The 121,896-nt window shown below is 34.0% G+C and overlaps 1 protein-coding gene across 2 annotated transcripts; it reads right to left on the bottom strand.

The window, feature by feature from the left end:
* Window positions 1-8,016: 8,016 nt before the first annotated feature.
* LOC111003013 (zinc finger homeobox protein 3) lies at window positions 8,017-113,424 on the bottom strand. 2 transcript variants are annotated; one of them, XM_045628056.1, is made up of 6 exons: window positions 113,210-113,424; window positions 81,339-84,099; window positions 75,526-78,221; window positions 71,554-74,377; window positions 57,530-57,535; window positions 10,847-10,922 (listed from the first exon to the last, which is right to left on the bottom strand). In XM_045628056.1, exons 2-5 carry the CDS (start codon window positions 84,061-84,063, stop codon window positions 57,531-57,533), a joined length of 8,250 nt encoding a protein of 2,749 aa, XP_045484012.1. In that variant the 5' UTR covers window positions 84,064-84,099; window positions 113,210-113,424; the 3' UTR covers window positions 10,847-10,922; window position 57,530. The 2 variants fall into 2 exon arrangements, with proteins under 2 accessions (XP_022129032.2, XP_045484012.1); XM_022273340.2 differs by lacking the exon at window positions 57,530-57,535 and having other exon boundaries at window positions 8,017-10,922.
* Window positions 113,425-121,896: the final 8,472 nt, after the last annotated feature.

Raw genomic sequence — 121,896 nt, 5'->3', positions numbered from 1 at the left:
AGAATCAAAAAATTAAGGGTTGCATGTATTTTTGTATGCTGTAACAAAAAAAAATGTCTATAAACTAAAAAAAAAAATTGGGGGTGGACTGGACTACCATTAACATTTAGGGGGATGTAAAAACGGACAACATCGTTCAATTCGTCGACCTTACCGATATATACACAAAATCTCACGAAAATGGAGTTGAATTACAAACACCGTAAAACGAGAATTTTCTATATCATATTTTGTTGTATGCAGAATGGTATACGCTACCTAGTAATAGTGTGTTTGAAGTTAAAAAATCCTAGCTAATCTGTGCAATTTGTCAGTTGTCACCTGCCCCTTCTTGGCCATCGCTTGTTACGATGCAGTGTGTGATTAATAAAAGCAATAATATAAATAAATACATTATAAGTATAATAATTAATTTGAGAGTAGTCTTGGTCTAGTGACTTCAGTGTGCCCTTCAACGGTCTACGGTTCGATCCTTCGACGGTCTAATGCAGTTGAACTAGGAATAGTAACAACCACGTTTTGAAAAAGTACTCCAGGACTCATGTCAACTTTGCGTGCTCTAGCCGGACTCCAAGGGTAGATAAAAGGGGTCGGAGGTCGGAGATAAACACAGGGTGCTCAATTTGTACAACTACACAAATGCACAACTTACCCTTCGTCCGAACGGGGTGCTTTCCCGCGACCGAATTGCCTTTACGACTGATTGGATTTAATTCTTTATCTATTGAATCAATAAGCATTCAATGTTTGTTAAGTTCAATGGCACTGAGGCTCCAAAATTGTATTAAGGACAAAGTTGTAGAAATATACGTGATGAATTTTCTTTTACGAATTTAAACTTTATAAATGAATTTTATCAACAAATATTTAAATATTGGCTTGCAATTTATTTGTATTTTTGAATACATAGTACATTTCACTTGAAGTTAAGTATAGACGAATGCACTAATCAAAGGTATGAATGCTTGGCGGAGCCATACGCCTTCTTCGAGTCGCCTAGGGATTTGTATGCCGCTGTATCGCGAGCTACATGATTGCGAGAAAGTTGCAAGGATTCGTAAGTCCTCATTTTTACATATGTATATCTAAATTCAATTTTCTAAACTCTTAGTTCTTAATATAATTTAATGTCGGTGTAATCTGTGTTTGATTTGGATCTCTTGCTTTCCACCGGTCTCAAATATAATGTTTTGTATGATAGACTCCACCGAAAATATTGTATAATGATCGTGAAATTTGTAACAAATTTAAAGTTTCTGACACAATTTAGCAAGATGGTGATCGCCATCTCTCATAGATGGAAATAGCGGTGTTGTAAGTGACCACAACGGGATCATCAGAATGTTTAGCAGTGAGCAAGTGAAATATTTAGTCAAATGCCATTTTATTTTAAGTGACATTTAAATACATGTCACAAATCTAGTTTATCTAATATTTCTGATGCCAAAGAATTTATCGATTAAACATTTTCGACGTTCCTTACATACCAATATACCTAGCTAACGCTGACTATATTTATAAAATGAAAACCGGCTTAAAATGCCAATAATTGTATTGTTTTTTAAAGTAATCTTCGTTCCTTTCTACACAACGTCGCATTCAATGGAACCACTGAGAAAAGCAGTGGGTCCATTCTTCCTTAGGGGTCTCATCGAATCAAAAAATCAAAGCGAATACTTCGAATTTCATCTTTAGTTCTTGGGAATAAAAAAAAGTCGCAAGGCGTCACGCTTAAACTCTTTAAGCCAATTGTAAATAGTGGCAAGAGATGGGGCTCCATTAAGAAATGCTAATCACAGCCTATCAGAGCTTTGTTGTTGAGTAGCCCACAACGAAAGTAATAATTATTGACCAAAAAAAAAAAATTTCTCGCGTAGCATTTTCACGTGTAACAAGAGTTTTAGATTTGCCGCCAAATTACAAAAACAAAAGAGTACTACAATTTAAATTCAAAAAAGTTCTATTAGCAATGTTTCTGACTGGCCAGATCCAACATGTAATTATTGTGAAACAAAATTTTATATTCCGAAATACAACTATTTTGTTCTTGTAATTAAATACACGGAAGCAACAAATTACAATGACAAGCAGTATACAAGTGACTCCTTAAGTAGTCCTCAAGTAGAATGGGATGCAAAGCCTATAATCCTCATTGTGAATGCTCAAAACAAGCAGACTCATTAATCACGAGCCGGGAAAACTTTGTCTATTCAGAGCTCCACCTGACTGTATTTTCTTTTAACTTTTAAGCTTTCTTCACAACTTTTGATGGACTCGACTTTTAAGTTGAATAGTAATATATCTTATGTTCTTGGCTGTTATCTTTTTGTTGAAAAATTGGATAAAAGAAACCCTTAATTGATAAAAGATAAATATAGATTTGCAGAATCTTCTTTCTATGAGGCTGCCAAATGATCTATTCCACGGTAGTTACTTTATTGTAAACATCGTATAAAATATCTGTTTGATAACATTATTCCTGGATTTTCCTTTCGTTAATAAATTACATTATAATAAATTTTTCACACGAAGAATATTCGATGATTAATTTGCCGAATACACCCATTAAGGCATCCACCGTCAATCAAACTCGGGATTAGTTCCACCTTATTGCCGACTTGAGAATTTTTATCACAGCTGAAGCAATCAGAACGCTAATAATTTCCCTCATAATGACCCCGTGGTCGTAAAATTTGAGCATTGCGCCAAAATGGCGGGACATTAAAATTCCCTCCCCACAGTTATAATGGGAGTTATCGGTGGCTCGGGACATTCGGTATTACCATCTCAATCGGTTCCCGTTCACTTTTCTTTTTAAATCGCGCATTAAGGATTTGGCGTGAACGCGCGAAGGGCCGCCCGCCCTACGCTCTTATGACAATCGAATAGCTCTCATACTACAACTTTGAATTGGTTTTATAAAAATATTGACTACGATAAAAAGTAGCGCTAACAAAGCGGTCGAAGTATATGTTGACTGACTGACTTTGATGGATAAGAAGTAATTTAAATAAAAAATATTAATTTACTGCAAAAATAATTAAAATTTTTAAAAATAGACAATTAAATCAAATTTTAAAAGTTGGTGAGATCCGTTGAGAGAGGATAGCACCAGCTCTGGGGTTACCAGGCGCCAAATTAAATCGTGTTATTATTGTAAGTGGATATACATATTTGTTATAAGTAAATACTCGTAGTTACTGCATTTTCTGTTCTGTAAAATTGATTTTCAGCTCATTCCAAGTATATATATATTTAATACTGTTACAAAATGACAGTAATAGATAAGGATAACATAATTTATATGAATAATGTTCAGTAGTAAGCAACAGACACTAAGATTGTACCGAATTTAACCTATACTACACATTTCCGGGATCATTCCTCTTGTCCACACTCAGAATATTCACTGCAACTATGTCTCATATATGTAAAATAATGCGCCCGATATATCTTAAGCCACCTCGAGGGGTGGCCACCCCCCATTTCAATATAATCAATATCTTACAAATCCCCTTTACATCCGCCCGTGTGACAGCTTCGAATCGAAAATAGGGTTGTTTTTTATTCAAACATTGCTTGATTAGAGATCTTTTGAACTGAATTAAACACTCTCCATAAGCTCTCTCTTTGACGTTCGTTAAAGGTCTAATGATATTATTATGTACCGTGTTAAGCGTTCCAGAGCATATTCCTCAGCGTATATATACACTCCTTTGAATGATAAAAATGAAATTTAATGTCTGACATAGTCTGTATTAACATAAAGTAATATGACAATAATTCTGACAATTTTTGTAAAAAAATTTTTTATGTATTCTTTAAAACCGATGTGCACAGTAAATCCGTTAGTGCAACTATTAAATGCACACAGGTACATAACAAAATTCATAATTTCACATGTATAACCCGCATTCCATGCTCTTGAGTAAGCTCGAAAGAGTCATTGCGGAAAAGTTGGAACGTATTCCTCGTTAAAGGTTATAAAAACATCGTGGAGAGCATGGCCAGAAGGTTTCATTTTGGCGAGACGAAGTAACACTCATGTATAGATTTATACATTAGTAACTATTTAATATGATAAAAGTAAAAAAAATCTGAAATAAGTTTATAACAAGTGAATGTAGTCATTATACAAAATTTTCATTATCTGTTATATAAAACCCTTTTTTTATGTTCATGTCCTCATTACAATCCTGAAAAGATATTAAAAAAAAGATTCGATTTTGTCACGATAAACAAGAAGGTTATGGGTAAATTATAATATTAATTAACTTTTGATTTTTGTATGAGACTACATTTTTAGTACCTGAAATACAACAGATAGTGTACTTCGTAGTGTGATTCGACTTAGAGTCTTTCAAGAAAAGAGCGTACCAATTCTTAAAAGGCCGGCAAAGCACTCGCGAGCACTCTGGCATTGAGCGTGTCCATGGGCGGGAGTATCACTTAACATCAGGAGAGCCTCCTGCCCGTTTGTCCCCTGTTCTATAAAAAAAAGATGCTAATACTAACACGTTCCTTAAAGCCACTATTGAGCAGTGTTGGTTTAGTGGCTTCAATATGCGACTCCCATCCCTGAGGTCGTAGGTTCGATACCCGACACTGCACAAAAGAACTTTGACTATAGACTACTAACTAGGACCTATAAACGATGTATTAAGTTATATTAGATTTTAGTGTATTCTTAATCATATATAAATTAAAACGCATAAAAAAAAGAATATTTTAAATTTGTATATATATGTTGTAGTTGCAGAGTGTATATTTACATCAGAAAATTGTCCTTTGTTTAGTTTGAACAGTGTAGCTTCAATGAATTGAGAGATATGGCATTGCGACCTTTTTAGTGTTTGAATTATTTAAGAGTGTAAATAGCAACAATAAAAGATGTTTCAAACGAAATTTTGAAATCTCGGACTCATGAAATCACATTCAACGATATGTATTCTGTAATATAAGCTACTTGTATTTATGATGAAATATACTATATATTTTTAAATTGGGTTGAGTAATTTAGTATATTATAATCAAGTTCAAAGAGATATATATATATACTAGCGGATCCGACAGACGTTGTCCTGTCTATACGTCTTTAATTTGAAAATTTCAAACTTTTTTTAATAAGCTAAAACATTCTGGACCATTTTGATGAAAATTATTTTTCAAATGTTATGACAATATCTAACGATCCAGCACATGGTCTACAATAACACAATGATAACAAAACTTTTTTTTAATTTGATCGCAGCGCTAACTGTCGGGACAGACTAAAATTAAAATTTGAATATTATTTAAAATTTGACAGTGCGATGGTAGCGCCGTCTGTCGGATCCAATGTAAAACATTCCAAAATCAACAACTACTAATTAATTAAAAAAAACATTGTCCAGCGGACAAAATCGTGAATCTAAACCATTCTCGAATCTCCACGAACACACACAAAAAATTTCATCAAAATTGGTCCAGTGGTTTAGGAGGAGTTCAGTCACATACACACGCACACAAGAAATATATATATTAAGATAAAAGATAATGTTCAAATAAAAGAACACATTTAACAGTTTAGTACTAGAAACATATCGACTACATAATACAATTAAACACTCTTCTGCACGCAATTGCATAAACATTCTTAGAACATGCTTTTTAATATGATAAACAAATAGTATTCTATAAAGTTTAAAATTGTACTTACGTAATTCATGTCGAGTGCCATCAGATTATTGCGGCTGCCCAAATTAATATGTGCGGGATACGTTTCATATATTTAACCAATATTTTAGCAACAAATAAGTATTAAATATTGTGGTCATAGCCTTTTGGTAACATTATAAATGTTATTCAGCTCTTTGTTATATGTAATAGAGTTTATTGCCAGTTCTTCTCTTCCGTTCTACGCCCTTGATTTGAGAACTGGCAGTAAATCTAAAATTAGAAGCATTTAATTTAAATTTCCTTTTTTGACGTTCATAAGTGTAGTGTACATTATGTAACCTATACCTATGAATAAATGATTTTTGATTTGATTTAATTTGAATAGTCTTTATATAGAACGAGGACCTGATATGATAACTTTAAATACTGTATTATATATGGTTATGTACGTAGTAGGTATTTTTTTTAAATTTTGATAATGTATATTTTTTGAGGCGGCCAGTCGCCACATTTGATTTGATTTGATTTATTTTTGAATCTGATCCGGAGTGACCCTCACAGCGAAGCAATTAAATTCTCTAAAAGGCTGATCATATGCTAGCTTGTGAAAAATTTATGAGCGATACAAAAGAAATGACTGCTCTGCCCATATAGCGGCTTTTTGTTTCGATGTATTATCAATTAGATATATTCAAATTATTTAAAAAAATTGTTTCAACGACCCCTGGACCGCTCTTGACTCTGTGAATTAATATGAAAATATCCAAAATAAGTGTATAAAATTATTTATTTATTTATTTCCAGTAAATTTTCCTATCTTAACAGTTACAACTAATGCGATAGAATTCCATAAAATATTGTAATATAAGATGCAGGCTGTGTCGGCAAGTGGTTTAAGTGTGCGACTGTCATCCCTGAGGTTTGATCGAAGTGCACCAATGGACTAACTTTCTAAAAAGAAAAACATCGTAAGGGAACTCGCTTGCCACAGACTCAAAAAGTTGACGGTGCGTGGCACAGAACCTACCAGACTTTAAGATTAACAAATCATCATGAAACAGATACAGAAACCTGTGGCCCTAGAAACCACCACTGATTTATTTAAATTTTAATATAAGTTAGTGTTTAGCAAAGCAGAGTATTTTTATAATGTATTTATTAATTTGAATAAATAAATTGGAAATTGCTATCATGATTTATCCTAATTAAGTTTATAATTGAAAAATGTTACGTCTGATTAAGATTTCTACGGATTCACCTTTTTGTTACGTTTGGGTGTTTTCAATTAATTATTAGCAAACAATTTTTTTTTATAAATACTTAAAATTTTTATATCTTTTTTCTTATTTTTATACCTTATTTGATAAAATGCAATAGGTACTGTATTTTCACTTGAAGATGGTCAATAGTTCTTATAATTAATCGTATTTCTAAACGTTTCCTGCAGTTGGCGGCATTTTTATTTTATTTAATTACCACATACACATTACCAGTATGCTGAGACAATCCAACTTCTTGATACAACAGGAACACTTTTGAGGAAACTTTTTGAGTGAGTGTAACTAGTGTAATAAAAATGTACAAGTGCACACGATCGTAGTGTCAAAACATTATAGAACGCTGGTAAGACTACATATTAATAGATTTATTGATATATTGACCATGATTAAAAAATGTCTCTTCTCTTGTTTATTGTCATTGTAAATATATGTCAGAGATGAAACTTGTAATAGACGATTTTGTAGCTGTTAATTAATAAAAAATACACTTTAAAAACATTATTAACTTTTTATTATATATGTAACGGAATCTAATAATACCATGTATAACCAAAATAAAAACTTAAAATTCTGAAATATAAATCAATTTCAAATGTCTAGTCCCTGTAATTTAGTACATTCACTACTAGCATCGCGGTAGAGCAACGAAATGCCATTTTATTTTTAAAATATAGTTGCTATTTGATTAAAAATCCCACATTTTAGAATTAAGTTTTGGTTTGGGATAGAATCTGATGCTGCGGGCTCTCACAGCGAAGCAATTAAATTCTGTAAAAGCTCATCATTTTATTGCTTGTGCAAAATTATCAGCGATACGAAAGAAATGGTCCACCCATATAGCATTTTCTTCGTTATTATTTTAGAAAAATATATCAAATTAACTTATACAAATTATTATACTTATATTCATCTCATTTGGTTTTCTGACAGGTAAAGCAGTCTGTGGCATACGCTTAGGTATTATCTATATGTACGAATACTTACTTTAAAATGTGACCTAATTTTATTCTCAGTTTGTACGGCCTTCTGACTGTACGGGTGAGGTTTTACCAGGTTGATTTAAAATAAAACTCCAGTGTCTGATAAACTAACTTTGAGTTTATTTTTACCATTTACACTTGACAATGTATCGTTATCTGTTGTTTGCTACGGGTCGTAGCGCGTAGAACGCCGCTACATATGTTATAACAAACGAAATTCGAACAAATCACATAAAAATCATCCAAACACAAACATAGACAAGTGACTTTGATGACAAACGAATTAAAATTCAGACGAGTAACATTAAAACATCATGCATTGCGCGTAATCACACATTACATTAGTTCACATTAAAATTTTCGTTACAGTTTATAATAGTAGGAACGGTATATTTTTCTATTAAAGAATTTTTAAAATAATTTAGTATTACAATACAGTATAGGAACTATGATAGACACGCTACCTTCTTTACGATCGTAAAACTTATTTTGTATTAGTAACCATTACATATCTAATGAAATTCTACGCACATAAATAGTTGTGGTGTAACAAAATAATATAAAAGTGCTGTATATCCGACAATATTGGGGAACATAATATGCTAAGAATAAAACAATAACATGACCGTGGCGGCCGCGGCGCCTAGTAGCGGATGCAACAGACTCATCCGAATTAATCTTAAATATTAAAACTTGTTCGGAAATAATAACCAAACTAGATGCGCTTATATTGAAATATACATAGGAACCATGATTCATTCCGCGGGCTGACGTCCGCGGAGACACAACATCGTTTTACCGACATATCAACCTACGAACTAACCGAACTTACTGCGTACCCTCCACTGTAAAACGATCGAAATAATTTAATTAAAAACTTCTAAACGGCGACAACGTTACGATGGAGCTTGCAAACGAAACGCTTCAACAAACTTCAATATTTCCTTATTAAACACTAATCTCAACACCGTCAAACAAAATAATAATGTTGTATAAACGCGCGCCTTCGCGTCGGCAATGTTGCGTGCGCGCAATGCGTCTCCCTTCACACGTGATGGTGATTCGTGACACTATCTATAGTATCTTGTTTTGTTCCGTCTCCGATGGAGTTCTTCGATATAGTACCAAATGAAATTTGTGAACTTAATGTAATCCCAGATGCCCCCGGGGAGGTGTAAGGCGATCAGAGGGAGACGCAGCGCGCCCCATTGCACAAAAGACATAACAAGGACCGCCGGCTACCGGTGGAATAAAACATTGCACTTTATAAAAATCAAACTCAATGTTGTAGTAGGATCCGCTCATAGATAAAATATTGTATTAGACTCCGGTAGATAAAATGTAAATATGTAAAATATTTTTAATAACGTTCTGTGCCATTGAAAATATAAGGGACTCCACGCACACAGCACGGTGATGACGATACAAGGACACACGGACGCATGTATCCCGATTCATTCGATCACTTATGCCACTACTAATAATCATTACAATATCAATAAAAATTCAAGAATCACACTTAGTTCCAAAATAAACTCACTTGTATGCGAGGTAGGCTGAGCGCTGGCGCACAGCCCGAGTTTCGAGTTCGTTCGTTTTGGAAAAGTTTGCTACGTTAATAATCATTATAATAATTAACTGTTACCGATAAGCCTACGCGGTTCCGTCGCGTCTCCACGGGCGGCTCTCGAGGCATCGTACCTCAACACTTCGCTATTTACGCCTGCGACACGCATCGCCTGCAGCCTGTAAAGGCTGCGGATTTAAGTTCATGCGAGATTCCCCCGCGCGAGAGGACAACCGCTCTACTGCCTAACATATTATGTACTAACTTCGCCTCACGTTAAAAAAATCATATATACGTATATATATCTTCATACATTTACGATGCATCAGGAACTTCTTACGAGAACATATCTATGCCTAAAATTAGAACGATTATATGTATGTATTACATAGCTTTAAACAAATAATTAAATCGTAATTATCAATATCGATAATATTATATGCCATAAAGATAGGAACTTGCTTTCCTGGGAGACGATGGTAAAGTTTAGTGACGCGCCCGCTCGGACGCGACCCGTCGCCGCAACGATAAACGTATATATTAAAACCTGTCTAACGTATGATATGAAGTGCGGCATACGGCTCGGCGAGCGGGCCGCCGCCGCCGCCTCCCAGTACGCGGCGGCGGCGCGGGACTCTCATTAACCTACACTTACACGACTACAAGCTTTAAATATTATAACTAGGAAAGTGCCGTTTATCGCGGCTACCGTCAACGAAAAGAAGCTTTAAGACCTAATAGTGAACTGTTGCGTTGTCGGACAACGACATGAGCGAGGGGCTCTAGTTAGTAACTATACATTTCATTCGGAACAGGCTTAGTGACCTGCGCTGGCTAGAGGCATCTCGCCTGCTTGCGGGAAACGTGGGCCGGGCGCGCAGAAATTGACGTTGGAGTCTTTAGGGGTAGTGTCCTGGGCGGCCCGTGCAGCCAGCAATGTGATCTGATTTACTACGTCCTCCATTTCGTGCGTCAACGGCTCGGATGCAGGTGGCTGAAGAGGGGACACGGAGTTTCGTACGTGGGCTGCTGTTTCAGCGTGTCGTCGAAAGTCCATGGCATTGCGGAAGCGTTCCCCAGGACAAGTTCTACACTCCAGAGATGGTTGCACGACGCGGATGACGCCACGGGCTGCCTCTCTGCCAGCGTAGCATGAACGGGCTTGGTGTACTTGAAGGGGAGCACCAGATGGAAAGGCTACTTTGCAGTGCTTGCATACATAACAGAGATCGTAGTCCAGTTCTCTAGCACCCACTGGTATCTCGGTGGCGGGTGGAGGCAAGCGCAAGGTGGACGCTCCCGGGTCAGCCGCAATATGCCGAATTTGTTCAAGAGTAGTTGCGGGAAGTTGAAGAACACTTGCTCCGTTTCCTGTCTCCACGATTAGACCTTGCGGCTGTGGTTGAGGTTGAGTTTGCATGGTGTTCGGACTTGTGCCTGTAACAATAAAAAATACAATGAGAATTGAACTTGGGTGTATATGAGAAAAAAAGAGAATTTGATTTAAAATTTGGTATCTTGTTCCAATCTTTTATATATTTGAAACTCCTAAATTCAAATGCGTAACTGTCATCTCAAGCATTGATATGTATCGTATAAAAACGCAAAGCCATCAATCTGAGCCCTCTGCCCCTATATAGGCCTAATTTGGGTGTTCCATTGTTCCTTAGCACCAGGTACTTTACTCAAGACGATTGTAGATTCGTGATGCGTTTCTAACGAGGTCTACCCGCCTCAATAATTGATTCGAACTCAGCTCAGTTTTATGCAGCTTATATTGAAGAATGCATAATACATACTTGATGTCGCATTTAAGCGTTCGGTACAATGACCGATTATAGACATGGGCAATTTAATAGACAAGGAACACATACTATTTAAAAGTTCATCAATAAAAATTTGTATGTGCATTAAAAGTAAGCAAAAAAAACAAATGTATTAATATCGTATTGAAATTATAATAAGAATTTATTTGTAAAAATATAATATAAAAATACGATCGCTGTACAATCTAAACTGCGCTGCGTCACACAATTTTACATAGAAGCTATATAAAGTCAATCCTTATATTATTTTATCACGTTTTATAAAATTATAATGTTTCACTCAAAATAATCATTAATATTAAGTCCATTGTTAAAAACCGTAGTAGGAAATTTTATTGTTTTTGGTAAATTTTGATTGTCATACAAAAGGTGTTTTTCTATACAATTCCAGATTAATTGTTGCAATTTCTCCCCATGTAGCAATGTAATCGCACAGACATTTTCAATGATCGACTATTCTGGCGCCGTTCTTTGATATTCCTAAGCTGAGCCATTTCAATTGCACGCAAGGATATCTATTTGAATAATATCGTGCGAAACGGACCGAAGCTTGATTCAGTTAACAATCGACTTGATTGGACCGTATAATGAAGCCAGAAGCTAATATTCTTCAAACAATGGATATTTCAGTTCTATATCATTACGTCACTGAACAACGATTTTCATTTGTCAATTAGGCTTTCTAATGACATCTGACAGCTATACAATATTGAGTGAAGCGCTTTTGAGAGTAGTTATTATAACAAAATTTGTTGTTCCTTCAATAATTCTTTCCTGATTTTACGGTGGAGAAACAGAAGTAGGTGATTTCTTGTATCCATGATTTATAGTGGCAGTTAGTAAATAAAATTTAATAAATAAAGAAAATCACTAGATTTACAACTGAAAGTAATATTGACTTTATTAACCGTGACACAAAGCCGCTTCCACACGCGGCCATGACGTTAATTCGCAACCCTTTCTGCCAATTAGTTTCAAAATATCCACACTATTGTGCTGCTAACACCGCGTACCATCGCATTTAAAGTCCCAATTACGGCAAGGCAATTTAAACTTTATAAACATAGTATTAAAGTCTAATTCCGACGATTAGGGCACAGTCCAGTTGGTCATTTCATCGGACGAGCAAGTAGGTTTAAGTCAAAGGGCTTCTTAATCCGGACTTGTAGGTCGTTACGCGTTATTATAACGCGAACCGAGCCGGCTACTTCTTCGCTCATTTACATCTCATTAAGGTTGCTATTATTGGAGTTGAGGACAGTATTTATTCTTTGCTGGGAATTATAGGGTTACGTTTTTATATTTTTTTACTTTTCAAGATAATACTTAAAAGTCTAGAAAACTATCAGTTAGTAGTCGTTTGAGGTTTAGAGGTTTAGTTATGGAACAGTGAAACTATTAAATGTTTTATGTATTGTTTATATTATTTAAAGTGGTAACTTTGGAAGTGGAAGTATCTAGAATCAATAGGGCAAAAATTAAAAAAAATACTTTTAAAATAAGAAAAAATTAAACTTTGACATTAGCGTATCGCGGAGAGCAGTAATGTGACCAATTACCTGACTCCCGTATTCGGTACAGACTGTAGATACTCGCATCAGAGTGATTGATGGTAATTAAAGTGGAGCTCAAGCAAACATGGATTCGCTTTGGGACAGTTTGCATCGAGATACACGTCAGCCGTATTAGGCAATTTGATGCTACGATATGTTTGTTACCAATTACTTGTTTAATATTATTTAGTATTAAATGGTTGAATAGTGGCTTGATAGACGGACTGCAAAATAGGTAAAATAACAAGTATTGGTTTTTGTACTAATAAAGAAACGTAAGATAAATATATTATTATCTTTATATACGTAGTGTAATACATACTTCACAACTCTATGCAAAATACAACATTATTGTTAGGTTTATATAAAAGAATTTGTAAAACAATAAACACGCTGCTAGTTATTTATTATTTACTCTTTTACTACCATCTCCATTTGGCGAACATCCTGGTTTGGTTTGGTGATTGCTTTTGCAAGATGTACGTCTGTGGCCAGGTCTCGTACGTTTTATTATTGCATATTATAAATAAGGCTGAAAAAGTTGTTTTAATAATATCACTGGACTGAATACAGATTTAAAAATAGAACGAATATGACGTTAGCGATATTAGTATTGGCTTATGTCGCCTACGCCGTAATAAGTTTAAGATAGGTTGGGTAAGGTTCTATAAAACGTTCAAGCATGAATGAGTACTGGTAGGAAACCCTTGGTGTCAGGTGTTAGTCATCAGTAACCCAGTACGCGTGTAAGCACCTAATCCTTTCCCTCACCGCATTATAATCTTATTTGCATATAAAATGTTTCAGCTTTTGTTTTACATTGTGTGGGTAGTACTAAATTATTGCAACTTTTCAAAGTTATTAAAAATAAATATAAATTTAAATAGTTTTATTAATTATTTCATGTGAATATATAAAATATTTTCTTGAATTGAAAACTTGTGTTTGTGATTACTCCGTATCCAATACTTGACATTATTTTGATTGGGTTTATACTGTAAGCAAATTCTACCCTTTTGTGAGAAATCAAATAATCGAATATCCTCAAATCAATCGTAACATATGTGTTCAAGTAGGCTTCCTTACTAAGTATATCGGGAGCGATATGGCGTAAAGAAAATGCATAATCGTTATTCCTTCCCCGTAGCAATTTTAACGGCCATTAACCAATAATTTCATCGAATTTTATATCCATCACGCCGCCCGAGTGGCCTCAAACGTCCATTATCTCAACTTCCTTAGAACTCCCTGCGGAAATCTCACCGCATTCAAATATTTAATTACTTTAGCTCTCGATCATTTATAAACTTGAGCGGGAGTGCTATCATAAAACGCGCTAATGCCTTATAATTAAAATATTCTCAACAAGCCGTGGCGTAATGGCACCTCGGGCGACGGCCTCCTTCGATGGAAAAAAACGCATAAAAAATTACATTCACCCCAGAGGACTCACCCCTTGTGTTGGGAAAATCGATTAAAAAGAGGAGACGCGGGGTGGGGTGGCCGGGTGTGGGGGGAAGTTTAATATGTACGAAAAAATGCACGACGCCGCGGGAGCGAGGGAGAGATCCCAAGGAGCGCGTTGCCTTCAATTTTTATAATTACGTTCATACGTGAGTGCCGAGAGACGGCAGCGGCTACGAGCGCAGTTTATTTACACAAATATACCTCTCGTAAAGAACGGAGAATGCTCACATAAAATTCCCTTTTTGTATGTTACTTTGTACTCAGAATGTTTGTTTAAAAGATATATACGACACATTCTAAACTACGATAGCACAGTTTAAAGGCTTTAGAATAAACAAGCTCTATAAATTAGTCTTTTTCAATATTTAATACGTAGCTTCAATATGGAGCACTCATATTCATAGATCACTTAACATAAATACAAGATTTGACGGCCTATTTACTTTCTCAACGACAATATGCGAAACTTTTTCGCTCTACGACAAAATCAATTTCCATCCGTTGGAGATCTTAAAACTTTCCACAGAGCCGGCAATCAAGGAAAGAAAGAGGCAATAAGAGCGGGATAACCGACAGAGGACCTCTCGGGAGACGTTTGCAAATGAGCGAATACGCACACACGCGCGCTAATCTCGTCCACACACGTTACCCGCGCGTACATTTTATAAATAGATATCGCTTTTTTTATCCGGGTACAAGAATACGAGGGGGTGCCACCTCGGGGGTTCACCCTGCGGGGGACGTGTTGGATTTCAGATTGCTACGAACTGCAAAAATGAGGGATGAAAGAAATATAGCTTAAAACGCAGATATTTCCCGGCGTCTTAAGGCGCGGGTGGCGGGGGGTGTAAGGGTGTGTGTGGAACAAAGTAGAGGCGATATTGAACCAAAATGAAATAGTAAACGAACCGTGCGCGTCCGTTCTAATGCGAATTTATAATTTGGACATTGCCCTGCGCTTTGAACTTCGAGGGGCTGAGGTGCACAAAGAGTGCCGATCTCATTTGTGAATGGGGGACCTGACCGCTGATGCCAAACTTTTTACATTAACTTTTAAGGGTTTTCTACAAAGTGCATCGTGTACGTTAGCAAAAACCTTAAGAGTACGTTATTTTTTATATATTTAATATTCACGATCATTTGTTAAGTTATCGAGTATATGGAGATAATAATAATTATCTGATAATTTTTACTGAAATATTACATAATATAAGTAATTGATATATTATAAACGTTAATACAGTAGCTTGAACATATTTTTTGCATGTATTAACGAATTTCCATACATTCATTTTTGCATATTGAAGGACCACATTCAAAGATACAGATTGTTCAGGTCTCAGATACCTAATGTGATTAAGCCTTTATTAGTAGGAATGCTAATAGAGTCGTTTCGGTACAATGAGCAGTGTTTAGGCGTATCCTCATTGCAGGTTAACGCGTATGTCCGCCGACCTAATTGCCGTCGCGTCGTCTAATCGGGATATGCGCCATGCGATAATTGTACCAGATTGCTTATGAACTGTAGAGCCAACAAGAGCTACCATTCAGAAAAATCGCAAAAATTTCAAACATTAATACTCTTTATCTTACCTTGTCTTTGATAGTCAAATTGACCCAGCAAATACAGTAGGTACATGTAGGAAGGATTAGGAAAATTAATTCGTTAGCAAAGTTTATTCGAACTGGCAAATGAGGATGGATGCAGTTGAAGGTGACAGTAATGTAACCGTTAACGTATCTGCAATTATTCATAATCTTTGTGTTTATTACGGAGACAATTGCGAGTCTTACTAATTCCCTAATGAGTTATGTAGGTGTAGCGCGGGCGACTTAACAATTTAACTAGTTGTCTCATATTAGCGTTAAACAGATAAATACTGAGTACACAAAACCCCAAATTGAAAGTCAATGTATACAGGAAGCTCGTAACGAAATAGGCTGTCTAAACGGGCAAGTGAAAATTGCGTACGTGAACTGGATGAAAAAATATTAAAAATTAATCAAGCCACCTTCGGCAGAGGGCACATGTGTCGACAAAAAACAGTCCCTCGTTTGAGCACGTGCGAAGAGCCGTTACGGGACCGTTTCGCTGCCGAGTTAAAAGTTCTTTCGGACAAACAGAGGATTTGTCACAATTACGGCGGGCGGCGCGTCCCTACTTGATTAAAACCTAAATCACGTGACGTGTTTACAGCCTCGCCGGAGGTGTTTTCAATTTGCCGACTCCTAGACTCGCCATTGGCGTGCGGAACACGTTTCGACGCACCTATCTGGGGTCCGGCGTTTTGAATTTGTTGCGAATTAAATTATTGACGATCTAATCTGCCGGACCGAAAGACCTGAAAGTCAGTCACGTTTTTTAATTATTCTCAAACGTCGTATCCGAAATCCGTGAACAATTACAACGACAACGATATTTAAGCCGTAAAAACGTTCGTGAAAAGAGGAGATTAACATTTGAATTAATCGGGAGATTAAACATAATGAAAGAAAATCTCATTACGACCGGTATAATGGCGGTGTGAAATATCCACCGGAAAGAAAAAAATGCGGCACAAAAGAAAAGGCGAGCGCGAAGAAAATTAAAAGCCCGAACGAAATTAAAAAAATGTAATCGACGCTGGAGCGCGATTAGGGAGAAATGCAAACAGGAGGTGAGGAAGCGGGGAGCGGGGAGAGTGACTTTAGAAGTTCTCAATTAAAGAGCGGGTGCGGAATGTCTTGGTGTAATTAGATTTTTCTCATCTCCTTAAGTCAGCAAGCTCGTTGGCTGACACCCAGCCTGTTTAATTTGTAACCGAGACTTGTTAGCATCCGTTTTTCTTTTAATTTTATTCTCTCTCATCCGCAGTGTAATTTACCCTGATTGATATTAAATTAAGTGCGCCTGAGTCAATTTCATTACTCTTAAGTATATTATGTCCAACGGAAGCTGTGAGCTGTAGAGTCTTTGTGTATTCACTTGCATTTTTTAAGATTTGCCTTTGTCTGTTGCCCTTTACTGAAATCAAATCAGTTAAGAGGTTTCCCGAACCATATGTAGAAATTTTAACTATGATAAGATCTTATGCAAAACAATTAGGTATTTAAAATATGTTTGTACCATACTGAGGTTGATTCTATAAATATTGCAGCCGTCTACTGCAGCTGTTACTTTTCTAGAAACAACTAAAACTAGCTTTAATGATAAACCATACTACTACTACTACTACTTTTATCTTCTTTCAACTAGATAATATCTAAGATGAAGAAGTCAGCATTCACAAGTTTTGTGTTTAACTTACTAGTATAAAGATTGTAGCTTTTATTATCCCTACAAGCTACAAAAATTCCACCTCTAACCGCAGATTATGTCTTTTAGTCAACCAACAAAAAGCTTTAAACTTTCCCAGTGTCCCCCAAAGAAAAACTCGAAGTCGGACTTTGAATTTCTAATTAATTTTCGTCCAAGCGTCGGGGCGTAATTAAACATTTCGCCTTGTAATTACAGACGCTTAGAGTTGTCGGATGTTGTCGGAAATTGCCGGGGATTGTCGGGATTTAAGTGGTCGGTCAGTGGCCAATTAAGCTTGTCTACGTTGGCGATTAAGCAATTAGCGGAGTTAGGGGACTGCTCATTTAACTTGACTCCGATTTTCCTGTTGGAAACTTTTGGTTTTCAACTTTTGTTTTGAAAATTTCTCTTGAACTTAGGTCGATTGGGGTGCTGCGGTGTTATTGTGACAATTCGAACCTGATGTTTTAATTAAACTTTCCTATAAAGTTTTTATTGTTTCTCTTCGCTATTTTTTTATAGAACAGGGGGCAGGAGACAGGAGGCTCACTTGATGTTAAGTGATACCGCCGCCCATGGACACTCTCGATGCTAGAGGGCTCACGAGTGCGTCTCCAGCCTTTTAAGAATTTATACGCTCTTTTCTTGAAGGACCCTAAGTCGAATTGATATATATGTATACCATGCATGCATGCAATGGCAATTAAATCTTTTAAGGCTTTGAGGGCTACAAATACGCTATTAGCATTACTCTATGCATAGACGTTTTATCGTTGTTTTCTTAAACAAAACGAACAATTGAAATATTACTCTATAGATCAAAAACCTCAGCACATAATTAACTCCACCCATTAACCTTAAATCTTCATAACAATTAAGCGTCAAATCACAGAGCAGCGAAAGGGTTAAGCTATTAATTAACGTCGGAATCTTCTTGCAAACAAGATATCATCCCTCCAACCCTAAACAATGTTGTTCTAATTCAATAAACGAGTAAACAGTTTCGAAGAAGGGTTAATTTGCGTGTTGGTAGGGTTAACTGGTAAACTGTTGCTTCGTTAGGGCGCGACGATTAATGAGCGGAGGGCTCAATTCATGGGAAGTTGTGGCAGGTCAGTATTTCGTAATTAAGGAATCGCGATATTGAAATTGAAGCGGCATGATTTTTCCATGATGGTGTGGTATTTTTTTAGGAATACAACGGTTTTCAAATTGTTACGATATAAATAATTAACAGTGTGGTTATGTTAATTTAAATAAGAATTAGGTTTAGTTTAAATTGGAATTCTAACAATTCCAATACATAAATTCCAAAGTAAATATATACATTGCTTCGTTTTTACCTCAAATATAAGTAAAATACTTCACGAACAACTTTTAATCATAGTTAAAAAGGAGTTTTTACGTCTATTGCTTCATTGGAAAATATCACAGACTTATAATTAGGAAAAGAAAGGGTCGTTCCATAATTATATAAATCATAATTCGTGAAAGTAAAAGTGAAACAAAACGGAAAGACAAATGAAAAAATGTTATCGACGTTGAGGGCGGGACTCATACATTTATAATCCACTAATTTGTTGTTTGAAACGGGTCAAATTATAGCTTTACAATTATATTAGTATTAATGAGACCATCCCACTGAATAATTTTTAAACCGAGCAGTTTAAAATATTGTTTATTCTTGTTATTACTGAACTGGACGCGCTTTTATTCACATTTTTACGATGTTTTTCTAAGACTTTTTGTTGTTTGTCCTATGTACATTTGAATACAGCACCCATTTCTAATTGTCTACCTAGTCTGAGTAGGATTATTGAATCTGTTGATCTTGCTGAGTCCACGTAACTACGAGTCTACTCCGAAGAACTGATTTTAGTTAAACAAAAAATTGTTTTTTTAGTTATTTCGAACTTTAAGATTGTGTTAATACAATTGTAAGTTTAAATACAATGCAATTTTTTACTTATATATATCCAGAAACATAGTAGGGAAAGTACATAAGGAACCACTTTTATTAACAGAAATAAAATTTGATTAAAAATTAGTAAGATCCCAATCACTATAACAGACAGAACTTTAGTTAATCTTCTTTCTTTGTAGTCTCAAAAGTACTTCAGAAAATGTATGAATAATTTTCTTTTCGATTTTCTTTGCATGTTCACATTTTTACTCAATAACACACGTTATTTAATCTCAACGCTGTAATTATAACCATATTCAATAGCCTTGATTTTAAATTATTTTTCACCAAAGCGAATTGGCTCAATTGATTTTATATAAATAAAATTATAAATTTATCAATTTAGGCTCGGTAAATGATTTTCTTTAACTTTAAGTGCAGTTAAAAATAATATATTCAAAGTACTTCATCATGTTTTCCGTTATAAAATCAAAATTATTTTTTGTTTTTCTTAAGACTCGATAAATTTTACTCGTGAATTTAGTATAACACTAAATCCTACATATTCAGGTGTGTGAGTGTTTTAATAAGGAATTACTAATTAAAAACTAAACTTTGTACGCATTTGTTTTTTGTTCTTTTTTGGAAGTATACTTCTTTTATAAGTTCATCGTAGTCTTTGAATCGATTGAAACTTATACTGTAGAAAATGTATTGCTGATAAATACTGTTTTTAAATATAAAAAAAGTAATTTTGTTTATCTGAAAACTTTGTTCCAAATTTGCTTATAAAATAAAATAAAACAATGCAACGAAGTGTGAACGATTAATTGAATGATAACATTCGTTCATTAAAGACGTGATAAACTATTGAACAAGTGTTATTTTTTGTTGAAATTTCACGCCCTATTACCTGTTATACAACTAACAATTAAACTTAATTATTGAGGATTTCTTTAGTAGGAAATATTCGTGTGGGTGAAATAACCGTGACTAAATGATTAAACAAAGATTTTATCAAAGACAATTATTATTCGACGTATTTGTCTTTTGAATTCATTTCTATAGATTCTGGTAACTTATGACATGTGTCATACAAATGACATTAAATTAACATATACATAGACTACTAGAACAACGTGGAATAGATTCCAGAACTGAATCAAGGTCGTAAATAAGAAGAACTGTTATGAACTCAGCCACTCTGTTACGTGTAACTTGAAATAAGTATTTTATTTGGCTTGACTTTAAAGTGAAATTTTTTGTTTCTTCTTTAACAAAGCTTTCTTGAACATGATTATAAACACGAATGTCTTGTCCCTATCACACTCGTGCTACATTGAATACGCTTAAGTGCGACAAAACATTATTTCAATCTGATGTGTGTAGTATGAGTACAAGAGTTTATATGGCGATCACAAATTTTTCTTTTACCGTATTATGTGTAATAAGTTTTCACTGAAATTTTAGTTGCAGAACAAAACAGGGATACGGGAAGTGGAATCGATCGAGCGACGCAATTTTGATTGATTGCATTGCTAAGTGTAGTGTAACCAATCTTATTGAAAACTGCCATTGTAGGGCATCGGAAAGGCCATTGCTGTGTTCGACGCTTGTCAAATGGTTTAAATTGAAAAAATCAGGGGACAACCCTAATTCATACCGTGTCGTTTCGGTAAAGGGAGTTGATTTTAACAAATTTTAACGGCGGTTGGAAAGTTTACGTATATTGTTTGGCATTAATGTTGTGTTTTAAGATATAAAATATAACTACTGTTTAAAGCAGAAAATCAATACTAAGATTATATAGAGTATTAGAAAAAGGACAGATCAAAAGTTCGCATAACTGAGGAAACTGGGAAAAATGCGTACCTAAGTGTATAGTAATATATAGATATTAAAATACTTCGAGATACTAAATACACGTACGTTCATGTTCATGTAACGATTTTATAAAACTATGTATTTAAATTTAATATAGCAAAAATGTGCTTGCAACATTTCAAAGCACATCAAATTTCGATGCGTTAACAATCGAAGGGCTTATATATCAAAGGGAGGGAATTTATTGATTTTTAAACTTCAAACGAGATTCTATTAGATTTCTAATCATTTATATCAATCACTGAGATATGTTTGCAGTGTATATTGTTTTCATATGTTGAACTGGAACTATAGGGTAGTTAGTAGTTCTTTATTTATACATAACTAATAATTAACTTCATCTTATTTTTGTAGTATAATTGTTTAAGATTAATTATCATTGGATGCTGCAAGTTTGCAAAATACGTTACGTGTGACGATTTCCAAGCCTCATCGAAAGGTTTCGAGAGACGGTATAGACAAAGTAAAAAAATACTGTTTGTGATATAAAAGCTGAACACACTAACGAACAAGTCGGTTCCTTACCTACTTTATATTTAAGCTTTATGCTAATCAGTAAAAAAATAATAATTTTGTAATTCCTATGATGTGTAATGCGTTCTTGAATTTTGTTAACATTTCATGAGGTTTACTAAATTGTAAAAGTTTTTAAGAGCCAAAATCAATGTTCATAGAACAAGGCGAAATTCGTAAGTTTTAATGATGTTTGAATAAAAATTCGTAAACATCGTTAGAGAAACAACAATTAGAATAACCAATATTGAAGTATAGCCTGGAGCTACCCCACCCAAAACTCCCTTATTTTATCTAATCAAAAAGTTTTAAAAGGAAAAATTATTCTGGCCTTTATTATGAGTCAACTTTCCTGAGGGGTGTGTTTTAATAACGATTGTGCTAAAGAAATACCGCGGAAAACGTACAGATATTTTTCTTTTGAATTTTTGTTTGGGTGTTGGGATTAAACTTCAAGGGGACTTTTGACTAATAAGAAACAATTCTAATGAGTATTTTACTAGATATTTGGTTTCGCCAGTGATCCTGTTTAATCATTTGGATATGAAATCCCAATTTGATTCGCGTAAAGAAACGCTCGCAACTGATAGATGAATGGTGCTGTGTTTGTGCATTCCAAAGGCACCACGTCTTAATAGAAGTTATCACGAAAGGAGAAACATATTTTAAAGAGGATATTTATTTTATAGGTTTGTTTTGACAATCTCAAAAGTCATCACCATTGTAATGCTACATTAGCCCTGAATAACTACGCTTGCTATTATAAGTTATTTATCAAAAAAAAAGGATTTAGCCGTGCGAAGCCAAGACAGACCGAGTTATACAATCTGGCTTGTCTTCGATGGATGGCCTGGTTATAACAGTCTAAAGGTTGGTCGTACAAACAGAACCGAATCAGAAATAGACTTCAAAATGATTTAAATATGAAACATGAGCATCAAAAATCAACGTATTTGGTTGCTTCAAGACGTCGCAACACGAAAATTCGATATAATTAAAGGAAGGAAAAATTGTGATAAAAAGAGGGTCGCAAGTGGTGTCTCCCTCGTTTACTCGGCGTTTTTTCTAAAAAACACTCGTAGTCTGTTAATGAAACTCGCCCTACTTGTCAAGAATTAAGGTGCATATTCGTGTGACCAAACATAATGATAATACTTTTGCGGCATTTATTATTGCACACCTTGTATGCGTAAATCAGAGCTTCGGGCGTAATACATTTTTCAAAGGAAAAGATGCAATTTTAACAGAGGGAGAGATTCTATTACCGAATAAAATTAATTGAATATTAAATCTTAAGATAATAGCTATTGGACTTTGGTAGTATATAACTTCTAGTATGGACTGGCATTATTAAATTTTTGAACATTATTGAAGCCACGCCTGGAAACGTAATGGAAATATGTTTTAAAGAAACGTCTTATTGGAATGTCAACTCTCATTAGAAGATTATGAGAAAAAGAGAAGTAATTGCAGACGAGCTGTAGTACTGAACTGCATATAATAAACTTACATATACATATAATTTAAACAGTAAAGCCGGTAAATGCTCTTCGCTTTAACTTTTGAGTCAAGGTTAAATTGCGAAATTATATTTAGAAAATATAATAAGTTCAATTCTCTGACCTCTTTATTTGTCTGGGACATAGCGTGATTTGAGTTCATGCAAAACTAAATTAAATAGCTATTGTTCTTTAATTGCATTTATATATGTATGTACGCAAAAGTAACTACAATATATACAAGATGACTGAACTATAATAATTAAAGTGCTAGGAGAGTTTATTGCCAGTTCTCTTCCGTTCTACACCCTTGATTTGAGAACTGACAGTAAATGTAAAATTAGAAGCATTTATTGTATATTTCTCTTTTGACGTTCATAAGTGTAGATTAAGTTACCTACATTAATAATTGAACTGAATTGAGATACAAAGTCTACACCGAACCATTAAATTACAGGACATTAATATATGAATACAAGAAATTATAGTAAAAGTATATGCACAATATAACAAATATAGACGGGGCACTGATATTAGACATACACTATCTAAGTAGCACAGACAACACCAACGCTTCATCGATTTAAAAATATATAATTGTGAAAGATTCGTAATCAAAATTATCTGGAATAAATAAGCACGGGACAGAAATGGGTGACGGCAAATCATTAGCCGATACTACTCTACAGCTGACCACGAAACTCAGATTTGAGTACCCGACCCTATGAGATATAAAAACTGTGACACAGAATGTGGGGAACTTAAAGAAGTGTTGACAATAATGAGTGCTACGCTATCAGATTACAGTAGGTGAAGTCAGTAAAAGTGAGAAAATTAACAACATTGTCGACGCTTAGAATAAATTCGCTTATTTTCTTATGATTTAAATATGACCTTTAGTAGATTATATGTAGTGTACTTAACTGGGGCTCGTGCATTTTATATAACAGCTTTTAAAGGCTTCGGTTAGCGATTCATTCTCACAAACATTTAACGTCATACTTGACACCTACATACTCTTAAAAAGTTAAATTGTTCTTATGGCTTCTGTGTTTTAAACATTTACTTAGTGGGATTTATTGGATTTTAAATTGAAAAGGTTGGATACATATGCTGACACGTATAATACTTTTTTATTAGATTTTAGTTCTTATTATGTCATTAGGTATACCTAGTCGGTATTGACGCATGCACAAAAGTATTTGTTTTTATTCTGGGATATAAGCAAGGAATTCTAACGATTTTTGTTAATATTATGTATTCATTTCAATTGAAAGTGTAATTCATACTATGTATTAGATAATACGATCTAGAATCTATAGTCCTGACGCTGCACAATTTATGGTGTTACATATTATATAAAAGGATCCTTGAGAAATAAATCTTTAGCTATTGATTACAGTTAACGTTTACGGTTACGGCTTTGTCACGTGATGTTATTTTCCGCGGCGCAAAACTTACATATATAAATATGAATGCGGACTCAAGGACATATTATGTAGTCTTGTCGCGTCATAGCGCGCGTCCATCTCAAATTCAGATTTTTGTTGGGACGGATTGGAGCTGCATTAACATAGTTTCTAGAACTTCCCGAAACGTCATCATAATGCATTCAAACCAGGTACCTAACAGTACCTACCTTTATCGTACTAGGTTTGATATAGACCTACGTAATGTCTCATTTCGTCAAGTCCAAGTTTTTTTTATAGAACAGGGTGCAAACGGGCAAGAGGCTCACCTGATGTTAAGTGATACCGCCGCCCATGGACATTCTCGATGCTAGAGGGCTCGCGAGTGCGTTGTTACCAGAAATCAATCTCTAAAAACTCATTTAGGAATGAATTACAGTAGAATCACATAGCTATCTCTTCTATCTCTATCTCGAGGGTTTACCACAGTAGCTATTAGTGATCTGCCGTGCTTGACAAGTCACTGAAGAACAAGTCTAAGAATTGACGGATTCATCTTGGTATGCCACCTTACTAGAAAATCTTAATTGTGCAAAAAAAAACAATTATTACTTATCTTGAGGCGTTGTAGCTCGGCCCCTTTTTGGTCCCTATCACTCGAACTTTTAATATATCTCAAGACCTTATTTATACGAAGTATAAAAATTCGGAATTATAATTACTTATGTGTTTCATGATTCACTTTATAGATTGAACTAAATCATTAATAGAAAGTGTTATTCTAACAACCCAACCAGGTGTCCACTTTCTCTAACAATATCCGTTATTATAATTAAGATTGTTTGTATATCATTTTTTACTCACGAAATCCCGGTAAGCATGTAGGGACCCCACGTTGCGCTCTTTTACGTTCACAAAAACACATTTTCGTAATCACCTTATAAAGGGATTACTATAAATAAAGAGGAAAAAGGAAATTAACCGCATTAAATGAGGAAAAAATATCGTCCCCTCACAATATTTGGGCACCCACTGATAAAACACTATGTACATATTTCGCGTAAATGAAACAATGTGTTATTATTGTCATCACGGCGTCTTTAACATGGAAATCTCGTCTTTATTCATAGTAGCCGATAAACTATTTTGTAATAACTCTTAATTGATTTTTTATAGAAGTAAATATTTTGAGATAACATTGAGTAAGACAGTTTCTAAGATCTGTAGTCACCCATTCAAATATATTTTTAAATCATACCCAAAATACGTTGTTCGCCTTAAGTCTAAATTTACGTTCGAAACCAATAATTAATCCACAATCTCATTAGACCGTGACAGTCGATCGATTTCCAATCTAATATCAATACGTCGATTGGTTATTGGCACACTTTTATCAATATTTATTTATTTAATTTATTTATTTACTTTTATATAAAAAAATATTTGGATTAAGATATCTATCTCAGATGGCCAAAAATGGATTGAGATAGGTTATTGGGTTTGGGCGTCAATCGACATGAGACAAAAAAAAGTGCAAAATACAGAACTACAAAGTTAATACAACTCTGTTATTCGTCCCATATTAATGTTATATCCCTATAAATTGTCTTAAAGTATATTGATTTAATGCCCTTCGTTGATACACTGTAGGCGAGGGATAAAAAAGAAAATGAGAAGTTATGTTTTCAGTAATAAAGGTCCGACGAGAGAAATCGTTTAAGACGCCAACAAATGAGCCGGAACGAATATATTTGATTATTTTTATATCCCAGTATGGCTCGGACCTAATATTTATTTGTTTTAGTACAACATTACCATCGTTTTTACATTTAAATACGAGTAAATATTGTGGCAAAGCCAACCTAAATGTCTTAAATGTATTTGAGGTTATTAGAAGTATTGTCAGTAGTAATATTTCTAAAATCTTGTAGTACATCGGTGGTGCGCGCGCAAAATGTTATATTTCGTACAAACACAGTGTGTAACTTTGTTAAATTTAATAACGATATTAAATTTTTTTTTCATTTATATAAATAAATCTTCTATATAGCATACCTTAATGTGCATTTTAATGGACTGTAATTTTGATTATTAAATGGTTATTTGTCAATTTGACGTCAATCTTTGTGTAAAGTAAATTAAATATACTATATACTCTGATTTTTCATTCCTGAGAATTCTGACATTTCATAAATGTTGCTACTAAAAATATCCACGAAAGAAGGGTAAAAATTTACTCATTTGAGGGTAAAAACATGAAATGCTACGTATTTTTTGTTTTTCCTACAAAAACGTCAATCTAAATATTTACTTACTCAAGTGACCTAATACAAAAATAACAAATATTTCAATATCACGAACAATACCTATCAAATAGACTTTAATTACTTTATTTTATTTATTTAGCTGGCATTACTACTTACTAATTCCAGTTTTAGTAAACCTTTAAAAAAATGTTATCTTTAGTTGTAAGTTTTTTACTGTTTTGTGACGGAAAGGGACGCGCTGTTAAACTATTTTTAATGTGGACCACCGCACTTAATAAAATGAATACATTCACTAACAAATAAAATGTAAGTAAAGACTCAGATGTTCAGATTCGCATTGGTATAAAAAAAAATGTACCCTGCCTAAAAGGTTTGCTTTCTTTGACATGTCAAAAAATGATAGCTGTCATAATTCTAGGGAATTAAAAATCAGAGTATAGACAATTATGAAAAAGTGTCTGGCCAATGTGTAATAGAATAAAAATGCAATAATCACTATATTCCAACAAATTCCTGGAATAAAAACTTTCGTCCCGCGAAGAGACGAAAAAACGTAACACACCGAGCGACCCTCACAGTAATGACGGGAGGGTACGGGTGATATAATGCAGTTTTTTATTGCTTACTCCTTACCCTGAAAATACTATACGCATATTATACATTTTAACTATTAATGCCCTTATGGGAGATGAGAAGGGTTCGGACGACGGCTTGAGGGTTAGTTGGATATTTTGCCCGGAAATTATTGCACTCATATTTTTTAGATATATTTTAACTCAAATTGAAGAAAAATTTGGCAAATTTATATATTTAGCGTAATTTTATACTACAATTGATAAATAGAAATGGAAGGGAAATTGTAGTAAGGTCTGGTACTTCATGTAGATTCATTATAAGGTGTGACGTCAAATTCTGAAGCAGAAAAAAAATTTGAAGTTCGAAAGGAATTCAAAATTTACTTTACTGTAAAAAAACATTGTCTGGTTCATTGCTTGCGAGCCTCTTATCTTCCGAATTTCAAAGTGTCACTTCTGCTTAATATTTTATAAATGTACTAATTATATTCGGAGTGATCCTGTCGTCTGTTTTATCACCAGGTAGCCTTTCTAAGAAAAAAATCTATTAAAAATCCCATTGTTCGCGCGGGGGCACGTCAGCACGTGACAAAAAGAACATTAATTATAATATCCGATAAAAACGCTATTTAGCTGGGAGAGGCGTTCTTTGTTTGAGACGATTGAATTTAGGATTACTTTGGAATAGCGAAGGGAGTTTTAAATTCTGCATAAACGAGGCGAGATTACGAATGCATGAAGCGTACCGGGATCGGATTACGAGAAAGCATACATCTAAGACAGTGAGTAACTGTGCGTGAACACAGAAAAACTGCCAAAATATGGGGATCCAATTCCATAAACCACGAGGTTACGCCCGAGTTATGCCTGTACGTGCTCCCACATAGTAATTAGATATTACTTCTACCCAACTAATCGTAACTCGTACGGGTGTTGTTTTTAAAGGGATAATAAATCACACTCACACCATGGCAACACTGCGACGCAATAAAAAAAAAACAACAAAAAAAAGTAACAATATCGAAACGCGGAACAAAAGAAATTATAACGCGAAAAAATCGTTGTGATAATAAAAATGGTTAAAGAGCAGTTATAACTGGAGAACAATACCTTACTTTATGCGTTCAAATCAGGGTTTGTGTAACTAGCAACTCATAGATAAACTTTTTGACGTCTCGCTCGGCTTTCACGTGGCAGCTGTCGCGAATTTTTGGATTAATTTCACTCAGATGAAGTACTGCATTTTAATGAGGTATTTTGTTTCGCCTGTCTGCCTTTGTGATAACTAAAACTTCACCGCATTCTAATTAAGTGTTACGTATAGCTGGGGTTAGCTGTACATAAATATTGTAATTTCTGCAACGATATATTTAAGCGTAAATTGTATTATTATTCTAAATGGCGAATTCAGAGCTACCTTACATCTATCAATTGGTAATGAAATAAATAAATTATATATATATATATATATATATATATATATATATATATAGATAGCTAGCTGCCCGCGATCTTCGTTTGTCCTTAATGCCTAACCTACCTTTTTAGTACATACCAACATGGAACAATTTGCTGTGCTACCCCAGAGACTGTTCGGTTTTCCGGAACTATTCTAGGGTTTTCTGTGATTTTCCTCTATATAAACCTCTGAGTTCAAATCTAAGTTTTTAGCTAACAAATAGCAAATAGTGGTTAATCGTAGAGAGTAGATGAAGTTAAGGGTTGTATGTTTTTTTATTCCATAAGGAAGTGATAACACTTAGGGGTTTGAAAGATAGATAGTAGCCGATTTTTAGACTTACTGAATATTCATAAAAGTTCATAAGAATCGGTTGAGCCGTTTCGCAGGAGTATGGGAACGAACATTGTGAAATGAAAATGTTATATATTTGATATAGCTTATTACTTCATATACAAGGCTAACTCTGTATTAAAATTATTAATTCAGCGAACGGAAGATGTCGATCGCTGTATTATTAATGGAAGTGTATCACGGGAGCCATTAGATGCGTAATTAACATGGATCTCGGTCGTTAGATAAAAAAACGACTCAAGCCGTGGCACAGGCATCGCGTCACTCGGCGACGAATAAAAACGTCATTAAAGATTGATTGCCCAGAGGAGGTATCATTAATATTATTCAATTAATAAAATGTAATTTCGCGAGGTAAAACGCTCACCCCGCAGGAGGAAAAAGCAATTAGTGGCTAGATTGCAATCCGTCAAAACAACTGCGTCGAGTAGCATTAAAAAACGAGCTTTCATTAAAAATAGAATCGCGAGGGGTGAATATATAAGAAGTTTTTTGCATAAGACGGTGGCGCCCTCGTTTTTTCAAGTTTTTTTTATGTCGAAAACAAACTATGTGGGTGCGCTGTAAGCGGTTTTCGTCACACCGAGTGTTGGTATAAGCCAAGTTTTTTTTAAAATTGTGCTCGTAATCATTGTTGTTATGGTTTTATAGCGACGTAATGAGCGAAGCCGCGGTGACATTTGCATGTGATCGCGGGGTTTTTTTCATCGCTTTAGTTGACGAACTTTTTTAAGCGTTTTTTCTAGATTGTTTATGGCGAAACAAGACTTTATTTCGAGTTTGTGGTTAAACATTTCAGTAGCTTGTTGTTTATGGCTATAGGGTGGTTTTAGTGTGTAGGGTAGTCATTTAAATGACACCGGTGCTTACTCTAATCTATTATAAATGCGTAAGTGGGATGGTTTTTAATTACTGTGAAATAAATTGACATTGTTGGTACGTTAGATTTCGCGTCTATTCTAATAGGACAATAGATATAGCTAGAAACAGTTGAATAACGATCAAAGTTGACGTGCCGACTACCTCGATTTTGTATTAGAAATCATTAAATTGGAAATAACGCTGTATCGGCAATACACCGCTTTTCTTTTATAAATATCTCTCACGTGAGCCGGTGCCGCGTCGTGTCACGAACCTAACGAAACGATGGAAATATTCAAATGGCGATATAAAAAAGACAAGTTAGGCAGCATTTAAAAAGCTTGTTTGTTGAGCGATGAATCGTTTCTAGACATGATATTATTGCATGCATTCGATTAGGCGCTTGCATCACGTGCACTTCTAACCTTAAAATCGAAATACTTTTAACAACTTTCTTTCGATTCTAACTATGATCAAGATCAAGTTGTACACAAAAATATAGATTATATTGCCTCAGATTTCTGTATCATTTGTCATTCTAATAGGCTTGTAAGTGAAACCAGTTTCATCAGGATGTATTCCTGTACCGTTCGAGCAAATACTAAATCCACATTTCTATGCGCGCATGGAATTTCTATTCCATTGGTGTATCTGTGTGACCTCACTGATAAGAGTTATATGTATTATGAAGACTAGGCCAATACATTATACAAATTAGATATATCTACAATATATTAAAAAGCTTATCTTATTAGATTAAAAATTGACATCTAATATGAATGTATAGATACATATTATATATCTTTTTTGGAACGAAATCTCGCTGTTGGCCTTAAGGACCGTTAAAGCTCAGCTCTAGCAGTTTTAGTGAGCCTAGGTCTTTTTGGAGCCTTTAGGTCGGCCTGAATGGATACACAGATAGGTATATAAGCCAAATCAGCGTCCTAATAATATATTGGAGATACGAAAAAACGCCGTTATCCATTTCAAAACGTAAAATTAATGTTCTAAACCATATTTTAAGTGTCATATTACAATATCCACATTAATACCCTGAACCAGTTAACCGAATTGAATAATACGTTTAAATTAAATATATATATGAATATTCATATAAATCAGCATTACCCACGTTCTAACAATAGGCCTTATCGCTTCGCAATTTATTTGTTTAATTTATTGAAATTTGTTACGCGCGTTCGTATTTTTTTTTGGTTAATGTGTTCTGTCTCTGTCTCGATTATCACAAATCATTTATTAGAGAAGGACAAGTATAGGTTGGGGTCACTGTAACGATTGATTTTTGTCATCGGAATGAAAGTCATTGATAGGTTTTTTAATGGTTAAAAAAAATGGCGTCAATGGTGCGCAACCGATGCAGGACGTAATTTATTGCCAGTAATAAATTTTTCGAAATTAAATTGATTTTAAATCTCAGTAATAATTTCATGTAACATAATATGTGCATATAGGTCGTGCGTTTGAACTCCGGCTTTGCCAATTATTTTTTCTTCCTATTCGTGTACGGTAAAGGAAAAATATTGTAAGGAAATTACTTAAATAAGAAATTACGTCTGTCAGAGGACTGATACTTGCCTATAGTAAAAACTAACACAAGTATGGCCCGTGTCCTATTACAGAGCATAGCTTAGAAATTTAAATTTCGAATTTTTTGTGCAACGCAAAACAAAAGACACAATAAAACAAAGAAGAGTCCATAAAAATCTTAAGTAACAATGAAATCTTTGAGATACGCGTAACCGCACTGTCCTAAGGTGCCAAAGACAATTGTTCTATATGAAATAGCCACCGACAATAGAGGGATGAAGGGAAAAATACATTTTTCATTGTAAGTCTATGCATGCCCATTGAGTACAGGTGACGTGGGGCGGACACAATGAATTGTATCAATGGGACTGTCCGTTTGATAAAAAAATATTATCCCGCTTGAAAGGAATCGAAATTAATTATCAAGGTGGGTGATTTCAGTTCAACTGATTTCCAATATCAGTTTACATTCATACAACTCTGCATTTTGCATAACTTACTTATATTCTATGGTTATTTTGAATATTTTCATAATGATTCTGTGGTAGGTAATCGACTATAAAAGAATCATACACATTACGAGTAACATCAGCTGTCACTGCTATGACATTTAACACCTCAGTTAATTGCCTGCTCACAAAAAAATATAACGCAAGTTAGTGCCTATTTTGTTATTATAAATAAATACTTGTAAAATTGTATCATACTAACGCCTTTAATTGGTAAACATGTTGTTTTAATATTATTTTTACATAACATTAAGCCTATTCTGGAGAAATACTCCAATAAGTTTTTTATAAAACAATTCAAGGACTAACGACAAAAACTATAGCCGATAAATAATTTTTAATATTCATGCGTCAATAAATATTTCTACATCATTATGACACAATTTCGATTCATGAACCGTCATTTTGTAAACAAGTATTTACAAAAACAATTGATAACGGGGGGATTAATACATAAAACCATTTAGACAGCTGCCGGCGCGCGCGCATCGACCATGAAATCGTTGTCAATGACAAAACATCGCATCTGATAATGCTTACAAGTCCGCAAATCGTCTACACGTGTATATAAACGTTTATAACGTTATTTTTATAAAACATGGGTAAACGGGAAGGAGGCGTAATGGTAAGTGGTACCGTCGCCCATGGACTCAATGGCAGAGAGCAAGCGAGTTCGTTGCCGGCCTTTTAAGAATTGGTACTATATTTTCTAGTCAACTTAAATACGAATTGATTTGTAAATATTTCAGTGGGCAGCTGGTTCTAGATGGTAAGATTATGTAGAAGTAGTAAGAAGAAGACCTACCTAAGATATTGAGAAGTTAATGATATTTTAAGTACTGGTTGCCGTTGGTAATGCCTTGTTCCATCGTAGGATGCAATATTGTTTGTGATGCCGAAAAGCCTACTTTAGTCTTATTTACTAAGGACCTTAACGTGAACAAAACAACTTTTTAGTTTAGTTTAGTAGCAATAGTTTTTTAATTTATTAATATTAATATGTGGTTCAAATATTGAACATATTTTTGCTATTGCATATTATTTAGAATCAAGAACTGTAATATGTGTAAAATAAATTATTGAAAGGGGAAAACTTTTAAGAAAAATAAAGCAAGAATTTCCGCTTCTTCTGCCTGAATTTAGAAAGACCTATTATTGTTTAAAGTGTCGCCACAAATTTCATAATCCTGTTCTCTAAACAAAGAGATTAAAAAAATAAATCCAAAAACAAAAGCCGGTTTTCGTCGACTTATAAGAGGTGCCGTTTGAGTCGTTTGTATGAGGATTATGGCCCAGACCGCAGTATATTGTGGGGAGACAATACTATCAGGTAGCTATTTCTGTATGACAATTTCAAAATTGCGCATCTTTGTAACAAGCTATTCCCGACTTTCGCCGGACGCATTAAAGTCCTTAATTAATTAATTAAATTTCAAAGGTGAGTCTTCAAAGCCGGTATTGTCCTTGATAATCCAAATTATGTTTTGTCGTAGTTTAACCGTGATATAAAAATAACATTACACATTTCGAAGAAAAAATATAGATAAATAAAGTATCTATAAATAATAACGATTTTTGCCATCAACTTTATATAATAATAAATATTAAATATTTTTGTTTGCATTTTTGGTCACATGCTTCAAATCGCCTCATATGGCTTGTTAAACTTGCAACGCAACTATAAGTACTATTATCTATTTATAAATCTTTAATGTTTTTATATTTAATCACCCCCAAAACGGCTGGACTGATTTTGATGAATTTTTTGTGTGTCTTCAAGTTGATTCGAGATAAGTTAATTTTAGACTCAGAGAAATCAATTAAATTACATATGTATGAAGTGTGTAGGACAACGTCTCTGAGGTCTTGTCTTCAAAAGCCCTAAGTTAAAGTTAAATAGGCAGTAAGTCATCGACTCACTGCCTATTTAACTCTATCCTAAGCTCGTCTCTGTATTGATAATAATAATTTACTTTACCAGGTCAGACCAATAGGTATGCCATCAACCACGACTTCTTCTGCGATCAGTTCTCCCTACCATTACCAACTCGTTGAGACTATTTAGTTCTCTCATGGCCAGCACCCGTTTGTAAATGATAGTCGAGAGTCTTGTAGTGATTTTTAGTTGGTTGAGACTTAATAATAATAATAATAATAATAGCCTTTATTCAGATACATTACATATTTTATATACATTTAAACAAATTTACAAGACTTACAAGTTGTAATTATTGCTTTTTGAAAACTAATGCAATTCACATCTACACGTTTTAAACGAGTCAATATTATTACCCTTATATAAATAGAATATTTTAAACAGGATAGGAACGCGCCATCGAAAATCAATAATTACTTAGAAGACTAATTCCGCGAAGTTGTTTGTATTAGATAACGTACAATTTGAAGATGTTAGTTTTACGTATCTAAAGTAAACAAGCCAATAGGTGATATAAATTATAAGACTAGCCGATATTTTAACGTAGAAACAAACTATTGACTCCGGCAAACCAGGATAAAATAAATATTTTAAGGGTGGGCCAGTCCTATACAAACAAGTAAATCGCTGACCGCTGATAGTTTTAATAAATTCCATCATACGCTTGTGTCTGGCGAAATATTTATTATATTTAGAAAACGGTTATATGTACATATCCAATTAAAAAATCAGAGACCCAAATAATATAGACTTTTTAATGGCACATGGGCGTCCTCATATAAGTTTATATCTCCAACCTTGGTCTTAGAGCTGTGTCCCTCCATTAGTCTTTAATAAGACCACGGCTGGCTATCTGGGTTCATCATTGGACGTTGAGGTAGAATACTAAATTCCACCGGTAACATCTCTTAATCGTTCCACAAATAAGCGTTTTAAAGCCATATTTTTTTTCGCGCATCAGCATTGTGAAACCTGCTGTCCTCTGAAGTATTTCCGAAACAATTCGACTTAGGGTCCTTCATGAAAAAAGCGTACCAATTCTTGAAAGAGAACTCACTCGCTACCTCTTTGACATTAGAGTGTCCATGGGCGGCGGTATCAGGTGAGCCTCATGCCCGTTAGCCTCTTGATCTCTTGACATAAAAAAGCAGAACTGACGGTGCATATTGTAGTATTGTAACTTTAACCTTTAACCTGTAGCTTTAGACCTGTATTCCGCTCAGTAATCCAATTGAATAGAAATCACATGAAAATATCTTATGAACAGCAATTAAAAAGCTCATATATTTTAAGCTTTAAAGCTGAATTGCACGGCGAGGACGCTCATCGTGAGACTTATCAAATATTGCAATATTTCTTCATTAAGGACATGCTTCCCGTCATCTTATTGCACTCACAAATCTTTCACTGTAAATACGTAAGTTATGAAGTTTTAATCCTGCTTATAGGTAAGCTTACAAAGCTTACAAGCTGTGTATTGAATTACATTACCGACTCTTAGGTGCGTAAACTTATGTTAAGCTTTTTTTCAAGTAACTGTAAAAGTAGACCATACGTGGGAATTAGACGAATTTCCAAACTAATATCGACTTCGCTTATTAAGTCTGTAATTTATTCACGTAGAAATAAGTTACATAAACAATACACCGCTTCTTGATAAATAAAGATGTAAAAAGACCATTTAGTCTTGGATTAGGTTCATAGTTTGTACTTTAGTTTATTTATTTTTAATGTAGCATATGTTATCTTAGTTGCTTTTCTTAGAGCTGTATTCTTTATCTTGTCTATTCTTTTCTTCCCCATATAACGTTATATTAATTAAAAATATAGACATATAAATAATACAACTTAAAGCTGGCATATAATCTTAACCTTTATGCAGACGCATGTTGTAAAACAAAATGTTCAAACCTATTGTTTTAATTTTTTTAGAGAATAACTTTAATTCACAAGACACGTTCTTCGATTCCCAGAAGCCGAAACGGTAGCCACGGAAAGCAAAACATTAGTTTTTTCCATAAACATGTAACTAAAAACTATCAGAACGTAATTTATCAAACAAAATGACAGGTTTGAAAGGGCATAATTTTTGAAGAAAAATTGAAAAGAATATTGTGTTTCATAATTAATGAAGCAAAGGCTTTCTCGGTAACAAAATATTCTCGATCTTAGATTCGGATAGTCATTACTTGTCTCTTTGTGCGACATTCTTCTGGGCCCAGGTGTTCCTATAATTACATTGGATGATGATAGACAAGGACGGATCGATTGTTCTGTTAACGTGAAAGACAGGGATGCAAACTCGGCCCTTACGTTGATTGATAACTGTGACAAAAACGTAACAGATGAAAAATAATAATTATGAAACCTTTTGTTAAAAGTGTATGAACTAAAATAGGGCTGAACATTTGTTTTGCATGATTGATTTTAAAATTAAGGGTTATAAATAAAATGTATTTAAATGTGAATTTTCGTAATTAATTTAAAGTCTTTAGAATATCACGTTTGAGCAAAACTAATTAAAAAACCTAATTTTGTATTAATTTTTACTAATGGTTGTTAAAATAAGAAAATTACATGTTATATTGACCCTTTGCAATTTCTAAAGTAGCCGTTTCTCTCTATTTATAGTAACTTCTTTCTTGAACACGTACCAAAATAATAAATCTGTTACTAATTTAATATATTTAGTATTTTTGGCAACCCTATTTACACACACTGCCGGCTGCACAGTTTGCATTCATCGAAGCCTAAGTAGACAATGAGCTTCAAAGTATACGCAGGTAGATATCAATACCAAAATAGATTTACACCTATTCTCATCACGAACATTAAATTGAGCCCTTTGTACTGGGTAATAAGGGTTATTAACCACGGATTTTGAGATGGAAATGCTCGAATATTTGCAATTTTTTTTTAATTTTCATTAGCTAAGTTCGCGCTATGCATCGCGAGGGTCCGACGGACGTGTTGTATTGTTTCGTCAAATACATGAGAAACTCTGTCAATAAAGATGGGATGTGTTTTTTTACGTCATTTACTTTACAATAGTTTAAGATCGAATTTGGTATTGAATTGGGTCATTTAGGATAAATTCTAAAATTATTCAGAATACAAAATATATGGTTTTATTCGTAGTTTTTATTACTTTGTTACCATTTTACACATATGTAAAATCTCTAAAGTATGGCTATTTAATCACGATGCACACATGTTTACATTACTAACATTTATCGTTTAAAAAATTAGATTAAAGATTATACAGCGATTTTACCCGCGTAAATTCATCATATATAATTTTGTAATACCGTTCAAAGTTCTTGAGATCAAACTCACTCATATTGGTGGTGAAACACTATATCACAATGGTTGTGGTGCGGGACATAATCATCTGGTGATGAAAAGGCTAGGGAAAATCTGGTATACTCATATCGTTTATTCAGTACGCATGTTTCATTGCGCTCATCAGACCACCCTGAAATAGCTAGTGAATTAAACGCGAGGTTTTAATTTATAGTTATGAAGTGAACGTACGGCTTGGAAATTCGTTTTGAAATACGACTTTGTTTCAGGCACGCATTACATTTATGCTATGATAAGCTTAAATTGATACTATAATGTGTCCCTATTTCAGTTGCCATTACCTGGACCAAAATGAATAAAATTACCTGGTAAGTAATTAATTTTAACCAACTTTTTTGCGGAAGCACAAAGCTTTGTCGGCGCTTCAAAGACTACACGCCTTACTTAGCACGTTATTGCTAATTACAACAGGTACTGAAAAACCCGAGCGATGTATAATTCCATAGCTAACAAAACATATCAAGTTTAAGATGAAAAATTAATAGATTCTCAACAAAAGATAAACTTTAAAGATCATTATTTGCAGAGATTAATTACGAGGGCCAATCTTCACGACCGATCGATATACTAAATCAATTTAATCTAATTAAAAGCATTACATGTTTTTTGTTCAACAAGATGAGGTATTAGAAGATGCTTCGTGGAGATAAGGAGGTGAGGCTGGCGGGTCACCGATCATATCTCAGTCAAACCGTCCATCCACTGTCGGGTTTCTCTACAAATTATTTATACAGTCTAATTTAATTTTAGTCCCGTGACCTTTTGGTGCACTTGGCTGTGGAAAAAAACCTACACGTGACTCATGCAAGATTCATGCTTATTGTATTACGGTAGGGAACGAATTAATGCCGCGTTATTCTGCGGATGTTTCTAGTCTATACCTACGTATATTTTCGTATTACAAACGGTCCATTGTAATGCTGATAGATGTATAATGAACTGAATCTAGGCGACTATCGAATGATTGCTTTTCAATGTGTCCATTGTTTAAATACTCTAGCAGGTTTTCTCGACTATTCGCCGGAGTTTAGAGATAATATACTTACTGTGATTTAAATACTTATTTGGAAATATCAAAATGTTGCAAAAGGTTTACTGTAAATTGTATGAAAATAACTTATAATTGTTTAATATTTTAAAGATAGTAAATATGCAGTAACTAAATCAATAAATACTTCGCAGCAGAGCGACCATTTTCTAATAGTTTGGGAGTAATATACGATTTAAACAAAATATTAATATATAGGAAAGTTTGTAGTAATTGTACAAAAAATCATTATACATAATACATTGTATAATAATTTTAAAATACTTTTTTTAACATTTTGCTGAAATAAATAAATTAATAACTGAATAATTTTCAGATTTAAACATAATATTAAGTACAACTTCAGTAATTCAAGCATCGTCGTTACGTAATTACTATGTATTTTAAATAAGTTAGCTAAACGTTTACTATGTTGCGCAAAAATTTACAAAACGTCTGTTTAGCAATACACGACGTTTATGTCTACAAGGTGCGTACGCGTAAACGTAAAAGCTATCGTATTGAAGTTTAGATTGTTATGAGCGTGTCAATATTAGAGTGATTTTAGTAGAGGATGTGTTGGCCTCCAGCCGTCTCGTACCGCCACGCAGTCTACGCCGGAAGTTTACGAGCGATCGCCAGCCACTTTTATTGGCTACCTCGCGTCGAAGCCTCCTCGCAGCCTCCCATTCACTCCGCAAGAAATATACTTTTTTATTGCTCTGTCACTTGGGTAATTTATCGATGAACACACGTGCATTTCTATTAATATTTTATGTCGCGTTTTTATGCGGTCGTGTCCGAACCATTGTTGCTCGAACGAAGACGAGTTGTTTTATGCCCTCTAGAGGGTCATTTAATTGATGGCATTCAAATTAATCATTGGGTTCTAATATTTAAATAAAAAAAAACAGTGACGCTACAACCTCTTTAGGGCTTGGCTTCAGATTTCTGAATTTGTTTCATGATCATTTTTAAAACTAATTGGCAAGTAGACAATTCATCATCAGCCTCCAGTGCCCGACACACGTCGTCGACTGTTTGGGTCTAAGACATGTCGGGTTCCTCACGATGTTTTCCTTCACCGTTCGAGCAAACGTTAAATGCGCACATAGGAAGAAAGTCCATTGGTGCACAGCCGGGGATCGAACCTACGACCTCAGGTATGAGAGTCGCACGCTGAAGCCACTAGGCCAACACTACTGTTTGTAATATTTAAAACTAATGCATATTCTCGACTGCTTACTCTTGTTAAAAGTTATATTTAAATTAATAAAAGACGTCAAAAAGTCTGTACAGTATTGAAATGTCACCTTAAAAGACTCGTTTGGTTTTTAGCCGACAGATGCAAAGAATTTCGAAATAATGACAATTCTCTACCATAGAAGGCAGATTCACATTACTTATTGGGTTAATACAACATTACTATGAATATTCGTCTATAAAGGATGTGTATACCTACATTGTATAGGTACATTGATTGTTTTGTATCAAAGTAATATCTTCGCACTTTGGTGGTCATTTATCTATTACAGAAACTATGTTTCGAATAGAAATGCTATAAACATTAGATTGTTTATTAAAATTAGTTTCCACAGTAAAGAAGTATGATAGTCACATCTTAGTGATATGTACTGACTTGAAAACCAATGACGTGAACATTAAAGCAATAATTTTGCAGATATGATAATTTTTTACTCAACCCATAAAATAGTTTTCAGTAAAGTCTTTGAAATGGCAATCTCCATCGGCGCGGTCAACCACGCGCTCCCTCGTAAATAACTCGAGACAAAGTGCTCAAAATACCGCAGAATGTCTGCTGTATAATTAACAGTTATATCACTTATGGGCAATACCTCACAAACTGGCTTCCAGAACAATACATGCGGTGTTTGACGCCGTCTCGACACCTCGAACCCTCATTGTCTTACACAATTAACTTACATGAGCCTAAAATAAAACCAAAGTACTTGGTACTTAGAAAAAGATATTTTGCGTGACACAGTAAACGTTTAGCTAACTTATATATGAAGATACGCAGCCCGGATATACAATGACCACTAATTATTAATCCTTTAGTAGTTTCAGCTATATATGAAAAAAATCTTTAAAAAAATGAGCACACCCACTCATACCTTCACTTTCACACCATCACACAACACAGCCAAATTAGGTATTATGTATTTAATAATACGATTTTTTTCCTTTCGATAATATTTGAACCTCTTATATAATATGTATTTAAGCTTTGGTTATTTGTTTTGGTGTATATGCATAATTTCTAATCTTTCTTTCTATGCGCGCATTTAACATTCTCTCGAAGGGCGAAGGAAAACATCGCGAGGAAACCGGCTTGCCTTAGACTCAAAAAGTCGACGAGATGTATCAGGCACAGAAGGATGGAAAAGTTGGCTGAAGTCCTATTAGGTTAACAAATGCTCATAAAACAGATACCGAACTGAGGCCTAGACCTTAAAAGGTTTAACGTCATTGATTTATTTTTTATTTGTATACAATTTGTGTTGGCTTTTGAAATAAGAAATAAATTCACGAGACTAAACGTTAGCTTACTTACATCACTATATCGTGTCACAAAGTATGTTTTCATAAAGGCCTAGAACAAGATACCAACATTAAAAGATAAAACTTACGATTAATCCATCAGGGTATACGTACCTGCAAAAGACAGAAGAAACATTAGCTACAATGGAATGTACAATGATGAAGGAATTTCCACTATCGGATAATTCTAATGGAGCTGTAGCAGAAAATCTCTATTACATACAAGATTAAGAGGAGGAATCGCTGGCATGCGCCGATCGACACGTAGCGGACACCGTCGCGGGCGCATTCCTTCCTTTTTCATAGCATTCCCGTATAACGTCTCGCGCGTCTAATTGCACTTAATTTCTACTTCGTGCTTCTCTTAATGGGTCTCGCCTTTTTTAAATTACCACGATATACATTGGAACAGATTGTGGACTTTTAAGATGACTCGAATACAATCATTTCAGTATTATCGTTAACTTGGAGTGCTAATTGATAATAACTATATTAGTAAGTGATATATTTTTCTCTCAAATTCGTTCTGAATATTATTTCTTTATCGCTTCATTACATATAGCATCAAAATATTGCTTAATATATTCGTACTATTTCATCATATCAATTATGGTAAACATTAATGTTATAAAAATAACAATTAAAATAACTAACTGAACAGCGGATTATGTATAAGATAGACACTTAACAATGCTTTTTTTAAATATCTATACTAATACTTTACCGTAGAAATTATGTTTTTCTAAGATTTAATAGTCAATTTAAATAGCAAATATTTGAAGCAAATAAAATTCAGTGCATTAAGTCATGGGAAAGGAATAACGAGGTTAGCTATTAAGAGGTAAGCGGTAGAACATCTCACGAACACCGCTCATTACAAATTATGGACGCATTCTTAACTTACTATTAAACAAAGAAGATCTTATTTACAGAAGAATGCAATTAATATGTTCTAGACCGTAAAAAATATGAAATGACAAACTGCATCGCGAAACCAATATGATATTTTAATGGTGTTCATAATAAAATGAGATTGTGGTTGCATTTATTCCTTTGTGATGACTACTTTAATAAATTGCTAGTTATATTTTTTGTATGAAGTTTCTTTACTGTAAAGATATTTTGTATGACTTTTCTTACTTGACTTAGCACGACTGTATTATATTTTAATAAACCTACCAAAGTTCTATTATTATTTAGTGTCAAATAATCTAGGTCATCCATTTAGCAAATTTGGTTCTGTTTGGTGATTTTTGTATCAGCCTTCTATGCCTGACACATTTCGCAAATTTTTGGGTCCTAAGCATACCGGTTTCCTCGCCATGTTTTTCTTCACGAAAAGTCCATTGTAACACGCATTGCTTTAAGACGTTCTATCTTTGTTCTTTGTAACTTAACTCACTTTGATAAATTTCCGTTCTTTAATATATTTTATACGATTATTTTACATAAAAATCATGAAATTATAAAGAATACTCTATGAACTGGATTCAATTCAGCAAGGTCAAGGTAAATTAAACTTTGACATATCGCATACAATTATGGGAACAATCATATTGATTCGTACAACGAAATCAATTGTAACTGGTTCAATAAGAGATTTGTAGCTGATAAAAAAGAAACAATGACATGAAAGTTCGTCTGTCCGTTTCGCCGTTGACATGGCACGGCACCTCACAACAACCTTTGTACTCTCGTTACCGACCACCCGATAAGAATAGAAATTCCTTGAGGGCACCTTGATAAGTGAAAAGAAAAGGTTGTTTATAGAGAGAACATGACAGATGACGAGTCGGGCCAATCGAAACTAGTATTTACATTAACGATTTAGGGTTTAATTTGAATGTAACGCGGAGATACGCACTGTGATATTTTCCTGCGACCGATTAAAAGTACTAAAGGTGGCTCTTATATTTGAAAAAACATTCAAATCTTATTGTAATTGAATAAACATTTTTTCTCTCGGTTTGTTGTAATGTTTTCGTATCACTTTTTGTATTAATTGTATTTTTTTAACTCTTTAGTATTTATGGTATCTAAAATTTGTACTCTAGCACTTCAGGCATCAAGGTTAAACCTCTCAATGGTTTGGTGTTTTATAAAGTCTTATTTTATTTATAATATAATTTTTAATATTCTAGTAATAATTTTTGGAAGTCATCTGATGCACGACTACTTCGACTGCGAGTAACAATAAATTTGCCAGTAATTCCTGGCTTTCTGAAATCTCTATTTGTGGCTTGATCTAACCATGATCATCAGTATACAACTGACTACGATGCTCATGCATGAGTTATCAGAGAGACAGAGACTTGAGATCATCCAGGTAAAACAACCTATAATCTACGTCCGATTAAAAACCGCCGCGTTTTACCCACAGTGCGACCCTATCGTTAGTTTGAAGAAGACATGACAATAGATGACGATGATTCGCGCCAAACGAAACTAGTATTTCCGTCAACGATTTAGAGTTCATTAATTTGAAGGTAACATGTGACTTTAAGATCATTATGAAAAGTGGGGACGTGATGCGAGAGCGGGACGGTGTCCTATGTGAGACAGAGAGGGGTGTAGGGTCACGGCGTGATGTTAGGTCAGCCACTTTTGCACCTCGCCATAACAACGCGTCTCAAATTATTATGGACGTTTGATAATGCGATATTGTTACTTTACGATGTTAATTAAGTGCCTTTGCTGTAGGTACGATTTGATAACAAAATTTTTAAAAAATACATGTAAGCATGTATTTTTTAAAAATTCTAATTTTAATATACAGAAAAATAAGTTGTAAAATATTATTTTCTCTTCAATGCGTGGGATCAAATCGTGAGGAGACCGATATGTTAGTAACAGACTACCTAGACATACCTATGTCAAAATATATTGATTTTAATGAATCCTTTGATTTTTCTTAAAGCCAAAAATCGTGTCACAAAAGGCCGCACACCTGTATCCAAGATAGCTATAAATGATAGTATCGCTACTGGATAACCATTAAATATTCAAAATCTCATGAGTAATATTTTATAACGTTTTTATGCTAACAGAAATAGCGTCAATAAAATAATATTATAACGATTTAAAGCAATAAAACATGTTACGATTTCAGTCAATAAACTGAATCTGCACATTAAAATAACTAGATTAAGGATAAAAGATATCTACCACAGTTTAAGAGAAACAGTAGGAAATAATGATATTAATTTTTTTAGATTTTCAATATATAAACCCAAAATCTAATTATCTAGGTTCATTATGTCAGATTTCGCATATAAGCGTTTATAAAAAATTTAGACATTCGTACTCGTACCAAAATTACCTAAGCAAAACAAACAACAATCTTAGTATAAAACGCCCAAACGTTTTCTGTGTCCATCCGAACTGATCTAAATAATCTGTGGCGGCTGAAAGCCATCTTAATGCTTCTTAATGTGTGTTTTATGTTCGTTACAATTTTACTTCATCCTAAGCGTTCGCTATCAGTTATTAGAGCCTGCGATGTACAGAAACAAATTATGAATGAGATATAAATCAACGAGGGTAGTCGTAAAATGTTTTATGTTTTCTTCTGGTTAGTAAATGCGATTACTCTTTTAAACTGCACAAGCGATTTAAGCATTATTCCATTTCATTTAGCTAAAAATGTTTAGCTTTAAACGTAAGCCATATGGTTAATTTATATAATGTATTCAGTATTATACCAAGAATGTAACTCTTAGGCAATTCATAGAGCAAGTTTTAATAGTCTGTCTTTAGATATAAAGTCAAAACTTATAGTTACATTATTTTTTTATTCATAGTTATATCCATAATTCAATGTGTGCTATCGCATTGAAAGTCATGGATAAAACTCTTCACTTACGGTTTAAAAGCAAAGCCGATAAAACGTAGTTATGGTATTCAAATGTGCTAAACTGATAACTGGTACTTATTTAAGCTATAAGCTACTTACTTTAGATTATAATATTCTAACACTTCTATAAAACCTTTTTCCCCTATTCGCTTTAAACAATTGAGGAGCGAATGGAATTGGAAATTTAAAAAGAAAATTTTGTTTAAACATTTTTTTTATCATGAACAATATTCGAAATTTAAAATGATTATTTTCAAATCAAAATCAAATTCAATTTAAAAAGAAAATGGTCTGTTAACCATGTTTATAAGTAACGGCTTATTGCGTTTTAAGAGAAAAATATAGTAAATTTTCTTAATAATGATATCAAATATAAAAATTATTCGATCCTCATACAAGGTTTGTGTAAATAGGCAATTTTTTTAGGAATGTGTGATTTAACGAAACATTATGAAATAACATTAGGGTGTAGTCAACTTGATAAATGCTCAGGGAATGACTGGCGATCTCGATCGATCTATTTGATGATATTATGAGACAGGAATATTTATAGTTTATATATAAAATGATACCATTTGATTATTATATTATTACCAGAATGAATTAAGGAATCTGCAGGGCTACTCTGTAAGCTGCTAAATGTTAAGCTTTCTAACGATTAAACTTAACTATATGTAGACTTTCGTATTGTAGCGCCGATGTTGCAAAGGTATAATATTGAATTGCTTTTGAACTTTTGTGGTAACACTACTGTACTAAATCACCGCGGTTACAAACAAACCCAGTTTTTAGTATAACTATAATGATTATAGAAGCTCGAAAATATTTCATCATCTTAATTCTCTTCTGTTAATACATTTGATAGGTCAAAAAGTGGTTCTAAAACAAACTTTAGAAAAAAAGTGATCAAAACCTGAACGAATACAATGACAACTCGAACCAACAAAAAGCGGAATTTCGACAAAAAACAACAATTAAAACGATCGTCCTAAATATTTAGGATCGCCACAGGCATGTTTTTTATTTGAAAGGGTTTTACATATGTTTGACTTGTCTTTGGTTTATTTCGGTTGATGCCCATGTTTTTTTTAAATATACTATTACTGTAAATCGGTTCGTAACAGATTATAATGACGTGCAAAGTTCAAGGCAAGAGAAGGGCTGGTAGAAGAAGTTGTGGGTGCGGGATATATGGGAGTGGATCTCGACTGGCATCACGACCGCAGAAGAGCTGATCAGACTAACGTAAGATACCCAGAAATTCAAGTTGTTACAAGCCAACCCTTAGTAATAAAGTGGCAGCTGAAGAATAACTGAAAAACATGTAGACGGAAACAACTCGTCTTGTTTAAATTTTTTAAATTGATTTAAAGAAATAAGTAATTAATTCATGTAGTTAAAGTATTATTATGTAATTACTAATGTAAAGTACCTATGTAATTTTGACGCTTTGGTGGACGGAAAAATTGTGACCGATTCGCGTCTCACCATCAACAACCTCTTTAGAATTTATTTATAAAAATCTTTTAAAAAAACGAAACGAAAAACAAAACTACTTCATTCATTTCAATTCAATTCTCTCGTGAGTAAATTAAAATTGTATATTTTATACAACTCTTATCGAATTAAACTAAATGTTTAACCAGTATTGTCTTTTATTGACATAGCTTTTACACAATTAAAACGCACGCGAAACGTCGGTTTTAAATTATGTTAAATAATTATTAGTTTATAATAATACATAGCTTCAATCCGGTAAAAAAGTGTTTTCTTTAAATAAATGTTGAACTTTCAATTAATTTTCGACAATATAAGCAATAACTTTCACATTTAGTTTGACCAGTAAATCCATAGAGAAATTAATGGGCACAAAACAGTCCAGTCATCTGATTAGAAGATCGTTAAAGTATCGTTCATCCATCGTCCGAGGAATGCTATCTACTCTTATTTGCAAACGGTCAATCGATACAGCTTTGAGTGATTGAGACTGAGTCCCTTGTATCGACAGTCCACCATTCTATGTAAAATATGAAGCCTGGGTGATGTCCCGATAGCGTGGATGCGGCATTTGTTGGAAAATTTATATGAATATACTTGAGAATCGATTTGTTGAGCCGGTTGAAGGATGACTCTGCATTATAACTATTTTACTAAATTATCAGTTATTGAGGATTGTTTTAATTACAGTTATATTAAATAAATTTAAAGGGCATTACATACTCTGAGCGCAAACTAAAACTGTCCGATGGCTACGTGCCAAAAAATATGTTTTTATTGAAAATAAAGTTATGTGTGCAACATATAAAATGCGTTAGTTTTGTCCTATAGTCGATATATTCATTTGTAGAATTATTTTATCTTTAGCAGTCAAGTTAATATACAGTATTTATTCTTAACATAGTAACAGTAATTACAAAATTAAGATAAATAAAATATTAGAAGAAATTTAAAAATTTGGAAATGTTACCAGCATACCTAGCGCCTAGCCCTAGCTTTCTCTACGCTGTGCCCTTTAACTCCACGGCCCAAGAGTATTTACTCCAATGGAATAAAATCAAAGTTGGAAATTAATTTTTAATAAGTTCATACAGCCCTATACAGCAGTATCTATCTTCATGGAACGATGTATCTAAATCAATGGAATTTTCCTGGCTACCCTAATTATAATACACAACACATTTTTAAACGGCTAATAGATTATTAATAGCCATTAACGCTCGAAATTTTTGTCACGCATTGTCACTCGTAAAAAATGTCACGTTTTCGCATATCCAATAAATTGGTGATTCTGGGCAGATAAGACTCCCGGCTACTGATTGAATTATGGTTGCACTACACCTGATTAATGCGACATCTACCTTTGACGTGGTATTGTGGCTCGATCTGCATCCAATAAGAAGGAAAAAGAAGACTGACCGTTCACCGTCGTGTATTATAATGAACTTCTAGAAATATTAATTTTGAATTCGAATGACGTCTCGTACGACAAACGAAATTCAAAACTTGTAAACTACTTTTCTGTAATCGGTAAACTTAATGAATTTATAACTATAACTTGAACTAGAATTAATTAAACTACTATACCGACATATTTTGTATCTAAGTACCTAATTGTTGGCCTAGTGGCCTTAGCATGCGACTCTCATACCTGAGGTCGTAGGTTCGATCCCCGGCTGTGCACTAATGGACTTTCTTTCGAACGATGAAGGAAAACATCGTGAGGAAACCGACATGTCTTAGACCCAAAAAGTCAACGATGTGTGTCAGGCACTGGAAGCTGATCACCTACTAGCCTATCAGATTTAAAAATGATCATGAAACAGATTCCGAAATCTGAGGCCTTAAAGAGGTTGTAGCGCCCCTGATTTTTATTTTATTTTGTTGTTTAGTTTAGTTCATTAAAATGAGATGTTACAGACAAAACAAGGATTTTCAAGGAAAACATTTGTAATTTTAGAAAAATAATATTAAGTACTCTTGTTGTCATGTTAACTAAAACGTGAAATTTTTCGAAACATTTTAAATTATTATTTTTAACCGTGTAAGTAAAGAATATTATAAATACTTGATTATGTTACTATTGTGATGATATTAATATGAATAAACATGTATATATAATATATGGTATGTAAAGTGAAAGAAATTAGAATTGAATGAAAATTCTAAAAATTCAAAAACACTGCGCACGTATATGTATTTAAAATGTACCCATTATAAAATATTGTGTACCTAAAGGTCCAATTAAATCTCTAAGCGAAGAAATAAATAATAAAAGAAATTAAACCTCAAATAGGTTTTTTCATTCCATCGATCCGATTTCCTTAAACAAAGGAAAGATGAATTTTTCAAAGGCCAAAAAATATAAAACGATAAGAAGATTAGGTGGAACGGAGATGACATTGGAAATTAAGCCTGTTTTCTTTTGTAATTCCTCCCTTCCTTTTCACCCTCGAGAGGTGGACGTTAAAAATGTATGTGTGTAAGGGTGGTTCTGCTTTAGTAATTTCAGCGTGCTATGTAAAGTTAAATTTGTTGAGGACTTTAGATGGTTTAACAATGTTACGTGTATATTTTGGGAGATGATTATTTCTGGGGAGTGTTTTTCTATATATTTTGTCTCTGTTCCTCGCGTGTTAAGCTTGTATGCCATATATAGTAAAAAATTAAATAATCTTAATGATTATTATTTAAATTTTAAGTCAATACTTAGTGATTTTATTTTCACCGAGTTAAAACAACAGAAAGCCCCATTATTTAAGTTAAGTAGTAAATAATTGCCGATAAAAACATAACCTCTCCTTAATAGGAATGCTTACAGCAATAACCGAATAAAATGTTCGACACTCGCAATATTGCGCAGCCAAATAATTAAGTATTTAAACGCCAAAATTTCTTCTCAGCGTTCTCTCTCCCGAATACCGAAATATTTCAACGTTTTGAAACCATGAGGTAATTAAAGCGATTCGCGACCAAAAACTCGCGGCTGTCCGCGCGTTTATTTACTACGAAGTTTTTCTACTGTCAAACAGCGCGTTGCCAAACTCGTCTTTATTGAATTATAGTACCATCGCTCGCTCCGTACGATTTACGATCTACCCTGCCATTTTTAATCGGCAATGTACGAAGTGCATTTAGACAAAGCAGCCCCACAATACAGAGGCACATTTCCAGCGCGCAGAAGACGCAAAAACCGTGCGTCAATCGCGAACATAGTCAATAAATTATACTGGGCTTCGAGCCTCGACACCACTCAATACTGCGTTAAATAAAAACATTAAGCCCTTGTCCAAATAATCTAAGGGAAAAAGTGAAATGTGACCAATTTGAAACGAGGTTGAGGAAGGCTTCAGTAGACAGCCATTCTCTTTTATGGTTTGAAAATAAAATGTTAACTGGTATAGAATATTTAGACTGGTACCAACAGTTCTGTTTACAAAATTCTCTCTTCATTGTTACTATTAACTTCCTTAAATCCTTTACTAGCTGAGATGGATTGCTTAAGTATATTTTAAATCTACCTTTAGACAACACAATGAACTCTAACGTCTGACTACGCCCGTATGTTTTAAAGAGTAGAAACTTCAATTCAAATTTGGAATTAGTATTCTAAAATGCAATTTCATTGCTGTATTTCAGGGAGGCGTGCCACCCACGGTACATATTCATCTTGTTAGGTATGCCCCCGGATGCGCTGGCTTCAGCAAACACAATAAGAGCTTTCCCCACTCCCCCTATGCTTATGGAAAACTTATTAGAGCGCGGCCCGCCGGGGAATCCTTTTTCCTTCGGTAAATATTTGAGGGAGAAATTAAAATTTGACAACGGACGGTCGACCATATAGAATATTCTCGTACGTGATATTTCGGGCGTGATATTAATTTTTCATTCAATTCATACGAAGGCTTTTGGGACAGAAGCATCACCACTTACCATGAATTTATAATGTTGCCTATATATCTTTAATAATCGTCTTGAGTTTTATCTAGGCACTACTGTGAGGTCATGTCTTCAAACGGTTGTTTACGATTGAATTTTTATACGCGCAATTATTGTCGTATCGTAAGAACAGTTAAAAATTACCAGAACCACACAATCAAATTATTAAAATATCTATTTCCTTACAAAAATAATGTGGGTCGTAAAGCGTTTTTCCTGCGACGCGGAGTGTAACAAACAATAATTCACACGTAAGATCAATGTAGTGAAAAATGAGAAAGCTACTGAACGTGCGCCGCATTCGACTTACATCCCCTAACAAATGAGCGCTACATAAGCCTATATACTTCGATTTCACTGAAATTAGCTCCCATTTCGGTCGTACAATGAAAAATTGGAATCGTTTTCTATCGAATGTGAATATTTTACTCGAGCTTATGCTACAGAATTTAAATATGCGATTTAAGATTCTATTAAACGAGAAAAGGTTTTTCGTATATATTTTTAGACATATATCAAGTGTTATATAAATTATAATAATAGTTTATGCATACAAAGTCAGACACGCGCCCGAGTTTAGAATATAAGATTAGTTTTTTATACCCATAAAATCTATTTAAGAATGTTCACGTACAAATAGGTTTGGACTTGGTTATATAAATTTTAGGTATATCTTTATCGGTAAAGCCGGTCTTTAATTATATAAATACTGCACTATATATACATTTCGTATTAGGTGATAGTGCAGCGCCATGCTATAAAATATGTATTATACATTTTATTCAGACCAAAAACACTCCAGTATGAAATCTATTAACTTTCTTAAAAGCTTTGCTTATATAACATTAAGGGGTAATGTCTTGGCAGTAATTAAGGGGGGTAGGAGGCTGCGCGATTGGGCGTGGCTGACGCATGCGTATTCTGTTTTAATTATTAGGATAAGGCGCCGATGAGCCTTGCTTCATTAGGGCGAACGGACCTGCGATTGTTTGAAGGGGTGTGATTGGTTCACTTGGTAGGTATTCCCAGGATGCTGTATGTAATATATAGAGCTGTATGCATTGTTGTAATTAATAAGCTTATATATGTGTGCGTTGATTTATTAATTATGTATAAAAATACGTTGATATCTTTTAAGGGATAAAATTGCTTTAATTCATGGGAAAACAGTTATACAAAAAGTTATTTACATAAAGTTAAACGGGTAGTTTGTGAAGAACGATTTAAATACATAATAAGCACGTGCCGTTTACATATTAAACAGTAAGAAATTTTCTTTTAAATGATTTGAGATAGTACAGCCCCAAACCAAATGCAAATCCCTATCGATCGAATCCGTCAAGTTCATGCCTATTTTATTAGCAGACTTATAGTATTGCGACAGATATCACCCCACCTCTATCCGATTCCAAGTTAAAGCCGTCTTATTGTGAGAATCTAAATATACTTTTAATGCAGTTCGTAGAATGGGAAGGATATTGAAGTGTTTTGCTTGAGTGACATCGATATAAGGGAAAGAACCTAATACGAATTTATTTCACTCCTAAAACTGCTATAGAGATGGAAAAATAGTTTTTTTTCCTACGAAATCACTCTTGTTTTTTAAATATTTGATTTAACGTACCTATATTGTTCGCTTAACTTTTTAGCAACAGTTTTTGCTTCATTGATGAACATATTTCATACATAATTTAAAGCATATTTTAAATATTTACATAATTATACAAAAACTGCATTCCACAAATACATTGACAATTTTAACTCTCCTAAAAGCAGTTAGCTTATTGGTAAAGGTTGTATTATTGAATATATGTAAAATCATTTTGAAAATTTATTTAGCTTTAGTAACGTAAAAAGCTATATTGTTTCTAGACAACGTTAAAACGTTTCGTATCGAATTCAATCCACGCCTTAAGCTTTTCAGCCCCGTTGTCATAGCAATAGAAATGTCTTGTGGCATATCTAAATAGTATGATTTAAATAAAAAATCGCACGCGACGAGCTTCCATATAAATCGTATATTCTTAACCGCCTCACGTATTATGAAGGGTGCATATTTTGATTTGTTCCTGCATAGGCAATTTTTCTATTCGTTTGTGATGATAATTTTAAAGGGAAATTAATGTTTATTGTAAACGATTTAGACAAGACACTCGCGCGTATCCACACACACACACAATTTGAGGGTCAGTCGTTAAAACGTATGTATCAGATATTAATGGACCATTTAATAATACACAAAATTTGTGTTTGTTAGTAAGAAATTGTTTTTTCAAACGTACCCAATGTTTGAATAAATATCAAAAAACCTTACAAAATACAATAGGTACCCGAAGGCTTTATTAATGTTTCATTCTATAGATCACATATATTCACACTATTATAAGGGAAAACGATGCGAAATGAGAAAAAATGTCAATGATTGAACGCCATACCTCAGGGAATAAATTTGTTAAAGGGTGGGTTAGGATCGAGCCAAATCAGCAATTTCATTCCGAATATAATATCTTTATAATAAAATGTTGTTACACGGTAATAGGATGTAATGTTATTACGTATACGTTTATACGTAGATTTAAAAGACCCGTAGCATGTTCTTCAATAAGGCTTTAATTGAATTAAAATAAATACCTAACCTCATGAATTGGATAACTAAGTAATATGATATTGTAAGTTAGACGATAAATTTGTACGCCATTCTTTATACATTGAATTAAGTATAAGATTTATTGAATTTCATATATTGAAAAACAGTGTGTTTTGCTGAAATAATTACGCTTAGAGGGGTGTCCCTTTTATCTCGTTTCTCTTATCGTCGTTTGCTCAATTTATCTTCGAAAATGTCCCTTTTACGACCTTCCCCCTAAAAAGTAGTTATAGTTACAAGAAGGTTTTTATTAGTACAGTACGATTAGCTTTTACAAAACAGTACAGACGCGAATCTCTACTCATTGGTATGACGAGTTACATTCCTGGTATTAACATAACGTAAAAAACTAAATAACGTTTAAAATAGGTCTATAACAATTTTATAAGTAGAACTCGGTCCCCACAATGAAATTAATTTCATGTTTCCATTGAATTATTTATGGGTTCGAATAAGCAATAAACGTATACCGATAACATGTACTTGCTTACGATCGTTAAGACCATGGATTTATCAAAAAAAGAAACAAAATGTCCCCGAGTTAACCCCGCTGTCGTAAAAGATCGGAGCGGTATAGATCGACAACAAAAATTCTTTATTTATATGCTAATGTAATTTATATGACTCTTAATGTTTCGTGGCTGGTAACGCACGATTTCGATCCATTCTTTCTGAGTTAAATGTTTTTGGAAATGGGACTGTCTGTTGTTGAAATTAAGGCAGTGTTTGGGTAGCGAGTGTCGTATGTCGGTACGATTATGAATGCGCGGTAGGAGGCATCCCATCCCAGCTTCCTTGAAGGCGGTGGGTGGAAGCTTCGGGGGAATCAATAAAAATACGCGAGAAAAGCGTTGATTATACAACGGGAATTCGGAAAATGGCTCTTTCAATAATTCAGAGTTACTTATACATCGATGGCGAATAAACTGTTGTGGAATCTCAACTGATACTTTACATTTCGCTTGTTGTGTAGTCTTGGAGCTTCTTGCGAAGGAAAAAAACACGTTCAATTATCACTCTCAAAATTCTATGCCTATACATGAGATAAAAAGTATATTATATGTAGATATGTTTTATGACAACACTGTTTTGATGTTTTTAATAAATTGCAATATCAGGAGAAGTTGTTTCTTTAGTGATAACCTAAGTAGTTTAGACATTCTAGAAGCTGTTGTGATTTTAGGCTAACATCTAAATGGTTGTATAAATGCCATATTGGAAATTAAAATCACGAACATAAACTTGACTACAAAATCAATAACTTAATAAAAAAGGAAACATTGACTCCATTAATATGTACATTTTGTATAGGTCTGCATTAAAAGCGCCCAGCCTGTCTTAGGATCTTGGATTTTTATGCAAATCCCACACAATACGAAGATTGAATGTCCATCACTTTTCTCTTTTCATTTGAATGAGTAATGTATGCTGCATTTAAACTGTATATTTATTAGATTTGTTACATTTGATTATAAGACGCAATTTAAAGTATAAAATTAAAAAATGTGTTCTTTTATTTACACAATGTCTTTATTAAAGTCAATGAGACGTATTACATTAGTAGATATTTGCAAAAAAAATAAGTTGCGAAAGGAATTGTTAAATCAAATGCTTATAGAGTCCTTGACGGTGCTTTGTAGAAATAAATAATATTGTAACAGAGTTGTTTCAAGACTTTTTATTTGACAATTGACAACAATTGTCATTTGACATTATAGATGACATATTTATCTGTGAGGTGATTTAATTCGATAAAGGAAATATATTGATTTAATCTTAACATTTAAGAGGCATGTGATACCTTTATAAAATTTCAACTTTATAACCCTAATATTAGTCTTGAATTTTATTATCAAATTAGTTTTAAAGTAATGTTATTGCTATTTGCCCAATATCTGTCGATTTTTATTTATTTTTACGATTTCGATCTGAAAGCAAGATCGCATAAAATGACCGTACGTGACAATACCCGATTCATATTTTTGATTAAGGTTTTTAATACACGTAGTGGGTTGTAAGCGTTTTTTTGGGGTTGAAGAAACAGCCTGATAGTAGTTAATTCCTTCCTTATCACAAACCAAAGCTCCCATTACTTTTGCTCCGCACAGATATATAGGGCTACTTCTCCTAATATTTATCTCTCCTAATTATTACTAAAGCGAGACAATTTTTCAAACGGATTAAAAACGTTATGAATCAACTTATGGCTTAGTATATACAAAAACTACACCTACCGGCTCCGCACACATATAGTAATACGTAGTTATAAATTAGCAGTTTGGAGATTGATTTAATCATTAGATGTGCAGATGTATTTGTTCATAGAGCGTGTTCTGCTTCATTTATAACAACCCATTCCATTCAAGACTTTGTCGGCCAACCTTCAGAAGTAGAGAGACACCAAAATAAGAATAAGTAATATTTCCTTTAATTCACATTCTGTGATTAAAACGCACCTTAATTTGTTTTTTAAAACATGCCACTTTCCTCACGATGTTTTCCAAGTAATTTATGACAGAATAGAGACTCAGTCTTGAGTCTTAAAACGACCTCGTGGTTGCAAATCGGGTGCTCAACCTAGTAGTATGTACAACACAGATTTTCCTATATAGGAAAATGATAGAACCTGTGGCTGAATCGACTCGCTTGTCAAGGGCCTTAAATATTTGCAACAGGACAAATTTAAGCAGCTATAAATTTTTGTAATTTAATAATAACAGTTGGTGTTGTACCGGGCAGGATGTTATAACGTCTTTTGTTCGTTTGTTCGTCCCTCGCATACCAATGACCTAGTGATTACTAAACACGTTGTATTTTTTTACAATCCGTGTGAATATTAATGTGTGGAAGTTTTTAAGCTTTTCGCAATGCGAGAAAGTTTTAAGAAACTATTGTACGAATATATATGTCTGGAAGAAACTGCTTTTAGCAGTAAGACTGCTATTAACTCATTTACATTCATTGTCTTCATTTATTTAATTTCTATGTGTTATTGTGATATAAATTACGTGTTGCAATTATTATTGTACAGCACAGGTATTTCATGATAACTTAAATTGTAACTTTTCTATTTACATATAGAATCTTGTAAAATATAAATCATTTATTCCAGCAATATTCATTTAGATAATCTCCTTTCGAATTTCATATCACTTGTCAACTATTCGACACGGCAGAGTGATCTAACTGAAAGTGGTCAGTACGTTTCCGTCAGCAATTCAAAGTATGTTAGCGACATTAACATGTTGGCGTCAGGGCGTCATTATAAATGTAGGAACTTAAATCAACCCATCATTAGATATTAGCATAACAGCACAGCAAAAACCTAGCAAAATGTCAGAAAATATGCACCGTAAGTCACTGTATCGAATGATAACGACAGCCGAGGGAAAGTCACACAGTTGCTGATTTATTGTCGCATTTGATAACTTATTTGATCACTTTATGATAGTAGGAAAGCCTATAGAACGTCATGCAAATCAGTTGGATTAAGGATGTAACGGCGGCGTGACAAACAGTCCGACCTTCCATCATAACGGCATAGAAATTATCCACCCGCCACGGTAATCACAAGAAAATTACCAATGGACAATCACAATTCGACATTTATAGACGTCACACCTTTCATTGCGCTTCGTAACTATTTAGTATCTCACGTGAGTCATTAAAGATTAAAAATAGCAATTTTAATGTTCCGCGTCACGTTTATAAGTATAAGTTGATTTAAATAAATCCAAATTAGCATGCTAGAGGGTACTCGGATCTTTCCATTGTTTTCGCTAAATGACATCAAAGTGGTCGCGGCGTGTGTATTTAGCATGTAAAATGAAATTGTTTTCTAAGAAATATGTAATGTAAGCTTAACAGGTGCAGTTTGAAGTAATCAGTGCTGGGATCCAATACGGATTTACCTTTTGAATGTGTCGTATAAGGCACGTGAAATGTGTTGTAATTATTTTGCTGGGATCCAAGATTCGATAGTAATGTGTTCGTTCTTCTCGTGACCACAATAGCTGTAAATTATTTCAAAGGTCAGGATGTAAAATAAATAACCTACGTTGAAATATCGCTGCGATCCCGTTGCAATAAATCTTTAAGCTTTTGATAATTGTTACCGGGAACACTTTTGTTTGCTCTTGTATGTGTACTCTAATTTTAATTTTCGTGCCTATTGTTGTAAATCTTTTTACTTTTACTTTACTTTACATACTTTTATACAATAATCCCTTTTATGTATATAGAAAAATATTGTCGTAAGTTTCCTTATTGATAAATTAAAGACGACTGCCTATCCTAATTAAAATACAATTATATACCTTATACTATGAGCATCATCGCATGTACATGAAACAAAGATAAAACACAAATTTAAATAATGTTATTTATATTGTTTAATTCATATAAAAACAAACACTATAACTAATTTTGGAAGGATTTCATTATGTGGAAGAACACTCACATATAACACGCAAAAGATTATTAAACATATTTAAATATCATCGCATACGATTCCGCGAAACTGTGACGCAGTGGAAACCGCAAGGTCTTATGCATAGCAGCCATTTGACTTTACAAATACTGGTAAAAAGTATGAAAAACTGAAAAAACTCAGGGCTATATTAAAATTAACGGGACACGTCGACGTGCAGTCACGTTTCGTTATTGCAATCAAGGTTCCGTCTGAACGTGCCAATAATAATTATGAAAAAATTATCATTTAAGGTTCGAGTTAATTGTCAATTAGATTTCTATCTCGGGTCAGAAGAGAAATCTTATCACGACATTGCCCTCGGAGCAGAGACGCGTGTAATTGCGATAAAGATACAGCAATTAAACGTTTGTTTGACGCAACGGTTATTAACTGAGAGACGTACGCGCAGCCATAATTAGAGGCCGCCATTACTGTCCCACAAAGTACTCCGCAATTTGTACCTTAGAAATACCGTCAAGGGAATTTTGAGCTTATTAAAAGGGATTACGGTTGAAAGTTAAGTGCCGAAGTTTCCACGTACAATAAAGTATTGCCAATATTTGATCTAAAATATGTGATACACAAACCATTAGTAAGCTTTGGCATTTGCGGATAAATTAATGGATTAGAAAATGTTTTTAATTGAGTGTACTTATAGTTTTACATAGGTCTAGATTTAATCTATTAATTGATGTCAAAAGAGGGTAGATTTTAGTCGGTTTGATTTCCGGATTAAGATCAGCGGCATCTCGAGTGACATAAACTCCAAACACGGTTTTATATGTATTTATTTATTTTTTATTTACAGCGACACAAGAAAAGTTTTGAAATTACGTAACATTTAATAAAATAGGTTAATTAAGTTATTATTAGTAGTAAGTATAAAGTATTATTATTTATTAGTGTCATCCTCGGAAAAGACTATATTCTATACACAGTTGAATGTGATTGCGTATTTCACACACACCTGGGGTGAAAATTTCACCTCGATTTTAATAGCAGTAATTAAGAAAATTAGATAAACAAAGAAGGTGGAATCACGCGAGGATGACTTGCAGTAGACCGTGGTCTTACTATCCGTTTTGGAAAGTGAAACTCGATAAACGTGCAATTAATCGCAATCGTAGAGGTACGGTATAGAGAACAGATGAGCTTAACGTCGTCATGCGTTTGAATAGGTAGGCTATAGAAGATAAAACAGATGAATACTGCTATGCTTGATCTATCCAAGCCAAAAAAAATTTTCTCCTGATTAATTTACCAATTATTATAAGTTACATTTATATTTTAAATATTAAAATTTTTATTCTAAATTTATATTGAGAGATGTTCAGTTACTCCCAACAACTTTTATTATTTAGTTCTATGTTTTATTGCATAATACATAGTTGGTTGTAAAACAAACAAGACTTTGAATCCTATTTTCTCCACATTTGTGTGACTATCTCTCGAAGCTTCACTGTTTTAGTTTAACATAGTCGTTCTGTTGGCGGAGTCGTGTAATAACAGACGAGAGTGCCCTTTGTTATATTGCATCGACAAATGTTTACTTATTGTCTACCTAACCGTAAATTAGAAGGTTTCACGTCTACAATTATATCCGACAAATTGTTTTCCTTGAATTAAACTTCTTTTGTAATGACACTTCATGTTAAGGTTATAATCACAGAGTAAGAAAAATACTAGAATAACAAAAGGTACACATTTACTAAGATACCCGAGTATTTTCACTTGCAATATTTTATTATTTACATTCCCAATTCCTACTTATTTTAATATTAAAGTTACGCATCAAAAAGCGCGAGTCGCATCCGTAATTTATAAATAATATTTTAATGTCAAATATCAATTTGACAGCACACATTGCACAGACTACAAAAATAAGATTTAAGAAATCGCGCCAATTTCAATATTATTTTTAATTACCTTACTGGCCATTAACACTTTAAAATAAAAACAGGCTAACAACTCTTGTTGTGTTTTGAAATATGGGCAAATGAAATCAGTCTGAGAAATCTTTGAGACAATCCTGTTTAATTACTTTCCACGGGGTGACCTTCTCAAGCATAGGGGACATTGATTTGATACACTTATTGAGCGTCCCTTTGCAAAAGATTTAAATAAAACTGGTTCTTAGACAAAAGGCCCTTATAATCAGCTGGGTGCTTTGTCGAGTGCCCTTAGCCCCAAATTGCAATATGTTTTTGTAAGTTAAATGTAACTATTCTTTGTGTTCATTTACGTGTGATGTTCACTCATTGATATTTTAGATTTGAATTCATATGCTAGTGTTTTTTAAATATTAATTTGAGCTTTTCCATTGAATGTTAATGATTATTGCAGTGGAAATACGTACATTAATGTTTGGTGGGATGGATTAACACGGCGAATACACAAATTAAGAGAGTCTTGCCCTTTTCATTGAATAAATATATGTAGGTACTTTAAAATACGCGGGACTGACTGTTAATTATTAATATTGGATTTGATATATCTATTTCTATGACAGTGTGATAATATATTGTCACAAACAGATTCTAGGTATTTTAATTGTTTTAACATTTAATTGCATATTTGATGGGTTATAGTTTAGTTTAGTCGTGGGCCTAATGGTAACATCATTTTTGAAATTGGAATTTTAAATTACACTTCAAAAGAGTTCTCATCGTTTGGAACCGACCATAGATTAAAATTGACACAGATCTATTGAAACAATAGAGGAGTGAATCTCAGTGGTATTAGAAAATAGACGTGGACTTCCTTATTGCATTAAGTGTGATCGTTTTGAAACCGCTCAATCAGATAATAATCTAGTCCCGGCTCAATCCTGACTATTTAGCGCTTCGCAATGGGCTCAATTAGACGACGGATATGCGGGCCCCTTCCTAGCTATAGGCGTTTAAAATGGCGCTGTTATTTCGTATTTTCACGATACATTCAACGCTAAACTTCAGTTAAGGATTTCAACGCTAAATAAATTAATTCAAATGTGAAATAATTTCAATCATAATTCTATTTATTTAAATGAAATAGGTGAATATTCTAAAATCAAGCTATAGAAAAAAATGAAAGTTTAGGAGATTCGGTTCCAGCGATGAATTAAATTATATATACCAAAATAGAACAACAAGAATTGTATTTATGGTCGATGGTAAAATTTATGTAGCATTTTAGGCCCACACACGTTCATACATTGATTCCCGCTCTTATTAGTGAGCGGGCGATTTGAACAGGGACATTAAACTAACCGTTGTAACCATGTAGTGATTTAGTTTTTGACACAATTTGTTCTTAATTTGAATTTGTTCTGTACAAATGAAATTGAAAATTTGTTCATAATAACTGTAGGTACTAGATCTATCATACAATAAAAACAAAAGTTATTTTTGTCAGATTATTTGTTTATTCAGAACTAGTTAAATGTTATCAAATTCAAAATAGCCGATTTCACAGACTATATAAAATATTTATTTTTGTCTTAGCTACACAGAACATAAATTCATGTCTATATTTGAAAATAGAATACGTAAAAATATTAAAAATAATACGAATGGTTATTATGATCAAGTCAAAATAACTGTCGATAATGCATAATTGGATACGAGGGAAACGGAAAATTTCCACTATGAATTAATCAATAATAAGAAGGTGATATGATGATAGCTAAACATGTATAATGCATTACTATTGATATTCATTTATTTGCTATGATTTGGTACTGCATTTTATAAGCAATTATTATCCTATTTTTTTAAATAAAATAATCAATCAATCTATTAACTAGATTCGTCTCTTTCTCTCAATGAAAACAGAAAGTTACATCACAGACTGTTTTCGTTACCTTTTTAGTTTTTTTTCTTCATATCTATTAGTTTATGGTTAGGTTTACGCCGTATGTTTATACGGTGATCCTAGGTTTGATTTTCATGAAAACCTAACCAGCATTATAACATTTCTTTACCGATTTGGATTATGAGGAAAATATTTTAAAATTCTATCACTGATATTCATCTTAGGCTAGTTTTGTTCTAAACTAATTATATCGTAGAAGTGACTGTACTCGTATTTCTTCTGAACCTGGCTCGAATTGAATTAATTGTTTCGATAATTTATGTACTGAATTGTGGTGGGCGAATGATCTCAGCGAATCCAATATGGTCCAATTAAAATGCAACAGGCTCCAGTGGTTCAGACATGTGCACCAAATGGCGGACGACAGAAACCCAAGACCGAGACTGGGTTGGTGGGATGGAGTTGTCAATGTCGAAACATAAGAGTATGAGTTAAACGCAAGAAGCACGAAATAGATTGCGATAGCGAAATATAAAACTCGTATACATTGATTATGAATTTCACTTAGCGCAGTTTTTGCCGCGCACCACCACTATTTGAAACGTTGCACACGGAAGTATTTCTGAACCAATTCAACTTTGGATCCTTCAAGATAAAAGCGTACCAATTCTTAAAAGGCCAGCAACGCACTAGCAAGCACTCTGGCAACGCGAAAGGGCTAGTAAAAAGATAATTGTCGTTACGTAAGAAGCTCGATCATAAATAATATCTCACAGTCAAATCTTAAGGTAATTTGTGACGATTTTGTCGCTCATTTAATATCCAAGGAATATAAAGTACAGACGGAATCGTTTACATTGCAGCTGCAAATCAAAAGAATCTGAATATCAATCTATGAATTTTTATTATAAAAAAAATGGAATCTACTTCTATATGACTCGATAACGTTGAAATTAAGACGAGATTGCAAATACAGAATAAAAATATGAGCAATGAACATGCACAGATGAACAAACTTTATCACAATTTGACATTTGACAGTGAATTTGCCCACTGACAGTTGTCATTTTTAAATTCGAAATAAAATGATATAATTTGTATTATTAATACAAATATAGTTTTGTAATATCATATACGGTATGCGATGACAAAATGGTTCTTGACTTTAATCTTTAAAAATCATGGGAGTCAAACGAGAGGTTATAAAAGAATCTTTACTAAAGTGACTACAGCCACCCATGGACATCTGCAAAGCGGGGGCTAGCGGTGTGTAGTTTACTATTCAGGGAATGGTAAGGAATTTTAGGGAATATAATACTGGTAGAGATGACTACTACAAAGAGATGCGCGCAGAAAGTACATTAAAAAGTACTGTTTTTTGAAACGCTAGGCGTTGAGGTGGACGGAATTCATGAAAATGAAAATGAAATAATGTTAAATCTAAAATTTGTAATCAAAATCTCATAATATAAAATATCTATAATTTACGTATGTAAGAACATATCTAAATCTTAGTTCCTATACATTAGGCAGATGATTGGAAGGTTTGTGTAAAAAACTTCTTCACACGACCGTGATATTGTGACAGATTATTCCGATTTTCCTTGTTTCTGTGGAGCTTTATATAGTTAATTTATACACATAATCAGCGTGTTTTCAAGATGAAAATGGACTGTGTTTTTCAATTTATAAATAAAAATATTTAAATTCTTTATGTAAAGATAAAATTGCTATCGAGGTCTTAGCGACGGGTGCAAAAATGTTTATTCCATAATAATTTATTAAGATTTAAACTCCTGTCTTTTGGCCCTGGTTATATACGTTTATTATGTTATATAACCGTAAAAATACCGATTGGTACTTTGGTTAAAGGTTTTGATATAATGTCTTTATCAAAATTAGCAAACATGTCGAAAAACCTAATCAAATACCTACCTGCTTACAAATTTTCATGATTGGAATTTTGTCTCTACATATTTATTTAAAAAACGAATATATATTTTCTAAATTATAACTAACACAAAATTTTAAGAGGTGTTTAATTGGCAAATAAAGAACATTTAATTTAATCAAAAATGCAATACACCGCAGAGTATAGATTTAGTATAAAATATGAAAATTACAAAACCGTTAAACTACTAAACGTAAAAATATTTTTTTCTATAAATTGTACTAAATTCCATTTCACGCAATTATAATTCAATTCATTCTGTGACATTTATAGAAATAGTTATTATAATTGAATTTGTAGTTGTGAGCACAGACTATATTGTTACGCCATTATGAATCTTTTAATAATTCAATTTTGAATTTAATTTATTTATTTTTGTATTTCTTGACCTAATCAGTGTTATTTTTAATTTAATCACATTTAAATTATAACGAAAAACATATAATTAATGTCATTTTTATTTTGCTTTTACGTTTATATTATTGAATATTTAAATAGAATAGTTTTAGTAATACGAGTATAATATTATATCCGTGACAAAAATTATTATCTCGTACTGAAAGACGAAATAAAAAGAAAGATTACTTTTAAAAAACCAAAGGTATCAATTGGGTTTATGAAAACGTTGATATAAATTAGAATTAGATTATAAATTAACTTACGTCCCATAAAAATTTTAACTCATGGCACTAAAAAGTTGCAAAATAAATCGTATGATTTGTGGCATTCGCAGTCGGAACAATGAGTAGTTATGGTGTTAATGTCAGTGTGTGAAGGGATAACGCGAAATGTAATTAAGTTTCAACCTCAATAGGCAGTCAAAGTGAAGATTGCTTCATTGCTATTTTGATGTTATTAGTACTGAAATAAAACCAAAAAAAAACATAAAAAATACAGGCTGGATTTTTAACACAAAAAAGCAAGCTGTATGTATAATATAAACATTTCTTTCATATGTTTTATGTTTGGAGAGTATTCATTAGTTTATGTATGTACTAATTAATTTGGTGGTGATTAAATCTCTGTATATAAGTACTTATATTTCAGATATACGATTAGATTTTTCCTGGTGTCTCCATAATTGACAGTAACTTATATAGTATATTATAAACGATATATTTTTTAATGAGTATGTATTTACGTGAACTATTATTATAAGTCTATCAAAAGGAATAAAGATTTGCAAATGTAGAATATTGTATATTTGAATTCTTCTAGCTGTAAGTACTTAACTGAACGAAGTTTTGAAGCTACCATTGATTTAAAACGATCGTTTATGGCGATAATAAAGTGGGCGTGTTTAGTGCGAACTACGTCCCTAAGCTTACATCTTTAATTTGTTTAATGATTTACGACGCTATAAAATCAATAAATTTAGGAACACAGATGGGACGTCTAACTTCAGTATAACATTTATAATAAAATAGGTAGGAAGAGGGTTTTTGCAAATATCTAAATAAATATTATCAATAAATGTTGTGAAAAAAGATAATAAATAAATAAATCAACTTTTAATTTGAACTGTGATTAGTAAACATAAGAGCGCGATTGAACTTTGCAACGACTGTTTTATTTTTGTATATGTTCACTATTTCAAAAATATAAAGGCTGGCAACACACTCGCCAGCCGTCTGGCATTGAGAGTGTTCATCCATTGTAACATCAGATGAGCCTCCTGACCGATTGCCTCCTCTTCTATATAAAAATTAATAAAACATAATTATGCATAAGAAACATTGAAGAAAATAGCGAAATTATTTTTATAACAGTTAGTTCCAATACATACGCTTATCCATGTGATGACGACGCAGCTTTTCGATCGAAAATACATTTTTTCACAACATGTTTATTTACCTATGGAATATTTATTGTTCATAGATGGCGTTCGCGTGTCTCGCGAAATAGCTTATAATTATGTGTGCTTTTTCAAAAACTGTAATTGTGAACTTTAAATAAGAGAGTTAAAATATATTTTTAGCGGTTTATTAAAAGGAAAACTTGATTGCCTTTACTATATCGTAAATATATATTTTGTCTAAGACCGACATTGTTTATCTTCTGGATCACCACTAATGATTGTTAAAAGCAAAAGAAGCCAGGAATGTTTTTGATTCGTTTTTACACAGATTATTAAGTAGTAGTACACTTGATACGAAAGTTTTTCTGTAAATTAATGTCTATTTGTTGAATGCTGTTACAATAGGAATTATCACATTCTCTTCGTAAGATCTAATAGGAAGGTACCAATTTACCAACATCGTAGGTTATACTTAGCGGTATAATTACCTCGGTACTAATCTCAGCTTTGTTTCTCGGCAAAATGATTAAAATAACAATCACGATTTTAATACCGAGTAATGAGGCTTGGTTGTGATGGGGTGTTGAAACATACTTGTTATCTTAACGGCTTAAGGTTTTAATAATTTCTCGATTTTATAAAATATTGTTAAATTATCTACAAATAAATGTGTCACGAAATAAAACTATGTATTACAATATTTAACAGTCTGTTTGTTTTAATAAACTTTACTTTTTGTACTATGTACATATACATCTTTCTTTACATCATCTATGAATAAATAATATTCTATAAAATGTATATAACATCGAAAATCTGAATCTTTATCACGTGAATATGTTTGGAATGTATAGGAACTTACTACTATACCATTTTGTTTCGCTACTTATCACAAACGCAAACGGGGATCTATGGACACTGAATGCCAGGTGACTCGGGAGTGCGTTGCCGACCTTTCTTTTAAAATGGTGTACAAACAATACAGTATAGTATAGTAGTACAAAGATTAATAAGTGCGCTCTGTTATTGATTGAATAAAGTTTCATATTAAAGTTGATTAGTTTATTATGTTATCATTAGGATATATACTTAAAAATCTGAGCGATACGTCTAGTACTTACTATACCTACGGTGTTTAGTTCATTCGTTTGTAACACTCTCGGACGTGTAGCCGTAGCAAACGCAGCTGTTCGCACCACAAATCAATTTCACAAATTGAAACCCGACCACTGATAATGCCTACTTTTTGTCTTCGCTGACCCCAACAAGGTGACTGAACTTGATGTCAATGCACGATAATTTAAAAGAAGAATATACTCTTAAATAATTAGTAAATTTATTAGTCCATCGAAAATCTATTTTCTGGATCAACCGTATGTAATTTCATGTTATGTTACAGGTATCTCCTAGACAGGAGTGTCCACGAAAAAGCCACATCTCACTTAGCATCAGGTGGGATATTGGCCATTGGCCAACCGTATCCAGTCGTGTATTTAAAGAAATCTAATCGAATAGTTTTATGCGCATTATAAAAGCATCTAGAAGTAATTAATTGAAAAATACTTAACATAACTTTTCATATTAGTAGAGATTTTACAATAATAATGTTGAAAAACAATACATTATAACTATTGAAATTGACACTAAAACAAAGATGGGCACAGAGTCATCGTCCGCAAAGCATCCGTATCTAATTACGTTGTGTCATTAAAATGACGGGACGGCACGTCCGTCTAGGAAATGGAATCGAATCATTAGTAGTTTGATTACAAAAAAGGCTTAATAGAAATATAATAACGGCCAGAGAAATTGTAAAAAGATTGTGGAGCAATTCAATAATTGGCGGTTATTCGTCGATACGGTTTGGAGCGGGTAATGGCTTGGGAGTCCTCGACGTGACTCCAGGCCTCCCCTCCGTCCCTCTTTACGTTTATTTAAGTAAAACGTCAAAGTTTCTGTAACTACGTGCAATGTATAGTTTGGCTATATGAGTACTGTTTATTGATATTTGTATTGATAATAATTTTAAATATTAAGAGTCATTAAAATTAAAATTATAGATCTATAACGATATATAATTTGAATAATTAAAAAGTATTTTGAATCGTTGTTTCTTAAGCTCCTTTGCCTATTTATTTTATATTGTTTTTTTAGACATATAGTATCATATATCATTATCTACCAACTGACTTTTCTATGTTCGTCTAGTGTTAGGATGACTGGCGTCTGCTTTCGAATCTTTGTATATAAGTTGCAGGATTGCCGTATTAATTTTAAATTAACAATGAAGATATAATTATAATATAATTGCCTTATACGATGGAAATATTTGTATAAAATATATATATATTCATCGTTATTTAATGTTATTTAATTAAAATAAATTAAAATTTCGGTTAACCGAAAATTGCTTTTCTTTGTTTCTGGTCTTGATTGCTGATTTTATACTGTTGTGTATTGTTATTGTAAATCTTTACCAATTTTTTTTTATGTTTAAGGATGGCCTGTGACAGCTTCAATAAAATATTTCGTTTGGCATTAAATCACTTACATTACCCTTAAATATATCTCCAATACAAAATAGAGCTCGGTATCATTTAATTTTATAAAAAATCTATTGTAATATAACAAAAAGAGTTGTTTTCTGGCAAGCACGTCGTACTGCCGTGTTTAACAATGAAATAAATAATTAGTTGGTTCGGTAACGGGAGGATTTTTTCCAACTTTAGCCTTATTCTATTGTGTATCGGCAATTTAATATTTTTTGTAATGAGATCTCGAATATTGAGTGGGTGGCTTAAGTTTTTATTTAAAATCACGGAATAATTCAATGCTACGTATATCGCTTACAGCAGGTAAAAAAATACCTATTTTAGTAGTTAGAACTAACATTAAACGCACATGGGCTTTCTAAGTGCGATGAAGGCCTCTGTTTTTTATATTGGCAATTTCTCGCTGTATACGGAGTAGACGTTAGTTAATTACAAACAGATTAATAGTCTATTATAGAGAATTGATTTTTCAGATAACAAAAGATAAGGTTTAGATTCAAGGTTATACGAACGCAGGTACTTACTAAACAAAAGAAAATTTACAAAAGTTTCAAGTGACAAGAGCCAAAAATCGAATTATTACTAACCAAGGTCTTGCTTATATTAAATACTTGATTATTCTTTACTAACATATAAATTGGCCGGCTTTTGAATTGAAAGTTATCGCATTGACATTAATCAGAAAAAAGTCAACTTCTACGCATTTGCAGTGATGGTCCTTGAAACCACCTTGTTTTTATTGAAAATGTATGGGGTTTCTTAGGATCTACACACACTAGATTTTTTTGTTTTTACGATTCTATACAATTTATAACTAGAACCAAATATAACGGAAATGTCAAAAAGCTTCATTAACTAAACGAATTTTTTTTTGTTTTTATTTTATTTTATATTACTTGCATGTATGTTTGCTCATATAAGAAATTACCTCTTAAGCCAACAACAACAACTTTAAGGGTTTAAATCAAAATTGAAAGTTGGTCGAAGGGGGAAAATTCTGTAGAAGTCGGCATCACTGCTTATTTGGCTTACTGCGCACTGTCATTGAAGAACTTATAAGTACATAATAAAACGTAAACTTCAGTGAGAGCCTTACTATTATATAACATGACATAAAATTTATATGTGAGAAGACAGTATAATGGGCCAGACAAATGTATGATACAGTTTTATTAAACATTTTTTTAAATGCCTCCTCTGTCTACTAGAAACAGACATTGATTTAATAAAGGACTAACTTTACCAAAGATTATTTAAGAGATACGATTCTTAGTCAACGTATTGTAATATTTAATTTTAGGGTTTATTTGCATGCTTTTGTAGCGATACGACGTTGCTGACCTCCGAGCTTACAATATTGTGGTGTTAAGTGACTTTCGCCTGAAATACTTAGTTTTTAAATAACTTCCGGTTAACTTTTAACAATCTCTTACAAAAAATAGTTACGCAATGCTTTGCAAATATTACTGATAATTTTGATTTGATTAACTTTGATTATATTTTTCAATAATAAGATCTGTTTAAGTTTTAAGGTCAATTAAGTAATAGGATAACAGCATATATGTATGATCAGTATTAAGCAGAGGCGTACCGTCACGATCGTTGCAATTTACATATAAAACCTTTTTGAATATTAATTAAAACCAGCAATCTGTATTGTTAAGTGAGAAAACAAACAGTGTACACTGACAGCGCCACCCACGAAGCGAGACATATAATTTAAAACATCTTTTGTCTTACTCACACTTAGTATGAACTCCGTTATATGAAAATCAACAAAGACGTCTTTTGTTTTATACTCAGGTATTCTTAAGTTACATTCCAAATAACCTACAATAGTCACCTGCGTCCTTAAACTTAGCAGGAGATTAAAAAAACAAAAACAAGGAGAAATTCCTTGTAAGCAAAAATTATAAAAAAACACAAAGAACTAAGGATAAAGGAACCAAGGAAACAAAAAAAACATAATTCAATAATATAAATATTGCATTTATTTCAACGAATTCGGCAAATAAAATAACTGTAGATAATAATAATACTATGTACCTAGTTTACAATCGGAAATGCCGTTTAGAGAATTTCATTATCACTGGCTGGCACTGGATTCATAATTTGAATAACAAGTAAATGCAGATTGCATAAAATTAGTTTAAAATTAAATTATACAAATAAAAATAAAAATATTGGAAGTCGCGCTCGAGGCAAATCTGTCGTCATGACGTCTACAAACCAAATAGACAACAAAAGGTAAAAAATAAATACAAACATAACATAATGCAAAAAAAAATAACAAAGCGATATGCAATAATAAAACCTGCTAAGTATTTATAAGATTATTATACGCGTTACATTTATATGCGATATTTGCATTCGAATACTTGACACGCGGTTAAGACGGAAGGCAAGTTTTCACATAATAAATAAATACGAAATATAATGGTAGCACCCGCAGCGCGTGCTAAGAATGCACGAGTTCTTGACGTCTTTATGTAGAGAACGCATTAGAAACAATATTTGCATATCGCCTAACCCCCCAAATTCAACTCTTATGTAAATGCGATAGGAACACCCGGCCCCACACGAAAGTCATTATAATGTAAAGTACAAACTTATGTTATGTTTGTATGTATTTCGTGCCCTTTACGAACATATGCAAACTAATTACATACAGTTATATCACAAGTCCTTAAGCTGCCTCTAAACGAACAATATATTTAATATCTATCTCTATGTCTAATACTACATTGTAGTAGATGTCACAAGCGATCACCATTTACATCTCTGTATCGGCTAGTAGTATACTTTTACACGATTCAATTATTTACAGTGGACTACGATAATAATTTACAACACTCGATTCTTACAAGGCACCTTATTAAATATTAATAGATTTCAGGCTTCGCTATGACTTTATATAATAACTAAAACGTTTTAAATTCTCTAAAATATATAATTTGGTTTTCATTACACACCTACAACAATCGTTTGCTAATACCTAATAGGAGTTTTAAATATGAACAACTAGGAAGAATAATATTATGCAACAGATTACTAGACTACGCGGGCTATGTGGCGTTCATATTCAACGAGTCTAAATAAATATGAAGAAATGCGAACAATTGGCTTCGGAATAGAATTACCGAGAAAGTCTTTTGATTGGCGTAATTTAAATAATTGATTATTCATGTGGAGCGAATGCATGTGCGCCAGATCGGTCCCATTAGATATACGACGTCCTTCACGCGTCCTAACTCCTACCATTGTTGTGTTCGTTTGCATTTGAATAGCGGTGGTCTGTGAGCCGCCCATCGGCCGCGGCCGGCACGCCTCTCGCGCCTCCGAAGACAACCATCTCGCCATCCATCACTCACATATTCAAAAACAACAACCAAACAAAGAAAGTTAATGACATTACGAAACTAATATGTACCGTGGTTGTTGTGTTTGAATAACAATACTTATTCGGAGTGCATTAAATAATAAGAATCGTTATTAATACGAACGAACTAAATACCTATTTTGTACCGATTTATTGAAGCCCTTTGAATATGAGTGCCACATATGCCGTTATAATTCACTTCATATAACTAATGTTTATTTACAGGAATCACTAGTAGGAAAATAGATCAACGACCGTCACGGCACATATGAGCTTTGCACGAAACGTATGGAAACTACGAATCGTTCCAAAGCTCGCCGCTGCGAGGTTCTAAATAATAAGTTCATTAAACACAACGCATGCTTACGCTATCACAACTACGTTCAAGTACACTCACCGTTGCCGGCAAGCTGAGGGCGGAGGAAGGCGTTGTGGAGCTCGTTGCCAAGCCCGCTCTCCAATCGTGCTGCCATTTGCATCAACGCTAGTGTGCCATCGTCACCTGCGCCAGCGCTGTTCTCGAGCCGGGCGCGCACGGCGGCGATGTGGCCCCGCGTAAACACATGATCTTGCACCGAGTACTTGTGGCTGTATTTAAAGTCGCAGACGCGACAATCTTCCGGTGGTTGTGCGTCTGACACCTCCGATAAACCAGCGGCGAGCCTCGCTTTCTTCTCTTTGGCACGAGCATTTTGGAACCAAACTTGGACTACACGTTTCGGTAATCCTATTTCACGCCCGAGTGCTTCGCATTCTGCCATCGTTGGCGTTTTATAGTCACAAAACAGAGACTTCATGATCTTCACTTGAACAGAAGACATTTGTGTTCGAAATCGTTTGCCAGGTGGCCTTTGATTTGGTAGACCCGTGTGAAAGTCAAGTGAAGACGAGTCATCTTCTTCATAGAATTCCATTGTTTCAGATGCTGTATCTGATCTTTCATCTGCGTCAGATCCTGGTCTTGATAAATCTACAGGTTTGCTGAGATCTAAAGGAATTTCCGATTTTCCATGTTCAGGGCGTCTCTCAGATGGTTCATTGCTACCACCATTTTGTTGAGCGGCAGCCTGAACCTGGAGTTCACTTACATATCTCTTCATTGACTCCTCACTATACTGTTTGATAAATTTCTCCATGTCTGAGTGAAACGGCGGAAAAATAGGGGGCAACATGGGAGCCCCCGCTTGGGAAAAATTTTGCTGCCTGTCACTTTGTTGTGATCCAAAACTTGGAGTTGATTCCGTACTTAACTCTTCATCTGGTAATGCATCTACATTTATTTCCCCTCTTGCACACTGATCAGCATGTTTTGTACTTAAATGACTTTCGAGCGCACTCTTCACTTTAAATAGAGCGGGACAAAACGGACATCGTTTGTTAATAACTTGCGCATGAGCACGAAATTGTCCTTTTCTTTCACGAGCTCTTGTATTTTGGAACCAAACTTGAACAACTCTTTTTTTTAAACCAACTTCTCGGGCAATATTTTCAAGCATTTTTCTTGAAGGATTTGATTCTATTTGATACTTTTGATATAAGTAATCTAATTGCTCTGGCAGAATTGTTGTTCTAAGTCGTTTATCTTTCGGCTGCTCACCAGTGTCTGTTTCTTCAAAGTCGTCAAACTTTCTTTTAACTTGCTGATTAAGGGCAGCCACTAAAGGGTGCCGAGCCTCTTCATTTGATAACGACGCATTTAATTGTTGAAGTTGAGCGTGTTGTTGTAAAATTCCAAAAGGGGAGTCAGGTGGGTAAGTGGGAAATAAGTTTGGATTCATAAAATGAACCATCTGATGCTCTCGCCATAAGTCAAATCGCGGGAAGACTAGGTTGCATTTATCACATTGAAAATTACCATCTTTATCATCTCTAGGGTTATGTGAGAGAGGCGTGACAGGTGTATGAGGTGTTGGGGGAGCTGGTGAAACTGGGTAGTTGGGCGCAGCAGGCGTTGGAGTACGAGGTGGTGCCGGTGAAACTGGCACATGCGGAACGTGGTGTTCTACGGTGCTTGAATTTGAGTCTTCGCTGCTTAGTGTTGCAGCAACCTGCGCAGCTGCCGCTTGTGCCTGCGCAGAGCGTTTCGCATCCTCCTCCTTAAAACAATGAGTCTTCTGGTGTCGAATTAATTCATAGTATCTTTGAAATACGAGTTGACATTTTTTGCATTGGTAGTTGAGACCTGGTGTGCGTTGAAATCGGTTAGCATCATCCATCGATCCCGCAGGTGGATCTGCGGCTGGTTGGTTTTCGTATACTTTTCTAGCTTTCTGTCGAGCGTTTTGAAACCATACTACTATAACTCTTGGACTAAGTCCTAATAGTTTAGAAAGGTATTCTAGATCGTCATCTTTTGGATAAGCATTATTTTCAAAAAACTCTTGTAATACTTTTATTTGATAGTCTGTAAATCTAGTTCTGTTGGCGCGTTTGCCAGAAGACCCCGAGCTGTTGGATCCGTTCGAGTTGCCCCCGGAAAGTCCGAAATCGGCCGGTCCCCTGCCAGGACTGAGGCTGCGATTTGGGGTCAAAGGTAGGACGTTCGGGGGCGCGGAGTTTGGGGACGTGAAATTAGGATTCATTTTAGGTGGAAGCATTGACGGGTGTGGTGGTTGTGGTATACTAGTAGCTGGTATTGAATCCAATTGAGACTGTATTAAGGAATTTAAAGATAAATGTGTCGGCGTCTGAGGCCGAGATATGTTTTGGTGCAAGTCAGGTGTACTTAGAGCCGGACTTTGGGATGGAATTTGAGGAAATATGAAACTTTGATCTTCTTGGTGTCGGTCATCATATGAGTTGTATTTTTCCTCCATTGTGGGCTCTTCATTTGGTTCACATTTCACATCTGGTTGAGCGACAATCATATTTTCTTCAGTTTTTGCCTTTTTTTCTGGTGGTGGTTTTCCTTCATCTGAGCTCGCTGATGAATCCAATGTTGTTACTTTTGCTTCACCAGTTTTTTCATATTCTTCAAGATTTAGAGTGGTCGACGGAGGATTGTTAAAATTATAAGGTGAATCTTTGTTACGTTGACGTTCCTTAAATAGGGTGTTTCGGAACCAATGTTTTATGACTTTTGTAGCAAGGCCGGATTGTTTGGCCATTTTAGCAATAGCTTCATCACTTGGCGAGTTATTAATATCGAAGTGCGATCGTAAAATCTTCAATTGATCATCAGTAATACGTGTTCGAGCTCTTTTTTGCCCAGCCGCATTAGCCTGCAAAGAATAGAATTTAATTAAAAATAATATTATTTTATTTTAAATACGTAGAGGTGAAGGATCTGAATAGCCTCGTAGAATGCACGTAAGTTGTGTAGAGTACAGGTAAGCTCAAATAACAAGGTAATTGTTATAGATAATAAGAGCCTGGCCCTTGGCGCTTAACAAAGAACCCTCTGTTAGTTTGGACAAATAGTTAACGCTTATCTTACAATGTACGTAGTCCTGACTACGATCAAATATTTTAACATAATAATGTTGTGTAATATGAATATATTATATGAAATAGGTCACATGACCGTCAGTTTTACTCATACGGTCTACAAACACGATAATTCAAATAATAGGATGATACCTTAATATTGTTAACAAGAGCGTATTAAGATCGCATTATTTAATGTATGTTGATAGAAACCGTGGTTTGTGCAATTATATGAAAATCACAATATTCATGAATTTATTATTAATTACATTAAACAACAATAAACATTAATTAAATACATCTTATAAATTGACATCTATCATTGTTCTTCATACACTTACTTATGTAATGAAAAATATGTACTGTCTTATGACAGTTTTTATGATTCGTTTTTTAATTAATCGTAATGATTAAATATTGATTATTAAATATTTACTTAGTATCTTTTGGGGATAGTTTTTGTGTTTGTGTATTATATATTGTTTGTGTATATATATACGAAAATTAGGCTGCTCATAAATCTATCCTTTATAACCAGTATTACTACAAATATGACGTGTTTTAATTGAATTTTTATAATTTTTTAATTATTACTATGGTTAAGATAATTGTAAATATCTATATTTGATTGTTATGATTACTAATAAATATACTTTCTCTTTTAATGAATATATGTTATAATACCTAAAACACATTATTTCATATGTAGAACTTGCGTATAAAAGTACACAGTGTTCTTTAATGATGATAATAACTCTATATCACGATTAATTAATAAGTTTAACAGTCTTAATTTAAAACGCTTTCATGACACACAGTGTGTTTCTTTGCAACGAAGTGTGAATAAATAATTAATTTCATATTTTAATTAAATAGTACTTATAATTATTTTTATTTATCTTTGAAAATGAAAGGTACATAAGAATCTATAATTAGGACATACCTGTTGTTGTTGCTGAATAAGTTGCTGCTGTTTCATATGGGCGTCTTGAGCGAAGGGCATCGAATCAAAAGGCGGAGGTGGCAGCATCAGCGGCACCAGGGGTGGCTGAAGGTTCATAGCTGCTAACGCACCCACATTTAACCCGAGAGGTAATCCCAGAGATAGCATCTGAGCTACCATAGGATGCAACTGTCCTAGTTGTTGCTGCAGCTGCAGCATGTTCAGTGCCGCCTGCATCTCCTGCACTTGGGCTGCAAGCAAGGCTCCCGCTTGAGCTTCACTAGAACCATTCGTGTTTTCATTGTAATTTCCGTTGTTATCACCCCGTGGTGAAGGTGAACGGTCGCCCTGTGGCGCGGGTGATCCAGCACGAGGGGAATTCGGCGCACCAGATTTTCTTTCATACTCGGATTTGAAATGCTCCGCAAATTGTTCTAAAAATTCCAGGGGAACTTTATCTTTATGCACTTCTTCACAATGAGTCTTTAAAACGAATACACTAGAAAACTCCTTGTTACAGTGTTGGCAGGTAGATTTTGTTTCATCCGGAGGTTTCTCCTCGGGGGGCGGCGGTGGTGGGCTCGGAACTCGCGCCATTTCGCGTTCCTCTTGCAGTTTTCGGCGCTGATTTTCATTGTATTGCATGACGAGATCGAACCCAAATGTCTCGAGAAGTTGTTTATACATTTGTGAGTTTCGTTTGGGCGGATTGCCCTTAGCTACCATCTCGTCTAAAGCCGCGGCTTCTGCGTCACCGAGTGGCGATTGCGCCCGCGCATCGCCAAAAGGACATGAAGTAATGCGATGTGCTTCGAGTAGCTCCCCAGTTGGGAATGACGCGTGGCAGCGGTCGCACGAGGCGCTACCTGCGCGAGGGGATCGCGGGCTACCTGGGCGCACGGGGGGTGAAGAGCGCGGCCCCCCGCTGCTAGTAGACGAAGGGGATGTATTTTTTGGCGACAACACGTCTTGTAAAATTTTAGCGGGGTCGTTTCTATCCGGCTGCTCTACTAAAGGCCGTGTTAAGTCAACGTGGCCTGCCGCGGCTAACTCTTGCAACTTGCCGGCACGTGTTTGATGCAAAACTGATCGCATATGAATGTCTAACGTGCTGCCTTGCGTATAAGCTACTTTGCATATATTGCATTTATATCTTTTGCGATCATCCTCTTCACTCGATGTACTTTTAGGTGTGAGAGTCAAATTAGATGGTGCAGTTCCAGCGCCTGGTGAAACCGGAGGGTTATTATTATTTTGCTGTTCTTGCATGGCTCGTTTTAATTTATGTAAATGACTGACGCTGTTGTAGTGAACCAATAAAATATTCTTCTGTGTGAATGACTCTTTACATACATCGCACTTAAATGGTCGGTTTGGGTCGAGATACTTTTCCATAGGATAAGTTAACTTTTCACCTTTTCTGTGAAGAAGCGTCTTATTGTGCGCTGTAAGATAAGATTGCCTTGTAAATGCAACTTTGCAACGATGGCATTTATATTTTCTATTTGGATCGTTATAAGAATCTTCTGCCATAGCCTGAGAATTCAAATAATCTTCTAAGAATTGTTGGTCTTTATAAATGATGGAGTCATCAGAATTTTCAGCATCATTGTGGCCTGACTCGTCAGCAACAGTGGCACTGGAGTCTCTATCTTCCATCTCTCCTAATTCATCATCGGGTGTTCTTAGGGCCTCTTTGCGCAATAATTCTGCTGTAGTGTGATCTAATGCAGTTCCTTGGTTTGATTGCAGTAAAGGATTAGAGGCCAAGCTACGTTTGAAAGCAGCGAGTTCATCTTCCGATAACTCAGAATGAGAAGTTTCGACATGTTTTTGTAGAGCTAATATTGATCTAAAGCTCCGTCCGCATAGAACACATTTAGTAGCGTCGCGAATAAGATGATATTGTGAATGAAGTTGCAGTTTTTCGACTGTTTTGAATGCAAGGCTACATTGATTGCAACGATATTTGTAAACATGTTTTTCTGATACTGACATATTAGCAATCGAGTTGCGAGCATGCGCTTCTTTGAAGTGATTTTGTAGAGCATGAGCTGCCTCAAAATAACGGTTACAACCTTTTTTCCAACAGACGTAACCAGGTCCTTGGGGTGTTTGTTTCAATTCCAGGTGTCCAGATTCATTTTGATGATGGCAAAGTTCATCTACGTTTCGGAATGTTCTGTTGCAAGTAGAACACCTTTCTGTTTCTCCATCTACGCTACCTTCAGAGCGTGGTGAAGATATCTCTCTCTCACGTTCTTCATCACCTTGTCTGGAATCTTCACGTTGAGATTGATTAGCTCCGTTTAGCCAGTGGCTTTGATCAACCAAAAGTAATAGCCGCTGTAAGCCTTCTGAGTTTACAGAATGGATTTGCATAACGTGGCGTTCGAGCGCTGGCCTATCCTTGAATGCATCTTGGCACAAAGGACAAATGAAGTGTCTTGCTGAGTCAGCATGCATTGAGTTGACGTGCATGTGAAGCTTGTTTTCGCTATCACAGCTGAAATTACAGTATGGGCACGTGTGAGATGGTGAATTATCTTCTTCTTCTTTTTCATTCGATACTTGAGGTAAGGATTGTTGAGGGGCTTGCTGCTGTTGTTGCTGTTGCTGTTGGTGTTGTTCCAAAAATCGCAACATCTTTTGCTCCTGAGTCAGTTCAGGTTTTTGGTCAATAGGCTCCTTGTTATCTGTTAACAAAAAGAAAATATACATTAAGTAAGAGTTCATTAAATCGCTGAAGTGTGGGCTTCTAAAGTGACTTACTTTCCTGTACGGAATGTGCACACGAAATGGATAGCAATCGGTAATCTGAACGTTAACAATGTCTACCTACGTCTACGTGAGATTTATCTACAAAAAAGATTATTTTTATAAATGAAGCTGACTATTGTTCGGTGCCAGCGTTTGTTACTATTCTGAATTGAAGTTAAAAATAAAATTCTTCTCCTTTATATTATTAGTAAGACTTGTTTTGTTTGCGTCGTCCCAGCAAGACAAAGGTATCGCTCTATCCACCCCGTACGCACACATTCGCAGGCACATTAATACAACGTAACAAGTATATTGTAATTTTGCACACAAAGAAGATACAGAGCGGGCAAACAATCATTGTTCATTATTACAAAAGGTTCGAATTCGCGTCAGATCAAATGCATTTGGCAGATCGTATGTGAATTTGACAATAAGTGCGAGAGAGATGCGTAGATGCGAAGAACGTGTGAGGGTATTTATTATTTGACCAGGGATATGTCCACGGCAGCGTGTGAAAGAAGCTGCTCTGTATTGTTTACGCTTAAATAAGGAAGGTGAAAAAACTACCGTTCGTTATATCTATCATTATTGAGTAACTTTTAAGTATATTAATATTAATAAAATTTTAATAAGTATTAATAAAGTTATACTGAGATATTTGGTAAAAATATAAATACCTTAATATTAATGTTATCTAAAAGTACCTTTTTTGAAAAAGCCAAATTAAAGTTATTTACAAACTGTTTATTATAAAATATTGCCAAATATAATTGCAAAATAATTAAGTTCGTCGTAAAAAAATATTGTCAATCTAAATTAAAATACCTATCGTTCAGTTTTAAAGCAAGTGACCGAACCAGTAAAAATCTTAAGACAGCTTTGATAAAAAGTTGAGAACAACAACTTTAAATAATATTTTGAAATTCGAATAAAAGCTTGATCTAATAAGGGGACATCACAATTAATTAAAACTGGAAATTATCTCACACTCGAGCGCAGCTGAAACCAGCCCTTGCGGGAACTTGTTTCATAGTTTTAAACAGTTAAAACCGTTACATCTAATGAAGGGGAGAGGGATAAGTAAATCCATAATAATAATCAAAGGAATGACCCTTATAGTGGACCGGAGTGACCAGTGAATTTATGATGTATACCGGCCGACCCAAAGTCTAGCATAGGAACAGGTAAGGGACCATGTCTATAAATGCGATCTCCAACGCTTTTTGTCAATGGACAATGAGCCTTTTCTAAGGAAACACCACATCGTTATAGCGTCGTAAAGTAAGTATTGTAAGCTTTGTTTCGCGGGATTTGGGTCAGAATTTTTACAACGTGGCGTTAGGATTACATTGCATTTGAAATATCGCAATATGGATCACAATTTTCGTTTTTCCTTTCAAATCGATACTTTAATATAATCTTGATACTATAAAGAATTTACTGACAGCGAAATATGTTTTTATTACTTAAAAAAAAAAAAATCATCTGTAATCAGCCTCTTGGCTTTTCTCAAATTTTATAAGAAATTATGGCAATTAGGGAACGCAAATCCCATAATTTTTCCGCGAAATATTAAAAAATAGTTTTGATTTTATCTTCAGTAAACTATGTTTTGCACTTTCCGATATCCAATACATCATCCATGCAAAAGCAATCGCGGAAGTAAATTTATGGCCATCGAAAGTTTAAAGCACCTCGCTCAATAAGGTGAAAATAAGTAATAAGCATAAATACGGGACACAATGGTGTAAGTAGGATTTCTTTCGCCTCCACATTTCTCTGATGGTTTATTGTATTTCAGTGTGACCATAAACATGCGTCGAGAAATGCGGCCGGCGACATTGTAAGATGATGTAGCGAGCTCATCACAAGGGGGCAATCATTCTTAATGTGCGATGGGCACATACGTAATGCGAGTCATTGTCCCGCGTGCGGTACTTATGGAAAATTCGCGTTCTCAATTCAAATCTTCTCGTCGTCTCCCTCGCTCGCGGGGCGGAGTCGCTTCCGACCAATGACTGAGGCCGACTATGGCGACACCGTGTAAGGCGTACGTTATTAAAGAAACCTGTTCTAATGTGCGCTTCAAATTAAATTTTGTCCGTGTGTAATTATCTCATTATAGTAATTACGAGTTCCTTGCTAAATACCCACCGCTTTACATGGTCACCGCTGAACACGACGCGTCAGTCACGCACGGTAATGCACCATACAATGTCGATAATAGAACACACTTTATTAACCTCACTCCGCCGAAAACTAACAGAGCAATGTCTTATTATTTAACTCGCTCAAAAGTGAGACGTTTGTAAAAAACGCAAAACAAAATTGATTAAGGAACGAATCGTTTTAAATTGGAAAACGATAGTGATGTTTCGAAATCACATTCATAAGTCTACTCGGTATTATTTTATCGATATGAACTACTGTAATGGCTCTTGGTGACATTAATTTTAATGGAATTTTCACGGTTTATAGTATAAAATGTTGCGAAATAGTATGTTAAATATAATAAGTAATAAATAACTAGGTACCATAACGTTCACATGGGCGACATCTAGGTGAAAAATAAAGAATGATTCGATTATCGATCTGCGCACGCGCATCTAATTGACTTCTTTAGCTTTTTGTTAACGTTTCATTTTTTATAAATGCCAGTTCTTTATTTTAGGTTTCTTTACATAATGGCTTCAAAACAATGCCTTAAGGAAGTAAACAGTAAGTGTAACAAAAGGTTTGTTTTGCTTGGAAAATAACAGTCACTAAGTAGAATAATATTAAATTACTTATTTATTTCTTATTAGAAATTGGCTGGCCGTCACTTCGTCTTTCAAGATTGTGATGAAATTTTTTTATATAAAATTATATTAAAGAAAACTTCAAGGCTTTAATAGTATCTATAATTTTTTTTCTAATGAAAATATTAATTTTCCTATAAATAATTAGGAATAAAAACCTTGATTTAACGACTATGACCAAACGACGCGCCTTTTGTTACACAGAAGTTAAATGTTTAATAAAATATATTTCTAAGTACGATTATAAAAACTCACCATTTTCCTGCTGGTCAAAGCCACTAGGTAGTTCCGATGGCTGAGGAATAACTTGGAAAAGTTCAGCAACGTCCGGCGTAGGGTCTTTCCCCTCAGAGCGGCGCTGGAGTTGATGAATCTGTTCCATCTGAAGATGCTTCACTGAACGAACGTGTTGCAGTAGAGGCAGGCGGTGAGGTGCCCCAAAACCACACAGCGCACATCGATATACTCTCGAGCGATCACGTGGTAGTCTAGAGGAACAATCCCGAAGGTGTCTCAACAATAGCGCAGCAGCTTCATGGCGAGCGCCGGCTGCGTGCAACTGTAGCTTATGTGCGGAGTTCGTATAGTAATCACACGCGCAGCATCTGACTTGAACGCCACCCACTCCTGCGGCCCCAGTGCCGACACCACCACAAAACTTAAGTTTCCACTCATTACGTGGGCCTCCTTCTTTTACATGATTAACATGTTGTAGCCTTTGCAAATGCTTATCAGTCTTGCAATGAAGTTGGAAGTTGGCCTTTAAATTGGTTTTGTATGTGCACAGTTTACAAACGTAGTGACCGGCGACCAGCGCCAGTATCTCTTGCTCCCGAATTTTAGTTCGGTCCTGAGCCAAGTGGTGACCGAGAGCCTCTAGGGAGTCCGTAGAGAAACAGTTGCAAATGCAGCAATGGAAAGTTCTTTCTGGCTCGGGATCCGCTGGCTCCGGTGGTGGTTCCATGGCATCTGGATTCAAGCCGACATCTAAATGTGCACCTAGTTCCGGTGGGGATGGTCCTGGACCACCTGTCATTAGTTGAATCATAAGGGCTTGGTTGTAGGCCATATCCGCCAAAGCAGCTTCAGGATTTGGAGGAGGTGCTTCACCTCCATGAAAGTGGAGTAAACTTTCAAGCTGTTGTTGACTCTGTTGTCTATGATGAAGCGCTGATAATGTTTGCATGTGTTTTACATTTTGCTGCAGAACAAGCATATTATGAGTATGTTTTTCAGAGGTCATGTGTATCCTTAGGTTTCTGGCCACGTTTGTCTCATAGTTGCATACATCACATCTAAATGTAGGCTTTGGTTTTTGACCTAAAGGTGAATGATGTGGTAACGGTGGCTTATGTACTCCAGGAGGTGTATGTTGTGAAGGTGGTAAATTTCCTTCTCCTGGGTTACCACCGTTTTGTAATTCTTGCATATTATTGAGATGCTTGTCAGATTGCATATGAATGCTTAAGTTTCCTTTTGTCGTGGTTGAGTAATTACATACCTCGCATCTATATGGTTTATATCCACAAGTGTAGGTTTCTCCTCTAGCTAATCGTGGATGTGGTTGACCAGCGATACAGTAAATGCAACTGGTTTCAGCTTCCGGGTGTTTTTCTTTCATGTGAATTTCTAATGTTTCTTGATATTTGTAATGCCAATTACACTTTGGACACTTCAAGGTTTTACATGAATTTCGACTGTGCATACCAGCCAATGGTCCTCCTAGTCTACCTGAATTTAAAATAAGCTCACATTTTGGACAATCAGCACCAGATGGTCTCCCTCCCAAATGATCTGGGCACACTCCTATCGTTGTTCCAGAAAGAAATGCTGGTGGTGCCGCTTGGAATGGCGGTGAAGAGTTAGGACTTACTCTCGACTGAACGGAAGCGTTGATGGCATGAGGATGAGCCACAGATATTAAAGAATGTTGTGGTAGTAATGATTCCGCTAAAGATCTAGGTGGCCGCCAGGCAGGTGGACTCGGCCTCCTGTCATCGCATGATCCATTCGGTAACATACTCTCATTGTCTCTTTCTGGCGTCATAAGATCATGCCTTTTTTCCACTGATGGACTTGATAGTTCTGACATGTTGGCAGGACTGCCAGAGATGGAAGCACGTTGTGGCGCTGCTGCACCTACTGGTTCTAAGAATGAGACTAGTGATTCTTTATCTTTACCAACACATTGAATGATAGCCGATGCATTTTCTCTTGACAGAGCATCTCTTTCGGAGTCTAGTAAAGATAAACTATGATCAGATTGTGCATGTGCTACAAACGACTTCGCGTATCCAAAGCTAAGTTTACAAATAAAACACATTAGAATAGGTTTAACTGGTACGCTTACGCACTCAGGGGTTGGAGACTGAGGTCTCGGAGTCTCTTTTCCACGAAAACTAAACACTCGATAACTGTGCATTACGGGTGCGTCAGGTCTCGCCCTCGCTCTTTCAACAGCTAGTCTTCCATATAGAGCGCCGTATAGAGAAGGATTTCTTGATACGTAGAATGCGCTTGCTATTTGTGGAAATTCAAGCTGTCTTTCAACGACGTTGCTATCTCTGCTATCAACAATGCAACCAGGTTCTATTTTAGGCAAGTCCGAGAGGCTAGTTTCACCCTCTGACAGCTCAGAATCTTCGATAATGTAGGCTGAGCCATCAGGGTTGTATACAATCTTTCCATCGAAATGTTCTACATCCGAGGATAGTGGTGGCGAGTCACGGCGTGAAGTGAGATCTACGGCGTCGGGGGCGGCGGGTGGCGAGGTTGGCGCTGGGGCAGAAGAGGGCACTGGCGTAGGGGCAGCTGGTGCTGCTGGCGCAGCCCGTGGGTCCTCCTCAGGACTCATGGTACCGTCGTCGTCGTCGTCGGGTTCGAGAGCGGCAGAACTTTGCGGATCGTCGCGCTTGCGGCGCCGCTTGCGCTCTGAGGGCGGGCCGCTAGCGGGGCCGCCTGGCTGCAGCGGCGTGGGCATGGCGCCGGGCGTCAAGGGCCGGCATCACATGCTTTCCTGCAACCAAAATACATACAACGTGAGTTTGGTTTTCACAAAAACTTATAACAAAGTAGTCAGCATAATAAATAATAGATAGACATCTATGTGCGTGAAGTATTTAAATTAAAATCCAGAATAATCGACCCTTATCTCACTAGCATTTGCGCAAACAAATGCCATCATTTATCCAAATGACAGCCTGTCAATTCTGTCAACGGCGACACTATTACAATTAAGCAACCAATAATATTGGAACTCTGTAAACACTCTTAACGAGATATACGATACTCGTCCTTGTTACCTCAAATATAGAGACATGATTTGTAGCTTCAATAAGGCAATCGAGTTGAGTAATTCCAATAAAAATTTGTTAAAAAATTGAGATTGAGCCGTCATCTTCGTTATCTTGGGCGTTATCATTGATAACTCAGTCTCACATATACCATTTTAACGAAGTAAATATTAAAAGTATTTCCACTTATTTATTTAGTTGACAGACTTAAGATAGCTAATCACCGAATTGACACATGTTATAATAATTCATAGAACCATGATGGCACTGATAGAAATACCTCATTCGTTATTATTAAAACATTTCAAGTATACCCAATGAGTTGTTAAAATGGTCGACATAGCGAAATTAATTTCTACTAAGCTCGATTGAAATGAGCAGACTAATTTTTAAACTAATCACTGACTAATGAGTGAATAATGACCGGATGAATGATAATACTCTAACACGTACGTTCCCACCTAACCGGATATGTATTATAGATAAACTATGTATTCAAATTAGATATTTTTAACAATTAGAAGTCCTCAATGATCGGTCATTTGTGGACAGACCGCGCCTATTTCAATGTTTGCTTACCAACGGTCGAGCACGAAGCCCTTAAGAGCGATTGTGCGATAAATTATATTACAGCAGAATTTGATAATGTTAATATTTACTTAAACGGACAGACTGTGTGAAAGAAATTCGTTGTATAAATTTCGGTTATAAATTAATAGCCAAGGTGAATCCAATTCTGATAAGAAAATGAATCCTACATTAGCTTTGAACGCTCAGTAAAATGCTTTATGAGTAACAAGAGTCTTAATATCTCATTTTTTTTAATAGTAGTAATACTTATTGTTAAATAGAAAATAATCAAATATTATTGTAAAATTTTAGGGTTACCATTAATTCGTTTAGTAGTTTTAATATTTTGGATATACAGTAAAAATCATGACTTAAATATAGAAAGACTTTAATTACTAGTGTCATTATTGCAACATTTGTACGTGAATGGAAATTATGCAAAGGCAATTAGAGAGGTGAACGCTTATGACTCAGATGCCTGTCTAAAGTCTCACTTTTTTTATAGAATAAAAATACTTTAGCCAAAAAAGTACCACGCTTTTTCTCAGTACGTTTCTGATATTTAAACTTTCTTGTTCGCTAATTAACATTCTAATAAGAATGTTCGTTTTAATTTCTGTTTTGCAAATCGAGTGGTATTCAACATAATATTTAACAAGACTTGCACGTGCAGGGATTCCCATCGGAACACATGAGTGTGACATTTACGAGTGTTGGTCTCAGGGCTTCAATTTTCCGAAAATTAATTGTAAAAACATAACTTTAGGTAAGTAATGGGCTAGGATTACCTAGTTTTGAATGACTGTTGACACTGAGTTCATGAAGTCTTCTTTCTATGTGATGTAACACTCGCTTAGCGAAGGGAATATTGTATTAACATAGATTTTTCAGGTCCAAAAATCAAGGGCGTGTTACCGGCATATAATATGATCAGAAACTGATGTAGATAAAAGATCATCAAAGATTGTACCGCCACTGTTTTATCGCGGTTTTGGATGTTTCAGTAGTTAGAGTGGTGATATGTGCGCTTATCAAAACCAAGGAAGGGACTTCGAATCCCGGTGCTAATTAATTTTTGATTGTACCAAGAAAAACTGCAACCAGCATGTAACTAAAAAATCTGGCCGAAATGTCTGTCTTTGTCCCATTGGAAAGTTAATTATATTAACTTATCATTTATATATGTGGTTAACTTGTTTAGCCATGGTACAAGTATCACGAGCCCTAATGTAGCTTCAGCCAATTTTCAATGAACGCACACATTCGCAGTAGCAAATTGTACGAGCGTGGGAATATCAGGCACATACTTGTATTAGTTTTGATGACATAAGCCCGCATCATCGCATTGCTTTAATAATTGATATCGTGTTCATTAATAAAGATAATTTAAGGGATTTCAAAGAAATATTTTCTCTGCAATATATTATGTAATAATAATAAATCGTTTTCAAATGTGGTTCGTTCAGAGTGATTAATTATACAAAAATCCGTAAAATAAGCCATTATTAAATGGCAAACAAATGTCATTACTGAATATTATTGTCGTCAAAATTATGGTATGGTGAATAGGGTTAATCTACACTATAAAGGCCTTAAAAAGTATTATTATTGTATTCTTTGATTACCTTACAACTGCCAAACTGGTAGTTATAATCAAAACAGGTACCAATAGGAATATGGAAAAAGATACTCTTAAAAATTTGGATTAGGAAAGTTTACGCGCAAATTGGTGTAGATACATTTGTGTGTGTGAGTTTTGAATTTTTGTTTCGGAATTAGAACCTCACACTAACGTATCGTAGAGATCAACTGAGTTAGTTAAGACTCATTAAGGCGCGGTCTAAATCGTGATCCATGGATCACTTTCGAATCAGAATTTACTGTTTATTAGAAACCACGACAATCGGTGCACTTTCCTTAATGTCGCTGCTGTTATTATCATAAATAATTCAACAAGGTGTGGGGGGAATTTATGAAATGCGTTTGTTATAGTCAAACAAACGAATAAGGCCCTGATTAGTCAAAGGCCGTGTTCTAATGGTATTAAAAATAGATCATTATAATTTGATTGGAAGGACTGTAAATTTTTTTTGATTTTTTTTTATTTGAACAACAATATTAGGACAAAAATGCCAAAATTAACATACATACAAAAATATAAAAAGTCGTCCCTAAAATATGTGGACACGACCAGCGAAATCAAGTAGATAGATACTGTGTTAATACAAAACCATACAATGAAAAATTAATCAGATTAAATTACATCCATAATATTTTCACTGGGTTTGATAAATACATTTTTCCTGTTGCATAGCCAAAAAAATAAAGCACAAACTAAATGTTAAATGTCTTAATCTTTGCTATTCACGTCTAAGTAGTGGTAAGTAGAAAAAAACGGTGACTTACCTTTAATAGAGACTGTATATACCTACAGTCTCTATTAATAATAATACTTTATTGGACGCTTTTAATTTATTATACTTTTTAGTAAATTATGATAGCTTCAGTTATAATTACTCTTAAGGTAAGAATAAATATTATTAATTCGTAATGTTAAATCGTGTCTTTGCACTGAGACATAAAAAAACGTGATTGGCTTAAAACCATAAATACATGGTATAATAAATTTTATTAGACCCCTAAAAAAATATTTAGAACTACAGAGTGAGTTTTTATAAACAAGAGAGATTAAATATAATGTAATCGTCAAAAAACTTAAAACACAAGCATTTAATGGGAACAATCTCCATCCCGAAGATTTACTTAATAAGCTATGTACAACGTAATGGTCTTGTTACGTGGGAAAGGTTGAAGTGATGCATGGTAAGGATTCAGTGTACAATGTCCTCTGCGGCTACCCTTACACGATAATGGGCTTATACGAAGGCTTTCGAACTTTTTTTTAGAGTATGGTTTGTGTGCACAGACTTCTCAATATATTAAAGATAATAATAGTCTGTGAACCAATAAACTGAACTGGAACTGAACTAAGATCTTAGTATTTTAAGAGAAATATATATTTTTATAATTGGTTAAGTATATATGATTTCTATGATCTATTCTTAATGAAAAAAACTATATACAGGGCGTACCCTAAACTATGGGATATCAAGGGAAAGTATCTTAAATCTCGATATTATTTAAAAAATTAAATAATTGCTGAAAGACTTTTTTTTTGTAAGTAATACATTCTAATTATGTAAAAATTATTACTTGTCACGTCTGGAAATTAAACCTACTCAAATGTGAAAAAACAGCCCTTTCTTGATGCCAATCAAGAGAATGGACAAAAAATAATTATTAGTGTTAAGTAATATAGTATAAAAAAGTAAGGAAAATGTAATAAGTTTGAGTCAAATTTCAAGAAAATTAAGTTGACTTATTATTATAATCATTTATTTACATAAGTATGGCTTTATATATGTATTTGATAATCAGCAAGGTGAGATTGTGACAAAGAATTTGGAATACTTCAATATATTAAAAGCGGTAAATTAAAAATGGTAATCTACTGAAACAAGATACTACAATTACACAGTAGACTTAACATGGGAGTGGTTTAACATTGCCCGCTCCATTCACGTCGTAATCAGTGACGGTACATATAAACATATAAAAGCAACAATGTAATTAGTAAATGCAATTTGCAAGTATTACACTGCTAGTGCTTGAGCATTAGCTAAATAATAAATACCTATTATACATCAACATAACCTACTCAGCCTCAACAAATTCAAGGAGAAAAGTAATTAAAATAAAATTACGTGTCCAATTACGCGCCGTATGTGAAACGTGAGGCTAATTCTGTTAATTTGTCATTTTAATTAACCCCAAAGCGTCTGCGAAACCAAATAACAAGGCTTAGTACGTGAGCGAGCAGTAATCATCTAAATGAGATCGAAGCAAAGATTTTATGATTTATTTGCTTACGAAGCTAATTGCGTTTGGCGCCTGTCGATATTAGCAATATCAGAGGAAAATTCGGATATTTCTGTTATTTTTCTGATAATTATTTATTTAACTAAATTGATGAGATTGAGAATCTTTGTAACGATCAATTTGCTGTAAATGTTTCTCGCAATACTAAGACCTAATTCGTGAAGACATAGATAGGCTCGCATGATCTGTCGGGCGCCAGTCGGTCCATGTGCTGAGGAACCGTCAATTTTCGCCTGTAATTATTGCGGACCCTTCGATACTTATTTCTATTTTTTCGACGCTTAATTGTTGCAACAGATGACTTTTTTGTCGAACCACCTCAAAGAGAGCGGAAAGGCATCAAACGCTGCGTCGAATTTTGAAATAATTATACATAAATAGTCCCTTGAGCGGGCGATTAAGACAATTTCTGAGGCAAATTGCCGCAGACGAGTATAATAGCACACGCGTTCCCTCATAAATATCTGGATTACGTTTTGTACGAGATTAAGATTGATTCGAACCCGATGGTTTCTGCTATTAATGCCTGCAACGTCGTGTTAATATTTCAAATCATTATTCCATTTTGTATGTGATTTGTGGGTTATTCGACAAATTGCCGTGCGTCATTAAAAGATAACGGAAATCGGTGGATAATTAATGATCGATACATGTGAAATAATTAATTAGTGGTCGGTGTTGGATGCTCCGGCGCCTGGGGCTGGAATACAAAAAACAATGACGTGCGGTTTTCGGCTGTACCGGCGCCGAAGTTGCGGCGACATCCGCCGAACGCGTACAACTTCTCTATAATTTAGTAGACCACGAATTAGTTTTAATCGCGTTTCAGTGAGATGAGCGTGACGCCGGCCGAGTCTCCAGAATGTGTCATTAATGTTAATTTAAATGATTGTGTTTTTTTCTGAACTGCAATTATGTGGCTTTCGGCGTGGGTTTGAATTTTTTTGAGGTTTTATTGTTTTAATACATTTCTTTTAATCATAGCACATAAATCGAACAATTGTTTCGAGTGTTCGAGTGTTGATACGTTGATCGCCATACCATTGTTTTATCAAATGGCGAGGAAATCAGTTGCATTACATTATCGCTATATTTTAAGTACGTGTTTCATTGTGTAGGGATGTCCAAAAGCATAGATGTGTTGAGCTAAAATCAATAGCAATTAAGATTCTCACGAATCCACGATACATCAAATCCGTGTTCCATCGGTCTGCGTGCGCGCAATTAAAACGAAACCAGCAATCAGCCGCCATGTTTGTACGGACGATGTTAATAGCGATCAGTAATTACACATCAGAATCATGCTATCGTTGTTTCTCGGAAGACTGATCGAATTAATAGAACCTATTTAAGATGAATTAGGTGTTTATCTTAATCACCATAGTCGGAGCTAAAATCATCTCTCAGGGCAACAAATTTAAGAATTCAAATAAAAGTGTTCAGTAGATTCAATTTATCGCGATATCGTCGTCAAGAATGTATATCAAAGTTTCATACAACGAAACTACCCCTACAGGGAGTATATCTGAATTCAATTACAAAAAGCCTTCGCTAGGTGTACTGCACCCGTGCCTCCCAACGGGTGTATAACAACTCAATTCCTCCATATTATTAAGAAGGGCGAGGGGTGTCAAGGGTGGTGGGAGCACAAAAAGAATGCTAATTTAAAATTCTTATTGCTGTGTATGCGCGCGCGCCTTATGTATCACCCGCGTAACAAAAGAGAAACCGACCGAGCGCGTAATTTCAATCTAATATTCAATTTGAGACGAACTTCAGCCATCTTTTATTTATTTTCCGGGTTCTAAACGTTCATGAATTCACGCGCCACTTTATTAGCTCTCAGAACTTCATTGTTGCCAAATGTTTTTATGACTGAGATTTCGCGTGCATTGTTTTATATTCTCTACGGAGGGAGAGGTTTTATTGTATTCAAAGATATAAAAATAAAATCAGTGGCGCTACTTTCAGGTCTAGGCCTCAGATATCTGTATTCATGATCATTTGTCAATCTAATATGCAAGTAGGTGACACACGACCACTTTTTTGTCTAAATCAAGCCGATTTAATCACGATGTTTTCCTTCACCGTTCGAGCGAAATACATAGAAAGAAAGTCAATTGGTGCACAGCTAGGGATCGAACCTACGACCACAGAGCCTGAGTAATAAAACCTGTTACAGTGACTGTATTGAACTTATCTCTCAATATATTAATTAAGAGAAAAATTTCCGCATACAAAACTGTCATAGCGTTATCAATTGTTAAATGCAATAGAAAAACCAGAATAAAAACGCGGACACCTATTCATTTTAGTTGTTTTTATAGTTCTATATTAATTTCTTGGACGGAGCAGTGAAATCGATTAGCACAGCTTTGCTTCCGTAACAGGCACTAAATTTGATTGGTCAATACCACAGATAATGACTCTATTCCACGCAACTTTGAAATAAATGTCAACGGACAATGCGACTTACTGCTTAGGTAAACAAGAATAAGTTTTCTGCTCTGAAATTAGGCACGGATTAAGCTGGATAAGCGATATCAATGAATTTAAATTAAATACCCTCACTGAGCGTAGGAAATCGAGTGACTTTGGGAAGAAAATTTCACACCATTGAATTTAGCTACTGCAATAAGCTTGTCTGTGACTTTTTAGATTTAATTCAATTAAAATATATCTAATATTTAAATACCATAATACTAATGGGTAACTTCAAACCAACGAACCCCTAAGTGCACTTGAAATGATCTTTGGAAGAGGCCCGTACACAATATACACTTGTAATAGATGAGAAATAAAATAGAGGTAATAATTGTAATATTACGATAAATCACAGTACAAAATCGATAGTATAGACTAAGGTACTTCTTTAATGTGTGATCCTACTTTGGAACTCCTCCTGTTGATATGAGACGAGCTCAATCTTTAAATTCTTTTGATAATCTTCTTTTTGGAAATTTTACTACCTCGTAGTTTAGCTATTTATATTAATTATGACTAGTATAACCTCAAACATTTTTATTATTTTTCAGATTCTAGTTTAGTTTAATTAGTATTGTATAATATTATTTTTTTATATTTTATAATATTTTGGTTATTATTTGTGCACTACTAATTTATACTCACAGTAGGTATTTTTTTCTAAGCTGGGGTTGTTTCATATGTATGATTAATGTGACGTAGTATAAATAAAAAAGTTAAGTAACCAATATTGAAATTATTTTTATATATAACAAGGATTTTTTTCCATTTGATTGAAATAATAATCCCATTTGAAATATTACATAAGATTTATGAATACCCTTGAAAAACTTCCGAAAATGTAAAGATGACCTCACTATTGTTCTAATATCACGATATTTAAATCGAGATCGTGACAGATTTAATCCTTGACTTTAAACAATACTATTTTACGCCTCTTTTAATTCGAAAGTGTATCAATATGACAACGTATCATGTTTTAAATGTTATTCTAACTGGAACGCATATAACGAAATATTACGAAACAATACTTCGCTTTTACATTATATTTTTTAGACTAGCGTTGGCTTAGTGGCTGCAGTGTGCGTCTTTTATATCAGAGATCGTACGTTCCGTCACCGGTTGTGCTTTTATGGACTTTATATGACTGCATTTAACATTCGATTTAACAGATAACATCGTATGTGTCAGGCACCTATTAGATTGACAAATGATGATCAAACAGATACAGAAATCTGAGGCCTAGGCCTAAAAAGTTTATTTTAAATGAATTGAATCACCTATGTTTATTTCGCAGGCATAGCTATTTTTTATCCTTTTTCCAGGAAAAATTGGTGACCCTTTACAACTATACAAGCGTGGTTTTCATATGAAATCGAAGTGGACTTCAAATACATTCAATTAATAATAATATTGTTTATAATATCGTGAATTAATCGTTGGAAAGCCTTCACTTAGGAAAGTTAATAATACAGCGTATTGTAGTGTGTTCAGAAAGCGTGGAAGGGCGGTTCCTGATAATCCGTTCGGTGAAGTGTTTGGTGCGTCTGCGCACTTGTTGGAACATTAACTTATAACAGTAAGATATATTTTTTTTGTATATTATAGGTATCATATACAAATTTTTGGTTGATTTTAAAATCGATTAGTGGCCATTGTAAACACAGCTTAACGTCGTCCATCAGGCACCCACTCGTAGCCGTATTCATAAAAAATAATAAATTACAAAAAGCGCAGCAGATAAAAAGACATTGTCGCATGATAAATGACCAGATTTAAATTTAGGACCAAAACTAAAGGCACCTCATAACGCGAGTCCCGTTTATAATTATAATTAATATTCCAGTATTAAGGTCGATAAAAAAATTCGAAGCGAGAATTAATAACAAACAAATGGGCTACCTGCCGCGTTTTTTGTGTCGATCACAGGTAGAGACGCGATGATGAAAGGATCTCATACGTCTGTCTTAGCTTTTAAACAATGTGCGTTTTGACACGGTTGCACGTTTTTATGGGAAACGGGCTCATTCATAGGCGATAAGTAAACAAAGTGAAAAAAAATTCGCTACTTGATAACAGATGGCGACAACGCAGATAACGCAACGTTCGCAAGGCTTTACAAATATGAAATATGAGTTGAATGCACTCTCGAAGGTTTCGTGTTTCTTTGAGTGTGACTTATCGAAAAAGAAAACAAAAAAAACCCGCGCATTTGTAACGAGAAACCCTCGATTCGGAATCCGGGACAAAAGCGAGGAACTCTCTAAATGTGATACCATAATGACAATACAGAAATATGATTTCGATTAAATCGTGCGAAGGGGATGGCGTGATTGGTTATTATTGTGGGAGACAGAGACATCGTTGTTAATAATAAAAATATTTTATTTGTATAGTGGGGTAAAACACCCCCGCTGCGGGCTGTTTGGTCGGGACGGCATCCATCATCATTATATTAACCGATTTAACACTTTTGAACAGATTCTTGTATCAGTTGGTGGTATTTATCGTGGGGACAAAAGTGCACATTGTAATAACAAGAACTTATTATTCTTCAAATGATGAATGATGTTTAATTTATTTAATTATGTTCTCCATTTTAGATAAAGTCTGTTATGGTCATGTATAAAATAGAAGAAACGAGGTCAAAATAATTTAACATAATGAAGTCATGATGGTGACTTTAAGCATTAATGGTGATAATTCGATAGAAAACTTACAAATTGACATGAAGTGTTGATGGAAAATTACTATCGTGAATAGAGTTGCATCTTAATAAATTCCCATCACATTTATTGGGGTTAAGTATATTCGCAAAGTGCAAGTTTATAAAGGAACTAATATTTATATCAGCGATAAATTTGGTTTGGCCTTTCTCATTATAATTAATACATTTTTAAATGTAACCTGGTGGAAATTCTGATTCCAATTACAAAGCGCAAACACTGGATGTTTACCCTACGCTAAAACTACTTGTAATCAACACACATTTCATAACTTGGCTCGTTAAATAATTATATCGCCGTAAAAACTGGACGTCAATTACAAGTATTAATTGACAGCTAGCAAGCTGGTAGCATTGACCTGGTATTTGATGTCTAATGTTTGGGGAAATGCAATTAAATTTAATGATGCATGTCCAGATTGATATGCAAATAGTCGCTCTCCTATTATGGACAAATTTGTTCCCTAATCAATGTGAGCTACTTCCATTCAAATTGTATCAATAGATGCTCATTGATAGATTCCTATTGTTTAGACTAGATCGTTTTGGTTAAAATTTCCTGTTTATTATTTAAATCAGGTACCTAACTGTTAAGAAACACTTATTTCTACAGTTATACAACGAAATACTATCAATAATATATCCATTAGTAGAAACATAAACCTGTATTGTTATCGTTTAAAATTCGCTTTAAATGCAAATAGTATTCAAATGAAACTAATCATTTATCAGTAAACGTATCAGGGCCATATCAAATCACGAAGGGCACCCATTCAGGACCCGCATAACGAATAATTAAGAGCTACTGATTAAATCTCAGGCTCCTTCCATTAATTACTCCCTTAAGCTACATAGCATTTTTGCGATCGACAATATAATACGCATATTAACCGGACCGATGCTACGGATAGCTCCTAAGCCCACGGCGATTCTCGCTAATACCCATATAATGCTAATTTTGTTGGGCTTTAGACGACGACACACTGGGGTCAAAGAGGAATGACCAGTCACCGTTTAATGAAAACCAGAAGACGTTTGTTACTCGAATCACAGTTGCTCTAAACACATTACAATCAATTTAAACCCGCTCGCGTCGTACAGTCTATGACATTGCGATGAGCAAGTACGCGTCGCGTGTGGTTGGCATCGAGCTCCAATACGATAGTACAACGTATAATGCGAATTGTCATTCCTTTTACTTGTTTACTGCCTGTTCAATCAGAGCAAATTAACCTATGCCTCTTGGAATTTCCTCTTACAGATCTTATTTTTTTCTTTTTTAAATACTGTCATTAAGAAAGAGGCGATGACCTATGAGCTCTCATTAGCATCTCGGGAGGTTTTAATTAGTCGTACACGTATCGCACTTCACATGTTGTACGCGTCCGACTGGAGCAATCAAATTAGGAGGCAAACAATGCGACCGAGCGGACCGTGCCACCCCACGACAAAACGGTTTCACGCAATCTTCGATCACCGGATTAAGGGACACTCGTCTTGTACGTTTTATCTTCGATTGTCCGCACTTAACGCGCACTTAACGCCGAGTACCCCTCGAGAGGAAATTGAAAACGATCGCTTTCCCTATATCTTATCTGTAGTGTTACACTAATTAATCGATGTGGCGGGAACATCGTTACTGTAAATAATGCTCGCATTGTGCCAGCGCAGGTGATATATCGGTGTGAATAGACAAAAGTGTCGCGGGCGGAGCGAGCCGGGACAATGCGATGGAATGTCGTCGCGGCCTGCTCGTGCGCACGTGAATGCAGATTATTAATAACTCGCTCGTACTTCGACACGATATTCCACGCACTACCAGCCCACATAGCCTGAAGCTAACACCTCCCGTCTCGTGTAACTGTGAGCCATTTGATTACAATAACATCGAAATCTATCGTAATTATGAAATATTGATGAAAATTGACGATTTTTCGATATAATCCCGTTTCCCCTAGTTTGATAATTCTCCGATCCGTGAACACAATACAGAACAAAAGCAGTGTGGATTGTAACGAATTCCCCAAATTATGTGGGTTCATATTTTCGCGTAACAATAAGACAAAATAGTGATAATGTCATATGTGCGTTAGCCGCATTTGGAACTAATTGGTATAACATTTCATAATACATCCATTGTATGAAACATCTGCTGACGTATCGAAAATTCGAAAGGTATTTTACAAAAAGCTATCTAATAAATGAAGCAATGTTTGGTGTTAACGAAAAAAGGTATATATTAAAGTAAATGAAAAGGGCAAAGCGAAGCGTATCAAAAGGAAAATGCAGTATGAAATTAGCTTTCACGTTGTGAAGTTGATAGAAATAAATGGGAACAGTTTTTGTCAGTGATATCAGATATCTAAGTTTGGCAGTCCTACGATCTCACGCACTTTCTATATGATTTTTAGGTTCTGAAAATAACTTTAATATGGACGTATGATATTCTATTCGGATTCAAAACATATTACTAATATCGTAAAATATTTAAAAACGGTGTGAACAAGTGTTTTTATAATAGTTTTTGCTGGTCAAAAATTAAATATAGCTGGTAATTAGATGTACCGTTATCAGTTTACATATTTAATTTGATCTTTTTTAACGCATCGTGATCGTGACGCCCACTTCTTTATTTGGTGACAATTTCTAAAGCCTTAACAATGCTAGGGCGTAACTGTAGAGTTAGATACTAAATAATCAATATTTCTTTCGACATCGAGTCAAAGTAATATTTCCTGCCTCTATCTCACACAACGATAAGTAGGTTCAATACTGCCAGCATTCAAGCTCTGCCATAGGGACCAAACTTTTTCTAATTTTCTGCTTATAAATTTTTAATCCAAAAAGTAGTGTTGACCTAGTGGTTTCAGCGTGTGACTCTTTTCCATGAGGTCGTAGGTTCGAGCCCCGACTGTGCACCTATAGACTTTTTTGTTGTGCGCAATTAACATTCATTCCAACGGTGACGGAAACCGGCTTGCCTTAGACACAAAGTCGATGGTGTGTGTTGTTTACCTACTTCCCTATGAAATAGACAAATGATCATAAAACAGAGACAAAAATCTGGTGGAAATAAATATTTAAGTAGTCACCGATATTTGATGTAAGATGGGAAATAACCATAGAAAACAGTTATTTATTTGACATAGTTTTATAATATTTGTATTTAAAATTTTTGTAGCCCTGATAATACAGTACTTCAGTTTCAAATTGTTTAGACTACCGAAATTTGTTTTATTAACACGTTCCAACGCTAATTGTCATGTCGCAAGAAAGTTTCGTGTCATACTTATTAAGAAATACGACTTTTTCTCATTTAATTATCGTATGACGCCAAATAGGAAATCGTTGCTAGGCGTTGTTTGCGAAACCACTTATATTCTATAAGATGTCTAGAAAGTCGTTAATTTATTCATAAATTGTTTCCAAACTGAATAAGTATCATTGAGAATTATATTATTAGGGAAGGCAAACGAATACGGGACGCAAATTACATTCATCGCAGACCATGATCACCGGCCGGCCTTTGGTACGCTTTGCTTAAACAATCGGAGGTTGCATCTCCCAGCTAAGACCGGGAGTCGATACCACACTTCGGGAAAACATAGTGTCCTCTGAAACTGACCGTATATAGTCAGTATAATATTGATTTGATTTAAAATCTCTTATATTGTAGGAAATTATATAATTTGTATAAAATGTGTTAAGTGGGAACTTTAATCCAACAGTAGATAAACACACGAGTAGAAGCATACTAATTCGCTTCACAGAGGAATAAATATAATAATTTAATACACGTTCAAATACGTAACCCATGAGATTGACACTCTATTTGAAATCTTACGCGTGATTATCTTATTATCGCTGAAGCGACCAATAGAACTTGAAATCTGGGCGTTTCTGAATTCATTAAATTCCACCTAATTTTTACATAATATAAGATTCACACGATAGTTTACGGTTGCGTACCAATTCTAAAAGCCGCCAACGCACACGCGAGCCTTCTGTCATTGAATGTCCATTGGCGAACTTAACATAGGATGAGCTATAAGCCTGTTTGTTCTATAAAAAAAGGATTTCAATTCTTAATTGAAATTGGCATTGATATTGTCCATGCGTGGTATCATTTAATATCAGATGAGCTTTGAGCCTGTTTGCCCCCCGTTCTATAAAAAGAGATTTCAATTCTTGAAAGGCCGGCAACGCACTCGCGTCCTTCTGGCATTGAGTGTCCATTGGCGGTATCACGTTACATGGAGAGGTGAGTCCCTGCCAGTTTGCCCCCTGTTCTATAAAAAAAAATTGATAGGAACAGAAGGCTTTTACCAAATGTCCGACAAATAGAAAACCACTAATTAAAGTACTTCACTCAGTCAAGACTTAAATGGAAATACGTACTCGTCATAAGAAGTTTAATTAATCTCGCTGACGCAATCGACAAATCGTTTTCTTTCCATTAGTGCTTCAAGTTTGTACAATTGATTCACTTCGAAGCAATAAACACCTTTAATCGCACCTGTTTGTACTAACAATTTAAATAGTTAAAGCTAAATCAAAGTAATCGTCGTTCTATCTCAATATATAAGCCCAAATGTAAGCTATAAGACAAGTGTTTCATCTAATTGAAGCAAATTGCCGTAATAAAATTATGAAGGTGACGCCATTAAAATCTGTCCGAGACAATGTGCCCCTAATGAATGTCGGAACGGGTGAAAGAAATTATTTACGCCACGCGGTGACAATTCTTACGTACAAAAGACAAACTATGTAACAACGTAAAGTGAATAGATCGGTAATTACAGAACGCACTAGAGCTTTAGTGCGTGTCGTCGAACTAATTCCAACGCGAATTATAACATTCCAGTATGAACCATTTTTTTTATATAATGGGGGGAAAACGAGCCTGCGAGATGCTCAAAAGAGGCAGTCATCGCAGCGCATAGACAAATTTTTCTTTAAGGGAGGAGTACGCTCGAATTTTGAATAATTGGAGGTCGTATCTATCAGGGAAGACCCCCACCGGTAGTCGATTCCACACTTCGCTAGTTCGCAAAAGAAAATGCCTTGTGAAACGGGCTGTGGAAGATTTCCAGCCATCAAGGTGATGGTGAAATTTAGAATTCATGTTTCGTACGATGCTGAAACGAGGCAAGAGGCATCAGCCGAAAAAAATCTTAGAAACTAGAATAGAAAACGCAAAGAGACGCGATGTATCTGCGTAGAGAGAGAATCATTACATTAAAAATTCACATTAAAAATTCGACAAGCCCTTCGCTGAATTTGGTCAAAAGGAAGAAGCTGGTATTTGGGAGCACCAGCCCATAGATGTGAGCAGTATTCCATATGAATTCGTTCTTGAGCCTTGTTGCGCTGCATACATTGTGCTTCAGTGAAATACTGCTTAGCCTACCATATATTATCGACATTAAACAAAATATGTTGTGATACAATAATAGGTCCAATATATCCGGTTTGGAAAGATTCTATTGTAGTAAAGAATGCGACATTTCGAACACATTAAAGTTCTCCGGATCGTAATAATTAAAGACGACACTTTTTAACATTAAGACACCCACGCGCTCTATGTTGTGGCATTAAACTTGTATAATTTGTGTTAATGCTATAATATATGAGGCTTTAGGGATCCCTCGCGCGATCGGCCGTTCGATCTTTAATAAAATTATCAAAATCTAAACAGGTTTTTATGATCGTGTGGTATGGGTCAGTCTTATGAATGGAAATGAATTTTTGGTTATTCCTAAGTGTTTTAAGGTCGTAAATAATTTATCACCGCGTGATGTTTCCGTCGGACGAATTTAAATGTTTGAATGGATTGAGTATTTTAACCGCTACCGGATTTTGTATAATCTACATAATAAATAGCTTTTTATTTATAATTTCATTCCAGTCTATTAATAATAATAAATTTGACGTTTGATTGTAAGTTCTTTTAATTGCATGAGGCATAATAAATTACTTTGAAAGTGTAATTTATACAGTATAAAGTATATTCGAGACTAAAAACTTCCTAATAATTTATATTAAATCGAAACTATGTCGTCGCCTTAAATGTCAATTATTATTTTATCATAGACCATTAATTTTTTTTGTGACCATAAATTGTGCTAGATGCAAAGAAATGTCACTAACAGAGCTATTGTTGTAGCCTTATTTAGATATTCGAACTTTAAAAATATTTTTAAATTTGGAACATTGGAATTCGAATTCAAATTCGAAATATGAATTTGGAAGAAATACGAGCTTGCGTCATCGTAAGGTATCTACTATAATCGAAGCCGTAATTATTCTGAGCACACGTGGATATGGTTTATGTGCGAGCATGGCTTGCCATACAAACACACACCCTTCTCTTTATTAGGTTAACGACATTACCCTCTCTTTTGTTCTTGGACGAATTTTCTTATCATTGATATCTTTAAATGGATCTTTCATAAAAGTAACTTTTTGTGTCAACTGCACTTTATTCTTTTCCAATATTAAATAAGTAAAGTATTTTCTTATAAGTAATTATATTATGACAATTTAATGAATATTTTCCCTATATATTTGATATAAGCTAATTCCGAGATTGTCCATAGATTATTCATATAGGTTTAACAAAAAAAGGTTATATTTACTCTCATAAGCTACCGTGAAATCACACAGTTAATTTATTTGCATTTATTTTATTTGAGTTTAATATATATTTTGACACGATGCCTCCTCGTTTTGATAATGAGACGATGTTTAGGCGTAAAACCGGTAGCCAGAACCACCAACGACGGCTGATAATCTTCTACACACACATTCTGATAGCAATAAGAAAATAAATTGATACCATTTAATTTAAAGGTGGAATCTGAAGCTTACATGTTCAACATAAAATACACGTTATTTAAGCAATCAATATCTAAACTTTGAGGTAATGTTAGTGACAGAGTATATATAAACTGGTTTTTTAAAGTTTTCTAAAGATTTTTTATTACATTCTTCTCTGTAACACTGATGTCTACGCAATAACCATGTGATATCAAATTATTACTGTTTTTCTTAATTTTAATGTATGCTAAAGTAAGGAACACTTATTATTCACTATTGCCACTTAATGTGCCTAACGTCACGTCGGTCTATAGCCGATGATGTAACCTTGATAGGCTATCAATGAAATAGTGACTGAATATGAATGAAGTGCGTTACAAGGAAATTATTCTGGACATCGTGATATGTGTCTATGGAGGTTCTATTGCGTTAAATAAAAAATAAATCAGTGGCACTACAACCTTTTTAGGAGTGGTCTTTGTTAACTGTTAAGCCAGTTCTAGGCAATCACTGTAAGAACTACGTAGATATACAATTACTTGGAGAAAAATAATGGAACTATACAAAGCAATGGAAACTATATAACAATCTTCAATACAAAACTCGACGCATGCGCACCTATGTGTAAAACCGGTAGTGAAGTCAATTCGATACCGTTAACGTTTAATTCCCTCTAAATTATGGCGATGGAAATTATGAGGAATTAGCGATAGTCAATTACAAATAGAAAACATATTGAATAACGTCCGCCCGTAAATTGTAATTAATTTCGACGAGACAGATTTAAGTGTGTGATTAATTACAGTATTTTCAATTAAATACTTTTATATAGACTTAACAAATTTTGAAGCTTCGCTTAAAGGGTTATTTTTTGCATATTAACAAATATATGGGAAAACTATTGGGAAAGGATTTTTGAAAATTGTGTTATAAATAATAGTGTGTAAATCCGAAGTAAATACCTAGTTCAAGAGCTGGTAAGTAAATAGAATTAAATTTATATTTACTTACTATCTATTTGTGTAACTATGTATATGTTATATATTTTCCAAGTTTTTTCCAATTTTCTCCATAAAAATCTTCCGAAGTTCAACAATTAAGCAACATTTTACAGGATATTTTTAAATTTTTTAGTAAATATAATACTTTTGTATAACTTATCACTTCATCCCCGACTGAATAGCTTAAGTTTCACCCTTAGTATCACAAAAGAATGTAGAAAATTTGATTGTAATAAGCTGTATAACAATAGTCAACATATATATTCTTGATTGTCATTATGTTAATCATTGCCTGTTTGTATTTTGAATATGTATAGAACCGCACCTAAGACAATTTAAATAATCTCCTTACACAAAGTCCGTGACAATATTCAAATATCAAAAATCAAGTCACGTCTAAGCTATCTTTACAATGGCTATATCGTCCGAATTAATCAACGGTTTATCTACACGCTTAATTAATAAACATCTCATTATGGGGCCTTGAACTTTCCTAAACCGGACAATAGATGGCGTTATTATGCAAGTACAAATTGTAATTAATCTTTCCCAATGATTGATTAAAAGACATTATCTCTATTTGAATATTAAATCTATACAAATGATTATAGTTCCATTGCAGGAAACGTTTACCATGGAGCTGCAGCTGAGTTTCATCATCGGACGTCGAGTCAATACGAAATTCCACCAGACGCCCGCCGTTCCACAATATAGCGTTTTGAAGGCAGTTTCTGATCACCACTGTTAAATCAGCTACTGCTGAAGAATTATCCAACCAATTCGACTTAGGGTCCTATAATCGAGAGCCCTCTGGCATTAAGTGTCATGCATGGGCATTGGTATCACACGGTAAATGCAAAATTAAAAGGATTTAGCAGTAAATGACTTTGACTTAACATTAGAAGACCCTGATTGCCCTAGTCTATATAAAAACAATAATACGAATATCATATGTATTGTATCTAATATAAAACACGAATTAATGACGAAATAAAATTAATGTCACTGATAAAACCGCGACATTCTATTGTTTTTATGGTCGTGCGGTAATTAAAATGTGATGTGGAAAACGTTTTATCAATGATGAATTTTAATTATCACACAAACGTGGGAATATATTACGTTTAAAACAGGTTAATAGCAAATCTTTAATGTGACTAATGTCCAGTAATTGTATCAACTTCCTTAAATTTGCATCATAAAACTTTTATAAAAATATCTGCAACTCAATGAGTGAGCAGTGGGTAGATACGGTAGGACGCTTAAATTGAACACTCATTATTTGTTAACACGACAAGGCAAACGAGAATATTTATCGACATGTAGAGGGCAACCCTTTACCGCGAGCATCGTCAAACACTGCTAGTGATGCGTAACGCAAACTGCGTTGTCGATGTTTGCACTGCGACTACAAACACGACACTCGATATTTGAACAAGCCAGGCTAATGGTGCGAGGTGTCCGACATCTTGTTTGCCCGAGTCAGATTCACACCAACGCTAATGTAATTAAAAATACGATTTTAAGGCTTTAATAATGGTTTCTAGTCTGTGCTAATTAAGTATTCAATCGGTTCGTTTTATGTTGATATTCCAAATAGGTGACACTTAAAAAGCTATTTGTAAGATACATTAAATTATTTAATTATAATAGTCTTGCTCCAAATTTGATTTTGTTCTCTTCAGTGTATAATAGACTCTTGGGCGGTAGTGTTCAATTGCGCAGGCGCTAATTTAAGATTTAAGCTGCCGCCTGTTAGACCGATGACTCCAGACTCCTCTCTCTACGAATAATATTCGCAATACGTTTAGGAATGTCAGCATTAGCGGTACACTGCCACAGGTGACAAACTACTCAAATTTTATTTAATTTTTACTCAAATTTTGAATTATTATTATTACTATATAGTAATATAGAGTATATAGTAATACAAATATTATTACATTGTACATATTAAACCGCTTGAAAACTTAAATGTGTTTATAATAATTGAAGTACCAGGGTCGAAGAAAGGGTAAGCTGGTACACAAAACGTAAAAGAGTAAAAAGGAATGCCATAACTTTTTGAATTCCGTTCGGTGTTCTCGTATGAACGCTCACAGCGGGAGGCACCATCGTTCTCACCTCGCGACTCGTGGTAGCCGCTCTTTAATAAGCTTCGATAAAATATGAATATGTTCATATAAATATTTCTGATACTTATCCCTTTTACTAAATTTAGAGTAAATACAATTTGAATGAATCTTGTTAAGCGTTGGTTGGATTTGTAATAACGAGCATGTAGGTAAGGTAATTTTAAAGGCCCATTGGTGTAATGTTTTCGTGCTTCGATATTTATTAATTATAGCATATTTGCTTCGTTTCTTAAAAAGTTTATTTTTTTTAAATGTCCCGTATACAAAATGTCTTGATGACAAATTTACCGGACTGTAAATAAAACAATGTAACGAGCCGTGTGAATGTGACACGAAATTGTCTTTTTTCAACACCAATTACATAAATTCATGAATGTGACGGAAATGCGCGTATTAATACACTTAAATCGTCGCCTATTATGGATAAACTTACCTCTCAATTTGACATTTTTACAGACAAAGTCCACAAAATATAGAAAATATTGTTTGAAGTAAATAGTTACACACTCTTACAAACACGCACACACACATAAACACATATAAGTATACTTTACTTAGGTAGGCCGTTCATGGTAAATCATTTCGTTTTGTAATTTTTATAAATGCTCTTGGCTACCTAAATAAATAAATAATTAGAATACATGCAGTTTTATATAATAAGCGATTTCTTTCAATAGTAGTGTATAAATGTAAGGAAAGAAATCGTAATTTTTCTAGCTACTTACACATCTGAACTGATGACTAAGGCAAATCATAATCATAAATCAGAGCCAAACGCACCGAATATTTAATTACGCAAATATCTTTGAATGCAACTTTATCAAATCTCAATACAAATTAATTATATACATTTTTAATTGTTATCCTATCTTCCTTCACGATTGGAACCCCTTTACGAGTAGGTACCTCCACCTTTATCCAAATATCTCTATCAATGGCTTTCTTTCTCCATTTTCTTCCTGCTAACGGTAGGTTAGCCTGTAGATAGGTTGATATAACAAAGTAATAAAACTGGCCGTGAATAGTTAATCGTTCAAAGTCGTGTCCACGTTTTTATGAGCGTAATCAAAACGTGATTGTCGCGCATTCCCAAAAAACTTACTTAATTGTGTTGGGGAGTGTTGATGATATACAGTAATTACGTCGCACCTTGGAGACCCGAAATGTTATTAAAATACGCTTAACCGACACGCTCCGCTGATATTCGTTTAGTTTTGGAGGCTTTCTTGATCTTGATGTTTTGTCATACAATTTTTATTATCAAAATTTATAACATTTCTCCACGGTTATGTTAGATTGTAGGTCGAATTCAAATCTAAATTTATTTAGTGGAAAATGTAAACGTCAATACAAGCATGAAACATTTGCTACCAGTTCCCAAAACAATAGAAGATCGGGCGCGAAGAACTATTAAAATACTCCCCGACACTCTTTTTAATCGACAAGTTTTTGGATCACAAGCAAGGTAAGGTGTAAGGCACTGCAATGCGTTTGGTTGAGAAAAGAACTACACTTGATATATAAAGTTAAACGTAAGATGTGTACCAAATCTTTTGCGGGCTTCATAGCAGCAGAATTTAATTTATAAGCAATATAATTGGACCTTGACTCTCGTTAATACTTGTTTTGTTCCAAAAATATATTTCAATTATTTACTTCCACCCAAAAATAGTATTAAATGATGCTCGCCATTATCCCTGTAACACCAATTAGCATTTAGTATTCATTAATTTTTATTACGTTTTAAAATTTAAGCGTTCCAAATTTAAAAATCTGCATCCACACCTGTTGGTGGCAAGGAGCGTTTAGGGCGGTATTTCTTGAAATAATTATTGTGAAATAAGGCTTCAGCGCCCGGGGGTGCTATTGTTTTAAGATAATTTTTATTGCTTCAAGCCCTGAACAATGGGAGTGATGGGAGGGTAATTTGGAATGTCGAATGCACTCTGCCCGCGGCGATTTGCGAACGGGACATGTGGATAATTTTATGCGTATTAATCTATAAATAGATTTTTTATTGAAACTTTTAAACTGGATCTTGCTATTAAAGACTAGGAGAATAGTGCAAGAGATTATTGATTATATTGTTACACAAAACATATCTCTTAATATTATGATCTGTCGTGATCAGTCTCCTGTGCCTGACACACGCAGTTGTCTTTTTAGATCTAAGGCAAGCTAGTTTCCCCACGATGTTTTCCTTCAACGTTGGCATGAATGTTAAATTGTTACCGGGGATTGAACCTACCACCTCAGAGTTCAGAGTCGCACGTTGAAGCTATTCGACTCTACTCAACTCTAAGTATTAATCATTAAAATAAATAAGTGTTCAATGTTACAAGAGTAATTAAATTATTATCTAAGATAAAAACAAAGCGCCGCCAACTAATCCACTATAATATATTTTATATAAATGTTGGTTTAACTTATTTAATTGGCTGCCATATTAATTATCAAAATTCCGACACGTTTATTATGAGACCAAATTAATATCTACTTGTGTGTAAATAGGGTTGTAAAAAAATATAACAGTCGTAATATTTATTGCCTTTATACGATAGGTACCTTTTAATTATTGAGATATTCAATAGGAAATTGAATATTTTTCAGTATGTTTAAACCCTAAAACCTCTAGGGCTGCCTGCGCTGAACAAGGCAATATTGACCATTACATGCCATAAAATAAAATAACTTGTATAATAAAATACGCGTTTATGTTAATTAAATATTTCATACACATTAACATGTTTAAAGTACGGATGCGAAGGTTTCTTCAGTGCATAAATGGTACGAATATTATGTATACCCATAAAATACTACATATATTTTGGTATTTAACTGATCATTAATAAATCGCCATACAAAAGTCAAGCACATCTGCAGCAAACAAAACTTAATTAAACTGACACGTTGCATGCATAATACAATCGTTCACGCGCAATCCTCGACTCGAATAGAGCAACCGAATCGATTATTCATCGAGTAGGCACAGAGACATTTAAGTGTTACTAATGTTAATTAAAGGGAAATATATGAATTAAATAAAAAATCGAGTCCTGGGATATCGATTTCGTTTTACGGGTTAGCGATGACCGTTTATCGACATTAATAGCAAATATTGATAACGTTTTGGGAGGTCAGTTATCGTAATTATTACTAGATAATGTAGAGTACCTTGACAATGTGGCCAGTGCGATAGCACCTTTAATACAAACGTTATAATGATAATTTACTGCCTACATTAGTTGTTTAAGAATTTAATTGCCTTTGACATTGGACACCTAATTGTTTTAATTTATGGTTGAGATTTGCATATTTTAACGAGAAATCTATAAAATAGGATTATAATATTAATAAATACATAAAGTTATGGAGAATTTCAACGATTGACTTTTTTAATCGATAATATAACCGATGCTTAATTAGTACATAGCGCTTATGATAAAGGAATTAGTAGTGTTTAATATTTCTTTAAAATGCCGATAATTATCTACGTGATAACCGGGCAATATACAAGGGATTAGCTTATCATTAAAAACCACTTAAATTAAGTGTTTGCAATTTTGGTGGCTATTTCTATGACATTTCAATGTGGCGGAAGGAATATCTTTTGAAATTGGAATGGCGCGAGTTTTTTTTTTGACTGGCCTGATATTTCTATTTTTTTAAGGTTACTGGCATCATTGATATTTGTGTTTCGTTCTTTGAATGATATATGTAAAATGTCAACGCAGAGTAATGGGCTGTTGCCGCGGGCGTGATCATGTTAAGATGAATTGCATTTAACACCATACATGAAATATTAAAACTTTCACTCAACCTATCAACATAAAATTGCAGAATAATTTCCTGTTAATATAAATTGATTATAATGACACATTAATGCGTTTGTTCTTTTAATATCAGATTTATCGTCATAGATTTTTTAAAGTATTAAATAATGTTGATACTAATTACTTTTAAATTTACCGTTAGACAAATCTTTTAACGATTTAAATATTGGTATATAATAATAATAACAATAGAAAATATATTTAAAAAAGGTTCGGTAAGTATTTCTTAAGGGACTAACTTCAACTATTCTGTTTATATAAAGAAAGTGTATACAAAAAAATCCCTAACAAACCTAAAATTCATACCTTTCAGTGTATATTTTTCAAGTAAAAGTCCATATTGCAGTGCGCGTGCGGTTCGACGTCTGGCCTTGGAAGAACCAGTTGGTCTCGTCCGAAACACCTCGCGGCAATTATTCAATAAAACAAAAGCTTACGTCACAAAGGTAACTTTAATCTAAATATTAGGATATTTTATCTATCATGTGTAAATACTATATTATGTAGGAAAAAGTCTTATGGAGCTGTCATATATTACCGTAAAACCTTTTCTACGCTTGTAAATAAAATATTTTTTTTAACCTATTGTTACTGTCTATAATTTTATGTATTAAATGCGTTTTTGACATGCAGCAATATATATGTATCCAATGTAAATATATTAACCATTATAAGTCGTTATTACCAAAGCATGACTCAGTAACAAAAACCTTCAGAGGCTCTATTCTTTACGCACGTGTCAAGTACATACAAAAGGAACCATCCCGGAGAGAAACACGAAATTTGATAGGCCATTTAACAACACTAGGCGCAAAACGAAATTCTAATGCAAATCGTGCTAACGCCATGAATGTAATAGTTTGTCGTGGCCTGCGCACGCGTCGAACACCGGAAACAAATTATCATACCCATATAAGCGGACGAAAAAGTTATTGATGTCAACGTAAATAAATTGCGCTAAACGAGAAAACGGAACATTTGTCAATAGACAATTTTTGTGTGAATTTAAAATTGGAACTGGACGTCTTTGTCAACGGTTTTTCAGAGGAAGTGAACGAGTTTGGAAAATTAACGGTCGTTGAATGGGTCATCGGTGAATGAGGGACATAACGGTTTCGGTCACTCACGATTAGGTATCGTGAATTCAAATTTGGAATTTACATTCTCAACACAATCTCGTTACATTTTAAACGTTATATTAAAGTACCTATACGACATAATTTGCGGATAAAATGCTAATCCTAAGGAATATGGTGAGATTGTGTGAATCTACTGTTGAATTAGTTTAAACTTTGGTAGTAAGGATTTTGTCGTTACGCAAACGATTCAAAAACGTAAATATGTTCCCCAACAATTGAAGAGGCAAGTTTTTTTACAATTCATATAAAAAGTAATTCCATAGAGTAGTTATTATAAAGATAAAGGCTATGATATAAAAGCAGCGCAAACGATCAAAGATTATGAAAGAAATAGGTAGGTACATTTTAAGAAAATTTGGATTTGGAATGCACCCAAACAATTTCCTGGTAATCGAACCCGGGGCCTAAGTCACATCGGCGAAAGCAATTTAAATTATTTAATTCGTTTATTGTAGGGAATTTTAACTACTTTTAGAAATTAAATTAAAAATAATTAAGTATGAATCGATTTTCATTAAATTAACTCCGTTCAAAATATATTATTCTGAAATATTTAGATATTTAGGTTCTTGTATTATATGTGATTTGTTATGGTCATTCAATGTATCTAGGCAGAACGGTGGCCCTAGGTCACTGACATGTTTACCTCTAGGCATAGACAAGTCTAGGCATTAATTCATATCTGTGGAACAAACGAATAGTATGTGTATCGAACTAATTTCTCTAAAATAACTAAAGGGCAAATTTTATTGGGGTATTTTTTACATAAGAATATTTATAAGAGGTCAAATCAAGTGGAATCATACAGAAATTTAAGTATCAATAAGAAACAAAAGCAATAATTATAAATAAATAACACGTTAATATTAATTATGTATCGACATTAACGTGAAGGTCATTAGAACAAATTAATTCTAAACTAAAACGTGGCTTGGAAAAACCGAACCGTTACATCCTAATTAAAAATAAATATTTAATTATCTTGAGTCTTAGAGATCCTTACGTACTGGCGGAAAACTCTTCACAGACAAAAAGCGTGAAACAACAAAATCACGTGATAGAACGAAGAGTGACATAGACAAATAATTGTTTATGTCACTCTTCGTTTACAACCGTTCATGTAGATTTAAAAAAAGAATATTTTTTAAAATCTTTACTTAATTGGTCCTTATCATTTTCGTTTGTACGTTATACTTTCTTTATATTTTTTTATTTTTTATTGGGTCTTTTGTGAATTGTAATAGAAAATAAACAGTCTATACATATTATACGGTAAAATTTGAAATGAATGTTTGAACTTACTTAATGTAAATTAAAAAAATGTGTATTCTAACGTGTGTTTAACTAAGTCTTACTTGGCCGGTTTTTTGTATGAACAAATAATATTTGTTTGAATCAATTATTTTATGTTGATGAATCAAACGATGGAATGATTAATTATTTAATAATATGTTTAAAATTATTTTTAACTCAAAACGGAAATTTGAATTAACTTTAGAATTAGATTTTCGTAGTGATAATATCTGCTAAAGTTAAATTTTTCGGTTTTTTTTCTAACTTGGTACAATACTTTCAACAGGACGTTCACTGGATGTTATAAAAGTCTTAGAAGCGATGGTAAACTTACTTTGAAAATTTACAAGTTGACAAATCTTCTACAAAATATATTATTATAAAATTATAGGTAAATTAAAGTACATTGATAATATTTCCCAATATCCTTATCAACATGAGAAAACAAATAGTTTCATCTTATCTTGACATCTCAAGCCGTCTCGATAGCCCTTATCTTTGAGTGGTCGTCACTTTCCCTACCGCACGCTAGATGGCGTTACACACTATAAAAAGGTACGTGAATCTATAAAAACCTTATACTAATAAGATGCCATTTGCCGAATAACAAAGAAAGAAAATTAAGTTTTATAAAAAAATGAGTTTTCACTTATATTGTTTATCGTCACCTAATAGTTAATACTTATAATATTACCATTCACAATTGCAAAACCAGCAAGGAATAGAGAAATAAGGAACTTTCTAGAATCAATCGTTGATATACCACCAATTAATTTAACACATACAATAACCTATCATCCCATTTATCACAGAGATATCACTAAACTACTAGGCCAACAGATTCATAAAAAACAATATTCATACTGGTAACAATACACACTTATACGTCAAAACAAAATTTGACTTTAACTACCAGTTCTAAAATCAAATACGTATGCCAAATCGGCCACAATTTAAATCAATAAAATATTCGTAAAAAACCTTTTTATAAGTATTGTAACATAAATGAGATATAATATTCTTTGTTATCAGCATATTACGATACAATTATAAACGAAAAACTTTGGAATGTGCCAATACTGGACCTGTGACAGGACATCTGCTTTATACCTAATAAGTAACGTAATTAATATTCTTTGTATAGGTGCACTGGTAATTTCAATTAATTCTACAATGTATACTTTATTTGTCTTGTTAAGGTTCTTCCGGAATAATTTAACGAGCAACTTATTCAAGGACTGGGCAGGTGGAAAGGTCCCATTTGTAAAGAAAATGGCTTATAAGAGGACTTGTAGGAAAAGTTGAAAGAAATAACTGTATACATATTTTTAATAAAATTCTATGTGGCCGGAGAGGAGGAATCAAAAAGTTGTCTGAAAGTCTTTCTATATGTCAAAGTTTATTCATTACTTCTCCATGTATACCTATATTAATATTATAGTATTGGATTATATCAAAATTTATATGAATCTTATGATCAAATATGCGCGTAGGCGCAGTCATAATGACGCGCATACCTGTGATAAAATTACATTTTAAAATGATTTTTGAAAATATTGTAAAAGTATCAAGGAATTATACTTATAAGCAATATAAAAATATTTCTACGTCATATAAAGAGATTCCCCTTTTCTAAGTATTGGAATGCAACAGATAAAGCAATACGAATATTTAATTTCATTTCGTCGTAGCCAAGGTATTAAAAACTTAACGTTGTTTGCGATCGATTTAATCTATCATTTGATTAATGACTCTATCCGGGACTACAGATATCTGGATGATTGAAATTATCCAAGATGGCCGCCCCGCCGAGATGGAATGTCTATTGTTTATGTTTAATTAGTTATGCCAATAAGGCATGGTGATCTTTATTATCTGAACATCTATGGTATCCGTGGAATTTTCACAGATCTTAGACATCATAAATATTTATTCTATATTTCAAATTCATAAATACTTACTAGATACTTATTTTAAATGAACGAAATATTTTAAATTGGTTCACCTTGCGTCACTGTGAACATACGTGGGTCGTTTACAGGAAAACGAATGAATTTAAGAAAATATTCTACGAAACGTTTATTTGTTTACTTTGTTTTCAGATTTACTCTTTATAACTAACGAAATCGTAGAATTGTAAGTGGGTTTTAATTTTTTATTTAAAAGATGTTTATGAAAATATTAAGATATTATCAAGACTTTAAACGTTAACACAATATTCGTAATCTATAATCTTATAGTAAAATTAAAAATTCTTCTATCACTTCGTTATGACTAATCTGTAATTGTAGTCATTAATTTATATTATTTTTTATGAAATTTTTGAAAAAATCTCCGACGCATCTGTTTGAGATGGAAAATTATCTCGAAAATATTTATATAGGTATATATTTATATTGGGCCATTAATATTAGTATATTTAAAAGTTAAAATGTAGTAATGTATAGATTTGTAATCCGTAACTATTTCTATAAACATTTTTAATTTACGTTGTTAAATTACTTTAGTGTCAGACTAACTCCTGGACAAATATGATTGAAATCACAATAAGATTTAGTAGTCTCATTTCATAAACATTTAGTCCTATGAGTTTGTTTTACCTCAAAGTACCTATATAGTATATCCTTCCCTATCATTGTATCACTTTTGTTTAAAATGTAATTAATATTTAAAGTATTTTTATTCATTTATGAAGCAAAAATATTTTATTTCTCTAAAGGTTTCGATAATGATCCAACTTTTCGAACATTGTTTTTTTGCGACGATAAACAATTGAATTATCCATCAATTATTTACGATAGATCCTAACTGAAAATCAGTAAGACTATTTCCAGTTAGAATTCAAATTCGGCAAATGGGACTCTGATTAGCAGTTAGAAAATGCGATATATTAACCTGTGAGCATTGCCCGGTGATCGCCGTTATGCAGAAATTTGCGGCATTACACACGCAGTCACAAACACTGTACAGTATCCGATTAACGTAAACAACACTTAGTCAGGGAACACAGTGAACTTGTGACACGGAAACACACACGAATGAGGAACTGAGTTTTTATTATTCTTGTATCGGGTTGTAAAGCGCGGCGCGACACAACACTGTCAACGGTCGCCGGCACACTGCGCGAATGGACGCGGCGCCCCCCGCTCGCTGTTGCCCCTTTCCCCGCACAGGGGGCGGGGCTTCAGAGGCGAGGCGAGCTTAATTACGGCGGGTGAAGCGGGACGGCGATATAGTGGGCGCGAGCTATTAGCGCGCGGAGAGCGGGACGACGCGCGTCTTAAGTATTTTGTATAAGTAATGAGGGGTTCGGGGGTGTCGCGGGTGCGCGGGGGCGGGGGAGCGCGCATCTCCCGCCAATCTTTAATGTTCATTACGTCCGCCGCCGCCTCTATGCGTCCCTCATTAGTACAGCCACGCCTTAGCGTTAATTACGCTGTTTAATTGCATCTCTTGATGTAATTATTTTTTGTGCAGTGCCATATTTATTTACTGCCCTCCATTTTGTTTGCTAATCACGCATTAATTGGTCATTGATCTCTGTCAATAGGTTTCCTTGCCTTATAGGTAAATATCGATATGTTATGTCTCTTCCAAGTAAAGTTAATAAATCGCAAGTCGATAATAATTGTTTTAGAGTTATCTATGTTTGAACATATTTCAAACAGAAATTATTTTAAAATTAATTACAGTCCTTAAAATCGCAGAGGTATTTAGTGTAGTGGTTTTAAATCAAAATTACCTATACAAAACATTGAAATAATTTTTGTTCAATTTCATCCAAAATTGTTAAATTTTAGAAATCAAGAATATCAGTGGACTTTCATTAAATATTTTAGCAAATAAAAACATATGTTAATGGGAATACAGTAGAGTTTCATATTGAATTATAGAATATAGAATCGGTCCAGTAGTTTTTGAGTAGATACATTACAAATAAACTTATATGTTTCCTCTTTTTAATATTAGTATAGAGCGCGAAATAAGTAGCTACCTATCTACCACTAGTTAAAACTTAAATTATATAATTTCTTACAGGCAGTTAATACCATGACATAGTAATAGAATCTTATAAACAAACTTCTAAGAAGATACCAATATCCAGTAGGTATTTATATTAAGTATAATAAATATACTATTGTATTATTAATATAAAAGTATAGTTATATATATTTAAAACTACAAAAAAAATCCTTTAAGATTTGATACGATTTATGTAAAATTTCAGTTTACCTATATCAAATAAAATTAGCATTAGTTATTAAAACATTCTATTACTTTGAAAATATAGTTGCAATTGTCCTTGGAAGGTATTAAAATTAGGATGTATTAAAAAAGTATTAAATATTTAATAAGATCTTAAGAAAAAATTACGAACTAAACTCTTACGGCTGGAGTTCCGCAAGAATTAAACAATTAGTATATTAAATAAGTTAACAGTTTAACAATCACTTAACGTCCGGTAACACACCCGCAAGGCCTCTTCGCGTTGCGGTATAGGCGCTTTTTACAAGCCCTGTCCCATTAAAAACTGTGATAGTCAAGCCTAGATTATAGAACCACCACATAAACAAGGTATATTTTTAACTACGTGTCCTAGTCAAATAAATAATGCGAAATGCGACGTGGACCACCCACAGTGCAAAAAATGCCACCTGACTACTGTTTGTATACGATATATTGTTACTCAAAATGTCCGGACGTAAAAATGTCTCTGAAGTATGTGAGTGTTATGGAAAATATTTAAAAAAAATTGATTAATTTCTTTCGCATACTCAGCAAACTATTGAAAGCTAGAAAATATCGGATAGTAGATACGTAGGTACCTACGAAGCTTTTCCACATCCCTTGTAAATAATTAAGATCGAATTTAATCAGTGTAGGGGTGAGAAACTTTATAAATTTGTCTGTGTATTATAACTTTATTACAGGTTGAAGATAATGAAGAGGGTTTTGGTTAAGAATAGCGTTAGACAATATAAAAAATAGAATTTATCTTATCATAGGTTGAATTCAAATATTACTGGCCGGTTGGAAAAAAACATATGAGACTGGCTAGTAAAACTAAAAAAAAGTAAAATTCGCGCGCAAACCGGTTTATTTCTATTGAAAAGCGGGCGTTGACCCTCGTGACCAACCCCTGACCTTCGTGTAAGTGTATCGAGTGATGTAACCGTGACTCTTTGCTCAAAACACGGAATACGTTACGTGCCCATTCATACAAAAGACCTACCTGTTAGACGAACAATTATTGGTTCACTACACATTAGGTATATTAATTTGAATATGGAACAACATAAGGCACATCGGTTAAAATTTAAAAAAGGAACGCTACTCTTAATTGCAGCATGACCTATCTTAGGATTTGTTTACTTCGCAGTTTATTTTAACAGGAATGTGTTTATACATGTATATTTGAAAAGTTTTAGAGACATGAAACGTTTTAAAAGGTGTTTTGAAAAATAGATGCATGAGCTAACATTATAATTATAAATTAATTTGAAATCTTATGTAAATTACTAAACTAGCACAACATTAAATATCAGGTGATACTGTAACTATTTACATATTTTAAAATGTTTAAAAAGCGATAATATATCGCTGAATTCTTTTGACACAAATTCATGTTTATGCACTAACTTCTGCCAGAACAACTTACGCCCCCTATTCACTAATTGTGAAACTAATAAGTTCAAATGAACCACAGAAACTTACCCTTCACATATGAGGGTTTGTGTGTGTACAACCTGTTTACGAACCACTAGCGAGCTGCCATCTAGTGGCGAATAGAAGTAGTGTTAGAATTGTTTCACTACGTGTCCTACAATTTACTTTATGATATGGTTTTGATTTTAAAATACGTAGAAAAGCTTACCCATATGAATTAATTATTGAAGCTCATAAGTACCTGGAACAATATATATCATTATAAATAATTGTATAAATTACTAAAAATAACTTATAAATAAAAATAATTAATTATATTGCATAATTATAAGCTAAAAGTTGGCAGTCTTCATAGTTTAATAAATTAATAACGATCTGATCTACATAAAGATTATATTCTAGAAATATTTATATAAATACTTTTTGGTTACATGAAGTACCTACCTATCAACATTGTTCTTATACCGTAAAACCTCTTTTGTATCTAATCATCATAGGAACATCTAAGTTATTTAAAATAGTCTCAGGGTTTGGGTGACGTTCGCAAAATCGATACCACCCCTTATTGGTAGCGAAATGATTGAACATCCTTATCGCGACATTTTTCTAATGGCGCGCGTGTTTGAGACCCTTTCTCTAGTTTAGGGGGTGTACATATGCATATAAAATTTTGTCGACTTCTTTGCTTAGATCTATCATTCTTGCTTAAAATGAAGTGTTTATCGGTGGTAACGTAAATATTATAAAACATTGTTATATAGTATATGCCAGTTAAAACAGAATGAGATTTATTGGGCTCTAAGTAATTTGCATATTAATTCAAACATGGAATGCAGAAGGAATTTCGCTTCGGAATTTAAAAAAGGAACAATGTTTGAATAATAAGCATTCGATTTTGGAACTTACTTTATACTACGTAAATTTAAATTTCCTTTTCTATACGAAGAAGTAGGTATCTTAATACATGTAAGAAATATATATATTCAAATTATTGAAATTCGTATAATTTAAATAATTTGAATTCCATACTTTTAGAAAAAATACAGTGTGGTGACGTCCTATCACCCCTTTCCGAACGACAATACGGAATCAATACTATCGATACGAATTCGTGAATAGCAAGTGTCGCACACTTACGTGTACGCGTATTATGCACACTTTGAGATTCGGAAGAATTGGATGGTGAGTATGCATTGAGATAATGTGGGATATCTTCATATGATTAAATAATATAAACTTTGCAATCTTTCAATTTGTATTAAATCCATTTAACGCACGTCGTTCTTAAACTGTTTCAATTGTTTTGTAAAAATATTATTATTATGTATAGGATATAAAATAAAATTACGAAATTCCAACCGCATCATCTCGACGTCCATCATTCCACAACTGAGTGTTTTTTAAACCAGTTTGCCAACCATCACCCGTATGTGGAATCATGTGGTATTTCTGAACCAATTCGACTAAGGGTTTGTCAAAAAAATTAACAACTCTAGGAAGTCTATGGTCGGTGGTTATCAACATAACATCAGCGTTATTAATTTTCAGTGGTGTAATTCCTATTATTTACTGTGTTATATAAGTCATTAAGAGCTAAAACCTCAATTCACACATTTGCTATAGTTTTCATTTATTGTTTTATGGATATAAAACCCTTTTATGCGTCTTTAATAATATTTTGTGAACTAAATTTGCACTTGATTTAAATTACAATTTAATCCGCTATTTCAATAACAGCGTGGACACCCCAAAAATTGGTAAAAAGAAAACGCATTAACACATAGATGAATCGTGACACGCACACATGCTCAACACCCACACATCGGTCGGCTCACCCTACTTTTTAAAAGTCGTTGGGGCCTTTGATAAGGAAATGCAGATATTTGAAGGAAAGCTAAGCCTTCCGAGCTCATTTTGACTTCTTGGAAAATACTGGGAAATCAATTCAGCGTATTATAGGAAATACCCAATGAAATTTGTGTAATTTTAGGTTTTTTGGTTTATTTTCCATAACAATTCATTTAATGACATTTGGACTCTTACAAGATCATACAATTTTTAAGTAGACAAAACAGGATCACATTATATTATTGCCAATGCTATTATTTATTTATTTATATTTTACTGGCAGGCAGCTACATACCGCCGCGCATAGACACTCACATTGCCAGAGAGATTGTGCAAGTGCGTTGCCGTAGCGGTGTGATAACAATACTTTAATCACGTCATAGCACTTTAGAACAGCTCTAATAAATATTATTTTATTTAAATAAAATTGGTCATTAATGGTTTATTGGAGAAAAATAAACTATCAAGTCTGTTGACCTTGTCAACCTTTTTGCATCTGGGCCTCAGATATCTGCATGTTCATGTTCGGCTTCATGTTTATTCGTCAATCTAATAGGCAATTAGGTGATTAGCCACCTGTGCCTGACACACGCCGTCGACTTTTTGGGTCTAAGGCAAGTCGGTTTCCTCACCATGATTTTCTTTACCGATCCAGCGAATGTTAAAGGATCACAAAGGCGCAGGCGAAATTCCATTTGCCCAGCCGGCACAGCCGGGGATCGAACCTACGATCTCAGAGATGAAAGTCATAATATGAAGTCACTAGTCCAATACTTCTGTTCAGTACATATAGGTATGATAAAAAAGGACTAGGTATGGTTTATGATCGGAACATAAATCCAAAAGTCATTAATTACTATAATATAAATATACACCGTATTTAACTTTATATAAATATATAAAGTTAAATACGGTGTCGAATGAAATCAATTAACAAAGTATCGATGTCAAATCAAAGGAAAATTCATAGTAAAACAAACGTAAATAAGAGAAAATCGTTCCCCTAATTTCGAGTGGTTATTCTAAAGCCTTAAAGCGGGATTCGCTAATAATCGACTTCCCCTACTAATTAAAACCCGCTTTTAATTGCTCCAAACGGCCACCTGTTGCGCTCTTGTGTCTCTGTCGCACGATCTGTCTCGTTCTCGGAGGCTGTCCCGTTTCCGGATGGCAGTTTTGCTATGACTATGTAGATGTTTAACAATTATAACACAGCTTACTTTTGTTTGTTAAAACTTCCTACACTTTTGTCTCTTTCTGATTAATTGTTCACGCTGTGTTGAAAAGCGACAGCACTTTAGTTAGTGTAATGAGACTGGATTTATGAAACAAGTTACTGTAAAACAATTGAATAAAGTAAAACAAAACACGGCTGTCAAATGTTATCATTTACCGGTAAGACAGAACAAATTTTCTATACTATTAAATACTTTGCGAGCTTTATACCTAACCGTCTTGCAATAATCATTATTCATGTGTTGTTTATAGAAAAATATAGGAATGTTAATGTTAAAAATTATATGACATAGACTAGAAACAATAAACTGATCGCAGAAGTGTTGATGTCGTTAATTAGAACACTTTTATTTATTCAACTTAAAATTCCTAACGTACCAATTATTAAGACACCGGCAACGCTTTTGCAAGCTCTCTAGCAATGTGTCTATGGAAAGTATAACTGAATATCAGAAGAGTGGCTTATGCCCCGTTACATAAGGACAAAATGTTGATGACAATTGGATGGAGTTTTGCATTATACATTTTTTTAAACTACGTAAATGAAAATGGAGGGCAACTGGCGGGCTTATCGCTTTCGATCTCTTCCAGGCAACTGTGAGAAAATAATAGATAAAGTAATCAAGTTGTGCAATACATTAGACAAACAGTTAGACAAAACTAATGGAACAAAACAAAGTACATAATTAAAACATTACATATGTTGATGACATATGTATTGTTTTAATTATCATGACAATTATTATACAAAGGACACATAATAAAAAGAGTTTATTTATACAATATAAATAAACTCTTTTTAATGTGTTCTGTTATACACATTTTCAATAGCTTTTAATACTTAATTTAGTTAGCGTGAGGCTCCAGCCCGTTTGTGTTTTGTACTCGTATTAAAAAAAAGAAAGCAATCTATAGTGTCATACATTCCTCTTTGAAGGAATATTAACGTAAAATTCAATATAGAACAATCAAATTGTTCCCAAACGAAGTTCCCAGTCCTTTGTTCAAACGACTTCAACCGTACCCAAATTGCTTGATTAAATAATGAATTAATTCTATTTACATTTTTGCGTTTTAATGAACTGCGGACGTGATTATTTTTTGTTTAGCTTCAAATAAAATGGGTGGACTGTAACTGATATACTAAATATATAATTTTTGTGGAAAAGCCTATATACGCCTAGATGGAGAGATTAATTAAATGATCTTTAGTTTAAAGAGAAAGCACAGTAGGAGTGCCTTTGTCGTGGGCAGCTAGTTCCTTCCATTTGACATATTAACGGCACTTGATATAATAATATCTACATAACACATACAATTTAACTACTGTTTCCTAAAAATAATACTTGCCGTTGTAGCATAGGGCAGGTTGAAAAGATGTTGTTAGTGTAAAGTTTTAAAGAATGTGGTTAAAGATGAAAGGAGAAAAAGCGTTTGACGAAGTGTGTTTTTGAGTGGTTTATGTGCAGGTTTACGTTGTGTATAATTTGGTGTGTTCGGTGTTAGTTTTCAAAAAGTCGAAGAAGTTTATTTAGAAGTTTTGTTTCATGATACAATTTTGAATAAATTCAAAGTTAGGTGAGGATGCTTCCATGGTTGAAACTATACGGAACAATTGAAAATTGAGTGTGGTTTCCACGCCATTTGTAAGCCACAGGTCACATTGGTAAGCTCAGAAAGCGACAGTCTTATGTCTCTTTTCAACACGTTATAAACACAATTCGATAGAAAGAGATAATTGATTTCGCTTTATTAAAAATTTCTTTGAGTTCGTATGTTCAAGCCTCTTCAACGGATAATCTGCCGTATTCTAGCTCGACGAAGGAAAAATCATCTAGAAACAGGCATGCCATAGACAAAAAAGTAAGCGGTGTAAAAGAAACCTAGTTATTCGGGGATTGCTGTGTTGTTTGTTAAAACTATCTACACTTTCGTCTCTTTCTGATAAATTTGAAAAAAAGAGACAGCACTTTAATTACTGTAATGAGACTGGGTTTGTGAAACAAGTTACTGTAAAACAATTGAATAAAGTAAAACAAGTAGGATATATGAAATACCAAGAATTGTATTCATATATTTAATAACATTAATTTCGTATCACACATCAGTAGGAAATCACAATTATTACAAACGATATAATTGTATTAAAATTATGGCAATCTATCACCGTCTAAGCATAATCGCTCTCCACTTATGAAAATAACCTCAAAATTGCTCTAAAGAAAATTATCAACCCATTATATACCGGAACCCTTTCTTTAATTAAAAATAATCTTTGTTTGTATTCTATAATAACAGATAATTTGACTAACTTCAGTTTATGTTATATAATTGGTTACAATTATTTTAATCACCTATTTATTCTATTTCTTTTGGCGATACTAGCAAGCATTTGCCAAACAGTTATAATTTTAATATTGACATTTACCGGATTAAAAACAAAATTTAATCGAAACAGTACACAAATACTAACTAAACTACTCTTGTGTACGGTAGTACATAAGTAGTAGGATAGGTATATCCTAAACTAAAAACCTTTCTAAAATACTTAATAATAATTAAAAAAAAATAATTTAAAAAATAATAATAATGGTTCACTTAAGAAACTTTAATGATAGGCTTTAGGAAGAAATAACTGGGGAGTTGTTAACGAAACACAGTAAGTAAATTTCCAAAACATACAATATAAAACTGAAATTAAAATTCCAAATAATTTCAATAAGTTTTCGAAAAACCCTCTTAACAATCAAATTACCTCTTCTGGGGTGTAGGTCATTGGGGAACACTGCCTTAGAGACTGCACTAGAGAATGTTATTGGATACTTTCTTAT

Source organism: Pieris rapae, chromosome 4 (genome assembly GCF_905147795.1).
Source record: "Pieris rapae chromosome 4, ilPieRapa1.1, whole genome shotgun sequence".
NCBI classification, from domain to species: Eukaryota; Metazoa; Arthropoda; class Insecta; order Lepidoptera; family Pieridae; genus Pieris; species Pieris rapae.
This window is presented reverse-complemented; position numbering and strand designations above follow the sequence as displayed.

What these genes read in the sequence shown, in the direction of transcription:
- LOC111003013 (XM_022273340.2), bottom strand. Translation starts at nt 84,063, where the DNA reads ATGCCCACGCCGCTGCAGCCAGGCGGCCCCGCTAGCGGCCCGCCCTCA. An exon ending in TTATTCAGCAACAACAACAG is followed by an intron (nt 74,378 to 75,525) that starts GTATGTCCTAAT and finishes TATTCTTTGCAG; the next exon opens with GCTAATGCGGCTGGGCAAAA. An exon ending in CCCTCAGCTTGCCGGCAACG is followed by an intron (nt 10,923 to 71,553) that starts GTGAGTGTACTT and finishes TTATTGTTACAG; the next exon opens with GCACAAGTCCGAACACCATG.